Below are 121,289 nucleotides of genomic sequence, written 5' to 3' on the forward strand. Positions count from 1 at the left end.
TCTCCAAACTCAATGGCACGGTTTAATGGGAAGGTTCAAGATGCTGTCTGAACATAAAAGGTATCACCCCAGATGGAAACTTAGCCTAAACAAAGATAACAAAAAACAGCATAAAGTGTGAGAAGTGCAATGAAGGTAGATTCAAAAGGCCAGAAGAAAACTCAGTGTGAGATTTTTAAAAGCTCTCAATAATAGTCTAACTTTAGACTAAATAAAAATAGAATTGTATCCACTGAAAGTTAGTAAGTCATGGTTAAATAGTTGAAAATTTCATCAGGTAAAGTCTAGGAAGCAGAAGATTAAAAAAGAGAGAGAAAGCAAATGCTAAAAATGTCTAAGAAACAAGAAACTTTCAAAATAAGGAATGGGTCTTTTGGACCTCAGAGAAAGAAGCAAGCAAGGAACATAAGGACAGAGCTGAGAAGCCAAATGATTTCACACTGGACTGCATCAGTTCAGACTAGACTTATCCCAGATATAGTCTTTCCAGTTATAAAAATGTTGTCAAAAGATGAAATGTTGGAGTCAACTGATTAACTGAGTGGGAGAGTAACTAGCTTTAGATAGGTTAAAAAAAAAAGTGAATGAAGATGCTGAGCTGCTATCAAAAGTATGCAGTCTTTTTTTAAAGCGGCCTGTTAGAAGACTGAAAAGTAATACAGGCATTAGGAATAACCCTGGAAATTACAACGCAAGAAGTCCTCTTTACTTTAGCTAAACGGTTGAAATTACCATCAGATGTAAAATATCTCTTCTGACACAATTGTACAGTTCCTGCTATAGAACACGTATCGAGATGAAGCTTTCTAAATGTGTATGTGTATGTTTCTGTGTGCGTGCACAGGAATAATTTCAAGTTTGTAAGAACTCAGCAGCTCTGTTGCAAACTCCAGCAGTCCTTACCCATTCCAGCTATGGCTGTCTGAACCACAGTCATCTTCCTGGTGTTGTGGTAATGAAAAAGGTATTGATTTTCCTGTATCTGGGCTGAGAAAATAGGTTTGTCATATAGAGTTGACTATTCATAGAAAACTTCTCATTTGTAAATGTAGTGCACTCTGCTGTGACATTTTAAATCTTCTATTTCTAAGCTGATTTTTGTGAACTTGTCAAATTGGAACTGCTTTCAGCTCTGTTAGGAAAACCACTCAGCTTTTTACTTCATTCTCCGCTGCTTCTTAGCGTAACTCTCTTCCACTTGGACAATCTGTATGGTGGTTCCAATTAAATGGCACGACCCCAAGTATTTTTCACCCACTCTTGAAATATGTTTTTTGTTTTGTTTTTTTCAGCAGAGTAGTTATGAAAACATTAAACAAAAAGTAACAATTTTCTTGATTCTATTTTTAAAAAAAAGGAGATAATGATAGCCAAGAAAATCTACCAGATGGTTCTTTTAATAAATACATTAAAGTCTCTTTTATTTTTCTCCAATTTTAGCGACTAACATAACAGAAACTTTCAGACCATCAAACCAGTTTTCACAATCTGCCATAAGTTTGCATTTCACAGAAGTAACCCTGACAAGCACTAATAGATGAACGTTGTTGGTGCAATAATAAAACAGTATAAGGCATATTTACACCATCCTTACATACAGAACACTGTACACACAAAAAAATCACAGATCCAGAACAAAGTAAATTCAATCCCTTAGACGTTTTACGTTTATAGGCTTGGTATCAAACAAATAATTCTCCAAGCAACAGACAACCTCTTGTTCTTGTGTGATTTGTTTGTAACATTGTGCTCATGCAAAATAGGTATTTGCTTTATTGCATTAACATTGAAAGAACGTTGGGAGTTCGTTCTGAAACCAGTTCAATCGAATTTTAAACCCTGTTTCTCTTCATCCATAGCAAGTCTGAGTCATTTTTATTGGTGACATAAAACAAGGCGTTACTGATGATTGAGATTTTTATTTGGTAAGTTCCAAAACGATAATGAAGCTCAACTGACTACAGTTCAAAACCCATCTTTCTTGACCATGCATATTTTTCTTTGCTATTATGACGTGGTTTAGATGAGACACCTTTTGTATTTTTAAAGTTTCTATCTTTTTATATATATTTTTAAAGAAACCATGTACTATCCAACATCCACTGTTCACAGAAAGAAATAAGCAGCAGGAATAGCTCTGGTGGCAGAGTTGGCCAGAAGGAGGACATCAGTAAGTTAGTGGCAACTTAATAAACATCAAATGCCCCAGAGATATGTCATGAAAGAGTTGATTACTATAACCCATATTTCTGTAAGAGTTCAGACTGCCAGGGACGTTTGCGCTCTGGAAAGTAATCTGGAATGTGGATTTTTTTAAAATCTTGGATACATTTTCTCATTTCTTCCTCAACACTCAGCTTCTCACATACCTTCTTTTTGGAAAGATTTGTTTCTCTGGACTTGCTAATGAGAGTTTGAAAGAGTTCACTGTTTCTGCGTTTGTCTGGTGGTGGCATCCACTGCACCAGGGCCTTCTTAGATGGGCGATCCAAAGTCAGAGTATTTGGCTGGTGGGCTGTGGATGGCTGAGTGCTGGTGGCATTTTCTTGAGGGGTGCTTGCTTCCGAGTGGCTGTCACAGCTTGACGTGGACAACTCGTTACAGGAAGTCCCACTTTCACTGCCCTTGTCCAAGACTTTGTCGTGCTTCCTTTCTTCGTGATCTTGTTTGGGGGAAACTGTTCGCTGGGGGGGTCCTAATACAAGGCAGGAAAGGAAAAAGTATTAAGCAAGCACTGGTTTACACAGAAAACTGATCAGCTACCATTTAGAAAAACATGACTCAGAGTCTCGGCTGGGATAAATTGGTGGCATTTCCTTTCATTCAAAAGAATTATACCAGACAGGCACACAGTTCGAAGGTCTGGTCCTACAAGTGTGTTCAGTTGTCAAAATTCTCACTCCTGAAAATGTTTACAGCAAGAACAGCTTCACTGCCCACCTAAGAATCCAGGTAATGAAACGTGTATAATGTTCACAGATTATCTGCACCGGAAATCCCTGCAGGCAAGTTTAAATGAGCAAGTTTGCTGTTACACCCCAAGAAGTTTATTATGAGAAATTAGATTTTGTAGTATTATGAAAATACTACCATATAATTTGAAAACTCTTTGCTTAAATAAAAAACATTCCAAGGGCTCAGATTTTTTTTTTTGGAAGCTCTTAACTCATCTTGCCAGAACAGTCTACTGATCTGCAGTCTACTGCTCTGCAGATGTCAACTCTGCAGAAGCCCCGGACAGGAAAAGGAGCATTAATCCTAGAATAACAGAGAGATTGCTCACTACTGACAGAGTCTTTAGGCTTTTTTTTTTTTTTTTTAATCCTGTAGTGATTTCACTGCACTTCTTAGTGTCAGTTATTATCCCAGACTTGCCTCCGTGCAAGCTCAGAATTCCGTTGTACACCTCTTACTGCACAAGCTGGCAGGGAAAATGAGGTTATGAAGTTATCGGTAAAGAGGCACTCTGCAACGGCTGGGAGAGCCATCTGATGGCCTATCAGCAGGCACTGCTCAGCACTTCATGCACCTGAAAATCAGATCTAGGCTGTTAGTTTCTCCAGATATCACTTTTGCTTTGAAGTCTTAAGCAGAATACAAATGTGAAAATTAGGTAGTATTCGCTAAATCTATTCAAGTGTTTTCATTTCTGAAGCCTTATTTCAAAACTCCAGCTGTGAAGTGAAATGATGCTATGCTGGCATCATATAAACGTCACAATCTTAATTTAGGACACTATCGAAAGCTCACAGAAATATCTACAGAGTTCAAGAGGCATTGGATCAGACCAAAGGGAAACATTTCAAAGATGTTTGAACATGCAAATGAAAATGAAGATTGGGACTTCAGTGGCAGTTGTGTGTTTGCTACAAATCCTGAAAGAGTCCAAAGAGTTTAGATATCTAAATATCTTAGAAAAACTAGATTACCTTTACAGTTCACCAAAAACACCACCAGCATCAGTTAACCACCTTTGCCAGTACCAAAACTCAGGGTATGACAACTCAACCTTGAGTTACTGGGACAGACTTGCAAGGAGATTTTTGAGTCACTTAGTATTCTGTTTTTCAGAATTACAAATTAGAAATATAATTACAATTATAAAGAATGCAGGAGCAATATGAACACTCTGGTGTCTTTTTGACAGTGCAGTTCTATGATTCAAAGGAATCTACGACAACTGCAATATTTTATGTGAGACACAGAGGAAAACAAAACAAAACACAAGAGCAAATAAATAATAATCTAACAACAGCAGCATTCAACAATCTGCTTTTCTTTTGGTTTAGCCAGCATCCCAGGATGAAGTGTCACATTTCTGTGGTCCACCTAGAGAAACTCATGAATAACCAAGACCCAAAGAAGAGAGACTACAATCCATCAGGGCTTGTACTTGCATTATTCAGAGTGAAAAACACAAGTGATTTTCTACTTCATTATACTAATCCCAAATATTTAGCACATGGCTGCAGTGATTTCCTTCCTCTTTCTCCTCCAGAAATATGTTCACCTTCTTAAATAGATTTACATGCCTTCCTTCTATTGTTGTACTTGGCATTTCATTTCATACCTCAAACCACTATATGAATATGCTAAATCAAGAGTCAGCTGGCGTTATGGAATTATTCTGGCTTTGCAGCATGTGACTATAAAACTGAGTATTTAATCAGATAGTGATTTCAGTATTGTTACTCTGAGTTTCAATGACATGATTAACATCAATATCTAATCTAGTTTACAATCTTAGCTTCTTCAAATGTAACAACACATTCTACGACTAAGAAAAGAAACTTTTCTGTTAGCAACACCCTGTAGTCTTCAACTCTGTCTTTCCTGCCCAATTTTTTGCTGTAACTTCATAAATCAAGATATTCTTTCCAGTTGGTCTATTTATACTTACTTCTTTATTGGTACTCCTTGCTTCTCAAGGGCTCAAACCTGCAATGTACTAAGAATCTATTTCAAAAAAGCGCTGAAATACATCTTCAAGAATATAAAAAATTCCATTTCCTGCAACAAGATTATTCAAGAGCCTGAAATAGGCAGGTATTTAAATGCTTTTTTGGATCAGAGCCCTGAGGTTCAGTACCTTACAACACTGAGCTCTGTATGCTTCACTGAATTGCCTAAATTCACAGTAACTTTAATCCAAACATAGGTTTCTCCCACACCTCTCCTTTTAAAAATTAACAAATCCTCCCTCACAAAGAATTCTTTATATGCTCCTGCACTTCTTTCTCAATAGTGTGTTATTAGCAGAAGCAACAGTTCTGCTAGAGGGGAGGTTTTTCACACAATATTTTCCACCTGCTGAAACCCAAAAGAATTTATAAATACATAAGAAAGGATTCTCAAAAGATATTTGTTTAATTTGCAACATCATGAGATACATTTAGGTACATCTCTAATTCAGAAAATATCTCCTTATTGCCCTCTATGCTGGCACACTCATTTGTGGCTGGGATTGTGTGATGGGATGCTGTCTCCACTGCACCTTCTCAGCCCTTCCAGAATAACACCAAAGACCTTCAAACAGCTCAGTCTACCTGAAACTACTTATTTTCCAGGAGTGCAGAATAGTTCTTAAAAACTCAGAGAAAGTATACTTGCTCCAACAGGCACATAGCACTAACAAACTTCACTGATTGACAACGTGTTCCTCCTGCTCCTGCCCTTTCTAGGATTTCCCACCTGCTTCTGGTTCTCCAACTTCTCCTCCAGGCAGTTCCCGTAGACACCAAACTTTCCACTTCTTCTTTTTCTGTTATTGCTTTTAAATGGCTTCCTTTCTCCCAGAAAGTTAGAAAGTGAGCTCGCCCTTTACCTGGGCTTACACACCACCTCTACCATGGTGGCTACTAGACTTCCAAGTCTAGTAGACTTGAGAGAATCTCTCAAACACATTTGTCTGATTAGGAAGCGATATTACATTTACTTTGACTGTATTTATTCCTCGTTTATGTTGCTCTCTGCACACATTTTAGCCAACATTTACTGGCAGAACTGACTGACAAAATAAACACTTGCAAGCAGTTACTAGAAAATATTGGTGGAAAATGAACTAGAAACTTATAAACCTAATTGTCTGCAGTGAAAATCTACTTCTGTCAGTTACAAGAATCAAAACGGGAACCAGAAGTTCTCTCTGGCTTCCCTGTCGAACAATAACTGAGCAACAGAGCTCCAGTCAGGAACAGGACATGACAAATAAACAGCAAACCATCCACTGCCCAATAACTATTGGTTGAAAATTGTAACCAAGTACTTCTGGAAATAAAATAAAGCTTAGATAGGTCTAAATTGCTTGTGGATATTCATAAAGTGCAATCTGAATAATTATTTGAAGATTTCTTTAGCTCTATCTCCTGCAACAGAGAAAAATACCACACTGAAAACATTAAAAGCATAAAATAATGATATTCTGCTAATCTACATTTCAGTTTTTATGTACACTTATTGTCTTAAATAGTAATACAACAGGCTTAAAATAAAGGAAATCCTGTTTTAATCCAATTAACATCACTGCTCCATTCTTCTCTCTAAGTCCAATGCTCAGTTTACTACCTGTGCAGTGGCAGATTCACAAATAAATGTCTTCCTCACTCAGCTACCTTATTCCTACAGCGTCTCAAAGATCATTTGTTTGTTTATAAATCAGTTTATTTTTACTGCAGAATGTAAAAGAAGTTGTGAACATATGCATAGATTGCTGAGGTTAGCTACGGAGAAACGGAGAAGAACGGAAAAATCTTCCTCTGTAGTATAACAGTTATAGCTGGATATAAGACATGTAGATAAGAGTTGAAGCTGATACAAAAATAGTCATCTGGAAACAAAATATAACCAACATTTTAAACGTGTTCAATATGCAGTACCTCAATCAGGAAGAATGGAATCTGTTAAAGACATGCTACCTTTTACTGTTGGTCCAGAAAATATACATGAAAAAAGTGAAATGATTTGAGTTTTATCAATCTCCTTGCCAGCATTATAAAATTAAGCTTGTTTGTTGATTTAAATAAAAAACTGAAACCAATTAAAAAAACCCAACCAAACTAAGCAAAAAATCTTGAGTTTTTCTATGATGTAATTTTAGTGACAACAAAGTTCTTGGGGGTATTTTATCTTCATAATTTTCTGTTTCTTCAAATGTACTTTTTTTAAAAAAAAAAAGTTCTACTAGCTATAGTCTATTGAATTAATCAAATAATCCAATTAAGGGTTGCTTTGAACTGCTAGAGCTATGAATGGAACTGATGGTTGCATAAGACAAAAATTTTTAGCAAATACTTTATATTTATTGAGAACACATCTTAAAAACATTGCAACAAAATTAATAAAATTATGATGTAAAAAAATGCCATGTTTTTAACTGATTTCATCAAAAATGAAAACAGGAGGGCAACAGGGTTTTAAACTGACTGATTATATTGGAAGGCTCAGAAACATAATAGCAAAGAAAACAAATGTTATTTTCATTTGTATCTGTAAAAGAAATTATATCTGATCCAACAATACTGTTTGTATTCTGATTCATAATTTTTGCCTGTTTGAGAATATTGGCAGGATGTGATTTGCTCATGATTTTGCATGAAATGCAATTTTTTTCACATGGTTTTGCATAGGGGAAAAATCCTTATTTTTTATAGGCTACACAGGACCTTCAGTCTGGTACACAGCTATGTTAAACACCTGAATGAACTTTTCCTCTACCTACTATCTCAAAATTCCATTATATTCAGAGTGAATATAGAATGAATCCTATAGTGTTTTATGATTTAATCTCACAGAATCTAAGTAAAATTAACTATAATTAATATACAATCACAGGAAAAAACCTCATCAAATCTCACATTATGATGAACCTATCCATCTTACATAACTATTTTTTTTTATTACCTTTCACCAACATTCAAAGTATTACACTGCATGCTTAGAGAGAAGTCACCTGTGAAATCTGATGACAGATTATGGCTACTGTGGGAACATTTTCATTACCAGACTTTTGAGTACTTAATGTCACACTTCAGTGGTAAATGACTATCTTTTATGTCTAATTTCACTTTGATTTTATTTTTAAAAAAGATTATTTTTAAGAGCTATAAAAGGATAGCTCTAAACCCCTGACATCTTCTGTGGCATATTAATGATATTTCCAGTTTTAGAAGAAAATCCCGTTCTTAGAGCCCAGCTCAACACATGAATTCACTCCTTGAGACCAGCAAAGGATTCAGCTTGCCTCTTACCACTAGAGCCTTAGGTTAAAACTAGCTTTATGGCAAGCAAATTTACAAGGGACTTCCTGACCACTGCACTCTGTCCTCTTTAATGCACTACAAAATCAACCTAAATCCACTGCTTCGATTTAGCAGTGAGAGTTATGTAGTTTTATTAACTCCATACAGTTTCTCAAGGAAACTTTTCTACTTATTTTAGGTATTGCAATTTACTTCTAACTTAGTCCTGTTGGGAGAGGGGAGAGAGGGAAGGCCACATCCCACTTAATTTCTATTTTAAGGCTAATATGCAGGCCTACACAGGAATTAAGTGGCATGCAGTCCTTAGCTGTCTCTCTGCTTATGGACGAATTTTATCCATTATGAACATCCCAACCAAACAATACTAGTAACTAAGTATATAATGTGAGAAATATCTAAGTGCTCTTGGCAAGCTCCGCTCTTGACAGCTTACTTATGGGAAAAATTGAAGAGTTCAGTGTAGAGATTTCAGTGGAACAAAACTTTGTATGGGAGTCTTTATGCTATGTGGTTTCAAATCACTTCAAGTAAAAAAAAAATACATACATATATATATATATATATATATATATATACAGTTTCCAATTTGGGTCTCATCTGGTAAAAAATTTCAAACCACTTTTTGGATTAAAGGCTTGATCCAAAGAATGCTTAGTATATAATAGTGAAATATTTTTCAGAAAGGAGGATTGAAACTCAGCATTTCCTACTTTTCTTCCTCCTTTCAGATGAGTGATGAATTGCTATGGATAGCCAAATGCTCATACTTTCATGTTCTTTGACCCAACTGAGGCTTGGCTTTAGTCAATGCAAAGTAGAATAGCTTCAATAAAATGAAGAGAATGTTCCCTTCGCCTTTGATTACTTCAGGGTAACATATTCATTTGGAAGAAGTGAGCTAACTTCCCTCAGACACAAGAGAGAATTAGTATCTGGGAGCCTTTGATTTATTAATGTGCTAAGCCCTGAACTCTTGAGTAAAAGGCCAGCACTGTTGACATATCAACTTCAGTACGTTGAGCAGAACCTGAATTCTATGTGATTTAAGAAAGCCAAGCAAGTCAGCTTGCAGATGAGACTGCCACAGAGAGGTCTTGCGAATCTCAGCAGGGCTTCCCTGACATGAAGAATAACACTTAGGTTACTCACATTTTATCAAAACAGCTTTGTAAATATGCCCTATGCTCTGGCAAAGCTTCAAATTTGTATCTACAGGGCATGTAAATTGGTTTGGCTTCACAACAAGCTGATTCTGAGCTGCGAGTCTGGGTCCAAAGCTGCATTCATTTAAAAAAAAGTTTTAGACTTAAATGTTGACCTCATTCAAGTCAAAGACAACACACTCTGTGACCTTAAGTTACAAAGTTAGTTCAAAAATAAAGCCTGTTCATTCTAGTGTGAATGCAAAAAAAGATCTTGGAAGGAAAGCAATTTAATGGTGAAAGCAGAAAGGGTGAAAAAATACTGCCTCTTCTTACAGAAAAAAAAAAGGAAGTTAGAATGATTTCTGTAACTTTTCAGTACTTTACTTAGAAAGCATATTTTCATTGGCATCTCTGGAAAATTCATCTTTAGGTGAAACCAAGCAAAATTATTGCAGATAATAGATTAGCCCTCAAATATTTGAGCAAGAGCATGTGAAAATACTATGTTCTAAAGAAAACCCCACCATAGACTTAATTATCATCATTGCTAGAATATAGAACCTATAATAATAGGGTGTTCAATGAGTCATTGTAGACAAATTAAAGAAATGATGAGAAATTTAAAAAAATCATGGCAATTATGAGAGATAAAGGCAAAATATACTCCTTGATTGTTCTGAAATGTTTTACTACATTCAGAATTTAATAGGAAATGCAAATTTTCCCATAATATTTCCTGTCCTCTACTGCCAAGCGCACAAGGCGTCTCACATGTTTGATTCCAACACAAAATTTCAAAGTGGGAACTGTACACTGAAGTCTTCTTAGTAATGTTTAGGAGCATTAAGATTTTTAAGAGTGTTTATTTGCTGTTTCATGGATATTTCAATAGGAAGAATATGTCTGTGATTGCACTCTTGATGAAGCCTTTTATTTAAATCTCCTTACCTGCCATGGAAAGATAAAAAGACATTGTGTAGAGATTGCGGCTGTATTGGGCATAGCTCCCACAGGAGAAATTACCCTTTAATACTGTTAAGCTCGATGGTGTGTGAATGGTTATGTGGTACTTGAAGTGAATGAACCAATTCATCTTTCAGATTAGGACCACATGCCTGTAAGTGATAAGTGCTTTGTCTCAAAATAAAAAAAAAAGAGCACAACAACATAAAAATATTTTTCTGTCACATTTACTACCACCTGATGTTAAACTAACTTCTAGAAAGGGTACAGTAGAATAAGTTAAATAAATCAATGAGGAAAATTTCTTTGCTTATTTCCAGTCAGACTGTATTTTAAATATTAATATTATTCACAATATAAAAAGAGTAATTAATATATAGAGAGGGAACTATTTTTGCTATTTGGAATGACAGAAGATGTACAATAAACAATGCTGTGCTCAACTTGAATTCATTAGATACTTCACTGTAATCTTGTTTTGAACGAATAACAAAACCATACTCCTTCTGTTTGTTACTTTTCCAACTCAGTTTCATGGTAAGCAAACCAGTACTTAAATAGGAGAGAGACAGTGAAATTCTGACATGGACAATTTGTTGCATTCCAGTAAAACTAATGCAGAGTCCACAGCTTTTTATTAAATAAATGAATCTGAAAATTTTGAAGTCATTCTGAGAAGTGTCTTTTCTTGGCAGATAAGCTAAAGATAACAGGAAAGACCAGTAATGTTCATATCCAACTACAAACAGAGTCAAATACTGAAGATGATATTCTTATTTTGTGGAGTTAGAGATGGCTACTGCATTAATGCTATGCTGGAGATACAAGAAGAAAATGAAATGTCTGGAATAGATAAGATACAAGCTGAATCAACACCAAAGGACTGAAAGTCAGGAAACCACCAATACTGCCAATATCTACCCACTGGATGTGATGCATGACAGATTTTATCCATTTCAGGACTATATCACTAGATCAATACTTTGCAGCCAAAGATGTCAGCCCTCCTGATTATCCTTGAAGAGACCATTGTTTTGCAAACAGATTGAAAGATCTTCTGCAGAATCCCAGAAGCAAAATTTAAAAAGCCTATCTCAGCTGAGGGAATATTGTAAAATTATCTAAAAAGTTCCTAGCAAACAACACAAGCTTCCAGAATCAACCAGATGCTTCACATTTTGTAAGTAAGTTATTTGGAGAAATAGGGCTTACTGAAGCAGTACGGAATTTTTTTCCTGAAGCAAACTCCAGATAAGTCATTGCATTTGTCAGTGGTGGCCATAAGCTAAATTAATCTCCACTAACAGCAGAGTAATAGCAATAAAATACAAACATTATACTAGTAGCAGCCAGACTGAGCTTGATCTTGAGATGGGAGAGTTTTGGTTATTTTTCAATGAAAGCAATTTAACACAAATGCATTTTACATGTAAAATGGTTGAATTGTTGTCTCTTCACCTGTAGAAACATTTTTGCTTTGCCCCAAATATAAAAATGTAGGTACTTAAAATAATTTTGATGCTTGAAGAAAATCTCAGAAATGAATGCATTGGTATACACGACAAATGAGAACAGCTTTCATAAAAAGCATGCCTCTTCTATAACTTCACTCCCTACAGTGAATAGGCCCAATTGCTTGTATTTCAGTAACATCTCAGCAACATCTGATAGATGTGCTTGTCATTCATTTCCAAACTGTAAAATAGGTTCATGCTCAGCTCTGTATGCTAATATTGTTTGCCTTTTTTTGACTGGTTATTTTTCAGTGGCTATCAGTTAAGAGCTAAAATCTTTTGTTCTGTCGATGAAAAATGCTTATTAGTTGCTTATTAGATGCAATATTTTCCCTCACAGAAAGAGTTAATTGATATTAAAATACACCAAATTATCTTCAAATTATTAATTTGGCATCTGAAAGTTAACAAGACTTATCTAGAGTGATATTCTCAATTTACCACAAAAAGGAGTCAGGAGAGTGGCATCAAAAGCAGGACATTTTATCATGTTGCTCTTGTAAACTCCCTTAAGACTTCAGTGTTTCTTTCCACTAACTGGTGCTGGCAGAAAGTTTACTTTGTTAATGCTGATCACTGGAAGAGTGACCCAGACCCCAGCCTTCCAGTTCCCACTCTAGCCCTTGCAGCTAAAAGGACAAGTACATTCTTATTCTTTCAACACCAGGATACTGAGCACTACTACAGAATCTCAGTGTCAAGGATGCAAATGGCCTTAAGTTGTTCTTTCTTAACCATTTCCTTGAAATCACCTCTAAGACAAGCTTAAAGTTACAAGAACAACAACAAAAAAGCCTACAGCACACTTGTAATCACTTTATAAGGGCAGAAGTGACAAAAAAGAAAGACAATCACTCCATCTTCACGTTGCAGAAACACATCCCAGATGCAGCTCCCTCTCAGGATTCATAGGACAAATGATAAATGACTACTTAACCTGTAGGTTTAGAGACACAGTTCTATTTCCTATTCGGTGTCCTCAGACTACATTCAGATAAAACAGCTGTTGGGCTGGGGAAGGACACTGATTTTATCACCCTGTTTTTCCCTGATATAGCCTCCCTCGATTCTTGGGGGTCCCTCTGAGCTTGCCAGATATTATCATTCCCCTTCCTTGCTCCCTTCTACTTTCTTCTAAGGACATATTTATTTATAAGTCAATCAGGAATTTCAGTCTGTTGTCAACCAAGTTGCTGGCAGCTGCCTTCTGCTTTGTAAATATTAATATTGGTTGGGCATCTGCTCAACTATGAAATAGTCTTTTAGCCACCAGGTCTGTGTTTGGCAAAACCTCAATCAGAGTTTTAGGCAACATGAAGCTGAATCTCTTTCCACCCAGATAAGCAATGCTCTTCTTTGAACCACTCACATTTGGTTTTTCCTAAATTAGTTTTAACTCCTCAGCTGTCAGATGTGGCTCTCTATGTGGCCATATAAATGTTTGTGTCAGAACAAAAGGCACCAGAGGGATAGGAAAGAGTATTCAAAGGGAGGAATTGCACTTTTCAGTGATGGCTTATGGCAATTTGAAACATATGTGAAGCAATTACTTGCCTTCTTGTGATGCAGACATACATTAAATATACTGACTTAATAATATCCTCATCAAAATATAGTTTACTTTTAATAAAAGTACACATGGAATGTAAGAAATGCCACCTCAAATAAGGTCTACCAGTCAGAAACGTATTTCAGTGGGACTTCCGGAATTCAGTCACTTCCAAAATCACTGCTTCTCTCTTAGAAGCTCCAACATGAGTTAAAGCAGAGGGAGAGTGATTAACACAGCAATTTCAGAAATCTTTGGTTTTGTATTTTCTTTTAAGAAAAGTTCATTCACAGCTCATTGGTAAGAACTCCTCTCTGGGGACTGACAGTCACTTAATCCTATAAAGTAATAAAAAGGAAACTCTAAAAAGGATTTACTGCTATTACTGAGGTGGTGGTTGCTATTAATATTCATTTTATTTCCTTTCCAGACTATATGTTCTAGTAATAGGCTACATTGTGCATAGTGTAGTTGGGCTGCATCATCATTAATTAATAGATGACCTTTGCCCTGAACAGGTTAAAATCTAAGAACAAGACAAGAAACAACAGATGGGAAGAGGCAGACAGATGGGAAAGTACCGAAAAATGCAGTATTGGTCAGCACAATAGGCTGGTTGTCTCAGACCTCCAGCTGTCTAATCTTTTGTCAAAATTTATATGAGCAGCACAAAACCAGAGTTTTAAGGAGGATTTTGAAGGATAATAAGACAATATCTTTGCAGATGTTAGTGGTATCTGCTCCCTTAAGTAAGAAGTAGCATCAAAGGTGACATGAATGTGAGAAATAGAGAAAGTCAGCATAGTCTGGTTGGGGCTAGGTGAGGACAGGCAACCAAAGGCCTTAAGTGTGAGGACAAGCAACCCATGTCTGACATAAAAATGAGAGATTTAATGTAGGGACTGAGAAACAAGGGTCAAAGGAATAAACTACAAAATTATTTTTTTTAACAACACAAAGTGGATGCTCTGGAAGCAGATAAAGTAGTATTTTCCATAGCTAGATACTTAAAGTTTGGATGGAAGAGGTGGAAAATGAAGACCCTTTCTTAGAAATGTAATTTAATTCTTCATATTTCTAAGCAAGCCCATTTAAGGATTAAAATCCACATTGCTTTTAATATAAATAAAAGCGCCCATAAGCAATTTGCATCCAAACACAAGACCGCGCTTCTTAGTGTATCTGAATTTAATTTGGATATAATTTAAAATATAATTTGCCAGAAGACTTTCCTCTGTTCTTGGTTAAGCAGCTACATAGGTGTATGGAGCAGCCAGGTCCTGGTTGACTTTTCCATGCTTTCCTCAAGACTTTCTACAACACTTTCTTGCCTCACCCTAGCTCTTCCCAATGAACTCCTGTGTAATTTGTTAGTGGAGAGATCTTGCCTGCAATATTTATTTATTAAATCACTCGTCCCTTACAGAAATATTTTCTGTAAGGTTACTCCTAGTTGCATCCAATAGTTCCATTTACTTGTGACATTGCCATCCCTGACCAAGTAACAAAGACTCTGATTACTAGCCCAGGTGAAACCAGCATTAGAAAGACTAGGAAGACTTCACCTTCCTCTTATTCCAAATATTTCAGATATTTGTCAAGAAACACAATCAATATACATAACTGTGATATTTAATCACTTACTACAGTTTCCAATGAATAAATTATGCCCAGCTCAGACTAAAATGTGTTTGTTTAAACTTATTCTTTCTTGAAATATTAATTACATTTGCAAAGTTTTTAAATAATAAAAATGTTAAATAATAAAACATGGACTGTTTTTCTGTGATCCTGCAAACTGAATACCAAATGAGTACAGAAGGCTATCTAAAGAGGGTGACAGTGTTCTTTAGTGAAAAATTCATTTCTTACATTATTCTTAGATTTTTTTTAATAAAATATACCAACTCTTGAGAGATTCACAAAACATGTCTTAGCAGTACTGCAATATAGATACTATTAGTCGATATCTAATTTAGTCCTAATGGAGGCAAAGAAAACAACAAAAAAAGCCCTACAAGAAAAAGTATGAGAATTTCAGAGGAGAAATGCACATTTATTTACACATTTCACCACAATCCTACATTGCAGTAAATTATCTGAAGAACGTTTCAATTAGGAGTTGAGTGGCTTTTGTAGCTTTGCATAGCAACAAAAAGAATGAGAGCAGGCAGGAAAAATACATTAAAAATCATCTTGGGAGAGTGAACAGACGATACTATTGAAAACTTTTACATTAAATTTCATTTGCCAAACCTGAGCAATTTTCATTTTATCATAGTAACCTACCTTATAGTAAAAACATTACACAGAAAATAATAACCGCATTCTGATTATCACTAATAGTTCCACCTCAGTTTGACCAAAGGCATGGTTAATAATTGTTTTACTAGAGTTTCATTAAACTAATCTATTTTGTCTTATTTTCTTTTCCCATCTTTGACTGGCTCAACAGAGGATTGACCAGCAGATGGAATAATTACTTTGGAATATGATCACAAAAAAAAAAAAAGTCACGGAGTTAGAAAAGCAGCATTTGATGCATTTTAGTAAGTGATCATTTATAATGAATATAATCTTATTTTGTATTAATTGGCATTTTCATTGCATTTATGTAAGAGCTATTGTATCATAGTTGTACAAAAATACATATATGATATGAAAACACACCTTTCTTCTAATAGCCATGAGGCTTGGGAATATTTACTCTTTCAGAATACAAGACTCATTTGTTGCCTTACAGATGTCGACATGAGTCTGCAATAACAGTTGCAGTTCTGTATTTGGAAGTTTCCAACAGCAGCCCAAACTGAAACCTGCTTCTGATGACAGCTGAGATGGTACTTCTTTTCTGTCACCAGCCAGAGCTGACAAAAAAGACCAGTCTATATGCATAAGGACTGTCAGGGGCCAACAATGTAACTTTAGTGACTCAGATTTCCAAGTGCAAGCTGTAGTTATTAATCAGGGAAAGGGCTATGTGTGCCCTTTCTTCTCACTTTTTGTATTCCCCAAAAAGGAATCCAGGATCAAAATACTCCTCTGTTGTTACATTCATTGGTCTCAGGCTTCTTATAGTGAAATTTTTTGCTTCCTACATACTTCTTTCTCCTACTATTACTATTTTGATTCCCTTATATGCTAGCTTAATTTAAGCAAGCTTTACCAATGATAGTATATCTTCCCTATTCAGCTGTACATTGAGCTTTCAAATACAACAAGGCAGTTACCCTGAACAAATTGTTTTTGTGTTTGAAAATGTAATTTTCTTCTGCTTTTCAATGTCAATATGAAAGTCAGGGTGCTTCTGTCTCAGTGCCTGAGTTTCTCCATCTGTAAAATGTGAGTTGTCCCTTCTGTAAAACAGTTCATGATCTACTGCTGAAAATATTATATGACAACTGGATACTAATAATATACTAGAATAAATCCCACTGATTTCTTACAAAATAAATTCCAAATTTTTTTGGGGGGTTACAAAATAAAGTACAGCTGGGGCAAGAGGAAGTAAAATCAAGATCACAAACTAGGTAACAGGTTTATCTCATGAGACTGTAGAAGAGGTCCCTCTTGTACATTCTTACTAGTACTTCTGGTCTGCTAATGCATGGTATGCCACAGTACTACTGTGGCTTGACAAATTTAGAAGAGCAAAGGAAGTCGAAGTCCTTAGTGGAAAAGATGAATGAAAATCCAGTGATTGCGATGTTGGTTCTTCTGGCTGTTTCTGGTTGCCTTTGTCTGATTTTCACTCTGCAGTCAAAAGTTTATGAAATTATCCCTTCCTATTTGTTTTTTATTAGCCTTAAAGAGTGTAAACAAATGTGGAAAAGAGGAAGAAAAATATGCTGTATAGAGTCCTACATTCTTCACACAAGATAACTTACACACTTAAGATCTAGCTTTCATGTTACCCTTAGTATGCACGAATGGCAGAGCTTTAGCGCTGCCTGTATTTCAGGCAAGGTCACAGATCGGAGATGCACACTGGCAGGGGCTTTTATTGACAGAACAACAACTTTGAGATTTCCTTTGAAAGAGACTGTCTGCATTAAAAACAACACGAAAAAGGAAATGTGTAGAGAGAACTCCCTTTCCTGATAAATCCTTCCATTTCCCCGTAACCAAGCTTAGGGGCTTCACAAACTGGGAATGGTGACTGCAATATGGTACAATTTCATTATTCTAGCTGGGTGTGTTCTTCATAATTATACTAACATGAAGCAAGAAGCACAATTTTGGCTATATATTCTATTTCTTTAGAGAAAGACTTTAAACCGGATTCTTTAAACCAGTCATGAAATGCTTTCCAAGACAAATAGCACCAACTGTTCCTTGTATAAAAAAAACAAAATAAAATAAAGGGCCATTCTTCACAGTAAACTTAATAGGTTCTTTGACTTTACTTTTTAACCTTAGGTCATTGATATTGTTTGTTTATAATTTATCCTCCTCAGCAGATGTTCATAATAAGAAAACAGAAAACACAGCTATTTGTAATATCTAATCATAGTCGAGGTATTGCATTTTTTAAAATATATAAGGGTCTAGACAGAATTGCTTCTTCTCTTGCTCAGCGTGGTTTTTGACTTCTGTCTCTTGTTTTAAGACATAAGTTTTTCCAATTCTTCAATTAGGATGCTTGTTGTATTTTTATACAACAATGTAAAGAAAGTGGGAAAATCCACTTAAATAAAAAAAAGAATTCAAAGTTATTAAATTAACTACCAACGCTTTTGGAAATCACCTGTTTTTCTTTTTAAAATCAGGTTTTGTAGCGAAAAAAATAATTTAAATCCATGTGCTTAAAATATTTTAGCTTTTGATGAAACTCATATTTTTCACTGAAGAAATATTTCAGCACATTTTTCTAAACACAACCAGTGCTATAAATATATCCTCCACATCTTACATCACCCTATGTCTGTGACACAACTGAACCAATACTTCCACAGATCACTTTTCTGATATTTTTCTGAAGCTATTTAATGTCTTTATATGAAAGAATAAAAAGGAGAAAGGAACAAAGAACAGGAATAATTTTAACATGTATGGTAAAGTAATTAGAGCAAGAGTATCTCTGGATTATGCAGTATCTATAGATAATGCAGATACAGTACTAAAAATATAGATACAGAAATACATTTCTACTAATGGCAAGACATTATATAACATATCCATATAATACAAAAAATGCCACCTTTTTCTCAGCGGGTGGAGGCAGGCAATTATTTTACAATCATCATCTCCTTTGCTTCCTACTGCTATTGTTGCACTCAATAATGAGAATTTCAATTCTAGCACATTCATATGGATACATTTCTGACAGTGTGGCTCAGATTCTGAATGGAGTTACGTTGCTGTGAATCTGGCTTCATGTTAGCAGTGCTGATGAAGGTGCTCTGTTTTTTCACCACGCTCACAACAGAACATGAGTTAGGTTCAGTGAGCTCGTCTCTTTTATTCTTATACATTAACCTGAATATGTGCAAGAGAGACACGCTCCTATATTCAGCAATGTTACAGCTGGACCTGCAGGTTCTCAGCTCCTCTTCTTTTTAGCACCTTCTAAAACCTCTTGGTTTCTAAAAACTCGGAAATGTTTGCATGGTCATCATCACACAGCACTGCTAGAATTATATTCTGTATTGGAACCATTGTGTTGCTCTTGCAGTTCATTTTTCAGTTTCTGTATTTAGATATGTTTTTTTAAACATAGCTGCTAGGAAAGGATTCATCATTTTTAGATGATGAATTATTTTCTGCCTTATGGAACAACCTCAGTGGGCGGTCCAGGCACATGCATATGAAAAGCTAAAAGCCTGGAAAGTGGGAAACTCTGCTAGAGATCGCAAGTGTTTCCAGAGTGAAGTGATAGCTGAGTCAGGTTTCTTAGGATGACATTTTGGACTTAGCTGTCTATGTTCCGCTATATCTGCCCAAATCTCCTTTTTTTGATGTGGCTTTCAGTTTTCCCCTAACTGGAACACAGCTTAGAGATATCTGATACTCTCCTGTCATGTAAGCAATGAAAAATTTCAAGGTTTCCCCCCCTCATGTTTCTTCGATAAAGACTTTGCTAAGCACATTGAGCATTTCAGTTTAATGAAAATACAAGAAAAAGCTTATGGCTGGGAAGTGAATGAGTGAGAAAGGTTTCGAAATGGTAGTATATGCAGCAGCTGATTAGAGACAAAGCTAACAAAAGTAACATGGGATGAAATCCATCGCAAAAGCCTGCTTTAACTGGGACATAAGTATCCACAAGAATGTGCTGTGCTCCTTTCCCGCCTTGCCTCCCACTGCAGGTTCCTAACGTCACTTGGTGGTGCCTGTCCGTCCCTGCTTTGAAGCATCCACGTAGGAAAACGGGCGCCTGCGTCCCGCAAAGAGATCCGCTGCAGCGCTGACTGTGAGGGCGGCAGGGCCAGGCATCCTGCTTGGCGTGTTTGACACGTGGCTGGCTGCCCTAATGCTTGCCCAGCCTGGGCGTCAGGACAGGGTCACCCAAGGCGAGAGCCCTCTCAGGGAAGAGCTGGGAGCTAACCCTCTCTAAGCAGGAGCATCGGTGCTGACCTTCAAGACGTGCTGCAAACCTGCTTCCCACTCATTTCTGCGCAGGGACACAAGCTAGACAACAATTTCAGTTAAGTTTATTGGTTTTACTTGAGCTTTTTTTCCGAAATAAATGCAACTCTTGCTTGCATCAAGGGACACCCTGAGAAGAGGCTCAATTTATAGAGAAGCAAATATTGCCTGACGTGCATGATTTTAGACGTAAGAAACAGTGATAGTCACTGAATGGCAGTTCGCAGCATTAAACTAACCCCCTCTGTGAGCAGCATGTCTTTTCAGGATTAACAATTTATGAAGTTAATGCACATCTAAGTATGCAGCTGTCCTTTTCTATTTTTAATAACCAAAAAGAAAATGTCATCAAGTAAAGGGGAAAAAAGCTGCTCCTCAGTTGGGACTGTACATAAAACAGTGACAGCATTATTCTCTGTGTTGTAAAACAGTACTAACCAGTTTTGTCATGGATCTTAAAAATACAAGACAGACCTAAAAATTTAAACTCTCTTATTTTCCTTTCATGTTATTATTAAAGTATTCTTCAAATGAACTTATTTTAACTGTGATTGTAAAATGAATATGACCTCACGTGTGTGGCTTGGTATAAACAAGCATTAAACAAAGCTACTCAAGATATTCCAGGATTTTATTGAATTTTCTCACCGGTTTACACAAGAATTAATATAAATAACCCCTTACATTCCTTGGGCATTTAAGTATGAAGAATCCTTAAGTGCTTTGCAAAATTATATACATGAAGGAAAAACTTTCAGTGTTTAAATGCAGCAGTCCTCTGAGTGGGCTTTGTGTAAATATGTATTTTTTTCTGCTTGCCATGGGTTTCTTGGACTTTGGTGATGGGTGTGCTATAAATACTTTGATAGGAATAGAATCTGCAGCTGCATGAAAAGATGATTTCTGAGCAATAAATATTTTGCTAAGACATCAGTACAACTTCTCACTCATTTGAGGAGTATTGTGAAACTTGTGCAGCAACGATCTGCAAAAAGCCAGACAAGAAGAGGACTGCTACAGGAATACAAAGGTGGCTACAGACTTGAGTAAATGGGAGGTAAAGATGCATTGAAAGTTGAATTGTTGAGCTAGAGAAAAGTGACGAGTGTTTTTTCTTAGGATTCATTCTTGAGATGAATCTCATTTAATATTTGTAGTAATGACCTCTGCACAGAAGCATGCTGCTAAAGTGTGGTGTTCACATAAAGCTGTAAGATATTACTGTTAAGAGGGAAGATCAGGATATCATACCAGAGAAATGAAGTGATGCTGCAAACCTAAATGATAGAAACAGGATGATGTGTAATGATACAAAATGCATCTTGGACATTATTAACAAGAATTTCTTCTTTAAGCATCTAAGTGGAAACAAAAGGAGAGGAAAGAATTGGTTGTGCTAGCTGATCACAGTTCCTCTGAACAAAGTAATACAGTCATTAAAGAAAAAGTTGTATGTGACTCCAGAACATAAGTGAGGCATGCCCAGAAGGAAATACTGTACTCCTCTACAAGATAAAGGTAAGACCTGACCCAGAACACTGGAATACTATGTTTAATTATGGCTTCCCACACTTATGAAAGACAATTTTAAACTAAAGAAAGTACTTCTAGCTTTTTTTTTTTTTTTTAATTTGAAAGCTCCAAAGAAGAAAAAGCAATCCAAACAGAAACGACAGTGTTGGTACAAAACCAAGTTGATTTTAACCCATTATGAATTTAGAAGCTTTTTAACAAGCAAAACAACAAGGTTTTGCAGTTTGATAAGTTTATAAACAGGTTTATGTGTGCTTGCACTTGTGATAGTACAAATTCAGTAAACTAGGAATTGTCTTCCAGCCACATCTATGATGAGACCCCCAAATCAGCTACAGCTTTGGGGTGGATCTGCCTAGATAATTTCCTTACAGGTACTTCTCAAAGGCTTTTGATAAATGAGAGGAGAAAAAAAAAGAACAAAACCAAAACCAGGTTTTCTTTGAATTGCTTGTGCTGTGGGTTACCAATTTTTTTTTCTGGGAATCACACACCTAGCAGCTTTGCAGACCTTTTCCACCCTCGCACCCTCGTACACCCAGTGAGGGCACCAGGCAGAAGGAATCTTTTCTCCCTTTCCCCAGCCTACGTAAAAGAGTGCAGCGTACCAGCTTAAGGCCAAATAAATCCAACATGCATTCTGTCACACCTGACAAAGAAGCTGGTCATTTATACACAAAATAATTTTTATAAATCCTTCATTCTGCTTAGAAAACCAACCAAACAAAAAATATTCTACCCAACAGGTTTTCCTGAGAATTTGCTCTGCAGTTGGCAATAGCACACGTATTGCACGCGTGGTGCTACGAACATGGTGATATCAGCCAAGCTCTCGGTACAGCATATGGGACCAAGACAGTGTGCCATCCCTGACAAGAAGGGGCTACAAAATATTTTGAAGCCACATGAGAATAATAATCCAAACCCAGAATGGAAAAAATATTTCACAGTTCAAATTTCATACTGATAGGAGACAGGATGAGACTGTGTTAGAAGAGCTGCTGAATTCAACCAACTTTTATTATCTATTTAAAACGATATCTGCTGCTCTTGATCTTTTGGACACTGTCTTAACAGTTCTGTTTGGGTGTAATGATAGCAGGTCCACCTTTTAGTGAAACCCTGCCATCATAATTGGTGAGTATGTATCTTACATGCTGTTGATTTCATAAGATTTCATCACTTCCATGGCTGTCAGTCTCAGCACTTGCAATGTTATGTTTGTTCCTCCCACACTCCAATTGCTTTAGCACAGGGCAGGCAGTGGAGCATGATGTTTATGCTGCTATCTCTGCTGCTGTTGCTACTTCATCTAATGCATCTGTGATACAAGTTGTTAAATCATCATGAGAATGATAATACATTATGAAGCAGGCTACCTTATTATATAAGAACTATTCAGTAACAGTATTTTTAATGTACAGTTAATTTCCCATCATCACTACAATCTGTATAGAGCTGCCTATAAGTCTAGAACTAAATCAAATAATTGTATTCCAGTGTCATTAGTGCTACAGGTTATGAAGTAAATTCATAAACACATAAAAAAACCTTTCTTGTAATTCAGTAAGGTAACTTTTTGGGGGTTATGTTAATAACCTGTACACTTCCCTAGTTTATCTGCATTAGGTATCAGTTTATCCGTTTAGGAAAAATAGTATACTGTGTCCACTTCTGAGGCAAAATGTAACATACTTTGCTCCTTTGAAGGTCTCAGCAGCAACTGAGTAGAATACAATATTCACTGCCACTGGACTCTAAATATCTGCTCATGGGAGAGGAACCTTTAAGGTTTTTTCCATATTCATCCTGAAAACCCTAAATTTATCCACCAGTGCTATGATTCCAGGGGGGAAACTTAGACTTACCAATCCCTCTGGAAGCCTAAGCAATTTATCTTTTCTTTGCAGTATATTTGTCGGGCAGATACCAGCATACATCAACACAAGCGGTCATCAACAGGGGCAGTATTCAAGGGGCATATACAAAAGTATCAAGGACAGACATCCTCTGATAGATCTTGCTGCAGGCAGACAGACGGTCTAAAGCTTAAACTCCCTCTTGATCTCTGTGCACCTCTGGAAGAGGTTATTGCCCCCTGAAAGAGTAAAGAAAATAATGTGCTGGCACCTCAGCTGCCTCAGATCACAGCCCAATAACCAAATCTATTAATAAAAAACAATTTCAGTGTTGGTTTAAAGTAATAATCATGAATAAATATCATTCTTGTTTGGTTCCATCATTGTACATTAGAGGTGTTCCTTGTATCACTGAGATACCATGTATTTGTAATGTAAACAACAGTGCAGCCTGTTAATTTATATCCTCTATTTTTTAAAGGCTGTTTTTCTCAATAATCCTGTAATCCATAGATAATATGCTTGGTGAGAAAGTCTCCTGATATGTAGCAAATACTTTACCCATAACAGAATATATTTGATATAATGGCTTCATATTCTCTATAATTGCATCATTAACACTTACTGAAAATTTAAGAGAATGTAGCACCTCATTAATTAGCATCACAGTGTGTGTAAAAAAAACCACATAAATGCAAGATATTGTATATAATGGAAAGATATTGTGAAGATTATCTATTATGACTTGTATCCAGATGCTAAATATTGGATTGTGTCTATGTAAAATAGTTCAATTTTACTGATATCAGTGCTGTTATAACTGTTTGTTGCAGAAATCCATTTGGCCTTATTTTTCTTTTCCAAATTTTTGTGTAGCCCAGTCCCACTTTTACTACTCTGCACAGACATTTCAGTGCTGATTTTCTTCACCCTACAACCTAAATTAATGAAATACAATGAAATCTTCGGATTGTAGCATAAGGCTGAATTGTGCAAAGAAAACCTCTACAGATAAATACATACCAGTAAATATAAGAAAACCCAGCTACTGGTCAAGGATTGGCCAGAGTGTATAACTGCTAGCAGCCTTCTCTGAACAGTTATAACCAATGCCAACAAGCTCTTTTCCAGACAATGTTTGGACATGGCTTTGGAAAGAGCGTGGGTCAGGGTCTGTTCCCACTAGGTCAGCTGCACATGGCCACAGTGTTTTTGGGTTAAGAGACTTTTGGTGTATAAATGGAGACTTTTGGTCTCAGGCACAGTTCTTATTTTTTTTAGTTGGTATGATGAACACAGTCCAGATGGCCAAAATTGACTTGGCACTCACTTTTGCTTAGCTTTCTTCCATTCCTTTGCTGAGTAGCCTGAGAAATACTTCATGAGGGATCAAAACCATACAATCTAAATGGTGTTGTACAAGCACATCTGCATATATCTGCTTTGCTGCTGTTTTTCTCTAATGACCAGCTGCAGAGACAGATAGTTAACAGTCATTAAATAACCCGACAGCAGTTCTGACACTGACAACCGTTGCTTTGGGTTAAGTTTCCCACAACAGCCCCCCATGCCTTTAATGCCACAGCGTGCCACACAGTTATTCTTCTGAAGTCTAAAGATACCTACTGGTACAAGACACGCAGGACAAGAAGTGAGGGGACAGTCTTTTCTGCAGCACTGTCTCCAAATGAAATAAGTGTGCATTACGGTTTAGCAAGATATTACGGTTGAAATCATTAGAAGTTTCTTGTTGCAAAATGGTTTGGAAAAAAGAAAGCAATTCTAGCTTGAAAGCAGATTTGCATACAGCAGCTTAATTTATCAAACTGTAGGATGTATTTTGGAAAGACAGAGAATACAGGTGGAGAAAAAGAGAAGGATATTTAAGAAGATTATGCCTTCAAGTTACATATATCTTCACGCCCTGTACACTTATCTTCTGACATGTAAAGCTTCTATTTTCCAAATAGAAAACCTCAACACCTTAACTGAAAACAAATACATTGAAAAACAGAGGAAGAAGCATTTCCTAATCTTATAAGGTAAAGTGATATAAAGCCAGCTAACAGAATAATAAGGTAAGGAATACAGTCTAATTGGTGATAAAATGTCAATATTCCAATAGATGTATACCAGCAGTCCATTAGATTTAATTAGGCTCTCTCAGCAAGCAATAAATCATGCAAAAGATGAATTGAAAAGGAAACCAGCTGACTGCTGTGAAACGCTCATGGGTTGGTTTACCAAAGCTAACCTTTGGGTAAATTAAGAACTAGCACAGACATGTTAAACAGAGGATTTGAAAAAAGACCAATTTCTAATATTAGCACAGGATTGAGTGATTACCCATGAAAATCTAAAGGCACTGTTGATCTGCTCAGGTTTTACTTATGATCTCATTTATTGTTATCATAAAAAAGCATTAAGAAAAATTTGAATGAAGGAAGCACTAGACTGGAAAACTGGGCTGCTTACGCACAGCCCCATTCTGGAAACTGATAATAATTAGTGTGCTGCACACGGACACTGAGGCTTCACCCTGTGTTCAGCAGGGCTCCGTGTAGTTGCCACTGTACACACTATCAACTGGATTAAAACCTATAGTTCACAGGGCATGAATGGAAAATGAAATGCAAATGAATCAGCGGCCACATTTGCAGAATCAGAGCAGAAGAGTAGCAAGTGCAACACGCACTGACTGAACACACAAAACCAAGCAGACAGAGGGGATATGACTATGACAAAATAAAAGCAATATTTCTTGGATTACGGCAACACTGAAGAGTGAAAAGCCAATAGAATTTAATACATCTGTCTGAATTAAAATTATGCTTTTAGGTTGAGAACAATGATGGGATTTTATATTTCCATGGCTTTTCTCGGCTCTTCTTAAAAAGATGTCTGAAAAAGAGCGCGTGACATTTTAAAAAGCTTTAAAAGAAAATGAAACACAGAGCACATAGAAGCAAAAGAAGGGGAGGTTTTGTGTTACTGTTTGGTGAAGGCTAAGGCATGATAAGAATAAATGGATGCAAGAAAACACACTTTCTGATCAAATCTGAATGTAACAACTGATTATTTTTTTTTCAAACTAATCACAATAGTGACCACACCTACTCTATTTAAAATGAATCTGAGGAAACTGGTATAGGAGAGAACTGACACAGAGTGCCATTTCCCACAAGCTAGACCTGTTCTAGTCATGTGCAAAGCACAATAAACAGTCTTCACTTATTCAAAAGTGATGCTATTACAGTTTGTGTTAAGCACTGAGACAGGCATTTAGTCTGCATGTTACAAATAGAACAGGACTGGCGAGAGGGGGAGGTTGAAGCGAAGTTTCTGGGTTTTTTGGCTCTCAGGAAGAATTCTATATTCTTTTAAACTTCTGGTCCTAATCTGCCCTCTGTGAAATTACAGGGAGGAGAGGAAGTGAGATGCAAAGTTCTACAAGTGTTTGTGGTTTAACTATTACTTTGTGTTTGCCTTTTTTTAACTATATATTAATATTCTATGAAATGAGCTCAGTGGTAAAAATGCTAACTGGAACAGTGATTAGCAGTGCATCATGGAGAATAGCAGCAGCAAACAAGCTTTTCATTTGTAATCTTGTAAACTCCCTATTTGTGTCTCTCTGTGTGAGACTGCCTGAATGTCATATCAAAAATATCTAAAACTGAAGGTTAATAATCCATCTCTATTGACCTTCTTTAGCTGCTGTAAAAATAAGTTGAATATTTGCCTTTTTAATAGTTGTGCTTGAGGTCTGCATAAAATTGATTAAGGAAGAGAAATTTTGTACTCTGTTTCTAAAATAATTGCCTGATCTTCATCTGTTTCCTGCAAACATACGTCTCTCTCTGTTGGACACCAGTGTGATTACCTCTGTGAAACTCTGACCTCTCAAGAGAAGCTGTATTTACCGAGGAAAAAGTGGTCCTGGAGAGTTAGTAGTATAGATGTGGATTGGGTATCCCATACATTGAGCAGAGGTCTGGACTGTTAACTCCATGCTTTACAAAGTATAATCTCTGTCCACTTAGAAGAACAGGTTCCCGTGGATGCTGGTTTTCCAGATATGCTTCATTCTTTCACATAGTGAGTGCCATACCTCAAACCCAGAAGGCAAAAGCGTATGAATCACTAAGTCTACAACACTACTTTAAGAACAAAAGTAGCGGTTAATGTAATGTGCCCCAGCCAGGAGTAGGGATTTATTTTCTTAGCTTATGTACAAAACTCTCTCACCATCAGAACAACCACTGACTCTGTGCTACGCTCCAGTTTGAGACTATCCAAGTTACTGACAGCTAACACATTACACTGAGAATTATCTATGGCATATTCTCAGTGCTATACCCGAGCACCAGGGCAGTGCTAACATGCATCAAGTGTATTGCTTCTGGCATTGGACAAGCTTCATCAGCACTTGCCTGGAGATGTGCTCCACTGCACTGTGTAGACCTGTCCTGTGGGAGGGAAAGAGTGTCCAAGCTCCACTATGCCTTAAACAGCTCATTCTTCTTCATTTTGTTTCTATTAATTTGGAGAGGTCCTTTATATTTTCAATTTATAGAAATAGAAGTGTGTCCACGCAACCTCTGCATGGTTACTATGTCTTATATGCATTACTATTATGTCAGCAGCCAGTGAGTCCACAGAGGGGGAAAATTTGCTCAATGATTACTTTGGTATTGTGCAGTTTTTGGAAGACTGGAGCTTGTCATCTGGCACTTTCTTGTAAATAAGGTCTGCTAAACTTCTATTTTTCAATAAGTTTCCTGGTAAAGTTGGTGGTTTTTCCTGTTGGATAAATATATGGGAAAGGTTTAAATCTCCATGTAAGTTTATTTGCTGGATTTTTTTATTATTACCTTTAAGAATGTAATTTAGATGTCAGAGCACAGCCTTCTGGCAATATTAAACCGCTTATCTATTCAAATCATTCAGTGAGACAACTCTGGGAAAATTCTTGAGTTAGGATCTGCAATCCACACATGTAGCCACTTCCCTAAACTCACTTAGAATACATATGAAGATAGGATATTTTTGGTATTAACCTGAGGATTTAATTAGTTTGGTTATCTAATTCCAGTTGAGTAGAGAATAATTTGCTGATTTGACCTTGCTGTGATAGTGCTTTATATTTGCTCAGTTTAAAATTATGTACAGTAGCCTAGGTTTGGTGATGTGTTTTCATAAGTGTTTTATTAAATCCTACTAAAACTGCCACATTTTGTGAAATAAATAATTTGGTTTATAACTTTTAAGGATAAAAGGACATTAAACTTTCATTTAAATCAGTCTTTGTTTCTCGCAAAAACCTTGCACTGAACATTTCTTGACTAAGTTACAGAACAAGAATTAAGTATAATTTGATGCTTGCAAACCATCCTGTACATTAATTAAATAAATTAATCATTACAAATTATTTGCCCAGTGGGAACTGACTATTTAAGGGAGAATTTGGCATTTAAATTCTGTTTCAAGCTCTCTACGTAAAAGAAAAAAATGAAAACAAAGAGCACCATTAGACCTGATCAATACATGATAGAGTAGCCCAGCTGAGGAAGCACTTTGGTGATGGTTACTGGAAATTGCTCATACATTTCTGTTGATGCATATATTGAGTCTTTTAATAACCATAGAAACTACCCCAAAAGAAAGCTTATTTGGTGTTTTCTGAAACTGAGTCTGTATTCAGACAATGAACAGCATATACCACCCAAATCACCTCTGGTGGTACCTCTGAAGCATTTGCTGGTAATGGAAGAAAAGCTATTTAGGCTACAAAAACCAGAGAATGAATGTAAAGTGTGCCTGTATGATCTAGAGCTGTTTAGCTAACCCTTAGAGGTTACCTTCATAATCCTCAGCAAGACTGAAGTAAATTTACAGGATTGCTGAGGTTGGAAGGGACCTCTGGGGATCATCTAGCCCAAACTCCTGCTCAAAGTAAGGTCAACTTCTATGATTCTATGAAATAAACTACAATCCAGGGCTGTGTCCAGTCAGGTTTTGAATATCTCCCAGGATGGAGACTCCACAACCTCTCTGGGCAACCTATACCAGTGTTTATCCATTCTCACAGTAAAAAGTTTTTTTTCATATATTTAAACAGAATTCCCTGTATTCCCAACTGTGCTCATTGCCCTTATCCCATCACTGGGCACCACCTGGAAGGGTCTGGCTCCATCTTCTTTAATCTCTCCCACCAAGTATTTATATACATCGGTAAGATCCCCCCTGAGCCTTTTCTTTTCCAGGCTAAACAGTCCCAGCTCTCTCTTCCTCTTCCTACGTGACAGATGCTCTAAGCCTTTCATCATCTTTGTGGCTGGATTCTCTCCAGTATGTCCGTGTCTTTCTTGTACTGGGGAGCCCACCACAGGAGACAGCATTCCAGGTGTGTTTCACCAGGGCTGAGCAGCTGAGCAGTGTTCAGTGTGTATCCTAGGCATTTATGCATGATAGTAGTTTGCGACTTGGGGATATTCTTGAATCTCTTGATATTATTGGTGACAATAGGTGGCTCATGGGAGACGGTGAAACTATGCTTAACATGGAAGCATGAAGATGCAATCATTAATAATTTTATTATTAATTCCTGCTCTTTCATTAGTTTTATGCAGTTTGATTTAATTAATTTCAAACTAAACAGTTGAAAAGCATATGATACGGCTTTTACTCGTGTTACCAGAATTCTGTATCACACTGGCAGGAAACTTGAGATTCTCTGAAACAAGCAGTAAAGACACAAGGGGGCATTACTTTTCTTACTCAGAATGGGAATCATCTAGAAGTATCATGCAAACAACTTCTCAGAATTGCTAAATAACTTCTAATTACATTTTTTCTATCAAGAGTTTTGCATAGGATCCTTATAGAGAGAACCATGTGGAAAACCAGAAGGGGCTCAGGGAAGAGCTGTCAAAGCCTCCCAGGTACCACCTGGAATACACAAACCCAATTAATGCTTCCCCATCACCTCCTGGGTCAGAATGTGACTTACTGAATTTTTTTTAAAAAAAGAGCTGCTTTGCTGTGAGAGGAGGATGCACACTCCCGCTGCATCTAGCCTGATCTTTTGAATGGGGTAGTGAGGATTATTGCCTCAGCTTTTCTCTGCTGTTTTTGCGTAGGCTACATCATCAACACCACTAGGTTGAATGCCTATTACACTTAGAGACCATCCTCCGGAGCAGCTCTAAACATCCTGTTCTCCACAGCCTGCTCACCTTCTGTTCAGAGGCCGCCTCAGGAGAAGATGAGCAAGCACATGTGCCAAGGAGCCAATGCACTCAGGCAAGGCTTGCTGGCTTCTGGCGGTTTCTACAGGCTTGTAGTGAAAATCAGTGGCATACACTGCTTTCCAGTCAGCATCAGGGCCACCCCTAGCAGACAGCATGCACACAGATACAGTGCCTTTGTATTTCCAGCACAGAAGCTGCACCCAAAGCTGGCATTAATGTAAGTAAGAGCTGATATGGGGGAGAGAAGCAAGAGCTTTCTTGGCAATTTTCTCATGGAGATTCACGACAGAGGTGGCCACCAAAGCAGCTGCTTCTTATCATTTGCTGAGCTCCTGGCAATTCATCAAAATTTACAAACCATTTATTTTAGCTTTGGGGAGAGCAGGGAGGAGCAGATTGTCTAGTCTCCATTTCTAGTACAGAACACAGGAAACGGCAGGAGATACAGGAGTGTCCTAATAGGTTATTACATTATTTATCTCAAGAAACTTTACAACTTAATATATCCCCATCACCTATGCTTTCCTTAACCTTCCTTTCAGATAAAGAAGTAAAATGTTTTGATATTTCTAACAACTAATAGTTGTAAAAGGAAGGAAAACTTCTGCCAAATTGTCATTTCTGTCAAAATATTAATCCATTTTTAACAGCCATACCTGATAAATACAAAGATGAGGAACAGTGGTGCATGCGGACAGTGTTCATACCTAGCCTTATTGCTTTCAAAACATTATGTATTTCTCTAACCCTACGTGTGTTCATCAGAAATATGAGCTTCAGAAAAGATTCCAAAGTATCCCTAGTTTAAGTATCTTTTTTTTCTATCTATGGTACCCATGTGTCACTGTATCACTGCTTATATGGCATCACTACTGTACTGTAAAGAGAAGTGTTTTATTTACTAACAGAGGAACATGGGCAATAAACATCTATTTAGAAAATGGAAAATAAGTGACTCTGAATTCAGTGACTGCTGGAAGTATTTTGAATGCTACACATAACAGTTCATTTCTTTTATTCATCGACTGTTCATCCAAATAATAATGAATATGTTCTAATAAAACAAAATTTAGCACCTATAAATATTCAGAAGGAAAATGGTTTCCTTTGGGGCACATATTCATTCATTTGTTCTACCTAACTAGTATCATCATCCAGACAAATTCCATGATGAGAAATTGATATTACCCATGCGTGGTGTAAAGTTTGTAATTTGTGACTGAATACTCGTTTTGTAGATATGAGGCATCAATTTCCCAGTAGCGATCCTTCTATAAGAAGCTGAAGAATTCTGAAGGTTAGTACTTTCTGAAGTTCTGAAGGTTTTAAAGCTTAAAGAAATTTTTAATAAAAAATTGCAGGGTACAGAAGCCTGAAGGAGTTTTTTTTAGGCTGGATGACATGAAGTAGGCTGCAGACCATGACTTCAAAGTTATATGTACAAGGTACAGAGTAATATTTTGAGATCTTTGAGGTTTGCTTTTTATACTTTCAATCTTTTAAATATTTTAAGTCACACAACCATATATGAGTGAAAAAAGGTTGATAGCTATACCCTTTGATGATAAATCATTATAGTTTGGGGATATTTTCATTTAATCTGTTCATCAAATACAGACTTTATAGAAGTCTCGATTTCTCATGTCTTTTAAATAAATGAGAAAACATTAAGAATGAACGTGTAATCAAGTGCACAAACTCAATATATAGATATAGGTACTTTTTCCTAGATGTAATAGACTGAATTCTATAGAGAAAGTTACAAGTAAAAAGGGCAACAAGATTAATGAGAAAATAGTTCTCTAGAATCATAGAATCATTTAGGTTGGAAAAGACCCTTAAGATCATTGAGTCTAACCATTAACCTAGCACTGCCAAGTCCCACTAAACCATGTCCCTAAGAACCACATCTACACGTCTTTTAAATACCTCCAGGGATGGGGACTCAAACACTTCCCTGCGCAGCCTGTTCCAATGCTTGACAACCCTTTCGGTGAAGAAATTTTTCCTAATATCCAATCTAAACCTCCCCTGGCACAACTTGAGGCTGTTTCCTCTCATCCTATCGCTTGTTATTTGGCAGAAGAGACCGACCCCCACCTCACTACAACCTCCTTTCAGGTAGTTGTAGAGAGCCATAAGGTCTCCCCTCAGCCTCCTCTTCTCCAGACTAAACAACCCCAGCTCCCTCAGCCTCTCCTCAGAAGACTTGTGCTCTAGACCCTTCACCAACTTCGTTGCTCTTCTTTAGACACACAAAATATTGAAATTTCTAAATATTTAGAAATATTTGGAAAGCTCCTTCTTGGAGGACGAATGCTAAACACCTTCCAGTTTACAGAACTTACCCCAGTGACTATAGACTGAAGGAGTCACAGGACTAGGTTATCAACACTCTGACTTTGAGGACCTCAATCCAAATTTTATCGCTAACTAGTGCAGAATAAACACCAGAAAATGAGCACTGTTTTGGTGAAATGGGTGTTTACTTCCTCCTTCCTAATTATCCATAGACAGACTGACTGGCTCATTATTAACTCAATTGTGTGGAAAAATGTGAGCTGGAATTTCTCTGCTGTGGATAAACTCCTTTGACTATTCAAAGTCAAACAGCTACACACTTTGCTATATCAACAAAATTGTACAGGCTATGTTCTGCCTCAACATCCTAACCTTTGAAAAGTGAAAATGTAATTCACAAAGAATGTTTATAGATATTTACAGAAAATTAATTATAATTGCTTATTGAGCCAGGTGCCACCCTTCCCAATTGTGATGGGTATGGCCATACTGCACACGTAGTCCTTAGATCTCTGCTGCAGTCTGTTTGCTTAAAAAACTGCTGAACTGAAGAAATAATAAATCTCCATCTCCACAGTGGAGACCAAGAAAAATTGATACTCCAAAAAGATGTGTTAAACTTATTGGTTTTTTATTTCAAACAATACTTAATAATACCAATAACTAAATCTCTTCTAAGGGGTTGATAAACTGTCTGATAATAGAAACCTATAGAAAGAATCCTAGTTAACTTAAATTACTGAATTTTACAGCGAATACTAACTATGAAAAAATCTAGTGTCTACTAATAATAACCTGGCATCTTCCTCAGGAATTTTACAGTTACTGTGGTTATATTTTGGATGCTGAAAATAGCAAAATAATATGATATAATTGGACTGAAAGGCAGGAATGCCAAGTCCTTTATTATAACACCTGACCTCAATAGCATGAGAAGCACCAGCATATCCTAAAGACATATTTTGGAAAGAATTATTTCACTTTTATATAAAAAAGAGCAATTAAAAATCCTGTTCAAGTGATCTCACTTATAGACACTTATCTACTTCATGCTTGCCACTATATTGTGCCAGTAATCATCAGCAGCAATCATATTTTACTGTTTACGTTTAGATGCAGAAGTATTTTCAGCCTGTTTGATGAGATTGTTTGAAACACAACCCTCTTCTCGCCTGATAACTATGTCATCCAAACAGAGGTTAAGCTTTTCCACCCTCTCAAGAAAAAGAAGCATCGTTTGTCCTTGAAAGCACATGGACACAAAAGGCTTTATTAATGAAGAGTCAGAGAATACCAGTCACCTGCTAGACCAGAGCAGTGATGGGGAACTCAAGCACAATATTCTTGTGCTTTTTGCAGTCACCAAAATGCTTAATCCTAGGTACCCCATTTCTCCCTACTACCCCACCAGTTGCCACAGTTCACTCACCTGCAGCAGGTAAGCTAAGACATCAGGAGACAAGAAAAAAATGGAAAAAACCAGCTGAAACGGATTATTTGAGTACTGAATCTCTTCCTGAACAGTGGCTACAAGTACCCAAAAGTACTTTGCTTTCTTCAAAATCAGGTTATAAATGCAGTCCCTGAGAGAGAGTTTGAATTTTCTGCACGTAGCTTCACATTTTCAGTTCCCTGTTTTGTGAATCCCATGAGCGCCAGTCATGGAACATTCTCTCCAGAACAGGAGAAAACACACTTCCTTGGCTATATTTGTAACTATACATCCATCAGATCAAAAAAATAAATAGCTTTCTACTTGATGTAACCTGATAGCAAACTTGTGACCCAGACTGAGCTATCAGGCTGACCCAAGCAACTCTGCGTAATATGCAACTGATGCTAAACATTGCAAGGATATGGAAAAGCCGCCATTAGAGATCAATGTGAAAGTCAATGGTGACTGCACTGTAGTGTAGAAGCACATAGTTTAGCTTCAGTTACCTTTAAGCTACTGAGATCATACTCTGTTAGACTTCTAATTACGTTAGCACAGAGCTCAACCCAGCCTCACACCAAAGAATTCATTCTGTTCCTCAAGCGATGCTGTGAACCCACAGCTGCAAACCCTGTATCGCAGTCAGGGCAAAGAACAGCAAAGACTGCAAAAGAAATAAACCCTATTCCTGGAAGAAGGCACTGAAGGCGTTAAGTTTACAAGAGCAATAAAGAGGTATATAAATGTGGCAGCATCATCTCAACATCTTCAGTTTGAGAGGCAGGAAAAAATATTAATTCACCCTGAAATTCCTCCTATTCTCCTTTCTGGTGCATAGGAGACAACTATTGACTCAATAGGGCTGATAAATGAACGAGTAGTTCAGTTGAGATCTATGAAATGGCATTTTCCGAAGTAAATTCCAACTTGTGTTGCAGTCAGAAGCAAAATAGCTGTCAGAGAGATTTAACTCTCAAGAAGCAGTGTTTAGTAGGAGGATATGTTAAGTTTTACATTCTTATCAAAACACAATAATTCAAAACAGATTTGCATTTTAGGAATGAAAACTGACAGATCAAGAATGTTTAAATTATCACAAGTAAATAAAAACCATAAAAGAGGAGTAATTAACTTTCATTAGTGCTTCAGGCTGTTCTTCTCTTGACAGAGAATTGATTTCACCAAGAATAGTTATTTGTCCACTCCATCCCAGTACTACTGAAATTGGCTCTTGCTATTCAAGTAATAAGGAAGCATCCTCTCAGATCAGGCGGTATAATCAACCATCTTATGAATGAAATATATTTGATTAGTTTTAGTTTAGACTGGCAGGTCTTGAAGAGCAGATGATGGATTGATTTTTTCTTTTCTATATAATATGCTAAATAAAGGAATTACAAAGTATAATTTATAACACAAAATGATGAAGTACTTAGTAGACAGCTCTGAAACAGTGCTTCCAGGATTTCTCTCTCAACTACTTTTTCCTGTTCCCCACTGAACCTCAGCCCCAAACACAGGACAGTCTTTCAGCAACAGTTGACTGACACATTTCTCTCCTAAACCACAGGCTTCGTGAATGTTTACTGCTATCACTTCCACTTTAAGAAAACAGTCAATACATATTCAAATTATTAAAAAATTTCTGAATTCCAAGCCAATATTGACATAACCAAGCAATTACATTATTTTACCAGCACAAGAAATGTATCTTAACTTACATCTTTCTATAACCCATTTTATTATTATTATGTTTCTTTAAAGAAAGTATAGAAACAGAAATTAAGTGGCAAATTTCAGGAAAGGGTTTCCACTTTTTTATTTATATATGGGTTAAAAACCCCCATGGTTACAGGTACTGTAATAATAAAGCTTAATAATAACCCTTTTGGATCTGTCACTAAATAATATTTTGTTAGTTACCCGGCCACTTCATTGTAAGGAGAAAGATTAACATAGTACGATTTTATTAAAACTGGTGAGTCTACGGACTGTGTCTGAAAATAATCTGTACTTCAAGTGGAACGAGAAATATTTCACTTTCTCTGCTGTAGCATGTGATGCAAAAACATTTTAAAAGAACAATATATACACACATGGAAAAAATTTGCTGGACAGAAGGAGCAAAAACTCAAACAAAAAACCTCAGATGAAACCAACTGATGAAACCAACAACATAAACCAGGCATCAAAGTGGAACTTGGACAGGATTATATTAATAACTCTTAAATGGATGATTCTGGAGGTTATTGCCTGTAAAGCAGGCAAAAAATCTATTGGTATCTTGTTATTCAAGTGTTGGCTAAACTCCGACAACATATAGTAAGCAGGCCTCCAGCAAAGTCAAAGCACTGTAAATTGCTAGGTATAGAAATATAATATTAGATATTGATTACCAATGCACTATATGACTTTGCCAATTTTCTCATGTGAAGGTTCCCTGTAAAAGATCGAGAACCATTAACAGTAGCCTGGCAGATTTCCTATCGATACACACAGGCACACACACACACACTGTACTTGTCACCTGTGTTTTGAGCCAAAACCAGGTGGGAAACTGTGGCATGAGAGGAACACATGTCCAAGATAATGAGCTTTGCTAAGAGAGCATGCATTTCTGTTAAACCAGACTCAGGACATGTTACAATGCCAAATGCTGAGCAATGTTTGGATCGGAGCTTGCTCAGAACTTAGGCAGATTTCTTCTGAATCAGCCTGAAATCTACCACCTCTAGTCTAAGAGGGAAAATCACCCTGGTACAGAGTCCACCTGCACTAGGGATGCACAGACTAGGGGCTCTTTAATGCATCTCCCAGGAGCCTCAAGCTTACTCATCTCAAAGTACCCCAGAGTCACCAGCACCTGCCTTTAAATGACTATGAATATCAGCAACTCTACCTGTGCAATTTTCAGTACCAAAATACATACGGGTAAAGATTCTTCTGTCAGAGCAGTTATGCAAGTATTTCTTCACAGAAGATTAAGAAAAAGGCCAACTGAACAGCAGCAAAAGCTACAGAAGGAGCCCAAGAGGCTAACCCTAAAGTCTTCATATGCTTTATTTCACTGAAGTCTTAATATGTTTCGTTTTATTTTATAAGATTTATGAGCACCCTTGAAGGAACAATATCATTTTCAGATACATTCTCTCTTTATCTGCTGGAACCAGAAGACAAATCAATTTTAGAATCCTAATTACAAGAGGAGAGATACAAGTCTAGACACTCGATCAAAACCAAAAAAGCAATAGGGGCAGATGGCCTGAAATAAGAATTCTTTCATGCAGTGCAAAATCTCTTAATCCTTAAGATGGAAAAAAAAATCATACAGTTTCTAAAAGTATTTGGCCTAAAGAGTCATATTTTTTAATGTAATAACTACTTCTGATGTTTTTCTTTACACAGTGTTCACAGCAGGCTGTAATGCATTTTCAAGTATTTCCATGTTAAAGTGGGAGAATATTTTACTTAAAACATTTCTGCAGGATGACAATTAATAATACTTCATTGTATTAAAAAAAAGTGTTCTCTGTTAGAATTGCATTCCCTTTTTGGTAAGATTTCCTATATAATTTCTTTTCAACCTCTTCCAGTTGGTGATGTCATATTAAAATCACAAAATATTTCATGAATCACAAAATATTTCACCAATCCTTAACATAATGGAATACAACTGTGTAATGATTTTTTTAAAAAGCTATACGCTGCTTGAAAATCATGGCCTAAAGGTTTTCAAGCTTTCCAATCCCTACCATTTGGCTCTGGATTTCCATAAACTTCCAAGAAAGTTTTAGGTGAATTCAAGTTCTTATCAGGGTCTCAAGTTAATGATAACAAAATCCTCATAAATAAACTCCAATTTTCAAGCCCTGTTATACTAGCCAAAGAAAGAGAGTAGTAATTAACAACTGCTTCCTCAGCTAGGAACTGCTTTATAAAGTCCATACAATCTCTTAAAACAAATGGCCGTGATGTGCTAATTACAATTCAAATAGGAGGTAGATGACCATTTCAGATGATCAGCGGGTTTAAGTGCGTAAAAAACTGAATTGATCCTATGACCTTAGTTATATGTCTTTGCAGGACTGAATCTAGCATGTTTAGAAAAGATTCAACACCTACCACCATCAATTGGTAGGATTAGGTGGAAATGAATGCCTGGCAGAGATGTTTAGTTTGTTTGATGTTATTTCCTTAAACATATATATATGAAATAAACAATTCCTTCTAAGTGCTACAATAACCTCATCTCTTTAGCAGATAGGAGGTTTCATTATTGGGTTCAGAAGTTGACTTCTTTGACCTTATTTTGTAGGAAACAATCCAGATGGTCTAACCTTGCTGTTGGCAGCATTAGAGATGAAGCTGATCTTAATTCCATTTAAAGCCTTGCTTGCTCTTTGATCACACTAAACAAGGTTGAATTTATTCTACCTCAAGGTGTACCCTGTAAAACTCAAAAGAGAAAGTGCTACAAAGAAGCAATAGAAGCATTCATAATTTAAATGACAGCATGTTTTATACAAGGGACTGTCAAGGAATATGATGAGGCTATGAAGTAAATCGAATAGAATTTAAGGAATCTAATGCAGTTGGCAGAGCTAAATGAGAAGGATTAAAACCCTAGGTAAAAGAAAGGGCAATGGAAACGAAAGTAGTTAGAGAGAGATATAAAATCACTTTAGTGATTGCCTAGCACATTTCTAGTATTTTACAAATAAAAAATAATTGCCAATTAGGAGAAAATAGTTATTAACAACATAATAAAAAAGAGAATTGAAAGACGGAAACTCAAAGAACCAAAAGACTTCGAAAAGAAGATGGGGCAGCCTGCAAACAATATTTCATTTATAAGTTGAGGTTCTTTTAGTGCTTGAAGTTCTCTTTCTGATGAAAATATGTAGGGGGTCTTACACAGCTCACATGGTCTTGTATAAATGTCAGCAAAGAGATGCTGTATGAAGATACCATGCAAGTGAAAATGGAGTAGCTTAAATTCTGATTTTTCCACTAATTTCTTCAGGGTTTTTGTGCAATACTATGGAACATTGTCTCAGGTGTTCTATTTGATTTGTTAATGGTAAATAAATTGAGTTCTTTTTCCTCTCTCCAATGCATCCACATGCACACAGCAGTCTTATAAAACATTGGAACAGCAGAAGAAATATCAAAATGCTGCAAAATTGTTTATCTAAATATAAAGTTTTATGCTCTAATTACCAGCAAGCTCACAAAAGATGAAACTACAGTAGGGAAAATGAGAAGAGCCACTGAAATGAATGAAGCTGTGAGACATCCCAGGGATGGTTTCTATCTGTACCCATGTCCCTGAGATGTTCTCATTTGCCTGGCAGTATCTCATTAAGATGAATGGGCCTCTTCACAAGTCTTTGGAGAGTTTCTGAAAGGGCACAGAGACATGAAAGAGAGAAATGATAGCATTTACCTTCTGCACCATTTAATGGATATTTACTGGCATTGGGATCAGGTGCTTTACATTTTAAAAAATGACAGAGAGAACCACTCAAGTTCTTTGAGATTTTTCACTTTTCTTGCCCCAATTTTCACAAGCCACTACTGAGGGTTTTTTTCTTTTGTTCTGTTTCTTCTAATTAACTAGTTTAATATTTCAAATTCTAGGCAGTAACAACAGGAGAACTATATAAAGTTTCTATTAATATTAGTAACTCTCAAATATAGCTTCACAACAGGTAAGTGCTAACCTGAATACCTTCAGTATGCATAGGTTTCTTTGAAAGCCCGTTAAAGCAGCCCGCTTCCTTTTTAGTACAGATGTACCTAATGTACCTTCTCCAGCTGATCTGAAAGTTGTTAGTTTGTCTTCAGAGTTCATGTTGACTGAAACGCAAGCAATCCTTAAAGCAGCAGGATAAACCTGCTATTAGACTAGCTTAATGGAAATTTCAGCCTGCTTATTGAAAAAAGAAATGGTGGTAGGTAGACAGAAATGGTGTGGGTGAAGTTCTGGTACAGCTCTAATTAGGCCAATGTAATTTCCCAGGGAGCTGTAAGGGCTTAGAAAATTTCAGGTTAATCTCCTGTTCAAAATAAGCACAGATGGTATACGCAATCCACCACATGGTGGAATCTAACCATGCTCCTTCCCCTCTGAACCAAACTGTCTCTGGATGAAAGCGAAGATTTCCTTGCTGCCTGGGACAACTGAATTTTTCCTGATTGAAAAAAAGGACATCCCACAAAACCAGAGTCACTACTGCATCTTCTCCTAATTCTGTACGGATTCCGCCTCTGCCTTCCTACAAGGAATTATAAAAGTAAGTCATGGTGCTATGCCTTTGCTGCTAGTTTGAGAAGAGAAAGGATTTTAGCAATACCTGCCATCTCCTCCAACACCTGTAAAGGAGAAGAGGTTGATTGACCCCACAGCTATTTGATGGTTAGATATACATGTGATGGAACAAAACTCCTCCTGATAGAGACAGATAATGTAATAAGATGATGTAGCCTTGCAGTTCAGGTTGTACGTTAGGAGAAACTTTTGCACCAGGAGGGCAGTGCAACATGGGCACACGTTGTTCAGAGAAGCTGTGAAACCCCTTCCTTTGCAGTTTTCAAGACTCAGCTAGAGAAAGCTAGGCTGGCCTTATATGAGGTTGGTGACAGTCCTGCTTCAGGCAGCAGGTTGAGCCAGATGACCTTGGGAGGTTCCTTCCAACCAATACTTCTAACATTCTTTGAGCATTATACGCTTAGAGAGGCCAAGGTGGATGCCTTAAGGCAACAAGTGGAACCATATTTGTAGAACTGTCACAGAATCATAGAATGGTTTGGGTTGGAAGGGACCTTAAAGATCACCTAGTTCCAACCCCCCTGCCACGGTCAGAGACACCTTCCAGAGACCAGGTTGCTCAAAGCCCCATCCAACCTGGCCTTGAACATGTCCAGGGATGGGGCATCCATAACTTCACTGGGCAACCTGTTCCAGTGCCTCACCACCCTCATAGTGAAGAGGTCAGATGGTACAGAGGCATTTGAATTTGCTCCTTACCTGTGGGACATTTGGGATTATGGATTTATTTCTAACTAGGTCCTTTAAGTATGACCTGATATTCATCGAACAGTGAAAATGGACTTTTGTCAGCATAATAAAGCTTTAGCTTTAAGGGATCTGTAGCTCCCTTAGTGAGTTTGAGAACATGAGATCTGCATTCCTTTCTCATGTTTTTAAAACCTTTGTCAATGCCAGAGTGCGTTACAATGCGAAAAGGTAGCAGACAAATTTTTTTTCCTGAATTGGAATTTCTCATACCCATATTTTTAAAATTACTAGATATAATATGGCAGTCAAAGTCTCAGCTGATGATATAACACCCTCATCTTATGGAACACTTAGGATTTATCACTATTTTAAATTTGCATAAAGACAATTATTTATACAGCTATATAAATAATAGGTTCATTGAATAACCTAGCTGAAATTTATCTATACTACTGAACATACATGATTTTCAGCATTTTCAGTCTGTTGGTTTGGGGGATCAAGCCTTTAGCACCACAAGATTTTGTGGCACACACTGCAAACATAAGAATAAGGAAAATGCAGAAGACATATATATTATATTTTACAATTATTTTAGCAAGTATTTAAAAGATTCAGGCTTTTCTTGAAGCATTGTCAGTTATTTTTAAATATCCTGAAGTGTGTCTAATATGTTGTGAAGTTACAAGATTCATGGAATTCCATTCCAAAAAGAACAATAATCCAGAAGATCACTTCTCTCATGCTAATATTTTTCTTCACTACTTTATATTTTGCTTTGGAAATCTAGAATTATATTATTTTTGAAAATAAGTGATGTTTAAAGAATAATTTGAAGTTGATTCTTTCTAGTAAACAAATTTTAAACTGACTTTTAGTGAAAGATTGTTTATGCAAGCAATTTTCCAACTAAATCTCTTCAAAATATCACTTGCTTTTGCACACTTTTCCAGGCTGTTATGAAAAAAAATGCTATCCCCATACAGGACAAGCCTACGTTTCAACAGTTTTATAAATGCAAATTCACCCTAAGTGAACATAAATTCCAGCAAAATATTTTAAGAAATACTATTAAAGTAGGTTTTACATAAACTCTTTCAAGAAGTGGGATTTTTTTTTCACCCCCCCAATCTGATAAAATATTTGTAATACCCAACTATCAATTTTCTATTAAAAATACATATTACATGAAGATTGCTCAATAGATGTGTTCATTTTTTAATCACTGCTTCTAATGTTTCAGTCCTTTCTGTTTAAGAACTGAAATGAAAAAAACAAAAATATGCACTTTAAGCCAGTTGGGTTTCAGTCAACTTTGCATGATTAACTCTTAGAATAGAGCAACTAGCACGCTTGTAAGCAACTGAATAAACATTCAGTCTTCATGAAACAGAGCCATATATCTATGGGCATTAATTCTGTAATTAACATAAGTGACAATAACAATGTAGTGTAGCCGAAGGACACTATTTACTAAAAGAGTGATTTTAATAACTCACACATGAAGGAAGAAAAGTTGGGATTATCTCTTCTTCCTGTCTTTTAAAAATTCTAGTGAAAAGAACAGCTCATGTGGAGTCATTTAACTTTTCTTTTCCTATGTTGATGTCAGCTTTGCAGTTATACTTGGCATAACAGCTTTGATTAAACATTTTATATAATTGTAAGCTTCCTGAGGGGACTCAGAATGGAACTATCAGGTGCTTGGGTTACATTCCAGATGGCAAGAGATTTGCTCAGCTTCACACTCCTCTTCCCACTGATGATACTAAACCACAGCGGAATTCATTTGCAAGTAATTCCGGGAACCATCAGGTTGAATTTCAAAGAATTAAAAAAAATCAGCAACTCTGCTTTAAAAACAAAGCAGATGATTTGTAGTTGTTTTTTAAACAATTCCCAGGCTTTCCCTTGAGGAATTTTTAAACCCGTATCTGCAAGCATTACACTCTAAAAGCACTGCTGTTGCATTAAGGTTACAAGTGAATTGAAATGGCCTTCTACAGTTAATACTCTTCCACTCCCAATTTAACATGTAGCTAAATGGATACTAGAGTCAACAACATCTAGAAGCAGATAGGTATGGTAAGGGAATGTGGAGAAGGCAGCCCATAATCTGATTCATTTGGGCTACGATCACACCTGACCACTATCTAAATAAACTTTCTTTACCACAGAAAGTTAGCTTCTGCAAGAGAAGGGAAGCTAGGAGGGATCTAATCTCACCTGCAGAAATAGCAATGCCAAGGTACACCTTAAGGACATTTGGGAACAAACCTGGCGACACTGCTGCTATATATTCCAGAGAGCTTCAGATGTGGAGGGCTTGGAGGCCAATCACAATAATCATTCTCAGAAATCCCTAATAAGCCTGTTCTGCTGTTTGCCATTTCCCTGGTTCTAGTGGGTTGTTGATTGGTCATATTTGTTTCTGACTTGCAAGTAGAACATTCTAATGTGTGCTTATGCATGCATAATGATAGAGCTGGACTGACTTCTGGAGTTTTCCTATCCCATGAAAATGGGCATCTAGAATGGGACTTGAGCACAGTGGAGGTATTTCCACCCAAAGCTTCATCCCAAAAATTCTCTTTGGTGACTGAAGATTCCTAAACTCACTGTTCTGAGTTCAGATCATGCACAAAACTGAACCAGGCTGAGCTAAAGTATCTGTTTAGCCTGAATTGGATGTTCTTTTATTTTAGCTCCCTAAAAGACTTCATTTCAGGCTCAAAACACAGCAACAGACTGGCTTTCTCCTTCCCATGCTCAGTAACACATGGCTGTGACAGCTTGAGGATGCCTGAGGAAGACCAAGCGGCCGTGGAGGGCTGACTACTGTTTTTTCATTTCATCAAAAGACCGATAATAATAATGTGATTGTCCTGCAAGAACTCTTTGAAAGAGTGGCTATAGATACCCAGTCAGAGGAGAGGAGTTCGAAAAGATACTTTTTTCCTGACCTGGAACCAAAGTTTTATTCTGTGTGCTGAACAAAACTGTAATGCAGAATGAGAACTCAACTACTGATAACAACTACAAAGAGGTTACTGGCTAAAAGGAAAGGCTCATCAGAGCTACTGCTATGTGCAGATTCACTCAAAGTTATTGCAACAGGTAACAGTAGAAGCTGTGACTGCAGTGAACTTAATGCCTGATAACCAGGACAGAGAACAACAAACACAAAAGGAATTTGTTCACCCCAGTTCCTTTTGTTCACTCTGTATTATCCACTTTTTTACTGATAACAAAGGAAAGTGGAAGAGCAAATACTTATACAAAATTTAGACTGACTTGATTCTCATGTCAAAAGCTACAGAGGGAATGGCACACCTTTGAATGGACTTCACTGTTATGCCAGTAGACCATAGTTTTCAACTGAAGATTCATCAAAATACTGTCTGGCAGAATTCATTATCCTCTGTAAAGCAATCAAGGAATTTAACCATTGGCAGTAATTTGAAAAATTAACATCAGTAATCTAATGTCAGACTATCTTATCAAACTAAGATAAGACCAAGCAACTCTTGGATCTCATGTTATTTCAGGACACAGCTATTTCAAACCCCACTTCACTCTGCATAGGCAGAATAGAGAACCATTGCACTGGAGCATCTTAGCATAATAACAGCATGAACATGAACAGATTAATTCTGTGAAAGACCTCTGCCTTTGACTGACAGGAGGAGAAGAAGAAGTTAAAGCAGTGTTTCACAATATGGGATTCTTTGAATCAAAGAATTAAAGTAATGTTAAATGCAGAGTAAAGGTCAGATGAATCTGATCTTGGAAGATCAGGATGATGAAATGCAACTCTAAAGCTTCTGAAATCTCAAAAAAAAATTAAAAAGAAAGGTCAATAAAGGTTTTAGTCAATGTGATGACGAGTAACACTTTAATGAAAAATAAGTCTTATGTGCTATCAGATGATTAAAATGTCATGCCTGAACTATATTACAGACCTAGCAACATTCTTTAATCTCAAATACATGTAATATTATGGGACCAGTATTAGAAGTTTTAAACAGTAATGTATAGGTTTAAAGAGTTTTTAATAAAAATAATGCTTAGAATGTAACATTGTAATAATAGGAAAAGTCACATAAAGCTAAGTTAAAAAATGAATATATACCCAAAAGGATATAACTTCAATTAAATTTTAAGTTTGAACTCTGTTTTGAAATTACTATGACAGGCATTTAAAGGTATTTGTATACAGTACTGGTATTTTTTTGTGTACTTAGAGCTAAACCTTAGTTCTAAGATTTTGATCCATCAGTTTGCTTTTTTAAAATATGAAAATACCTGTCTTGAATTTGAATAAAGTCTTCAGGACATAAGCATCAATTATAACCCACAGTTCTGATTGTCCTATTGATTAAAAAAAAAAACAAAAACCAAAAAACATTCAAGTAGTACCTTAGTCTTATGGGACAGGAAGCAACCCAACAGACAGAGCTACAAAAATGACTATTTTATGCCACTTTGGAGACTCGAACATATAGAAGATCCAGAATCCATTCAAGGAACAACTACTTGAATTTAAATAATAAAGGATTACCTCTTCTGTAGTTCTAACAGAAATCTTTATTCAAGAGAAGAGTCAAAATGGACAAAGCACCTTTAGCCTGGAAGGAAATCTTCAGAAACACTATCAGGCAGGAAGGTGGACTTTTGCAAATGATGATATTGCTTGCAATTCAGCTGATTTCAATTTATGAATTTCCTTTTCTCTTATCTACTTAGAAAATTCTTTACAAAAGAAATATTTTCAAAAGAATCTCCAAAATTATTCTCTTTCCATAAATAAAACTGCCAATAAATATCTCATCCCTTCTAGAAACTGCTGTGTAATTATGTAACATCCAAAAGTTCAGAAAGTTAGATTTCAATGTAATAATTACTGAGATTTCATTAGATGTCCATGGACATTTAATCTGTCAATGATACATTAAAGTAACTATGATTACTCTGTTTATGCAAAATATTATTCTCTATTCCTATTAGAAGTATATAAAGCAGGGACAATAAAGAAATCATTTTAAGCTACACTAATTCTTCATATAAAGCTATTTTGGGACCTGTGCGTTACATATTTATTCATACTCATGTTTTGTCCCTGTCATGACTTGTCAGAAACACCTAGGAGAGACCATATTCTTAGCTCACCTCAGAGCAATCTTTACATTTTTATGAATTTGTGTTTTATCAGTCCTTCTGAAATGCTGTAATGGAACACAGTAAAAGTTTGCCTCTTGTTCTTGAATGGATAAACTAACAGGTATTGGAGAGGTTTGGGGGCATGTAAAATGCCAAGATGTTACAAAGACAGGATAAAATTATTTGCAGCTATAGTCATTCTACCACACCTATGTCTACTCAAGAAACAGCTTTGTCATGCTACCCTCTTAACAGTACTTATTTAAATAATAAATATTTGAAACTTGATTAATTTTTAAAAACTTAGAAATCCATTGGGTGCCTTCTGCATTTTCAATCAGGCATGGTCTTCTCTGTTCAGTTTTATGACCTTTTCCCTACCTCTGAAGCAGAAAAGATGACTATCACCTACAGTGAGATAAAATGGAAAGTCCCATGACATAATCACGTGAATAATTTCATAGATAGATAAGAAAGATTCCTCCTTTTTTTAAGAACTGTGATCAACCTGAGGCCAAGGCTGCCTGACTGACTTGTTAGTCATTACAAGTAATCAGAAAATTTGTGGGGAAAGATGTATTAATAATGAAACCATCTTAATGCTCATAGTTTTTTCTTTTCTTTTAATGCAGACATGTATTGTCCATTGCTTTTAGATGTTTCAGGAGATGCACATGAACATTTCAAATAAAAATGTGGCAGCTTCTTAGGAATTTACATTACATATATATTTCAAAGAGCAATTATGTGTCAGATGGTGCCTGGCTTCTGTGAAGCTGCATACAGCTGCAGAAAGGAATAAACCCTCCATATCTTCTCTTGTGCACCCATCTGGGAAGAACAGTAGCTCCAATACTGAATAACGCAGCTGTTCTTTCTGCATTTTTGCCGCAAGAGAAGTCTCTGGACTGCTTGGACAGTCCTTGGGAAGGCAGAAGGAAGTGAATTCTCTGGTCTCTTTTGACAGATGTTGCTTGAGGTGCACGTTATCTGCATGCTGTGCCTTTGGGAGGTCATTGAAAGGACATGGATTTTTCTGAAGGATTCAAAAGAAGAAAGGGAAGTAAACTGGCAGGCTGGGTTTGTTAAAATACCGTTTCTTGTAACAGTCAAGTGTAAATACACCTGACCTTCCCCCTTTCGGATGTTCCTGTGTAAAGGATTCTGGGAGAAAAGTAAATCTCCAGCTACACTAAAAAAGAGAAAGGAAATTGGGAAGATAAGGAAAGAGGCAATTTTTTGTTCCATGACTAAGTGAAAGAAAGGACAACTCATCACTTCTAAATAAGTTACAAGTATTAGCATAGTCTTTACCCTCAAGGCAAATGAGACAGCTCAGATAGCTTGACAATGAAAACCTCCCATGGCAACCAGTAAATACAGGTTCTGCATTTTTAGGACAGAGGTTCTGGGACTGCCTACCCAAAAGATCCATCAAAAATTTACTGAAGCTGGCAGTAGGGCAACTTTTTTCCTCAAATAGGACTACAATGAAAGCCCACAAATGCTCAAACCTTTCTAAGAAAAGCAACAACGAATGTTCATTTTTCTCTGAACTGGACCCTTGCATCTATATCATCTTCTTATGTCAAAAAGAATTTTGTGATAAGAACTTTTACAATGAAGAGAAAGACTTTAAAGACAATGAGAAAATATAGCAAAGTATGTAATACAGCAAGCAAAAGGAGAGCAAGTCACTTCTGGATGCTATTTTAGGGCAATGTTTTTATTAATTAAGCTCACAATCACAGAGCATCTGTCAGCTATGGCAAAGCATTAAGGAAGAATGAATGAAAGATTGTACTGTAGAGAAAAAAATAATTCATAATGAGCTGAGTACAAAATTGTCTCCTGTAGACCCTCAGAAGAATAGTAGATTGTATCATATGAGGAACAAACTAGAAGTGTTCATACACTCCGTGTTGGAAATGAACACAGCCACATCTAGCTGAGTCAAGGGAAAAAAGCTACCTTGTGCTTTTATTCTCATGGGCAGTGCAGATTGACACTTTTGGGTGGCTGAAACCACAGAGCTAAATATTCATTAGAGGTTATATGCATTACAAATGTAGGTAAGCCCTTTCTGAGCCAATGAAGCATTTGTAGGTGTAGATTTTCCAAACATGTTCATTTTTGCATGATTCAGACAATTTACCTGAATATATTTTTGCTGGAAAAAATCATTAACAGCCTACCTGGACTGCTTTTGTTCCTTATTTTTGGCATAATTCTTGGAATTGTCAATAATGAAACCAAGGAGCAGAAAATAGACAATGAGATTATGTAACTGTTTTTCAAGAAGTACCTAGCAAAATGCATACATCCTGAAATTAAGGTTCAAGATGTTCATTCTTCCCTGTACAGACCTTGTATAGTGAATAACAGATACAAGTAATGTGATTTTGATATGAATTTTAAGCAACTAATAATCTAAAAAATATTCTTAAGTCCCAAGAATTTTCACATGCAACTGGAAAGCTTCTGTGTAATCATAGATAATGAATATTTTGACACAGAAATCACAACAGTATAGGTTTAATTTTAATTCATGGAGGTGTTTTAAATTTTACTTGTATCTCTATCCATATACTATTCCTTGTGCATCCCAGAGCTCCCTTTATTCATTTCTCATTTGTTATGGAACGATAGGAAAGGTTAACACTGCCCTTTCATATTCTGTGCATTTCTTTTGCCAGAATAGCCAGATAGCCATTTCCTTCAGCTGAGTCCCTAGCCATATTCCTTTGGTATGTGTGTATTCATAGTACAGTGCCAGACAGATTTCCACTGTCAGTTATATTGCAGGTTGATGCTATACCACCAAAAATATATGGCACCACTGCTTATTGAAGAAGACAAGAAACTGAAAAAGCTCCAATGCATTCTTAAAAAAGAGTTGCACTAAAGCAGCTCTAAATCTGAGTAACTGCTATGTGGCTGCTGCTATAACCAGGAAAATTCTTACTTCTGTGGACTAAGCCTGCAGCGATATAGTGGTGAATTGGAACTGCAGAGTTCACTTGTCTCTTCCTTTCTGCTCATTAAGAACAGCTATTTTATTTTCATATTTCTACTCAGTAGCTTTATCATCTAATACAATTATACATTGGAGATCAAAACACGGGGAAAAATGTTTCCTTAACAATATCAAATCAATTATTAAAACTGAAGCTGTTTTTATTGTCTTGGCCTCAAATGCTTACAAAGCTTATGAATTTCCCCTAATTGTGCCCGAGGAATTAAAAATGTGATGCTAATGTGCAGTTCTGCTATTAACATACTTTATCTAATGACATTTAAATTAAATATTTTGTGTGTGTTTTATCCCTAAAAGTCAGGTTTATTTTTTATTTTCCAGGATAAAGCAATGCTAGCTTTACATTCCAATTAAAAGCAATCATTGTATTGGACAGTTTCCAGTTGAATACTTCCCTCTCTGCCTAGGTGTTTATACGCCCCTTGGCATATGTCTCCTTTCTTGTAGCAGCTCAACATTTCTCCAGTCAACAGTATAAGTCAAAGCAGGTTATCAAGTGCTGTGACTGAAGTTATGAAGGCAAGGAAGGCAAGGAAGTAAAAAATGAGGAGGTTCTCATATGTCTTTAAATTTCTTCTTATTGCTTCCTTTCTATATTTCCTCTTTCCCAACTTACAAAATAATTATAAACTCATCAATCATCCTGGGCCCACAGATGCTAGGAAGCAGATACTAGCAAATCGCCATGTCTCAGGAGACATGATCAGTGTGTTTGCCCAACAGGCCAAGGCTGCTCAGTACAAAATGCTACTTAGCCGCATCTGCCATAGGATAAAGCTATAATCAAAATGCCTCCCATAAGCTCTCATACAGTATTCACTGAGGTTCAGGACAAAACAAAGAGTCTGACTTAAAAATTACTCATGCAAGCAACTTGTAAGTATGTACAATGTTCTTCTCCTGCCCAAACAAGATTTCTCTCCAGATCTTTTTTCTTTACGGATGAAACATCTTGCAGTCCTAGCACGATTAATTTTGTTGAATAACATAATATATATGATTAAAAGTTTAATGATGTTTTGATACAAAAGAGCATTTGCATAATTACAACAGAAAGACATGAAGCTAATATTAAATATAAAATTTCGTCACTTATCCTATACATTAAATCCAGTTAAGCTTTCACAGAGCATCTGCAAAGGTTTCCTTGAACTCTCCCAGCGTTTGCTTTGGTGTGAACTGGGTTCATCCTTCTAAATTATGATAGCTGTCAGCAACTTTAAATTATTCACAATTAATGAGGTATAGGAAAGCCCTCAGCACTCCTGAGGTTAGAAGCACAGATGTGGTGTTAGACTGGTATTCTGTCACCTGTGGAGGCATGATGCCTGTATGGCCACTAAAACAGCCTTAAATTGATAATATGCCACTACAGCACTGAATAGTAATGGGTCTGAACCCCACAGTTCAGACCATACTGTTCTGGGTATCCTGTAAACAGAGAAGTGGATATGGTTCCTGCTGCAGAGATGACAATCTAATACACTAATAAACTAACAGATTATTAAATGCAATATTTTAAAAAATCTTACGACCAATTTATGACCTCAGTTATACTGGTACCAATCTACTGTAACTTCCCTGTAATTCATTAATCAGTAATTTTTTTCTACAAGGTTCCAGGGTAGGTACAAAATACATCCATTATAGTGTGTTTTATAAAAAGCAAATATCATTGTTCCCATTAATTTCTAATACAACCATTTACTTTCCTATCAAAACTGGTTTAAACACAACATAATCATTCGTATATTTTGACAACTGACATATCCAGTTTTACATCAATCAGTTCAGTCTTCTGGATTCCAGCATGCTAACAAGACATCTAGACATCTACAACAGGAAAAAAAGTGTTCATTTCTAGACATGACTGCTCAGGTAACTGATGCTTTGTCTATCACATGACCTACTGGAGACAGTGATCAACCATAGCTGTGGGCTGCAGACTTAAGCTCTTCCAATTCATGTAAAAACTTTGCATTGTAACACAAGACTATGAAGTTACTATGATAATTATCTGCTCCCTGTGTGTTGCCTTCACTGAAGACTCTCTCAGTCATCTGCTGTCTCCTGGCGTTTAAGCACTCCTGTAGGACTTTTCCTACCTTTCCCCTTCTTCTCTTCCCAGGCATGGTGATTTTCTGCAAAAGCTCTGTTCCACTGAAATGGTGAAACTGTACACTAAGAGAAGTCTTCTGAATACAAGACACTACACATTCACTGGAACTAGAAAAAGATAAATGAACTCACTATCTGAAATGAAACATAAAATGATTGTGGGTCATAGTGACAAGAAAGTGCAAACTCGGCTCTATTTCTTGGTTCATCCTCATTGTCTCCACATGCACGCAGAGACACCTACTGAAATACATATACGTGAAAGTACAAATACACAGGATTGTTTTCAGTCTCCTGTAAATGAATACAAATATTTGCAATGCATTCTAAAAAAAATAAAAAAAAAAGATAAAGTACATATGATTGTATAGTTAATTCTTTTTTACAACATTTGAGATTTAATTCTTAGCTTCTGACAGTCATCTCTCTGTCAGATCGGGAATATCTGTTAAGAAGAATCCTTAGTTTCCCACTTAGGATACCTTGACTATCTGAAATGGACACAAACTTCACCTTTTTTAATTAGAGTTGTTACAAGTTCTTTGCAGTATTTCTATAGATCACAAAATTACAAGCATGCATTAGAAAATGTTTGTAAGAGAGAATATACATTTTCCCATACATGGATCATTCCATTGAAACAGATTTTTGTGCAGTTTCATAAGGCAGAGAGCAAAGTTTAGCAACAACTAGCAGGTCTTTTCCAAAGACAGAGAACTTACAATTAAGAAGAAATTGGAAAAACATATGTAACAGTACCAGCCAGTAATGTCTATCAAACCATGTCCCACTGACAGCAACCTTACTGCAGAATTCCTCAATGCAAGCCAAACATTTTGTTGATAGTTACAAATGACAAATCTCATATCTCATTTAATCTTACTACACTTACTGTTACTTTTAACATCATTTTTTGTTAATACAGCCATTTCCTTTTGCTATAATTTTTCTAAAGAAGTGAATGATGCTTCTTAATGATACATTAAAATAAATACATGCACTGTATTTTTGCTGTCCTTTAGGCTAACATTTTATTCTGAAACAAATCCCAAAGGCCTGCTATCAGTGGACAGCAGATGGAACTGATGAATGCATACATACCTAAGCTTCATCCTTTTTAGTGGCTGGAAAACTTCCCAAAGTAATATATGTCTTGTTCATGTGTTCATCCTTCATTTCTGAGGTACTCTGAGTAGTTCTCAAGTTAGAAACAAACCTACGCAGAAATGGAACTGAATGTATTTTCCCTTTTCAGGGAAGATTTATTATTCTGAGAGGTTCAACGGAAGCCTTGGGACCATTCATTCAGCAATGCTGAACGCTGCCTGTAAGGATGTGAACTTCTTTGACTTTGTAGAAAGTCAGTGACTATGGAGATACTCAGGACTTTGATGCTAAAACTGACCTTTGATAATTAGTTAGAAGAAGGGAAAAAAAGCAATCTATTACATGCATGAATAACCTTATCTTAATTGCCAGCAAATGAAACCAGCCTTTTTTTTAATGCCTCAGACTTCCACATATTCACCATAAAAAGTTCTATCTGTGGTATTTGCAGGCAACTGAAGCTCAGGAGAGCCAATTAAGACAAGTAGAGCCAAATGGACACATTTTGACACAGGCAAGGACAGACTGTGAGAGAGTAAATGCTTTGATCTGAACCCAGCCCGAGTAAGAGGGCACATATAATGAAACCTCATTACAAAGCACTGAATCTAGCATGAAATAGTTGCCAAGAAAAGGAGACTGGGTTCCACCTCGGTAAAAATGTGAGCATCAGCATTGTGCTAGTTCAAGATTTTGGTTTATTTTCACATTTGTTTCTAGAACGAAATGACACAATATTGTGACATTAATGGAATATTCAAATAAATTTTATTGAATTTGGAAAAGCCCTCCTTTGACTTCAGAACCTGCTATTTGTACTGCAAATTTCACTCATCATGGGAGTTTGTGTTGACTTGGTTTCCTCTGTGCTCTTTCATAGGATTGTGTGTAATGGCCTTGATTTTGAGTAGGGTTTCTGGAATGCCATTTTTCAGTTTTAGATTTCCTTTTCAAGAACTCTTTTTTATACCATTTTTCTCTCTCTCTCAGTATATGTATCCACTTCTGTTTCCACATGCACTCAGGTCTTCCTGAAATCCCAGAGTTTCAGAAATTGTATGAATATGGTTGCTTTTCAAGTGAGTTTCAGTTCAGTAACAATTACAAAATTTCACAGCAGGGTTTGCTGTTTCAGCATGGGGCAGGCTGCTTGAAGCTTCCGATATTGGCCTCCTGGACAAATACTAAACCATGATTAGGGTCCCCCACCCCCTCAGGGGGTGAAAGCCAGAAGCAAAAAGAGAAGGAAGAGAAATAAAGGAAAACCAGACACCTGCAGCTACATTTTGCCTCTTGTTGCATTCAAGCAAACACACTGAAACAACTCAGCACAATTTCATCAAGGTTTTCAGTGCGCAGCAGGTAGCCGATACCACTCACAGCTCACTGCATTGACAAAAAAAGGGTGTGAGGCTGAAGGCCACAGAACTGTAGCACCCATAAAGGTTAATTACCTGATACTTTCTTTGAAAGAATGAAAACACAGCTCTGAGTTATTATGACCTTTTTTACAATTTAACGCAGAATTTGTCAATTCTGCACAAAGAGACACGTGACTGCATACATAACATAACGTGAAACATATAACTCCATATTAGTTCTAGTAGTCTGAAAGTGTCCTTCTCCCTACAGGTGCATTTAGTCCCTAATAATTACTGTTGTTCCACAATGGTGTGACCATTTCGGAATATGAAAATATTACGGAATATTTCAGTTCTCAATAAAATGTCCACACATGATGAAGATATTCTGGTATATTTTAACAGACAGACTTACTCAATAGGTGAACTTTTAGGTTCTGTCTCGTCTACGAGACATTAAGGGGACACAAGTTCACAAAAGTAAATTGTACTTGGGAATCAGGTACTTAATGAGTAGTCTGGATAGACAAAGGATTTTTAAACAAATAATACTAATTCATAGAAGCATAGAATCATAGAATATTTCAAGTTGGAAAGGACCCATAAGGATCATCAAGTCCAACTCCCTGCTCCTTGCAGGAGTACCTAAAACTAAACCATATGACTGAAAGTGTTGTCCAGATGCTCCTTGAACTCTGACAGGCTTGGTGCCGTGACCACTTCCCTGGGAAGCCTGTTCCAATGACCAACTACCTTCTTAGTGAAGGATTAGAATTAGAATTCCAAGCATCCAAATTCAAAAGGTAAGTCTACAGTCATAACATTGGCTTTGAAGTCCTGACAGGAAGAAAGGAATAGGATTTGACTTCTTTTTTTCATCCAACTGAGGTGTACTTGTCAATCTTTTCTTTGTAACCTACAAAAGACAGTACTTATTTTAAAATATAATAAACAAGGCTTAAATTCTGAGTAATCAGATTAATCCAAGAGCTTGGTTTTGATTTTTGGAGGAACAGGACCAAGATGGGGTGGGGGGAGCATGTCTTGATAAATCAATCGTGGGACATGTCATGAAATCTGTAGTGGGTAAAATGTTACATTATTTCTTTTTTTTATAAAAAGATGTCTATTCATGAATGTTATACTAATAGAGTGTTAGTTGTATGTGACTCTTAACGACATTGACTTATAAATAGATATCAAAACACTTCATGAAAGCAATCAGAATCCGTTCAACTACTTTACAGATGGAAAAACAGGGACACAAAGGACTAAAATCACTTGACAAAGGGAGCATCCAGCAACACCCTCATATTGACCTTATGTTGCAAAAATCCCACAGAAGTATTCCTTACCCAATACTGTCCCAAAAGAGGCATCTCTACACTTAGGGATTTTACTCATAAACTGTCCAAGTCAAATAAAAGGCAGCTTGTTATTATGTGAAGCATCTTGCAATTTGCTCATACATTTTTTCTAAAAATCTTGTTTCACTGCTTAGCATAACCACTTGATAAGAACGATTTTTAGTGAGCTTCAGATCTGATCTAAATATAAATACCTGTTCATATTGTCTTTCTGATTATGTAAAACTTTCAAGACTTAAATTAGAGTGAAAACAAAGGAAACAATTCTAATTGCTTTAACTCTGTCTTTGATACCCAACAAATTAAGTAAGGGCAAAGTATAAAAATAGAAGGGAAAAGCAGAAAGGATAATTTCAAGGTAATGATTAGATTCATTATTTATTTGTCACCAAGACAAATAAATTTGTCACCAAGAGTAAAACTTTAAACCACCAGAAGACCCAAACATAGTACATTTGTTGCTAGTTTAGCAATGCAATACACCAAGATTTCACTTTCAGTAACATTTCATTGTCTTTGCCCTAAGCAGTGGAAAAAATCAAGGGGTGGCATAAGATTAAAGCGAGTTTATCAAGTAGAACACTTTGTCGGTATTTAGTGTAAATATTTGGCAATCAACATCTAAATTTTATGATGTAATCCTGGGAATACTTATGTACAAGCTTAAGTTTACACAATGCTTAAAGTTATAGTGTGCATAAATCTTTGAGATCATGTCTGAATCATCCATTTAATCCTTGTGATGTAAAACAACGTGTCATTATATAAAGTGATGTATCACTGTCATTATTTTTGGAATAGGAACTTTGTCTTGGAGGCTCACTCTGACCACATGGGCTGACAAGGCAACATTTCCAAAATCACACTAGAACACTTCACACAGGAAAAGCTGGACATGAGAATAATCAGAATTTTCAGAATTATAGCTCAAGGTTTACAAATCTCAGTGATTTGGGAATATAAAATCATTCGGCTGATTATTTACAGGTTACAATTCTTGCCTAGCTATGACCTGTCACATATGACAAGAGGTTAAGTTCTGAAAGTGAAAAAACATTTGAATGGAAGCATGACCCTAGAAAAAACAAAGCATAAAAATCAATTTATACTTGTAAAGACTCAACTGTACTTTAAAAAGACAGTATTCACAGACAGCTTCCGTTCATTATGGAGTGTGTTTCTAATTTCCTAGTCCTGATTCATAGCAATTAAGCTAGGAAACACAATCGAGAGAGAAAGACTCTGGCAGACAATTCACCATTGGCAGATAAGCTTATTCACAATGGTGAATTTGGCTCTAGGGGTAAGAAGTGAGGTGTCATGAAATCCTACAAAAGGAAAGTTTTCATGTGTTTTAATTTGCAAATTACAGAAAATGGGAAGAGGTGTACGGAATAATTATGCTGACAACACTATGCTTTTAGTTACAGCAGGCAAAGCCATAATAAAAACAAGCAGATGAAAACAGAAGCAAGGTATATAAAGCATTGAGTTTCTTTCCACCCTGAAAATTTCTTTAATGATGGAATAATCTCTGTCACCTACAGCAAAGAAAAGGTTTGGGTAAAAAAGTGCATCGTTCTACCAATATTAAAGCAGCATATGCAAACAAACAAAGAAACAAACAAAGTGTAAAGTTGCAATGGCGCAAAGCACCGCAGAATTCAAGTCTTAAGTGGGACTTCTGCATACGATCTCATGAGAGAAATACTCAGAGACATCAAGTTTTCAATAGTTAGGCAAATATACACCCACAGAAGCTTGGGTAATACTCTGTTTTAGTAATTGTAGACACATTTCCAAACCCATAATCCTTAATTGCATGAGTTTTTTATTTCTTTATTCATTGAAATCAACTGTGAAACTAAGTGGGCTCAGTACAGAGTGAGAGGACAGATATGTTTCCGTCAGTTGATTACAGCCCCCCATACTGATGTTTGCATGGTACCAGGTCAGACCTAGCTGTGGCACATTACAGAAAGGCAAGGTCCCAAAGGAACTGCTTGTAACAGCGAGCTGGGGCAACACATCGGTACTGTCTTCAAACTCTCATAAGCATGACTGTGACAAGAATTAATAGAAGAAAAAGCTGCTTCAGCTTTTTCAGCTATTTACCCTAAAGTAACTTGTTAACATCTTTACCTGTGTCTTCAAAGAAAATAATTGCACTTTTATATTTTAGACTGCTTCATTCTTTTTTTCTTGTCCAATTTATCTCAATAATGCTCTTTTACCAGGGAGTTTTAGCTAAAAAAAAATGTTGCCATCCAGGATTAAATCCCAGATTTTTTTATCCTTTCTAATGGTACTCAGTTTTTAATCTGGTAAAGAATTAAAGAATTTATACAGCTTTCAGAAATAGGTTCTCTCAAACGCTGCAACAGTAGATGTTACTTCAGGTTTATACTGCTCTGCATTTAATACCTTGTCAGTTGAATCCAGTTGGCAAGGTATGCAATTTTCCTGGGCAAATGTCTTCTAAAATGTGAGAAGGGAAACCATGCATAATTTGCTTCATACAGCTAATTCTTTACAAGTCATTTTGTCCATTACACATCTTCTATTTCAAAAGCTGGGTTTTTCAAAATAGGTTTAGTTTTCAAGTAAGTGCACTTCAACAAAGGAACAAGTACCATGTATGTTACTGATATTTCAGATCACGAGTAATACAGGATATATTGTGTTGTAAGATCATACATGTTCAAGAACACTAGGGTTAGCTTGTTAGAAACGGTCCTTGCAAGAGATGCTGTTGTAATCATCACTAAGGTATAAAATGCAAACCATTGGTCTGGGTGAGCCTTCCAGCACAGATGGGATGCCCCTGAAGCCAGAGGTTTTCCACTAGCTGAAGCAAGAAACAATTATTTCCCACTTTGCCCGTGAGCATTTATAACAAAACAAATAAATGAAATAAATCTCTGATTGGAAGTGAAGTGAAGTGAAGTGAAGTGAAGTGAAGTGAAGTGAAGTGAAGTGAAGTAAGATATACTCAGTGCTAGCGGAAACACTGCACAGCAACAAACACTATGTGCGTAGTTTTCTAAGTAAAAGTAGGTGTCTGAAAATAAGATACGTTCAATTTAAATAACTATATATGTAAGGCTAGAGAGCTTACAAATATTTTTAAAATCAAATGCAAACAGGAGTGTAATTTTTTTCTTATCCTTCACCGTCTTATTGCCATTTAAAACTATCTAGCACATAGCAATATTATTTAGAACTAGGAGACTATTTATCATTCTCAAGGTCAGATGTTTATCTACAACCAACTAGACTTTAATCAGCGCCATTGCTCTGTGAGAATAAACATCTCAAACTGTGGACTCTCTTTCACACTATGAAGAAAACATGAGGGTAGGAAATTCCATCTCTCCTGAATTCTATAAAAGCACTTGTAGTTCCCTGTTACTGGTCTCTATCATTTGATTATAATTTTTTCTCTTCTCCTACTTTTCGTGTTGTCATTGATCCCATAACAAACTTGTTCTAAGTTTATAAACATCTACACTTAACACTCTTTTTCACTGTCACAAACATTAAAACATTTACTCATTTTTAGGGGAAAAGATATTATACTCTATTTTTAATGAACATTATCCAATGACAGAATTTCAATATCATTGGTCATAGACCTCAGAACTCCAGACAGGAAATCACAGAGACATGTGAAGCCTGAGATGCTAACGTCTACAAAAAAAATTATTATTTATTCTCATTTCTACTAGAAGAGTGGTGTACAGAATTACAGCTAAGGGCCAAAAATATCCTATTGGTCCAAACATGTCAAGCATTTGTAAATTCAATGACTGTTGACAAAAAAAAATATTGACTAAAAATTATGAACTTAACTTAAAACTAACCCAGTTCTCTATCTAAAAATTTGATACTGGGAAACTGTTCTATGTGAAGTATTCATGAAGGAGAGAAAAAAAAATTAAATCCTGCAAATAAATTATGAATTATTTTCTCAGCTCTTTTCAGGACACTGAGTGATGTGCTTTGGTGTCTCAAAGTTTCCTCTGCTTTAAACATAAAACATTATCATATTTTAAAATTTAATGAACAAGTCATAAAGATATTACAAAGGATCTGTGAATAATAGTTACTTCAGAGGTATTTTATGTAGGTAAAGTTTAATGTTGGCTTTAAAATAAGTAGTTTGTCATTTGCCAACAAAATTGTCTACCTTTTATTGGTGAGACATTTTCATTTGGGCAAGACGTATTAAATTCTAGGGAAAATACATAGTTTTCAAAATTATTTCCCAAAGTGTATCCAGACATCTATGTCCAGGCCTCATGCTTTGGTGCACCAGCATCTACATTTCCAATATTTACAGCAAAATATTTTTCTATCTTTATGTATAAGTAGGGGAAGTATCACTATAGGATCACCAGTATTCATACACTTTTCTGGGCATTTGCTATTTGACATTGATCTTACCTGTTCTTCATGCCTCTCTCTAACTAAATACCTGTGACATCCATATGCATCTCTGACTAAATACCCGCTCTGTGCACAAAAAAGGGGCTACTGACTGCTGTTCTGGACAGAGATATTGGCCTACACAGACATTTTGTTTAATGCAGCACAGCCACTATGCTCTTTTGTAGAGTAAGCTTTAAGGCAAGGTGTATTTTTACTATATGACACTTTCCGCCAGCAGATCTTCTCCCTTTTGATACTTCCAAACTCTATTTCTTCTACATGGCTAAACAGCTCATTTTGTATTACAACATTATGATTAGTTTCATATGACCTCTTAAAAATATTTAAGACCTATTTAAAAAATTACAGTTTTATTCAGATGAAGTTTTACACTTGAGAGCATGAACTTACGCCCAGTTGAAATCAAGTTAATACTAAAGGAGGTAATCTTGTTATCTTAAAATAGGCATGCGACTTCAATCCTTTCAGGTTCCTCTGGAGGTATCTCTTTCCATTGAATACACAAAATGAAACACAGATGCTTTAAACCTTACCTAGATTAGATACTTAAAGGTAGCCTAAAGTTTGCAGCGTGAAACTTCACCATGTACACATTATTCAAGCCATAAGCATGTCTTTGAACATTACTCCACATACAGTTGTTGGTATTTAGCAAAAATTGAGGAATGGACAAGTTCATAAGCAACAAAAAGTTTTTTAAGCCCAAATTAAAATAGGGTAGCCAACTTTAAATGGCTTGAATTTACTAGTCAAGAAGGCCTTACTTGAACTCTGACCTAAATGCAACAATATCATAGCATCAAAGCCATCAATTCTCACTAGCAAGCCTTTATTTCAGATCATTAAAATTATATCCATGTACCTAAAAAACAAAATATTGGCATGTAGTTGAAAAATTGCCTCTAGATAAATATTTTAGATATTAATAATATGACTGTTGTTTAAAGTTTGTATATTGCGCTATCCATTATTATTCCTTAATTATGTTTTAGCACCAGCAAGTAATTAATTTTCATCATACTTCTCTACTTGAAAGACTTCAAGAACCTAAAGGCATTCTGTGAAAGCTTTGAACTTTGGATTTACTTTGTACTTTCCATTTCTCTCCCTATTCTGCTGGTTCACACTTACATGTTGAAAGATACAGCAAAAAGGTCACAAGTAAAAAAGACAGCTCTAGCTGTGCTAAAAACAATACAGTATTGGAGTAAACAGAATGAAAAGTAAATCTTTATAAACATAGTTCGTGAAGGCAACAGAGACTGTTGTTGAAACAATTTAGTAAATTGCTCTTTAGTGACACTGTTGTCAGTAAAGCTTACATCTCAGCTCCAAAGCTACTAAACTGAATGTCCTTGGCATTCCACTTTTCTAAACCATGTGTTAAATTAATTCTCGAGTGGACTTAAATTACTAAGCCCTTATGTTTTGCAAACTTCCCCAAGAATCTCATACTTTTCATACAAGAACCTTGCCTTTTATTCATTATAGAAGTCTTAGAAACAGAAACTATTAGCTAGTCCCAACTGGGACTGTCATTTTGTATATAAACAAGTTAAATCAACCAAGTATCTTAAATATTAGTCTTCTAAAAGGAAAAAGCCACTGAGTTTATTTCAGAGCATTTCCAAACAGCCTTGACTACATGATACCCAGGTGGAAGAACCAGCTTTCTGTAGCAACAATTCAACAAAGCACATGTAATATCTTCCAGAAATATTGTTATTTAGGAAGAGGGTGTAGTTTTTAAACACCAATGGCAAGACTTGACACCTACATACTTTACTATGGATCACGGTTGGTGATATACTTATGGTGGCATGGTGTATTATCTTAGCTATATTTTGTATATTGTTTAATTTAATAGTGTTACTTTTAATGTAGAGCATGTGCCCAGCTATAGTAATGATCTACTGGTGGTGTTAGCAAAGCACTTACTTAAAAAAAGCAGCGTCAGTAATATTAACAGCACTACTATAAATTTTTTTCATAACTTTACAAAAAAACAGTCAAGTTTCAAAGAATTACAAAAGGCAATTAAGTAAGCAGCAAATATATCTATTGCCAACAGTTTGCTTTTTCAGTGCCAGTCAAAAAATGACATATGGACAAAACCAGACAGGCTGCTTGCTGGCAACTGGGTAAGTCAACAATAAAGAGGACGTTATAACAATCAAAGTCAGCATTTGCCATGTGAGGCTGTTGATTGGTTCCTGAAGAGAAGCAAGGACTAAAGAAGGAAAGGTGAAGAGACACCTTGGTACTGATAAATGCAGAGAAAGAGGCAATAGCAGTAATGTTGGACTTGCTCGTTTTTCTTCCTGAAAAAGACAGCAGACTCCTACACAGACAGGGAAATGAAAGCAGGAGGCAGAAAATGTGATGTATGCGTAAAAGGCCACTTTAAATTATTTGAGCTATGAATATCTAGATGAGATGCCACTGATGTATATGCAGAATATTGTTTCCGGCCTATGAGGAAATAACATCACATGCAATTCCTCCCTGTGAAGGTACAGCTGGTATGGTTTTGTTCATATTGCTAACCACAAAAAGTCACACTTGTTTGCTGCTGACTTCTGCAACACGTGTCCCACTCCATAAACGCAACTCCGGGGCTCTGACAGGAAGGGTGTAATCCTGCAGAAGAATGAGCAGAGCCAGCAGGAGCACGGCACTGCTCCTCAGAGAAGGGAGCTGTGCTCCTGAGGACAAGCAGCAAGCACTCACAGTGTAAAGCGCTGCCGCAGTGACTGAAATAGCGTGTTTGCCTGGAAATTAGATCAGCACAGCTGGGATGCATTGAGCAACTCAATGTAAGTGCTTCTGCATCATGGGATTTGGTTTCAGAATTCTCTGAATTCAAGAACAATTTTGAAACAAGAGAGATTATTCCCAAACCAAAACATGCTGTTCTTTCAACTGCCCATGTTTGCCATTACAGGTGCTTATTGTGCCTACTGTGCTAAAGAACAAAGCGTAAGATGATTTCATAGCCAACTACATTTCTGCCTACATCATCTGCCATTGACTGGATATTTCGGTTTCACAAATTCAGCAAACTGATGAGGGTACTGCTGCGCCCACCATTGAGCTCTGATGAATCACTGAATGCTACAACATTGGCTATTCCTTCAACTACATGTTGTGAAGTCTGTGCTTCACCTGTGCAGTACTTTATCACCATCCTAGTGATGCACCACTGTGACACACTGCCAGATCATGCCATTCTACCTGTAGCAAGTCTGGACATTCACTTCCCTCCTTGGCCAACCAAGTTCTAGAAACAACTGCCACATATCCACCATCAGAACATGTTCTCCCTGAACTTTAAGAGGAAAAACTATTTGAAAAATTATTCAGAAGGGAAAAATCGTATCAATATTCTTGAAGAAGATTGTTGAGTAATCTTAGCCATGTTGCAGCATATCCAAAAAATTCTGAGTTTGAAAGCATATCCAGAAGAAAGTGATAGATGAATGTATCACTAGACAGATTATTCCGTGTGACACGTGAGATGCCATCCAAGAAGCTGTTGTCTCGAATCTGTGTTGATGCCCTTGTGTTTTTCAAAAAAGAACCCCCAGACTGTGGCAGACTTACTTGAAATGGGTCAAGATCACAAACACCTACTGTAGCAGTTTCTGCTCTTTGTCAGGCATGACTAATGAGTTACCAGGTCCTGTCATATCCAGCAACAGACCTGCATTTCTAATTAATTTGAGGACTTCGCCAAAAACCTCACTCATTTAAGTTATCACCATCAAACGATCAGGCTGAATAAATGATGCAGAGAGTTGAAAGTGCCTTATAAAGAACTTCTGAGGGAGACTGGCCAACAAGGCTTGTCAGATCCCTCATGCACAGCAGGTCATGTCCACAGCTGGGCAAGGACAATCTCTGAGCAGCAGTGCTATAACATGGACTCCACCTACATCTCTGTTGAATGTACAGGGTTTTATTCCACCACTGAGCAGTCTCAATTCACAGCCTGACTCTCCTTATTCTTGTTACTCAAGAGAGACACATTGCTGCTATGCTTAGGGTACATGGGGAGTTGCAGTCTCCCGAGAAATGTGCCCAGTTGAGGGAGGTAGAAATATTGCAGATACGTGCTGCATGTCCATGATGGGTATTTCATATAAGGAGAATGAATATTTATGTACAAGGGAGACTACAATTTTGGTTGATAGAATGACAGTTTACACAGCATGTAGGGAGACAATAAAAATACAGGTGGAAGAGGTAAAACAGGACTTAAAGATTGTCCCAGAAACCTCCTAGATAGACCAGGCAGTAGAGGCAGGAAATAGGAAGTTATACATACCTCGTATGTATAGTTTTGCATGCTGTGAGCAATTGTACAACTGCTGACCATCTCAGTGGTGGTGTAGAGTTGGCTATGCATGGAATTACCCTGTGCAGATGTTTGAGCTTCACTGCATGTGGGTTAATCACCAAGTTACTCTAGTAAAGCACCTCTATGGATCTGCAGCAGAGCCACTCCTGTCATCAATGGCCAAGATATGACAGACTAGAGATGGGGATGTTTTATTCACACTATTGCAGGAAACCTGTCAGTGTGTGCACTACAGGTTTCAAAGAATCTGGGATCACAGGACTAAAATTTTAGAAAACAGAAGTTGTGCTTTTTCACATGATCTGGTTTAGAGGAACCAAAGACAATTTATATTCTTCTTCTGTGCTTACTGTGTTGACTGTGAGAATACCTTGGGGCAGGTGAGGGGAGAACACCATCTCTTTCAATTCCCACACACTTTTTCTTTCAGTAAGGGGCCTCTGTCAAACGTGCGCTGATGACAGATACACACATTTCAGCCCCATATAGCTTCAGAGCCAGAAGGGATGAGTGGAGTTTAATGCATGCCTCTTTACCAGCTGTTGGCAGGCAGGAGACCATTGCAGGAATAAGTATGCAGAAACAACAGGCTTGATAGCAAATCAAGATACCTGTGCAGAACCCTGTAGTAGCCCTGAGGAGTTGCAGCTAAAGGTGAAGATACAAGTATAGTGAAGATACAACGTGAAGATACAAGAGTGACTGCAAGAAAGGAGGAATAGAAGTCATTGTTTGGAAGGATTGTTATTGATGGAAACTTTTGATAAGATTTATATCTCTACAAACTTTATTTGGGCTGCTTCTAATGACTGGGGAAAAAAGTGAGGATCATGGTACAGGGTCCTTCAGAGCTCTTATTCCACCTCTGCCTTCTCCCTCCTCTTTCTCTGCCCTGCTTCTCCTATTCCTGTCAGCTTGGCCATGCTTTGTACACTTCTGGTGACACCTTTGTGGCGTGGAGCTCACCAATCCACTGGGGCAGCGTCCATAAGGTAAAGCTGATCAGTAAGAACACAGTCTGACCCTCACCACATAACTGCCGAGACAGAGAGCTGCATCTCTGCTTTCTGTGTGTTTTGTGCACACATTACAGGCTTGTAGCTGCTTACGCATTTTGGTGATCCTAAAGGAAGTGGTATTACCTGAGGTGGACGCCTAGATCTCTCAAGTACATCTTGTGTACAGTGAAAGTAGCCCATCTGGTCTGAAGCAGCTGCATAATGATCAAATGTAGGCGCTTAGCTTGCATGAGATGTTTAATGGCATCTTAGACAGCTAACTTCCCATCTTTCTGTCTTCGGAGTGAAGCAACATAAACCTTCTTAAAATCGATATAAAGTCTTACAACACACAGTCAACAAGAAGTTGGAAAAACACATGCTGCATTGTTACTGTTGAGGACCCTGATAGTAGATTGACCTTAATGGGAGGGAAGGGCACAGGAAGGCATAAAATGTAGCAAAACAATTATTTTTACCAACAGTGCATGGGAATGGGAAGGCTGAGTTTGGAAGAGTAGTCACTAATGCTGACAGGCTGTAAGTAGGGATGGAAGAGAAAAGGCAGATTAAACAAACAGGCATAGATGAAAGGCAGCTGGTTATGGTTGGGAAGGACAATGATTCAATGACTGAGAGCTACTCAGCAAGACAGTCTTTGTGAACACACAGCTCAAATGAACAACTTATTTCTACAAAAGCTTCTTGAAACAAGTGTGAAAATAGGTCACAACTGTAACAGCCTGAAGTAGCATGGGAAAGATGAGCAGAGCACGTTTTGCTGTGAGAGAAAGAGTCAGAAGTCTAAAATCTGAGCAGATGTATGAATGTGAATTACCAGTGAAGTGCTCTCATAGCAGAAATAAGTATATATATCCTCCCTCCATTCTTCTTTTATATATAATCATTTGCTAAAGATTACAATGAAAGTGTCTAGGAAATTGAAGACAAACAGATCATTTTAAGAGCAGAAACTTTACTGACTTTACTGGTGGTTGTGTGCTGGTAATGAGGAATTCTGAAAACTAAAGATTTAAATACGAAACACCCTCTTATCTTTTCTGCCATATGTTCCAAAAACAAATGCTACCTATGGTCTTACTAGCAGCATCAAAGCTTTTTAAATTTTTGTGGAAGTCTTACACCTTCCATTTGGCTCAAAGACACAGAGGAAGGCTCTTCAAAGCCTTTGAGAATATACCACAAGCACAGCTACATATATTAATAGGAAAACACCCTGGCCTCATAACAAAAAGACAAGTTTGCACATTATAGCCAAGTCTGGAGGGACATATGCAGGTGGGTTGAATTACAGGTGGACTAATAGGCAAAAATACTGACACCAGCTTATTTCCATTTCAACAGGAGCCTGGTATTACATATTAGATGAAAAAGTTGGAAATCTTTCAAAGAAAAATTTGCTTGGTATTTTAAAAGCAACTATCACTTTAGTATATTATGTGGAACTAAAGGCCAGAGGAAAAGATTACTATTCAAAATGCTTTTCTTTTTTTTTTTCCTTACTCAGATACTCCCTGGCAGAAATGGTGAAAATGTAGATTTTAACCTTTCAGATATCTACTTCACATGATTTCACTGAGTGTAATATTACACTGTCATATTTCTCTGTGAGGCAGTTGATGATGTTGATGAAACAAATGGCATCTTATGATTACAGAGGTAATGCCATTGATTGACCAAGAATTCAATTATAGACGTTTCACCGAGAGAATCTGAAAGATTTCAAAGCTTTAACCTTCCATCACGGAATTAACCAAAAAACTTAAAGCTTTTTACATGAAGTGGAAGCTTGATTAGAGCTTACATCCTGGAATATAACTCAAGTATAAATGACTATGCTAAGCATTTAAAATGTTGTATTTTTTTTTTTAAAGTAGTTCAAAACCTACATATTAGTAGTACAATTTGCAATTCAATTTAATTTAAAAGCAACATGAGTACGTCTCATAAGTGGATTTCCATTATACTATTCCCAAATAACTGTACCTAATATAGTCTATAAATAGAAAGCCAACTCACAAGACACAGATTGGGCTTTGTGGTTGAGAATCAATGGACCTGACAGTGCCAATGATGCCTTCTGTTACAACAAAATACAGTTTCACAGCCAAAAATTACATATGTGAATATATGTGTATAATTGCCACTCTAAAACTCATTGCATTTTACAGTAAAGCATTGAAAACAACTCATGAAAATTCTAAAATTCTGAATGTAGGTGTAAAACTATCATAAAGTGGAACTTAATTAATACTTGTTGTGAAAGGGATCTGAAATAAAACCGCGTGAAATTTAAATCTCATGCTACTTCCTATTTATTGCAGAGTGCATCTACTTCATATAAAATTCTGAAGTGGACAGTCTTATCAATTTAGTGCAGAAGAATGGCATTGCAGGAACGGTTTAAATTCACTTTGCACCAAAAGCCCAAGGCGAGCGAAATGTCTAAGTTAGTAGTAGGAATGTCTTTTTGCCACTAGAAGAGATAATGAATCCTATTACTAAAACGCAGCAGTAAGCCTAATTTTGAAGACAAGTATAAGTTATAACTTTAAAATTAGCATTTTTAATTTTATTCCTACTTTTAATATAGTTTCCTAGCAAATTGGTACATAAAAAATGTAAAGAGGAAACAGCAGGCAACAATCAACTCTTGATTATACACTCTCAGATTCTGAAGGGCTTGGACAACCTAGGTAACCCCAAACCACATATAATACAAGATACATGTGAAATTCAGCCATAAGAACACACAGCAAGGGTGCAGCGGGAAAAGGGCAGCATTGCTGAGGAGTGTGGAGCAGGGAGATCCCCCAGCTGGCACCCGGCAAGCAGTCAAGAACATATTGTGTGCTCAGCCTGGGTATGCCTGCACTCCTCCTGAAATGAAACCACCTCATGCAGAGCCAGCTCGAGCGTCTCCGCATCAGTGGCACACTTAACCCTGAGACTGAATAATTCATCCTCAGATAATCAAGAGTTGACTGCATCTGGATGAACTTAGTCCATTTATTAAACATGTCACCTGTAACTGTGGCTACAACAAGCGAAGGGAACTTTTCCCTTGCCATATGCTGTCTACTGAACGGGGTTCAAATGTTCAGATCTTCAGTGCATTAGCTGCTTATTCAATTTAAAGACTAAGTTACCATGTCTGATAATGAACTGTCGCCCAGTATTATGGATGCTGCTTTAGCCTGCCATTTTGCTACTGTTATCAATTTTTTACATAAGCTCAGCATGGAGAAGTAGTTTGTACTGAATTGACTAAAGTATTTTCTTCCTACTCTCCTTTTCTTCCTATTTCAAACACTTAAATTTATTCATGGAATTCCTCACCTTAGTTTTAATTCTGCGAAGCACCACAATTTCCAGTTACTCACATGCTTAGTGTAGCCCTTATAAATGCCTTGCAGATTTGTACTTTTTTCTCTGATTGGATTACACTATATTTAAAGGAAATGGTAATCCCACATGTCCTAGAGATGATGTGAACACTAAGTCGTATATTTAAAGTGCACTAAAATCTTCAGGTGTGAGGGACTATAGAAGTTTAAAATATTATTACTAACAGTTACCAAGAGAAATAAGACTCATTGCTGTTATACCTCCTCATGATATTACACTGCCATTGTCTCTGGTGAAGAAACTATGTTGGCAACCTATCTGTTTAGCTTTAGTTAAAGGATCTAGAAACATTTCTACTACAAACTTTGGGAATAGCTATCAAACATACAATATGACTGAAGAGTGCTGCTGAATTTACTGCCTAGTTGACTAAATATTCTTTTAATGTTGCTTTTTATTTCCTCCTGCAAAAGGTAGAATTCTGGTAGATTGCAACCTAGAATGCTTTTTTCACTCTAACACATGATAAATTTGTAACTTCCCCTTAAAATTATTAATATTTAATAAATCATATAATTAGTACCATTCTTTAACACAAAAAATGTAATTTGCTTTTAAAACATTCAAGTGTTTAAGAATTCTATGCAGCTAATTTTCTTGCATTACTACATTAAAGTTCAGTAACAATAAAACTCAAAAACAAGGCAACAAGCTACTGTGTAAAAATTTAAAATATGTTTTAAAAACAGGATAATTTAGGGCCAAATGTACAATGTAAAGTCATTTTAACCCTAATGTATGTAGCTGTATGGCTACCGCAGTTAGTAGCACTGTTAAAAACATAATTAGACCAATACGTTTGTACAAAGAAATATGCTGCTATTATCTCAGTGGGAGATAACCCTGGCCTTTAACTTGAAATAACTCAGCAAGTTACCTTCCTGATAAACAATACAATATTAATATCACAGTTGGGAGCCGTTCTCTGAACACTCACAGCAGGTATCAAATTTGTTGCTCAATTTTTGTTGGAAATGTAGCATTCCTTTCTAATGGGTATCTTTAGCGTCAGTAAGAGGAAAAAGTAGAGTTCAAGATACAATTAAAGTAATTTTATATTAAGCTAAAGGACAAAACAATCTACAGAGCAGCAAATATTAAATCATGAAAAGCATAAATGTTACAAACTATTCAAGCCATGTGTAATGGTATGATGCAAGATTCTTAGTTATCAGTAATACACAAATAAGCATATAAAAATTGAAAAAAAAAAAACACAAAGACTTGGGGAAACGCTTGTGTATGAGTTCAGTTTATGCTGAGATTCTAAGTCAAACTGCATGATACCTTACAGTCTCATGGATAACCCACTTTTTTAAAAAAAAGTCTTCTATAAAAAAATATATCAGTGACAATCTGAAGAACTTTCTGAATTTTTAAAATACAAGAAACTGTTTTGAATAGGAAAGGGTGAAAGTCTGACACAGCTATTTCTTCCACTTTTGAACACCACTGATCCCAAAATAACCACTCTACACCTTTTAGTACACAACAAGAGGTTCTCTTTCTGACAAAGCACATTATTGGTAACAGACTGAAAATCACATGTAACACAGATGCATAGTACGCCACTCTGCTCAATTTCTGGTTTATTCCAAGTTGTATAACCAAGGAATTCTCTTGGAAAAAACAATAAACTGTATTTATCATAAGATTTCCATATCTGACATAATTTTCAATTAGCAAGTTGTGATAAATGCCACTAAATGTGCTGCTGTTCTTTTATTCTCAGCCTAATTTCACCCATAGCTCATTTTGGCATTCATCATGGCTCCTCTTCCCCTTCACTTAACACCTGGGGAACAAGATCAGGGTTTAGTGTACTAAAAAACTCAAAAATGGAAAACAATGTTCCCTGAGGAAAAACAAAATTGCACTCAAAACTTGAAAAATGCTGGTTTTGTCTCTGATGTTTATGATGATCACATTGTAAGGAATTTTGTTTTACAGTATTTAAGTTTTTTTCAAAAGCGCCTTTTACATTGTTTCTAAAGTAGCTTTGGCAATTTCAAAGAGCAAGGAGATTTTACAGCTACAGAGTGCTCAGCAATTTATGCACCAGAACAGTCAAAAAGAAACTTCTGAAATCCCACAGTCAGCTGCTCTTATCTAGAGTTGCTTTTAATTCTACATAAAATAAAATGAGATTAATCAGAATGTCAGCTGTCCCGTCTGTCAGTATTATCTGCTGACGGAATAAACACACTACAGAAAGTAGTATATTGTATTGTGTATTGTAACATATTGATGTTTTGCCAACACAACAAAAAAACCCCACATGCAGTGATTTTGTGTTGCCTTTTGTAGAATCCTTCCTTCCAAAATTCCTTTTGTAATCTTAGCAGGTGTTGAGATCAGATATATATATAGATAGACAGATAGATAGATCTAGATAGATAGACAGACAGATATAAAAAAGTTGTCTAAAAGTTATTGTTAAAGGTCTCTATTCCCCGATATATTCCCTAAATTTTTCAAAAAAGATATAGGTTTATATGGTCTATATTCTTGTAAAAATAATGCCAAGAAACCAATGAAGACTGACTGTCAAAGCATCTGCACAGTATGACAAATAAGACTTGATCTAAAGCAATATGAAAAAGCACCTGGACTACCCCGCTCAAGTAACCACTAGAACTACATGTCAAATAAATAGTTCATAGCAAGGAAATTTAAAAAAAAAAAAAAAAAGCAGCTTTGCATTCACTCTGGCCATACTATCCTGGATCTCTAGGTTGTGAGGGCTGCAGCGTGGTTGCAACATGGTTGCTAAAAGACACAACAGCCTATAGACAAAAAAGAAGAAAAACCCCAGAAACAAAAGAGATCAAGAAAAGCCTTCCAGAAAATAGAGGGTTCAGACAAGTCAATAAGCCAAGATTAGAATATCATAAAAGAAGAATAGAAGTAGTGTGAAATGTAATGGGGTGAAATGTAATACTACCAAATGAACTGATTGCTAGGCTAATGACAAGAAATTTCTCAGTTGGAGACAACAAAGGAATAGAAAGATATTACTATCTTAATCTGGTAAACTAATGTCTGCATGATATGGCTTTGTGAAAATAATGAATGTTATCCTAAAATGTGTAAATGCCACAGCAATGATAAAATCTCATCGAAGGTACTCTACACAATTCTATCTGTCTTCAGAAAATGTAGAGTTAAACAGGATCAGATGCAGAAAATAAAGCTACCAGAAAGATCAGAGGAATGGCAACACTATCAAATAATAGTACATGACAAAATCATACCTTGCTCATCCTAGCAAACCAACACACAGAAAAATATGATTGTTCTTTATAATGGAACAAGACGACCTATTTAAACTGAAGCAGTATCAGCACATAACAAAAAGAATAAATTGACTCTGACTAAAACTAAGGCTGGACATTTTAAAGCGGTTTCTAACCTACAAAAGTAGTGCTAGTGAACAAAGTGATAGGTTTTAAATAGATACAGATGTATTAACAGGATGACATACATTTACTTATTAAGACAAAGGACTGGATCATTAGCATCTGGAATGTCACTCCCATGCTTACATCCTACTTTCCTACAAGCCAACCAGTACAGCTGAAAGTTGCACAGGGAGAGCAATAAAACAGAAAGCTAAAGATGTCTCAATGCATTATTAGAGGAAATCTGTTATTTTATCTTTACCCTTGGTCTTAAGATACAGAATGTATTCCTAAATGAAGATTGAGAGAGCAAATAATCCACCTCATTCAGTTCTTTGTGATATTTGATTACTAATTATATTTTTTCCTCTAATGAAATGTTTGAATAATATTTGGGTTACCTTACCTTTTGCAAATATTCTATACATGTTACTATGGAAACCTAATAAGCAATTCTTTTTTTCTTTTTCTTTTCAGGCAGTACATTTAATTTGCTAGAAAATCATATTTTAAAGTCCTTCAGGAAGATCCAAAATATTTTGTAAGCTGGAAGGAGGAGTGAGGTAAAATTTCTGACTTCCTTTTCCAAAAACCATCATACTCGGAAACAACTTCTACCCTCCAGGCAGGGAAAGGAGAAATACAAACTCAGAGCACTGACCAGACCAGAGATTTAGCAACCTCTGCCTAAAGATTTTTGGCAAATACTTCAAATAAAAATTAACATCCCTCCCACCCAAATGATTTAAAAAAAAATGTAAACAGAAAAAATATATGATACATGGTTTGCAAATGGAGGGAAAACTGCGCTAAGATTTGGAAAGAATATGGGGAAATTAGGATTTTGTCTCTTCATTGTGTCATACAAAAATCTGTAGCTGTTTCAAGGGATTTTCAATCGGTATCTCTGATATAGTAAATAAATAGCAATCAGTACTAAAAGGTATAGATTGAAGCTAATGGAACAGAATGTTTTAGAGTGGATGTTCCATTTTGCAAGACTTAATTCAACCGATACTTTAAATGACAAATAGTAAAGTGAGTACACTGAGAACAGAAATGATAAAATATTAGGCATGTCCAGCAAGTCCAACAGGAAGGTACGTGTGAATACGTTGTGTTCTAGGGTTTGTACTACCAGTTGATCAATTAAATCATCCTTAGCCACTTAGAAAATGGAAAAGCTTTCTCTCACCTCATCTTGCTCTTGTTTTCAGCCTCCTATGTCTGCTCTGACTTTTTATCTTGAAAAAGTATCTCAGCTCCCTTCCTGCGGACACCAGCATGCTTTGCCCATGCCAGCCCCAGGAGAAACAGCAGTGCTGCAAGCTGCCCACTGTATCCAAATGTCAGAAAAGGAGGAGCGGGGGCGAGGTGTGAGCTGCACAGCCAACGACAACACTCAGCATCCCAAACTGAAGACTGTCAGCAACGAGCTTCCAAAGTAAGAAAAAGAATGATTTTAATAGTGGTAACTGGGTTCCTCAGGACCAGCAATTTTGGATATTTAAATTAAAATGTCAGTTCTGGTTTTGCCTCCTGTCTGTATGCAGTGCTGTGATCATTCCAGATAAATATACTATGTCTTTTTTTTGTTGACTTCTTAAGACATAGCGTGATTGAATATGATGTTCCCTTCTCCCTCAAACAATTCCTCTTGAATTTTAATGCTTCACGATTCTCTTGCCATCTTTGTAAAGAACTGTATTTTCCATAAACACTCACTTTAATATTAAATTTCACAAAGTTAAAATGACAGTGAGGCAATGCTAAAATTACACACCTAAAACTGGAAAATCAAGTTTACAGAACACAGGATGGGGAATAAAAGTAGCTGATAGACATTAATTTTTAGGATAGCCTTTTTTGTAATTTTTTTGAATAAAATAATTTTCAAGTTGGGTAAAATTGGCCATTTTCCCTTTGATTTCTTAGAGACTTCTTTAAAGAGAAGAAAATTCATTACATAATTATGTAGTAAAATTAGCACGGAAATTATTGCATTTCAGTTTTATAAGTTATTGCCTCTAACAGTGGGAAGGACATAAATCTACCTCACTACCTTTGCTGCTATTATTATATAGTACATTTACATAAATTGTGGTGAATCTCTGGAATAAGGCAGAGAGTTTAAAAACTGCAACAAACAACAAAATGGACAAAAATATAGACTCTCAAATCTTATTAGCTGTTATTTTATCTTTTTGCTTTGTGTGTGTGTGTCTTAAGAAATAAAAATGCATAAAAAATGCATAAAATGGTCTTGCTGCCCATCAGCTCCTTCAATTTTTTAGAAAAGAGGCTGTATCCCATGAGACGTTGTCCTCATGTACACAGCAAGGATCTGCATATGTCGCCGACTAAGCATACTGGCTCTGTGATTAATCCAGGGCAGTTAAAATGATAGTATGAAAAATGCTAATTTGGCTATTGTAGATCCCCTTGCAGAACACATTCAAAGAAGCTCTGCAGACTAATAGCAGAATTTTTAGCAATACAAATAGCAAATAGAAGTTTCTTACTTCTCCACTTGCATCTGAACCTTCTGTCTAGCAGCCAACTTGGTTTCAGCTGGACTGAGGATTTGAATCTACAGCAGCAAATGGAAGTGAAGCACTTCAAGTATGTTGCAGAGTTTTACTCACGAATGCACTAAAATACAAAAGCATTAAACAGTGAAATTATGTATTCCAGACCCTATTTTAAAACACGTTAGTTGGAAGAAAAAGAAAAAAAAGGAAGCATGACATTTTATAAAGAAAATACTAATCTCTTATCTCTATTATGCCACCCAAAGATTTGCATTGATTCAGAACCGTATGTGACCATAGGCAGTAATAGTTAAGGAATGGAAACAAGGGAACCGGCTGTTTTCCGTATGTCTGCCAGGATGGAGATGAGAAAACAAAGACAATTAAGAAATAACCAAAGCCGCTGTCTTTTAAAGGTTTTAACTTTGCTAGAAATGAAATAAAATGTGATAGGGTGGACTACATGTTAAAAATCCATGAGTACACAGCCTTCAATTGTTGGTAGAACAACGTATTCCATTTAGAAGCAATTGTATAAGGAAACAAAGATTTTTAAATTAAAAAAAAATAAAAATCTTAAAGGTAAGTAAAGAAACAGGAAAAAAAAGAGCAAGGACAAAACATGGGTGGACATGAACAGTAACAGCAAAAAAAAATTCAAAATGCAAGAAAAATCAAAACTGAGAAAAGAAAGGCAAAACAAAAATGGTATCACAGTGGAAAGGATAATGAATTCATTTATAAGCCTCTGAAGAGGAATATGATGGGAAAAGGAGAAAAAAGCTGTATAGGTCCAAGTAAGGAAGAAAAAGGCAGAAATCGGGAGGACAAGAAGCGTGCTTAATGAATATTTTGCAAGAGTATCTATGACAAGAAAATCCATTCAAAATTGAATTTATGATAGGATGCTTTTCCCAAGTCCAATGAGTCAGAAGGATATCTTCCAAATGATGGTTGGAGTAATTTAAGTGCAATCCGCAAAACTTGGTAAGTGATTGGACAGCATAAAAGCTGCAATGAGGAATGCTAACATTAATTTAGCAAGAGTAGCAACTCTGTTGCTCCTGTTGTGGAGATGACATTTCAGAATCAGGAGGCTAGCAAAATATTGGGGAGGGGAAGTGGTAGTACAAACCCATAAGCAACATTTTGTCTAAAGAGAACATCTTGAATGTTTTCACCATGAATGCCAGATTATCAAAGCTGGACAGGCTTGACATTTTGTTTGGTTTTGTTTTTCAAAAACACAGCCACAGTAAACCCAAGAATATAGTCTGGAAGAGCACATTGCCTTTTTGAGGAAATAAAGTTTGAATTATGTGTGTTAACATTTAACAAAAAAGGGCAGTCCTTATGCTTTACAAAGCCCGATTCTTGAAGACAAACCTGCTGCTTACAATTAAATCATGGGTATGAGTAAAGACAAGTCATTTGGGTGGTTTGAGGCATCCTGTCATTCATTTGTTCTTCAGATCTAATCAGAACTGTCATGTGAGCAAGATAAAAATCTCCTATTAGAGTGAGTTGCTCTTGGCTTGCATGAACAAAAAGAAGAGGGTTCCTGTTGCTTCCCAAAGTGCTGGGCATGGCTGTTAAAAAAAGTGAAAATGGCTACAGAACGACTGATGAGATAATCAGATTTTAATGAGACTCTCCAATTATTTTTAAGATATAGATGTCATGTTCCTTTGGTACTTACATTAAAAGTTTACAAATTACCTTTCTTCTTTTTAACTGGCATTTGATCTGCATACTACGCAGATTGGTTAGAGGAGTCTCTGAAAATGCTATTATTTCAATGATAGAGAAACTCTAGCACTGGGGTACCCAATGGGCCCCTAGATCTCTGAATAATGTATATTATCCAGTCTGTGAAACTGTATGCTCAGGAAGACTGAAACTCTGGGAGGAATTCACTTAGTCTCCATATGACTTCCTTTTCTCAGACTTCCCAAAGATCTCTAAAAAGGGAAAATCCCAGTTTATCATCTGACTATAAGATGAAAGAGAACCAAACCAAGACAGAACATAAAAGCAACCCCTCCAAACCCAACAACAAACCTCCCCAAGTTCAAATTTCTGCATAATATTATTCATGTAAATACTCATTTTTTCTCAAGACACCTCATACCTTTTTCCTCAAACAAGTCTGTGTCACGCTTCCTACTGATGTAAAGAAGCCTAACTGGAAAACAAGTTTCTTTTTTATGAAAAACTTCAAGGCAAGACACTTATATTCAAATTCAGACAGAAAGAAATCATTGTTGCAAAGTGAATAGGTATTTCCCTTAACAACCTAACCTGGTGATGAGAAAATTCATCTGGGAGGTGGGAGGTCTATATCCAATCATTTGTTCTCTCCGATTTAAAGAACTGGCAACTTCTAACTCCCACATAACTGCCCCAAGCATCAGGCTCACTCTCTAGCACCAAATTCCTCACAAATTCCAACTTAGCACCATTTGTTTCTTCCCCTAACTAATAAGGTATCATCTCAGTGGCACTATCAAATATAATTTGCATTGCATTTTTATAGCAAGCCATCTGCATTTTCTGCTCTGGTAGAATTATGTAATAAATTACAGGCAGGACTATCACTTTCTGTGACATGCAAAAAAATGACAGCAAATAACAGCAGCATATTTTGCAAAAAGATTCAGTTTCTGTGAATGTTGTGGTAGAAGATAGGTGAATATTCCTTTGGCCTGCCTTCCTCCCAGCAGCATTAATGAAATTTCAGGTACAATGGCAGATCCAGTAAAAACCAGTGAGAGAAAATTTGTTTTCCTGTATTTCAATTTGTTTTTATGCAGCTCGTTCAGTAGGGATGTAGCAAAAAATAAAATAAAACTGAATAAATAAGGCAGAAGCTGCAAGCAGCAAAGTCCCAGGAGACAGGAAGTTTAGTTAAATTTTCTTTAAGAAAATGTATTCATGGCAGTATTCTTCCCAGCCTCGGGCAAGAGCTTTCCTGACTTTAAAATGTTTAACTCCAGTGAGCAAGATAAAGGTGTTGCATCAAATTTACCTCCTGTTTAGCATAAATTGGACTGAAACTTGAAACAATGATCTTATTTTTGAGCAAACCCCACCATGAAGAGACTCTTCAGGAATTTTACAAAGAGAAAGTTATTTCTTTGGCAGCTCTTGACTTCTTGACATTTTTTTTCCAGGCTCTTTTATACCTTCTTTCTTTCAGCTGTTTCTCATGCAATCAGTCATTCCTACGTCAGGCCTCTTTTTTCTTTATTTTTTTTCTACTGCTACTTGTCTTGTAAGGTATTTAATTTCTCCTGATAATGTTATGTGACTTTTTTTTTTTAATTTTTTTTTTTTTATTTTAACTGTGGAGTCTATAGTTATTTGCTATCCTGCCTCCTACTTTCACAGGATGAGGTGGTGGTTTTCTTTCAAGGTTATGAACACCAGATTGAAAGAATGAACATTAGAGACTCAAAAAACTAATGACAAAGGGGTTTTTGTTTTTTTCTTTTAATAACCCTGTGTTTTTAAGGACCTCATCCATAAATTTCAAACATTGTATCACAATTTCAACTCCAAGCTTCCAGCTTTTAGCTTTCATCTGTTACTGACACATTTACACGTCCAGAGCCCATTTGACTAATTATGATCTCCCCTCAGTCCTCACCATCAGAGTTTCACAGACTTTTCAGTTAGTTAAAATACTTCAAGTTAGTAAACTTCCAGTCTTTCACCTAACACTCAATCCAGGAGTGCATCCTAGCTCAAAGGTTTGCATACGTGCCCTGACTGTCTTCTAGCGCTAACACAGCAATATCTAAGTGCACCCCATCATCTCTCAGCTCTCCATCTCCACTTCTCCAGCACCTGGTTTTCTTGGAAAGAGAAGGAAGCTGTGTTTTTCTCTCACTGACTTCTCAGTATAGACAACATATGGCTCAAAACTGTGAGGCAATCTGCTCGGAGTCTGGATGCACTCTCAGCTCTAACTCAATACAGAGTTTCATGTGAAGTTTCTAGGAACACAGTTCTTTGCGGACAGCACAGAGACATAGCGCCAGTTCATCTCACCCTACAGCCAATGCAAGCCTGGTTCAATCAGCTTGAATAGATTTTCATTTGTACTAAGGAAGAAGGGAAATAATTTACATCTTCCTTTACCCATCTATATGTGGCTAATCATAATCCAGTCTCCTATCTGCAATTCTTTGTGCTATGTATGTAAAAGGAAACATGAAACAGAAGGATTTCTTCCCCCCTGGACAAATTAAATCAATTCCCCTATCATGCACTAGTGCTAAGGCACTGCCATCTAGTGTGCAAAATTAATATAACAAAGAAAGAGGAAAAAAAGAAAAAAAAAAAAAAAAAGAGTATTTGCAACATGGCAGATGAAATTCTGTCGGCTTCCATCAAACGTTTTGAACACCTACACATCATGTTCATAACATTAGTCATTCTGCTTTATGAAAACACACATAAGCCCTCCCTTTTATAGGAAAATCCCTGACTTGATGCCATGGCTTCCATGAAATTGTACTGTGTCATGTCAGACAGGCTCAGCAGAGCTCTTAGTCCCAGTAGCGTCATTTGGAGTAACTCTGTGAAACCAAAAATTAAATTCCACAGTATTTAATGGCAGGAATCTCTTGGTAGAAAATAGAATTTTCTTAATTACCACATATTTTATTGCAAATTTACAATTTCAAGACTTTATTCTCTAATTCACATTATATGGAAAGCATTGCAACACAACAGATAGTCTGCAGGACCAGAAAGTCAGGAACTTTTGAGTTTTGCCTCCACATCTGTACTAGCTGAAGATTTTCTCTTGTCTTCCAAGAACATTCCCAGCCATACAGCCCCAAGTTCCCATTGTTTTGTGTCCTGTGCAATTACCTACAATTATTCAATGAACATGCAAAGGATCTGATCTGTTTTGCTTGGACCAGCTTTGTACAGATGAAGTTAAGCACACATGACATGAGCCAATGGAGCGTAGATATGATAACTTTACAAAACTTGCAGAGCTGTCATAAAGATCAATGATTATAAACACCTTCATATTATTTATTATTTCTACAACTTGTTGGAATCTCTATATTACCACTGTGCTAATCAAGGCTTTTAAGTAGTACTCAAGTAACACTGCAGTCTACTTTCCAGAACTGTAGCAAGCCAGTGTTACATACTATTTGGCTGGCACAGATATTCTGTATCATCCTCATCACAACAAAACCCTGTTTAGAACATAAGCTGTAACAGTGACTCTGAAAGTCCATATAGCAAGATTCTGTATCCTGATAAAAATACGGTCATTTTTGTCTCCAATGATGCTGGAGAAACACTGCTAATCTGGAGAACAAGACAGTAAAGAGAAAATAGCTAAAATAGCTTTGCGTGGCAGTGAGACTGCTTTCCTATCCAATAAGGACTGGAACATCACAATCTTAAACAGAGAAATATGTGGAGGGAAAATCCTATTTAAAAAGTAGAATTCAGAAAGAAGAGTATACAAAAAGCAGAGTTACTTTAGTATAATCTTCTATACTTGATAACGTAATTCTTATGTATTTGATGTAGGATTTAGCACTACATAAAATGATTACTAAAGCAATGTTTATATTTTGGTAGCTGTATATACCCTGGATCCTTACGTATACTTATTAAACCACTGAACTGAATGCAAAGACTTCAAGAAGCTTTGAACCAAGATGAAACAAACAGTTCTTAGGTTGCGTAAAATAATTTATAAATTCTTTTGTATTGCAAGTCATACTGTAAAATAAACAATTTCAACATTCTGAACTTTCCAATAATCGCTATGGATCACTGAGGGATTTAACTTTTTTAAAATGTACAAAATAATGAAAATTATATACGATATGCCAATACCATTCAGAATTCTTTTGGTACAACCATCTATTGGTTGTACAAAAGATGTTATATTTTGGTACAAACATCTATTATGTTATAAAAAAGAAATAAAGTGTCTTGCCATGTATTCAAAGCCCATCAATAACATTATAAGGAAAAATATTTTTCATAAGGAACTTTATTTATGTGCCTCCCAAGCCACCATAATATGACTCAGTTACAATACTGAGCCAGGATATCACAATCTAGCTACTGCCTTTTCTTTAAATATTTAGATTGCTAAATATAGATAGATAAATATATATACATTATATATGATGCACAGATTTAAGATTATGATATATTAAATTTAAGAAATATTTGGGAATACTGTGTTGCTAAATTACTAATGTAGTTCCAATGGTAGTCTACAAATAAGGGCGGAAAGAGGGCAGTGGAAAGATAGTGAAAACATAGCACAGTAGATACTAGGCTCCCAATTCACATGATCATACATGAATTTCAGGCTTTAACTTTAAAAATATAAAGCAATTATCTGGCCCTCAAGGTTACGAAGAAAAGCTTGTGGCTCATGACATAGCCATAAGCATAGTTATGAGACAAATTAAAGTCTGGAGAAGAGCCTGAAAGAAGTCCTGAAGTGATGAGGCTGCCCATGCAAATCACTGAGGGGCTAAGCTCCATGATCCACTGCTTCTAGGTCACCACACCAGCTCAAGAGGAGAAGGCATGTGCTGAAACCCTGTGGCTGCTGTTCCTCAGGATCCCTTCCTCCTCTCTGTAGGGAACCCATCTCCACCACTCTCTCAGAAGCAAAATACAGCCAGGCCACAGGGTTTTGAATACAGTGTCACAGAAGTTCTGTATCGTATTTAATGTGGACATAAAGGAACAGACTAGTTAACACCATCAAGACATCCAAACCTTCTCTAAGTAGATGTAGGTGAGCTCATAACAAGGATATCAGTACCAACCTGCCTGATCCCTCCATCACCATGAATGCCAGTGGAAATACACTGTACCTTAACAACACATATGCTGCCCAGAACAACTTTAGAGAAGAAAACATATTACCAGGCATAACTGACATAATTTCATTGACATCAAAAGTGTTTTGACAACCTACAGCTGACATAAGACCTGTCTCAAGATCTTTTTATTATGCTTCTTCTCTATGACTATATATGTATGTTTATCTATTAGGTGTCAATCAATGCAAGCAATACTTCCGGTTTTGTTTGTTGCCATAAGAGAATTTTTAACAGCAAAAAGAGTCTCCAGACACATCCCTTCAGCAACATTTTCAGTAATGTGGGAGAAGTAAGACGAACACCCAACATTTTTTGTATAATCCTAGTTACTAGTGCCTTATATTCCATTCTTACATTAAAATTTCAAGAAGAAAAAAACACAAATTGTTGAAATATCCTAATAATTAACTATCCTGCTATTATATTATGCATTCATTCAGCCTTGTTCATGTTTGCTTTTAAGTTTTCCGGGCTACAAAAAAAAAAAATCCAGTTCAGCATTTTTGCAGTTGCTACGTAAATTGATTCAAGCTATGCTTGGGGAAAAATACAGAGCCTGAAAAGCTCAAGCAAAATAATATGTCACATTAAAGAAACTCAACACTGATGAAAAATATAAAAATGGGGAAAAACCCAAAGAAATCCAAGGCAGTCTGACACCTTTGTGACAGATAGCACCTACAGAATCTATCTAAAGAATCAGAATAAAAATGATTAGAGGTTCAAATAATAGTGATTTGCTAATTTTTTGAGATTTCTTTCTTCAGGCAACATGCGATCAACAACCACAGTGCTATCCAAAATTAATTTTGAACATTTTTTCAGATAGTTTCTTATTTGTGGCCTATTTAACATTCCATGGTTTTGAACTTGGGCCAGAAAGTCCTGTAAGAAACTTCCTCCTGATGCATTTTTTTTCAATTCTTACTACAAGTAGGACAAACAAATGTAAGTAAAAAGATAACATAAAAGTAGGGCTTTGAAGCTTATGATTTTCAGAACAATCAGAATTTATAGCTCTCTAGCATCTACTTAATTTACCTGCAGCAGTTTACTCCTCCTTTCCTGAGAAGTGATTTCAAACAGCCAATGACAAGTTAAATCACATCAGAGAAGGGAATCACAGGATAATTCAGGAGGTCTCTAGTCCAACCTCCTGCTCAAAAGCACGATCAGCTATGAGGTCAGACCAAGTTATCAGGACTTGATCCAGACGAGTCTTGAAAACCTCCAAGGATGCACAACGTGCACAGCATCACTGCACAGCCTGTTCCAATGCCTGACTGCCTTAATGAGGGAAATGTTTTTCCTTTTATCAAGGAACTTGTAAATCTATTAAGAAGCTTGAAAGCTGAGTGTGTTATACGGCTACCACATGTAACATTTAATAGTCTTAATTTACTGATCCACAGTCTAACACCACATACCTTCTTGAATAGAATTATGGCAACCCACTCCGAACCAGCAGTAATTACCCAGTAACTTGCAATAGTCTTGCTATATGACTGCTTCATAATACAGTAAATTGCTTTTACCACTATTGCTTTCACTGTTATAAACTGATTTAATTGAGCAAATTGATGACTGAGAGCTAACCACTGCTAGGAATCAAGATGAACTTTGGTAAAATGTCCCTTTCTGTATTGCTAAACTTCTAATATAACCATAGGATAAGGAAGAAGCAAAACAAGTGCAGTTTATTGCCAGTCACGGAGACGATAAGAACTAAATTTTCCAAACCAGCAGCCTAAATTTAAATTCGACTATCCCTACTGCTTGCCCAGTACTCAAAGTGCAGATGGAAATTCTTACTGAACTTGGCTGGATTTTCTGAAAATACATTCAAGATCACAAGCATTGATTTGGAGGTCAATTTTAGACTCATATTATTCTCAAATGTGATTTGATATATGGTTCATTAAAAAGGATAACTATTTTTGCTAGTAGCCTCACTGTTGATGATAAAAGACAACCCTGATTCCAAAAACATGTATTAAAAAAATTTAAAAAAAAAAAAACAAAACCAGTGCATCTTCTCAAACTTCAGAATATTTTTACTGTTTTCAGAAAGTGCAGCTAAGCAACCCTCCAAGCTCCTTCATACCTTTTATGCATCATAAGCGTGACAATATAGAAAGGCTTGCATATAGTCACATCATTAATATTAATTATAAATAAAACATTTTTATGTAGTATAAAAAGCAAATATTTTTTTTTTCCTATGTGTTTTTTTCTAGGTTACCAGTTGCTTAGAACAGGTGCTCTTTGCCCTCCATATTTTGCTGCCAAATGTAAAGAATATTTAGATTAACTTTACTAAACTGAAGATTACTATTAAATTTACTCCCCTTCAGCAGCATGGTCACAGAAACACACTATGCCATGCCACTAAATAAATATTAGTTAGATGCAACTCTTGCCTTACTGGTGTCTTTAACCAAGAATGCCTTATTTTTCCTATATAAAAATAACTGAGGGAGTTATTTCTCATGTATTTTATGTTATAAAAAGTTCATGAAAGTGTGAAAGACCTCACCTGGAATCATTATCCTGGTATTGAGGCCCTGACACAGACCTGTGACTATGGTGCCTGGCCAGAAGTCCCTGGAGGACACAGCTCCTGGCTTATTTGCTGGTGTTCACAGGAAGCAGACGTGGCCACCACAGTGCCAGGCCCCTGAGGGGGCACCACCAGGCTGTACTGGCCCTGACCCCCCGCCCCAGGGCTCCCCACACCCTGCCAGGGTGCCATTTCAGCCCCCTGGGGCCAGCAGGGCCAGTGTCTAGCTCCCCATAGCCCTGCCCGGCCACGGACCCCGCCAAGCCAGGCCCACCCAAAGGCACCATGAGGCCCACGTGTTTTTGGCAGGGATGAGCTACGTTCAGCCTTGCTCCTAAGTCCAGGTCATACCCCTCAAATCAGAAAAGCAAAACCATCTTCTGAAGATACGGACTTGCACAGGCCACACAGCTTTTATTCATCACCTCCACAGCAACGGGATTTAGGAAGAAAGCACTGCCAGAAGTCAGTCACCAGGGAGCTGATTAGACAGACAGCATTTAACCTAATCTCCTCTACCACGAGCACATTCTTCTTCCTGTAATTAAATGTGATCACAGATGCAATTATTTAGGGGCATAATTCCACCAATTTAGACACCAAACTACTTCAGCTGCAGGTGGAAAAAGTAAACACTGAAAGGACAGGAATAAAAATGTGAGTGTTGTTATGACTGGTGGCTGGACTACTAGACAGCTAAAAGTCATAGGAAGATATAAAATTAGCAGGTTATGAGGTAAAACTTCAAAAATTTCAGTAGTTCTCAAAATATCACATACTGAATAACTGAAACAATTCTGAAAAGTTTGCTCCTTCTATCCTAAAGAACAACAGGATTATTTTGAAGCCAAAGGATATTGCTATCTGTTACTCCAGATGCTTTTTGGGGAGCAAAACCACGCAGACCTTTGTCTATCTCTGTCTATAACATTTAGAAATGTTATATTCATTTATTACATCCCCAGAGACAAACCAAGAGTGTGAAGATCAGAAATTTATGTTTGCGAGCTATGACAATGCTAAAACAGGTAAATACGCACAGCTTTCTGAGGGATTGCTAACAGGGAAAATTAAAGTCTATGAGTGCTGGGAAAGTAAAAACTCCAAGCAGGATTGCAAATTACAGTGGTCTTAGTTATATTCCTTATGTAATTTTGGTTTACTCTTTTTAATATGATAAGGCTTATCCACACATACAAATGCTGACAGTTCTTGCTCTGAAGAAGGGGTACTTCGAATGGGTAAACCACTCAGAAAGGCAGGTGTGAGATTTGATGCCAAAATTCTGGAAGTAAGGGAGAACAGACACAACCTTACTTGAAAAACGGTCCAATTCTATCTTGCATCATAAATAGCTGAATTATTTTGTTCTTTTTTTCCCCAAAGTCCATGTAGCTTCAGCAATATTGATCTCACTTTTATAGGGCTGTATATTGGTATTTTTAGAAGGATGGAATGAGTGATATTTTTATTCCCAAACACTGGAAACAGACAAAAATAGGTGGAAAGGCAAGAGTAGCCATGCCTCCGCTTTGTTTCAGATCAGCTCAAAAGCCACAGTAAGCATTAACAACAGAAATAGTAACAGCTGTCTGAAGAGAACAATAGTGAGAAGTGACTGGCTATAAATGGGTGACTGTGAGAAGAAAGGGAAAGAAAATGTGTTCATTAAGAAAAAATAGCAAAAAGTTCTGTTTGGTTTTAGTCTTTCCCCACTGTATTATCTGCACATTACACTGATTAAATTGTTGGCACTCTATTTTACTGACTTATTTTATCTGCCTTCTAACCCTTTTGTGGTTGATTTTCGTATTATTTTGCGTTCACGAGTTTCAAAGAGAATGAAAGAACCTTGGATTAAGAACCAGAAGCATTAGAGAATACTTCTGTATCCACAAAATAGACATTTGTTGTAACTCTCAAAGTTTTGCAAGTATGGTGGTTTTAATGGGGATTTGAGTAACAGACAGAAAAAAAAAATCTGGTTTAATTAAACTGTTAGTAAGAGGTTATGAAAGTAACTGTTTTGCACACAATTTATTTACATAATCATGTACATATGCAATTCTGGGCCTTTTTCCCTCCTATTATTAAACAAATATAAAGAGCTTCGCAGATAGCTCAGACATATATAAAATATTCACTGATAAAAAGCCTTTGGAATGATAGTACACTTTTAATAATGTCCCTGGAATACACTGACATAATTGTAATCCTTACATGAACCTCCAAGCATCCACGTTCAATAAAATATAAAACAATTTCACTTTTAACGTAAGTTGCAGGAGACTGTTTACAACAAAATGTGACTAGAGTCCCTGAGCACCAACTCATCTCTCTCTGGGAATATTTGTTAATACTACTAAAGGGAAAAACCCAGTAAGGATGAGAGAGAAAAGATAAAAATGCATCTGAAGGTTATTGTTGTTTGCTTATATAAAAAAAATATACTGACTGATTTCATTTCTGAATCATATCTTTCTGCTAATGCAAAGAGAACATCTCTGTGCGTATTAAGTATAATGCAACTGAACATATGCTAAGTGAAGACCTGGAATATTTAATTTCATTAATAAAAGTTAACGATGATGTTGATTTCTCTCAAGTTTCTCAGCCCATTCCTTCTCCCCCCAAAGAGATGTGCAGTGTATCTACGTCAATGCATTAGTTACTGTTGCCGTGTGTACTTGCACTTGTGATTGAGTTGTTGTCTCTGGATTGAGTTATTCACAGTATTTTTTTAGAAGTGTTGTAGTATTCCCTTCAGAAGGAAGCACTATTATTTTTTATTCTATAAGCCACTCCAGTTTTCTTTATTCACTAAGTGCATGTCATTGGAACAGAAAACAGGTCAGGCACAGGGTACGTGACTCGAGCAGTACAAAGCAAACCTGACATGCACACAGCCCAGAGGTGGTGGCAGCCACCCGGAGCCAGTGGCAGTCCCCCAGAGTCAGGCCCCTATCTCTGTACCATCTTTGCTCAGAGTCCCTGCCATAGGGTTCAGGCATCTGAGGAGCGATGACTAAATTTTGACCTAGCTACTCTCAGCTGCAAAATGTTGATGAAGGAATCATTGCACCAGCTGTAACTGAGAGCAATCCCGATGCTGCTTACGGCCACACAGGCCCCACAGGGCAAAGAATGGGTAAATACACTGCTCCCTATCTTTGAATCCTGTTTTGAGCAACTTTGGGAAAGACGGTATCAAGATAGAAATCATTCCATAAAGAAGAAACAATATTTGCATGAATGTTTTTAAAGCTTGTATTCATCTTGTTGCTAGACACATGAAACTCTGATTAACATCGTGATTTTTGCATATGTGTGGTGAAGTCCTGAAAATATTTAGAGATGCGATGATATAAATGGAGTGACACCTTGCAGCAAGATGCACTCTTTAATTTAAACATGTCTTCTGAAGCTAAACTGTCAAAATATAACAAACATGACAAGTTTTGTTACCACAATCTGATAAAATGCAACCAAAATGGAATGCCATTAGTTTCTACAAGTGCCATGAAAACTACAAAACATCACTGCTTACCTCCCGCCAGGATTATGTGTACTAGAAACACTTATGACACCAAATAGTCACCCATGTAGTTTGAATTCCACTTTTATGTAAAAGACTAGCCCAAGACTATTTGCTGCTTCAGTCCCAGTGAGGGTCTGTCTTGCAGCTGTGAATGGGACTTGAGCATGAGTTTCACACACTGTTAGTCCCTATTTATATGATTAATCCTATTGAGATCAAAGAAAAAAAGAAAAAGAATAAATTCACTGAATAATCCTGAATTTATATGAGGTAAAAGCTAAATGTGCAATGGCCATTACTGGTTTAAAAATAAAAAATAAAGATCATAGAAAACATTTAAAGAAAAGTACTTAAACTCTATTGAGAATGATAATTTCATTTTAGACATAGCACTTTTTTCTCCTAACATTTAGTCAATATATGAATTTTAAGTAGAGTATAAATTACCTCTTCTCAAAAAGAACATGCCGTTTTATCAAGCTGGAGTGAACAACCTCCCCAGGAAATCCAGCATGAAGCATTTGATTTCCTAAAGCAAAATGAAATTTGCCTGTTAATTTTTTTTAAGAATTTTCCACTGGACTTCCAGTGGCTCAGTTTATAAGAGCGCCACGATTTGAGAGTGCCATTAGAACTCCACCTGCTTTAAAAAATAAAGATCTTGTGATAAAATCATCCTTGGATATAAAAATAACATCTGCTTGCCAGATTAGGACATTAGCTGGTACCGTGACTCCAGCTTTTTTCAACAATTATACCAAGTCAAATAACCACCAACCAAATAATCAGTCTATGGTGCAGAAAAGCTTTGCAGACATGACCTTGGTCAACTTAATTCTGTGACAGACTTCTTAGATGACTCTGGCAGTAAAGTAATCCAAAACTGGAGACAGAAAATCAGGAGGGAAGTCCAAAGCATGGCCATGATATTCGCTTCTCCTGCAGTGACACCCAGGATCTGCCTACTTGCTGAGACAACACAGGGCAACGCTAAGCTGGCTGTGAGCTGCCAGGACCCCAGAGGCATGAGATGGGTGCACACCACCTTACACACTTTTCTTCTTTGCCCATCGAGGTATCTGGCTCACCAAAGACCTTGCCCTTAAACTGATAACACACCAAAACATGACCAATTACTTCTACTTGCTTTGTTCAGGCCATGCTGATATTCAGCTGGACAAAGAAGAGGGCCTTTCTTTCTGCCACTTCTCTCCTCATTCCCATAGCATATTACTTTTGACATCTACGAGAGTTGCCTGAGCAGTTTTTCATTTCTGGAGATCTACGTTCAAAGGTGGAACTGTGGCAGAAAGAGCATAATGGGAGAATCGATAAACTCCCTCTTGGTGCAACGCTCAGTGAATTTTTGTTCGCACCTCAAATTCTCATCACAGTATAACAAATTTGGTATTTGCTGCAAAGGAGAAAACCAGCAGAGAAATACCAGCCATATCATACTGAGAAAGCAAATATATTGCAAAATATATTTTATTAGCAGTAATGTTTTAATTTTAAATCATGTACCTGGAACAATATTATATGGAAAACTTTTGTATACATAAATTCTGTGCTTGAACAGTAGATAACTGGAAGTTAGTATTGACAATAAAGAAAAAATAAAATATTATTTGCTTATCCTACTGTGGAAAAGTAAACATTTCCCTCCAACTACTGTCATAAAACCTTGAAAATGTATGATGTGATCTGACACAAAGAAGCAGTTTTCCTGCAAAATATTACAGATCCAGCAAAGTCAGCTTCTCCAACGCTGTTACTTTGTTCCCACGTAGTCCACAAGAAGTACAAGTCTGGGATAATATCAAACCCAGTGTGTTTCCATTTCCCAACATCAGAAATAAGAGCTGCTTGCATCAAGGTACTTATTGCTTATCTAGTATTGATCCTGGTATATAATATCCAGGAGAGTTGATTTTCTCAGTTAATCTCTAATTTTACTTTTAAAATACTGCACAGCAGTTCCAGTCCTTAGCTCCAAATATTAAACTGGCTCTACAGTACTTAAAAATATAATTTTATTGTAATAAGAGCAGAAATTGCATATAATGATTAAACTCTAATCACAAATCATTGTATTGAGTCTTGCGTATTTCTATTGAAGCATAAGAAGAATCAAAAGGTTCCTGGCATACTTTTCTACTGCAGCCGTGTCTTAACGCCAGCTGTAGAGGAACACGGGTTCTTTTCATTATTTATTTGTTCAAACTTCTTTTTAATCTCACGTTTTCAAATCATTCTCAAATAGAGTCTTTTGGTTGAAATGATGACTAAAATCAGAATACCAGTTTCAGTAGTCTAGATTATCACACATTATGTCAAGTGGTGGCATAAGAAAGATATTCTCATATTAGTAATTTATGACTGCATACTTTGATTCATCCTTTTACATTCAGGGATATATATTTTGGAAGAATGACAAGATAAAGAGTAGTCTATTATTTATTTATTTTTAAACTGTATTAGAGTTGAGCTTGAATCATAAGGCAGAATATCCTGAAGTTTTATGTCAGTTTCCCAAAGTCACAGGACTACCTACAGAATCTCTCTTTAAAGGGCGTTGCTCAATAGTCCTACCAGAAACAACATTCCTAGATCTTGATACTGTCAGAAATCTGAAGCTTTTCTGCATTGTGCTTGTGATACTGATTTAATCCTTCATGTCTTCCTGTACCACCAAAAATTTGTACTCTAATCTTTGAGGCTCTGGTTCAGGCTCAAAGTAAACTGTCCAACTTCACCTTAACATTCCACAAAGCAGCAATATCTTTATTTTACTTTTGTCTTGATCTCCTTTCTCTTCTCAGCCTAGCAAGTTTCAGATGTATTTGTTCCATATAAAATAGCACAGACACACTCCACGTAGCAAAAACTCCACCACAGAAGCAGCGATGGATGGAGAGCAGCTTAGCATGACCACAGAAACCACCTGCAGGATGGCTCTCATACCACTCTGCCCTCAGAAAAGCAGTACAGGGTTATCTGCCGACCCGCCATCCCCTCGCCATCCTGGTGGGATGTTGAACTGGATTTGGTGTTCACAGAGCAATTAACATCTCGAAGTATTTTATGTATATGTTTGTTCCCCATGTTTCAAGTGTCACCTTCTGTTTTCTCCTTTTTATTGCAAATACACAAGCATTGGAGTTGGGGTTTTTTGTTGCTGTTGGGGGGTTGGGTTTGGTTTTGTTGTTGTTTGTAGTTTTTTTTTCAAAATACCATATTGTTTCCTAAAAGTTCATTGCTTCCAACTGCTTATTCCCCATTGATTATGAAATTATTATTACTTGTTTATGGCAATTTCCACAGCAACCAATGTAATCTCAGAGTGCTATGACTTCAAGTGGAAAATAAGCACCATAAATTCACACAAATGTCACCTGTTACAAACAAAAACAGGACACAAGGAAACAAAATGTCACATGTGAAACAGGAGTGTCAAAACAGAATACACGTCAAAGTTTTTTTTCGTGAAATATTACTGCATTCTTCTTACAATAAACATGTCAGTTCAGCACAGAAAGTTTCCAGCTGAGCACGATGCTCTCAACACTCGTAAGTCAGATTGCATAGCAGATGTTAACTGTAAAATCCATTAAGACCAATTACATTCTACAGAAGAAAAAAAACAGTAATAGCATGCACAGGCAATTCTGCATTACACAACAGTACTGAGAGATACAGTGAACCACAAAAAAAAAAGACAAAAGCTTAAAAATGTAAATCACACCCTTTCCTCACAAAGAGACCAGCTAACAGAAAGTCTGTTGTGTTACCTACAGCCACGTGAAGCAAGGCCTCGTTACTTCTAGTATCTTGTCACCAACTAGAAGCAACTTGAGAAGGCCATCACCTATTGTGCACCAACAGGTAATTAATCAGTGGTCCTCTATGGCATCCTGAAACTAAGCAGCAAAAGAGTTTGAGCCTCCTTCCTAAATTGCATATGCATTTCATGTCACATTAACTGACTCAAGTCACCCTCACACGTGCTAAGGTGAGAGCTTCAATAGCTTAGAGATCCCTGTTAGCCTTCAGGCACGGAGCCAAGCTACCAGGAATAAAAAGGGAAAAGTTTGTGGTACACTCTGGTAGAGCCTTTTCAATACCACATAAAAAGTTACTCCTTTTACTGACCATTAAGAGATAGGATTTGTAATAGACACATGGAACAGATCTGTGAGCACTTGTCAGAACTAAGCCGCCAATGCAAGGTGCAAGTTAAATTCTGGCCATGTTATAATTTCATAGACAAATGAAGCTGTCATTACATACATTACAGCTTGCACACCACTGGGAGCAAAGAACCTCATTTTTTTAATAGGAATTATGCATACTAAGTCTCTGTACTTGTCAGGACATGTTGCCAAAGGCTGAAGCATTATTTCCTGGTAAGCAGTTTCAAACAACCTCTGGTTCTTCAATCAGAATTAGTCTGCAACAACTAATCCATCCCTAAATATTAAGATATCCATAAATTAAGTAAATGTATGTGTAGTATCCAAGGTGAATTTCATCTGCAGTAATGTTTAAGAAAATATAATTTTAACTTTTTAAAAAGGGATAGGTGGTCATTTCAACTCAAAATACCTACTGAAGTTTGAGATACTAGAAACAGACCTGAAATCTGTTCCACAAACCATAGATTAAAGGCCACCTTTGGCTTTCAAACATTCCTTAGTAGCTCTCAGTGAGAAACTCATTCAGCTACTCATGACCTAAGGAAAAGGGCAGAACGTATATATCCTTATATATTTTTCCAATTGCTTTGCTATCTACCTAACTAGAAAACAGATTTGTCCACAAGTGCTCAGGAGAAATGGTGAAAGAGAAGTTTGTGTGGCTGCTATAGAGTTACAGACCAACAATTAATACAGTTGCTGGTTGCAGATGCTCATGCTGTGAATAGCAAGTGCAAATGCAAGTAGGGCTTTTTCCACTGGAACATAAAAATAGGTTTCTTCTCCACTAGCACCAAATTAAGTCTCAGACACTGGCTAAAACCAGAATAGGCTCCCCAAACTTTTTTGCCTTTATATTTTTGTCTGTAAGGCACAGCCCAGGGTTGGACATTGTCCAAGAGAGCTCTTGAAATCAGCAACCTCGCAACCAAAAGTGCCTCCTTTCTGGGGTCCATGGGGACATGCAGCAAGGAATAAATTGAAGAATGACTGCTCTTCTCTTCATGTATTAAGCTCTGTTTGTGAGTGAGGAAGGAATATGGTCCTGGCAAATGCTGTTGGAGATCCTACAGCCAGTAACCCTGACCACTCTTCTCACCCCTGGTGCAGAGCTCTAAGGCTTCCAAGGTTTCCTCTCGCTTTCATGGATTCTTGTGCAGCAGTCCAGCAAAGCAACAGCAAGCATCCAATCCATCCAGAGCATTTAATAATAATAATAAAGTATTGTTTTATCAACAGTCTCCACCAATCGGACATTTAGTCAGTTTAAAAAAAAAAACAACCCAAAAACCCAAAAAAAACCCCAAAAACCAAAAACAACAAACCTAAAGAATTACTTCAGGCATTGTGTTTTGCTTGTTTCTCTTCCCATTTTGGTAATTTTAAAAGTTTTGTCTCCATGTTGCTATATTTCAGAAAAATCTGTCTAATCATACAAAAATGTATAAAATTGTTAAACAAAAAGGTTGCTGAATGCATAACAAGCAACCAAAATGAAAATCTGCTCATCTTTTCAGCGTACTTTTCTCTCAGCCATTTTTTGCACTCAGAAGTAAAAAAATAAACACACACACAAAAACATTAGGGAAAACCATAAATTTTCAGTTAACTGTATCAATTTAAGTAATTAACTAACTGTTTCACTTTTCATAACATTGTAAGCTGGAAGACTAAAAATCAAAACAAAAATGATGTACAACATCCAATTCATCCCTGGCATCATTCCACGTAAATCAGTGGTATTACACCAGGGATTAATTTGGAACACTGATCTGAATTAGAGCACTGTTCTATACAGCAACCTCATCATAACACACACAATAAAAATATCCAAAACATTATGAGCATCACAAATGCACACAAATAATTATGCACCTAAAAATCTGTTTCTGAGCAGAACAGGCTATTTCATAGTCTTGGTAATAACAATAAGCAATTTCTACTATTTTGAAATTCAGTACATCCATTTTTCTCTGAAAGGAGATTTAATAATCATGTAAAATACTTGACAAAGTCCACACAGAAGAATGTAAACCTCCTCTACAGCTCAGTTTTTACACATCCTAAAATGAAATATGACCAGCGATAGGTTATGCAATGAATCTTCAAAAACTGTTTTAATATAGTTTTGAAGATTGATTTGAAGTACTTAAGTCTGCTCAGCAAAGGGTGGTCACCACCTATATAATATCCAGCAATGTAAACTATTTAATGAATTTCTCCTCTGAGAAGAAAACCATTCACATTTCCCTCCTCTATTAAATACCGTGCCTAGGTCCAGTTTTGCACACAGAACAGGTTGCTTCTGTTTAGCTGCCCTGCTGGTGAAGTTAGTTGGAGGCTGCATCTCCCACCTCACCACAGAGGCAGGCAGATGCTCTACCAAAGCATCCCTCTTGCACTCAGGGAGTGTGAGACCATGCAGAGGCAGGAGAAGAGAGAAATGAATGGAGAACACCTCTCTTCCACAGCCTTACTCGACTCTCAAACCCATCAGTAAGGTTTAAGGCTGCCTCTGCCTTTCAAAGACAAGTCTCTGCCATGGGCTGGTGTTCTCCATCCAGCTGCGGTTTCATTACCCAAAACCACTGCCCAGCCAGCGCCCTACATAGCACTTCATACTTTACCAGACTGAAACTCATTCTTCATCTCTCAATTTTCCTATTTGCAAGTGACCTGAAACCTTTAAGGCTACCCACAGACAACTAGTGGAGCTGCTTAGGAGCTCTGTACTGGCTACAGAGTGGTTTATTTTCTTTTTTTCCATTTTTTTTTCCCTTGGAGCCAGAGTCTTTCTTGCTCCTCGGGAAGTTGGCTGTGCCTTCGCTGCCCCTTCCCTCAGGGAGACCGTGCCCAGGCGCAGTGCGCTCACTTGGGAAGGAAACGCAGCGATAAAATATTAAAACCCTTCCTTGCTCGGGGCTCCGCCGTTGCAATCCCTGCACCGCCTCGCTGGGAGGGAGCGCCGCAACCCTCCGCGCCGGAGCCAGCGCTGCGCCCGCACCGCGCCCGCTCCCCCCGCCCGGCCAGCGGGGCTGGGACCCCCCCCGCCGCCGCAGCCCCCCGCTCCGGCACCGGCGCGACGCCCCCCGGGAGACCCCGACACGGGGCAGGCGGTGCGGGGGGGCTGGTTCTCCCCGCGGCACGCTCGGCACCAAAAGGTGGGAGCAGCCCCGATCGCTCCAGGGAGAGGGGGGAGCTGCTCCCTCGCCGCGCTCCGGACGGGGCACTAGGCAGCCCCGTCCCGCCTCCCCAATGCACAAAATAAAATGTGAACTGTGGCGGTGACAGCGCCGAATGAGGGGGGGAAGGGGGCAGCCCCAATTTCTCTCGAGCTACATGTTGCTTTGGGACAGCGAGGGTTGGAGTGCGGGGGTGCAGATGTACTTTTAAGTGCACACCGCCATGCACCCCCCGGGGCCGGGGGGGCGGCAGGGGCGCGGGCAGCACTTACTGAAGAAGATGTACTCGGTGTAGCTGCTCCAGATCTTGTCGTCCCTGTACTGGTTGATGAAGGCGGCGGTGCCGGTGGAGTTGCAAGCCACCATGTGGAAGCCCGCCTCGGAGAGCCGGTCGAAGGCTTGCTCCAGGTAGGTGAATTTGAGGTAGAAGCGGGAGGTGTACTTCTCGGGGGGGCGGTCGGGGTCGCGGCTCTCGTTGAGGGTCTCGCCGAAGACCTCCTTGGCCAGGGCGATCCTGCCGCACACCATGATGCGGGCGACGCGGCGGAACTTGGCGTCCGCCTGGTTGTCCCGCACCGTGGTGTAGGAGCCGCGGTAGCCCACGGTGAGGAAGCCCGAGCGCTTGTCCAGCGCCGCCCGCTGCAGCCGGTCGCTGCTGCCCTGCGAGTTGCTGTCCTCCAGGTCGCTCTGGCAGCCCTCGTCGTTGAGCGAGCTCTGCTTGGTGACCTTGGGCGAGAGCAGCTTCACCAGGTCGCCCAGCTGGAAGTACTCGGCCTCCCGCAGGAGCCGCTCCTTCTCGGGGAAGTGCTCGGGCAGCGCCAGCTGCTTGTCCCGCAGGTAATCCAGCACGTACCTGAAGAGGAAGCCGTCGCGGTCGATGAAGAAGCGCGCCCGGCTGTCCCTGGGCAGCTGGCGGGCCGCCGCCGGGCCGCCCCGGCAGGGGGAGAACATGGTGGCCAGCGTGCTGTCCGGGACGCTGAGCAGCGTGGAGTGCCTCGTCACGTACACCTGGCCCCCCACGTTCAGCTCCACCACCTCGGGGAACGGCGAGCCCGACGGCCCCGACACCATGTCGCTGATGGGCAGGATGCTGCCGCCCGCCTCCTTCAAAGCCATGGCTGCGAGCGGGCGGCCGCGAAGGAGGGTCTCCCTCCTAAAAAAGGCGGCCTCCCTCCCTCCCTCCCCTCCACCCACCCTACCCCTCCTTCTTCTTCTCCTCCTCCTCCTCCTCCTTCCCCCGCCGCCCGGCGCGCCCGGAAGCGCCTGGACGGAGCCGCTGCTCCCGCCGCCCTCCGGCACGGCGGCGGGCGGCACGGCCCCGGGGCGCGGCGCCGGCCCTCACCTGCCCCGCGGCGCCCCCTCGCTGCCCCGGCGGCGGGACGGGACGGGCTGTGGGCTCGGCTGGGCTGGGCTGGCCCGGCCCGCAGCGACCCGACCCGACCCCACCGCTGCCCCTGCCCCGCCTCGCCCGGCCGTGCGCTCCGCCCGCCGGCGGCGGCGTGGGGCGCGGGGGTCCGCGGCCGCGGTGGCCTCAAGGCCGAGCGGCCGCCAGAGCCGGCTGCCACTTGGCACAGCGCTGCCGCGCTGCCAGGCTCGGCCCAGGGAAGAGCCAAGCCCCTACCCCGACTCCTCCCCTCGGCTGGGTGGCTTTTTTGGTTCGCTTTGGATTTTTTTATTCCCCCCCCCAAAAAAAAAAAAAAAAAGAAAAAACAACCAGCCTCCCCCAAATCCCCCTGCCTCCCTTATACTGTCACTCCGGTCAGCACTTGCAGAATGTTGGAATGATGGTTGTCCTTCCAAAAGTAGCATCCAGCAGGATGCATGTGATAGCATTTTCACCATCTTCCCTATATCAGCATGCCTTTACCATGAGGGAAGGGGGGGATTTAATTGAGGGCGCAAAAGAAACCAGTGCTCAGCTGTGCTGGTGGTACAAATCTAACAGGCCCTGGTGGGACACAAATGCTGTATTTGGTATCCTGCTGCTTCGCTGGGGCACAGCACACTGGGATCTTGATTTTCAGAGAAGCTTAACGTGCTTTCTAGCTTGACAATGGAATTGGGGTGATTCAGAGCAGAAAAGAAAGTCAGCTGCCATTAGTATCCAGGTGCCAGATGCAGATTTTGATTTTGAACACATTAGCGGCTGGATTCTTGGCTGTGAAGCAGCTAAATTTGTACTCCATTTAAGCAGTAGATTTTTAAATTTTTATTTATTTGTTTTTAGCCAGAGCCACAACTCACCTGCATCCAGATTTCTGATGCATGTACTTTCAGACTGTGCTGCTGGAATGTATTAGAGCACAGACCTGTGCCCATGTGTTGGATGAGAGATGTACGATTGCTTTTGCCAGTAAAAACTGAGGCCTAAACCTGACTGCATTTCTCTGACTACCAGTACTGGATCTAAGTGTGACTCTGTGGTACTGAGTGGTTCATGCATGGGAACACTTCAGTTTTAGTTTTTATAATCCTTTAAAAGTTAAGGTTTCAACCCTTAATTGGTCCACATAGAGGCAGGAGCCCAACTTGTTCTTCATTTAAGAAGGGTCAGTTCAGGCCTGGGGTAAAAGTCATCAGTTTGCAGGTGGATACAGTTGCAGTCTGTTACCTCCTCACTAGTGTGTGGTGTTCAAGATGACCAGTCATCCAAAGCTTAGTCTCGTTCTTTAAACTACTCGTGTAGACTTCTCACTTTTAAAGCAGTAACATAGATGTCTCTACAGCACTGCATCCCACCTCTCTTAGATACCTTTTTCAAGGTGGGATGAATCAGTCTATGGTGCTACCTTCTTCCCTCCATTTGCTACAGACAAAACCCTAAATCTGTGTTTAGAGAGAACTCCTAGCTCTTACATGGCTAATGCTAGGGGAGGCACATCTACCACTCACCCATTGGGTTGGGAGTGTTGGAAAGACTGAGTAAAGACTCCTAGAAAACTAGATATGCTGTGCTTCAAACATAAGAATTATGTGAGAATGAAAGGGCTTGTAACAGAGAACAAATGTGCAGGAAAGACTTCTGCAGTGCCCCTTCTTGACCACTTACTGAAACCAATTAATAGTTTTGAAAATGGGGATGACTGTAAGAAACGAAGTAAAATTCTCTCTCTTTCCTTGGTTATTTTGTTTGAAATGCTCTTAAAGGTCAGAAAAATCATTCGAACTGATGGGCACCAAGAAAGCAGGCCATCGTTGTTTATTGACCATTTTGTCATATGTTTCTTTAGGTTCAAATCCTTAAGGCACGAGAGGAGACATTGTTGTGTTCTTGCCTGTAGGGGATATTGTTTCTCCTGAGGATTCAGCTGAAATATTTCTGCTGATTTCCAGGAGGACACATTTCACATCCACCCTCTTCTGTGTAATACGGAATAATAGTTTTCCCGTGTCTAGGACAACTCGTGCCAGAGCACTGCATGGCTGTGACACTGCAGCATCGCACCGATGAACAGCACTGAGCTACTGCCATAGCCAGTGCAGCACCATTAGCAAGGGGACAACTGCATTTCTTTCTCTTCTCCAGAAGCCCATGGCTACAGCAGAACTCTATCTTAAACCTTCTCTCTGGTCACTTGTGTTCGTAAGGATATGTAATCTAAGAATTTGTAGCTTGACAAATGTTAGAGTGAGATCATTTACCACATAGGATTGCCCAAGTTTGGCAGGTTGCGTTGAAGTCATGCATAAAATAAATGTTAACATATTACTTAGGGAAAAAAGAAATTTCTTCTAAGGATTATCAGGGAAAGAAGGGAGAATCAGTGCTTCATTCTTTCTAGGCTCAACAGCCACTGCCTGAAGCACTTGAAAAATCCTTATACCAAATGCTTGCAGTCACTTCTGTATTAAGCTCCTGTATGCTGCCTATTATTTGGTCAGCTCATGGTTTCCTCTGTGAATAAGTATATGCTAGGCAGAACAATGTCTTTGTTTGAGTTGATGAAAAAAACTCATAAACTCCAAAGGTAGTTTTTCATGAGAACAGGCAGAGAGAATATATTTGTGCTCTGTGGGGTAAGAAGCATCTTCTTACACACTTATATTATGTGCAGTGCAACAGCATCCTGCACTGCCATTTCAGTGAAGTCTGAGGCCAGTACAATGGAAACAAGTAAATCTGCAAGTACATAGGTAAATATCCTTAAGCTTCAGATATGTGAGGGTTTCTGATGCTTAAAGCAGGTGAAAAAAGTGCAGGTGAAAATCTGCCATGATCTGTTTCCTTACCTGTGGGAGTGTTTTGAGATAGGGCTGAAGACTTCATGTAAGGGAGAATTTCTTCTGGAGATTCCCTTAGGTAGGCATACTGGTACAAGCAGCAGGCAACACCACCACCCTCTTGGAAAGCAGCCTGGAGGGGCACAGGCAGGACATGTTCCTCAGCAAAAAAACTTCTTTTCACTGTAGTCCTTCCTGCCCTGGAGTCATTCAGTATGCTGGTCTGACCAGGCTACATGATAAATCTAGATTTATCTGAGAAGATCATGCTGAGAGAGGGGGAAACGAAAGAAAGGAGTGTCAGGAAGATCATCCAGACCACATCATGTAGATCAAGTAGGTCATCCTCATGAAAAATTCATGTAGATAAAAGTATGCATTTACTGCTGCTCAGACTGTCCAGTTCTGAAATGGAAATTAGGATACCAGGAATTAATACCTTTACTTGGCTTATTGCTCAGTCAGGTTTTGAACTGACACACCTGGCAAAAGACAACTTTTTTACATTTTAAAAATGTTTCAGTAATCTCTTGTGAAACTGTACTTGGTAAAAACTGTTAAATAAAACATTTAGGGTTTCTGAGAAGGAGAGAGATGGAAGTCAGAGTTTCCTTCACAAGAGACTTGTTTTAAAGACATAATTCAGCATTGCTTTAAAAAAAAAAAAGTGTTCACTAATACAATCCAAGGTGATTCCTGCCATTACAGTCTTATTATCATTGAATAACATGAAATGAAGGATGCATAACCACTTTTCAAATTGAATTGTAAAATACATCTTATTTCCCTACTGAAAATGAACAACAAATTAGAGGATAATGTGCAGGAGAAGAACAAACACTGAAATTGGACATTTAATTGTAGGTTCTTAGAGAGAGAATGATGAAAATTCTGTAATCCCGGCAAGGGAATAAATTAGGTGAACTTTTTTAGTAAGGAGAAGATTCTTCTGGCAGACTCCCAATGAAGTCAAAGGGAATTGTTCCTTAGTCCTGAATTGCAGGATCAGGCAGGAAGAGTAGTTCATCATGCAGAAAAAGTTCCAGATGATTACTATGAGCGGGTCTGCAATAATTACAGAAATCACCTAATAAGCATTTAAGATGATTATGTTGTCTTTCAAAAAGTCATCAGCCCAAAAAATGACATTAAAATTGTAGACATGAGTGTGACAAACTGCCAGCAGAATCATATTTCTAACACTGCTGTACTCTGGCTCAGTAAGCCCTAAAAGCCTTGGCCACTTTCATAATTCTCTCTTCCTTTTGGTTGTCATTTCTGTCATTTTCCCAGTTATTAATATTTTCCTGTTAAGAATTCTTAGATCTTACTTGTTCCTTTACATCTTATTCTCTGTTGGCAACAAAGCATCATTCCAAAGAAATGGCTTTTCTAAAGACTCTGAGCTTGTCCATTTTCCATCCACCTAAAAGTGGTCATTTCAATGCATATGTTTCATTTGTTCTTTAGTAGCTCTTCTCCATACCACATTTTCCTCCTCGTCCCAAGATTAATCTTTTTTCAACCTTAAAGGTATTTATGTGTAACATTGCATTATTTCAAAATGATTGGGACTTTGTCCTACAAGAATTTAGAAATGTTTTTATTTATGTAATTAATTCTCGGAGTTAAATGGAAGCACTCCTACGTGTAAAGTTAGTGTTGTGGGAATTTGTACATTCAGGACCTAAACAATATTGCATACATTTAGATTAGCACTATAGATTATTTAGTTGCACTGCTGGGACTGAAATCAGAAGAAATTAGTCTGCATCCTTGATTCTGAGAATGTGGGAACTTTCTTCTTTACAGTCCATAGTAATTCATTGCTCTAATTTAAGTTGCATTTGAAACATAGCAAGTAGTTACGAAGGTTTCAAAGATGATGCATTTTTGGGAAAAAAAGGTTTAGTGAGAAGTTTTGTCACTCAGGTTAATCAAGAAATAATTTACCAAGTTTTGCTTCCCAAGGACTGGACGTTTCAGTCACTAATAGCTAATGTATCTGTTTTCTGACAGTATTTACAGAGGTTACCACTGTGAAGTCAGCTCCGTCACGCTGCGGCTGAAGTGATTTGTTTTAATTATTCACAGCAACAGCTGCATTAGCTTTACCTGATGAGTTCTTTGGGTCCAGAGTCATTTATGAAAGTTAAAATAAAGCCTGTTCTTTCATCCTGTAGCTGTTTGGAGTATTCCCTACACTATGCTACAATACCAAAGCAAAACCAAAAGAAAGAACAACCCCAGGAATTATAAGCCATTCTAGCTTCATTAAAATATTTCAATTACATTATTTTATCCAAACATACATGAGAACAATTTGATATTTTATGTTATTGGATTTGTTCCATGAAGAATGCACAATTTCCTTTTCATCATTAAGATAAACAATTAGCATTCCCAAAGTACTTAGGCTCATAGATCCTTTTCAGAGCAGAAATGTGTCTTCTATGTGAATTTACACTAATCTAAATCTAACTAAATTCTAACTTCGATATAGCAAACTCTACATTTAGCATATTCCACATATAAACACCCCCTTAGCAAGAATCTGTTAGCTTGCTGTTAATTAGGCCGAATAGCCTGAACAGTTAATGCAAGCGTATCCCGAGTATGACAATGATATTTTTCTCACTTTTCTCAGTGTAGGCTGTATTTAGCATTTGAATGTACTATTTTTTCCTTCTTCATTCATTTATCTTTTTAAAGGACATCTTTTAAATCTTGATCAATGTGAAGTGATCTCTATAGAAGTACTGTGTATTGATGTTCCGCTCAGCTGCTCATTTCTTTCTTATTCTCAAGCAGCAATTTCCCAGAGCCTGCTAAAATCAGCAGCCTGACAGAACAAACATATATATCTGGTACCATATTGTTCATTATAGTGAAGTTAGATTGTATTTCATTAACACCTGGCTCCTGAATGTTAAGCATATAATATGGTCACTTGCTATAGCAACAGATTTTATGCAGCTATGCTCGTTTTTGCTGTCATCGGAACAGAGAATCTCATATTCTCTCGCCGCCACTTCTTTATGAACCTAAGTTGAATCAAATCCAGAAATATCAGGTACTGCTAGCACATCCGTGTAGTGGTACACACTTGTGCTGGAGCAGCTACAGACTGACTGTAACAGTTTTGTCAATATGAGATTTTGATTTTCCTGTATTTTGAGAGAGTCTACATAGTCACAGCTCCCTTTGGCTTCAGCTTGTGTTTGTGGTATTCAGGGGTTCTGATAAGTAGGCACTTAATGTCTGAGTGGGTATATATCTACAGTCTAGCACATAGAAATTAATGCAGCAGTGTTTATTTCAGGAACTCCCTACAGTAGTACAAATTATGGCTGCACTAAAATCAGTATAGATTTTTCCTGTTTGCTGTAGGTTATCTAATATGGAATGGACAGTCATAATGATCTTTTCCTTCTTCATTAAGGGAGAAAATATCAAAGAAAATATAACACACAATATTTTTGCAGTACAAGATTATTCTTGAGTCTTTAAATGCACAATGTCACGTTTCTGGTAATATCCTAACTTGCTATATTGTACGTCAACATTTCTGTTGGCTAAGTGAAAAAGGAAGAGGAAATGTCGGGCATGGCTCTGATTCTGAAAAACACTTAAGGCCAGATCTATAATAGGATATACAAGAACCTATCCTGATTCACTGAAATTAATATGAGTGAAGTGCCTGAACAGGAGGTAAGTGCTTCAATACCATTTTGGCACTGGACACATAAACACTTTTGCAATCTTTGAAGAGCCCCATTGGCTATGATGAGAGTACTTATCAATGTAAAAGTAGTCACATGCAATGCAGGATCAGAGATTATACGAAGTCTTTGCTTCTGTGTCAGTTATACAGATGTTTCATTAGTATGAAACAATATTTATACAGAGCATAAAATAATAATTCATAATGCTTTAGAGCTTACTGTCTACCCATTTCATTTTGCAAGAGACAAAATAGCATAGTGAAATATGAATATTTGTTTGTAACTTCCACATATTTTTTCTTCTCTTTGTGTACTTGATATTTTCTTCCTGATGTTCCACTGAAGAACTAAATCAGAATGTAAAGATAGAATTTCTTTGTCATGCAGGGGGCTGCATTCACAAAAGAAAGCTACAGAAGGTATTATAATGATAAATTAATGATAGCTTTAAAAGAAAAATTATGAAAGTGACAAGGCTCCAAAGAATAGCACAGTAAATTAACACGTGTGAATGCAAAAGTCAGTATTAAGTACTAATAACAATGTGCATTTGATTTTGCAGCCAACCAAATTGTTGTCACTATCAAAACAGTATTAATAAAAGCCATAAAGGAAAAAGAATAAAGTAAAATTTGTAGTGGTGGACTGCCCAAAAGGATTTAGAAATGACTGCCTCCCACGCCTGAGAAGACAATAAAAAAAAAAAAAAAAAAGTCAGGATTTTCACAGCTGTTAGGGAAAAGAGACAAAAACAGACAGATGAACACACACGTATAAGGGGGTGATAACACCGTAAAAAGTATATTTCAGTTGAAACGCTGTACCATGTTTTTTTCCTTGCTGTCATGTTGATTGTTCTACGTTGTGACTGACAGACTTTTTTTTTTTTTGTAAGGAGCAAACATATTAACAAGCACATATATAAATATATATTCTTTAATATTGAAGTATGTGATGTAAAATACTGTTAATGACCTGTAAATAGCTACTTCACTGTTCCAAGGTTTTTATATCAAAATAGGCAATTATATTATATATATATTTAAGAGATTAAAAGTCACCCAGCTGCCCTGTCTACTGTGAATTGCTCCTTCAATTCCTGCTGACCCTTTCTGATTTAATATATTGAATGAGGGAGGAAAGACTTCTAGAAATTATCGGAGTGCACCAGTAACTCGGGGTTTTTTGTATTCTACTGTTAGAAGAACATCTTATGATCAATAAAGTAGTATCTTATAGTCAGCTGAACCTATTTAAGTAAATCCAAATCTTTCCTTAATGTCGCCTCTCTAACTAATATGTGCATAGAGAAGCTGAAAACAAAAAGATAGAGTAAATGCTAACAGGAAAATGTATTTTTTGTGGTGGAAATGTGCTATATAAGAGATTAATGGGAAATTTATAGACATTAATATACAGTAATGTAAGCTCAATAATAAAAGGGTGCTACAGTGCCTATATAAAAATGGAAAGAAGTCTAACAAAGTAGGTAGGAGTATGAGAGAGCTAGTCATATGAAGAAAAGTAGGATATTAGGGGCCTAACTTAAATCTGCCTCGAAGATTACATTAACTGGGCTATTAACAATAAAAGATATAGATTAGATGAAGCCAGCAGAAATGTGAAATGGGAAGTCCGTGAAATGGGAAGCCTGTGCCTTCCTTATGAGCAACAGCCGTTAGGAATGAGATTACTTCATCGCCTTTTACTTTGGGGCAGAGAACCTGGAGAAAGGTAAAAAAATGTTGTAATATCAGCTTAAATCAGACAGCAAATTCAATATGGAGAGATGTTTGGGTTTTCCTTCCAGGTGGTTCACTATGAGAAAAGGCAGAGGGGAGTCAAAAGGTTCCCTTCTGCCTGCTTTCCCATGGCAGGTGTTCGTACGGGCATCGATCTGCTCCTTCCTTGAGCGAAGAACAGTGGTGACCTGGTCATTCCTAAGGCTGCAATGTCATTCAGGGTTGAATTTGAATCAGTCTCAGAGAATAAACTAGTTACAGGAATATGCTCTACTCCACCTTCTCCAGAAACAGCAGCTCAAGTGTGAAATGACTGAGTAAATGAAAAGGCATATGGAAAGGTCAAGAGAGCTGTAGGAGCAATGGGAGATTTCCTTAACCTGGTCATAGATTTGAGAGAATCAAGTGGAAGAAATGAAGCTGGTAGTATATATAGAGAGATAAAACACAGCTGCTATTTTCTACATAATAAGTTTCAAAATACTTTTAGCACAAATACTGCTGAGAATGACAAAACCCACAAATATGGAGAAATAAGTATGGAGGATGTCAAGCATAAACCTGAGCTTAAAAGAAAAAATAGAGGTGAAACAGAGGTGTGTCCTATTAAACATCAAACCAACATGTTTCAGGAACTAGTAATTAAAATCCAATGGGCTGAGGTACTAGGGAATACAAAGAGATTTCAGTACAATTATTGAATATACTTAAGGTACTTAGTGCTTCAAGCAGGTAATAAATGTAATATAAATACCTAAACATAAAGTACTAATAACGTATTAACACAGAATTAAGAACATGGCCAACTAATTTTGGATTTGACTAATAAACCTTGTCTTAACATTGGTTTCAGTTTTATGAAGTGCACTTTGCATTACAAATAATGAAACATTACAGGTGTTGCTCATTTTTGCATCTGCTGGAAATTGAGAATTGAAGGATCATATTCCTAAAACCCACAAAACATTCAAATCTTCAAACTGACTTTGTTTTTATACTTCATTTATTTATTCTTTGTGTATGTTGCAAATGCATATTAGACTCGTGGTTGGCAGCCTGCGCTCTGTCAACTCTTGAGGTCACCAAAAGGCAACTAAGGTAAGCAGAATTAATGCTATGAAGTTAGAATTTACTACATAGTAGGTCATACTCCCTTGCAGGGGATGCTAATCAAAAAAAGTTGAAACCACCACCTTAGCTGAATATAAGATCTATCTTCCTCGCAACAGGTGTGAGTGGCCTACTTCTATCATCTCAGAGCCCTTCCTAACGTAAAATTATCAAGTAAGGCCCTCAGTTCTATTGTGGGATGTTTGCATCACTTGGGTAACAAAAGGTACTGTAGCAACAGCTGTGGCAACTCTATGCCAAAGAATCTATTGGACAATTCTTCACTGCTCCCATCTATTCTTGCAAGGATATGGTATGCAGTTCATCAAGGGTAGCATAATTCAGAGTAGTCCAGAGGCTGTTTAAAATTGTGCAGTTGCCTACGTTAGCCTAAAACTAACTTTAGTTCTCATGTGTTTTAGTGTTGTTCAACAAATTACTGCAAACACCTTTTGTAACTGAACTAGAGAAGGAAGCAGAAAAAACCTTGAATATAATTTCGTGGATTAATTTTTCAGACTGTGACCTACAAGAATACTTACACGCTTTTTCTGGGTTTAATTCCTGTCTGCCAAGCTGATGACAGGTTTTGCTGGCACACACAAAAGCAACTTCAGCTTTCCAAAGTGAAATATATCTTATTTCTAAGATGCATGATAGAAAAAGAGAATTGTGCTAAGGCACAATATGATAAAGGAGGATATTCTAATTTTTTAGCCCAGAGAGACTGCATTGCATGTAAATCGGAGGAGAATTTGGCCTATGGGATCATGTTTATCTCTGGGAGAAAAAGCACAACTTTTTCAGTAATGTTAAACAAGGAATGAGTGTAGCCAAACTTTGCACGTGTGGAAGGAATATGGTCTCAACCGGTTTATTCATTCTTTAGGCATTATGCTGTAACATATAATTAGATTTCTACTACATAGCTAATCATAGAGGCTGGTTTCAGATGAAGTAGAGAGGCTGGCTGCCACCCATGTATTTTTACTGCATTAAAAGAAAATTTGTGGATAGTGTCAAATTCATATTCATGATATGAGTGGTTGAGAGTGTCCTACCTAGGAGCACATAACACTACATTTTGACAGTGTCATCACCAAAGGATCAACACCTTTAAACTCTTCTGTTTGGAAAGAGGTAGAGACAAAATACCTTTTGTCTTCTTGAAAGCTTCCCAGTTTAGTTTTCTCATGGTTATACTTAGTGTTACCTCTATTAGTTCAGTGATGATAATGGGCTCAGGACATAGATCAGAACAGACTCTGGCCAGAGGAGCCTACTATTGAGCAGAGATAATAAATTATGTGGTGGACCAGATGGATTCCTAATAGAGCAGTGCATCAAATACATTTTCGTACTGATGGGTAATAATACTTCCTAAATAGTTGATTGAGACTACCTGGTCATTGGGGGGCATATTTCTAGGGAAGAAAGTGGTGGCTTTCAGTAGCATGGAAGTCATCTTGGAAGAAGGCACCTCTGTGTTCCATTGATCTGTAAGAATAACCATGTGGAGAGAAAAAAGGAGAATGCAGCAGAATAGGACAGCAGAACAGAGATTTATCTCTTAGAGACTTAAAAAGCAAAGAAATTGAATGAAAACCTAGCGTCCCTGAAAGCGGCTGCAAAACTCTCATTTACCCTGGTAGGATTTGCCTGAGAAATCTAAAGTGTATCTCAACTAGAACTCTGTTTTTTTAAAAAAAAAAATCTAAGTAGACAAATTCATAGTTGTTACAATGCAGAGCAATAATCTAAAGACTTTAACCCTGATAGGAAATAACTTGCTTTCCCATCCTAAGCCTTTTCTAGACCAATGCTGGCTTGAGGGGATTTGTTACACTTGGATGAAATATATGAGACAAAAAGCTCAATGAATCATGCAAAAAAGCAGTGAAAGTGCTAGGAGGTGCAGAGGGAAAGATTGCCTGTTAGAGAATTAAATAGAAGGGAGAGTGGAAAGGAGTCATTTTTTGAACACGTAAAGATATCACCTGAAACAAAAACCTCCAGCTCTACAAAAATATACTCCAGAGACTTTAGGGAAAACTAATTTTAAATGCCGTTTTTCCATGTTTTGCTTTTATAGAGGTTTATATCTGATCTATAGCTATTAATGATTAAATCCTCCCATGTTAAGAACCAGTACTGGGCCTATGTACTCCTTAAATCTCACTTAAACCTTCCAAATTGGGTGTAAGTGAGACAATAAAATGCTGTGCACTGTTGTGAATAATGCCATAGAGCACATTTTCCAGTTTTTATAATGAGATTGAAATACAAGTCATTTTTTCTTCAAATGAGCAGTGAAATACACTCACCATGGGTCAACAATGCCCCACTGTTTTGTTATCACCTGCATACTTTAGGCAAATATTTCATTTCATATTCAATTGGTATACTGCATAGGCTCGTTATACAGAGAGTTGTCTGAGTTAGGTTACATTTATATTCAAATGACAAGTCATGATTCATTTTTTAAAAGATCCTTTGATAGCACTAAATAGCCTGATTAGAAATATATCATTATGGTACATTATGTCAACCAAATCTTTATGAGGCAGCATTCAGACTGCCTTTAATGTTTATCTTCAGTGACGTCCAGAAATGGAGACTGAAGCCAAGCATGGTCATGCCGAGAATGGAAATTTGAGGAGTCTTTTTCATTTATAATAAACACACCCAGCTGGGAGCACAGCTGCTAGCTAGGGAGCCAAAGCTCTAGCTTCCTGCTACCTGGGAGGGTCTAATTACAAAAACCACCTAGACTGGCTCTCAAAACTACAAATACGGGGTCAGGATAATTTAGGTATGGTCTGGAATGCTATCACCATAAAGCATCTAAACCAACATCATATCACTAAGCAGTGGGGATATTTTATACAGTAATATAAATCCAAAGAACTAATAAATGAAACTAAAGTAATGTACTTCCAGGGGTATTTAACTTCAAAATCTGAACTGACCCAGTTTGCCTGATCTCCTTTTACAAAGCCATTTGGAAAAAAAAAAAAGGACACCAAGCCAATCCACAGTCTCTTCTTAGAAGTGGGAGTTTAACACTTAAACAGAAAAATAGCCCTTTTCAGTCCAACTTATTTAGCAGATCTCATTAAATGAAGCTCTAGAAAATCAGATAGAAAAGTACTACATATGGGTCCATCTTCCTTATTATAAAAACAAATGATATGATAAACTAGGAAGCAAAATTGTCTTCACTATATTTAGATATTCTTGTAATTGCAGCATAATTTCCTGCATTTTGAGAGATTTTAAGATAGTACAGGAAAAAGATTTTTTAAAAAATAAAAACTGAATTTAATTAGTGTCTAGTGAGATGCCAACAAACATGGTTCAGTTGTTCCAATAGCAGGACCCCTACTCCAGAAGTCTGCAAAAGGTTTCCTTTGCTTTGTGTGCATCAATAACTACGTTTCTTTATTCATCTATGAGAAATGGCCAGACTCTGTCAGCCCCTTTCCTCCACAGAATCATGAACATTATGTCAATCAGGTATTTTATCATAGGATTTTGCCATGGGGATTTCTATCTGGAAATGGAATTTGTTTTCCAGGGTTGCTGATTAAATCACTCCATTTTATCTTTCCTCTTTCTGTCCATTTCTTCCTATCTTTTTTTTCATTTTTCCTAGTGTAGGATACAGATTGCCATAAACACTTAAAAATTAAAAAGTTTAATTATTGTACATATGTTGTACTGTACAAAAGAGAATGGGCAAACCAATTAAAGTCCAAATATGGCACTTAAAGGTAATAATACAAACTGAATATGTTTTGTCCAATGAGCAGATCCTGCATGCATGCTTAGTATATCAGTAAAGTAAATAACCAATTAGCAAGTGATGAATGAGTGGTGAAAGATGGTAACCAACAGGAGGATGCATGATATAACGCACAAGATCCTTTCTGCATTTTCTCTGTTTCCTGCCTTACCTGCTCTTCCATTCTGCACCTTTGTGTCCTGTCACTCCCCCTTACTATCCGCCCCTCTTCTTTAAGTTTCGGGAACTTTCTATGGAAGTCTCAGGAGACCTTCTATAGGAGCAACAGGTGAAAATGCTATTTTTCTTGCCTCTTCACTTCAAGAATTGGAGGAAATATTTGTAAGAAGGGCAAATCCATCCTCTGTCTCCCCACCTCCTTTTGGACCTGCATAGCAGGAGGAACCGAGAAAGGACAGACAATTGTCCCAGAAGAAGAAATTAAGAAATTTCTCTTTTCTTAGCACAGACTGCTGCTTCACAACATACATGCAAGAATTCTGAGAAGCCAAATACCTTCACAGAAACATTTTAATGCTCTTACTTTGAGATTACTTTGTCTGGCATTTCACCAAACAGTGAGGCATGCAAAATTTCATGGAGGGGATGGGGAGATTTCTATTTTCTTTATCTCTTGAAGCATTTTGATCACTCCTGAGTTCTTTGGCTTCAACAGTCTGAAGACTCACTGATATGTGACAGAAGTCAGGTAGGACTTCATGAAGTGCCGTTGTCCACACCATCAAACCTCCGCATGACACGTTGTAATATGCTTTTTGTGCACTCTGCACTTGTACAGCTGCAGAAGGACAACACGTTCGGACAAACTAAGGCAATATTTGCATGCCAGAGCTCTCTTTAAATGAGATTCAGGTAACCCCAATAACTGCAAATCACATCCAAAGGATAGGTTGATCCACATTGATTTTTGGTATGGGGATTTATAGTCACCATGGTTTTGAAAAATGGACAGCACTAAGATAATATGTCTAAAGTGCTTATGGTCTTTTCCTTCATGTTCCATCATAAGGTCATGGCAAACAACAGCAAAAGTTCAAGCGTCTATCTTTCAGACAATTTAAAACCTTCACCATAACTATAACTCTTAGCCTCTCCAATCACTTACAATTTCATTTTCATTCCAAATCAGAGTTCAAGTCCGGATATTTTTTGAATTCATGCATCTATCGTTAGAGGATACAATTCTTTCTTTCAGTCCACTCCTCAGTGTGTTTTTCCTTCATTGCAGTTACTAAGAAAATAATTTTCTCAAACACTGTATTAACTACAGTTTTTCCCGGTCTTCCCGTTCTTGCCAACACCCCCAGTGCATTCTGGCATGCATTCCCGCAGCTGTCTTCACCACTTACTGTGGGGACTCTTTGGGGTTTGGTCTGAACACGACTCTGAGGAACGTGTGGGGAAGCACATGCAGACTCGGGCAGCTCTGACAAACAGCCTGGAAGTGAAAGGGAAACAGTTAAATGGAGGATAACATTATTTGCCCTTCTTCCTAGTTTTCTACCATTAGGCTATGTTACAAGAGGGTTCAGGACTCAGGAATAGATGCTGACTTATGAGAATGCAAGGCACGGACTGTATATGCATTTTCAAGTGTGCTGTGTAGAATCAGAGGATAAAAGCAAGCTTAATCATTTTTATTAATTAATCAGCTGCAAATCTGCTTCTTGTAAGTGTGTAAGGGTTCTATTATCTTCTTTCTAGGTATCAGCTTCCTATTGATACTAATGAGAATTATGTGAGCTTAGTTATGGTGATATTAATTTAGTTACAGAAAAATATTCTTCTGTTCTAAGCAATCTAACTGTAATTTTCTAGGACATACATGTACCCCTTTTCATCAATAATGTGCCTGTGGTTTGCACTAACACTTGCTAAATACAATATGGTATTTATTTCAACATACAATATGGACTATCCTTATTTCGTTATTATTCTTATCACTTGGAACATCTCAATTCTGAATATATGATACACCTGTACCTCATTGGAATGATCTCATATTGAAAATTTCCTTCTGTAGAAAACAGAACTACAGATGCAAAGTGTTTTTTTCGGTGACTCATCTATTTCTACTGATTTCTAAAACTCTGTATCAAATTGTTGTTACCTGGAGTTATAATTCCCTAACCACACCTTATACCTGTGTTGCCCTAAAATTCTGCTAATTTAAGAGCTTGATTTCTGCTGTAGATGGGTGGGGAGGATAACTGTGTTAATTTTTCAACAGGCTCAGATAAATTTCTACCAATTGTTACCAGTATAGTAATGGTATGGGCAAAAAGAAGTCAGGATTCCAACAAACCCTAACCTTCCAAGTGTCTCTTGCTTATTTAACATGGGAAATAACATCCCCATGAAATCTGTTTTGTACTCACAGCCAGATGATATCTTCCTAGTGCAACCGGTCCCTCCTTTATGCAGGCACATATATGACAATTTTCCATCTTGTTCTTAATCACAGGAAAACTCAGACCAACCATGCAAGATAAAAATTTACTTTAACCTACTGCAGAGATTAAATGGTGAAGATATAGTTAATGGGACTTCGTTAGTTTTGAGGAAGGTTGTTACAGCAGCCAAAAGACACACACCCATATATCATAGAGCAGTGCAACATCTAGCAAAAAATGCTTGATGCTGCCAGCTTCCTGGTAAAAATCCCTCTTAAATCACAATAAAAGACTCAATTCCTAGCATAATACTTTCTGAAAAGAAAAATATGGCCTGCCAGTATCCTGCCTTAGCTGGGAGGTAGGGAAGATTTCATTCACTGTTTATCGGTGTTTATGTCCATGCCCTTTCTGTACAGATGGAAATGTAGTGAAGCAGAAGCTATTTGGGGAATATAAGCAGGCTGGCAAAGACTTACAGCAAGATATGAAAATAAAAGGCTCGGTCCTATGTGTTAGAAATGGCAATGCAAACTAGCTCCAAATCTGGGACGAATCCTTCACTTTTTCAAGTGCTGTTAGTTTTATTTTTGCACAGTTTCTAGTCTCGAATTTCTATTAATAAGAGCTCTTAATCAAATGGTTGTTTTATACTTCAATTACATATAGATGGATAGCTGACCATGGAGGAAGAAAAATAAGATGTCAAATTACTGTGTCTGAATTTGTTGAACTTTCATAAGACTGTTTAATGTGCCAGTGTCAGTGGTGGCTTCTATCATGTATTTATCTGGCTCCTGTACTAATAAATGAACTTGATGCCTCCCGAGGGATTGACACAGTATGACCTTGGATGAGAGAGGATATTTTGTTTTCCATTAAATATGGCATATCTCTGCAGTCTTTCAGAAGCGTGTGTTTCAAAATATTGGAAACAAGAATTGAAATCATTAAATACATGTATCCAAACATACATAGGTACTTTTTTTTGAAGGCTAGACAAATCATAGATCCACAAAACAAAGGCAAGAAGAAACCCCTCAGACCCCTCTACACAGTCTTGAAGTTGGTGCTTGCCACATGCAGCTATGCTTGACAACAGCCAAGCAAGGAAGGAAAGGAAATACATGGATGTGCTACAGTCCCCAAGGTATTAACTTCTCTGGGCTCTGCCTTAATCTTTGACTCTGCCCTTCCTCCACCTTAGGTGTGCTGCCAGAAGGCTTACCCATGTGCACTCCACTACAGTGCTGAGCCAGGACTTACACTGCTCTTTTCCAGAGGAAAGCCTACTTCAGAGTGGCTGCCTCTGCCCCTGCCACAGCAACTCTTCTCGTCTGCTTAGCAAAAGTAAAGGGTTGAGCTGAAGTATTTAAAGTAGGCATCTTATTATTATTTAATTTAAAACAAGATGAAATACAAAATAAACACTGAGAGTGAAATGTGTGTTTTAGGACAGAGTATCTCCGGAGTCCTTTAAGCCCTTCACAATTAAAACATCATGACAGGTTTTAGTGTTTTGGAATCTGTGCCTTTCCCTTACTACTTCCACAAAAACCCTGAAGTTTGATATAAGGAAAAGTTTTTAGGTCGTCTAGTCTGTCCTGTGCCAGGCTTGGATTATGTTTGCTGGTATTATGCCAGTTTTCTAGCCACCTCCAGAGCAGCAGCTTATTTTTTCTCTTTGTCAAGGATAGTGTTTTACTGGCAAGAATAGTATGAAAAAAAAGTACTGCAGTATTTTCTATGGAGGCCAGCCAAAAAAAAAAAGATTAGAGTAAGGGAAAGAGACTGAGAAGAGAGACAGAGGAGGAAATAATGAAATAGAAAAGGAGGAAAGAAATAAGGCAACAGCACAGGAAAATAAGAAAGACACTAAGAAACAAATAGAAAATTAGCAAAGAAAATAGCAAAAATCTAAAAAGAAAAAAGTCTTAAAGTGGAAATTATTGGTGAAAAAAAAGGGAAATAATTTTTTTAAAATCCTAAAATAGTGTTATGTTGACACACAATTGCCAGAAAGACAAGAAGATAAGTAAAGCTCGTCATCCTTTTATTTTTATTTTTTTCCATTCATTGGTATTTTCCTGCCCTGTACCAAATAAATTCTTTGCCACACTTTTTTCCTGAGTAACTTCTTTTTTCCTTTTTAGCCAGGTATCTTAAGCAGTATTTTTCTAGATTATTGGGGCATCCTCTCACTACTACTTTCTTGCTGTGGTGCATCAACTTTCATTATGCATCAGTGCAGTGATTTACTCATAACACAATAGCCATGGTCTTTGGCTATCTATCTAGTAGGATCATCAGTTTTAATACCTCTCTTTTACATGTTGTTTTTTTTTTCCTGTTCAAAGAGATGGAAAGTAAAAACAGGGACTCAAAGAGTGCACAAGGACAAAAACAATAATGACCTGCATTTCAGAAGAAATGAGAATTACTAGTAACTTGATTACCTTTGGATATCTGAAACGATAACAAAGTTTTCATTATTAATCTGGGAATTGTCATGGATGGAGTGATGCACTTCGCTTGTAAGAGAGAAGCAGCAATATGTTTACTGATAACAAAGTTTGTTAGTAAATGTGACAGTGGTTTAACAAGATTCAGTGATAAGGTACACTGGATTATCATCTACTGCATAGGGGACAGGGTCAGACAAGACTGTCAGGGAGACCCTCCCATTGATTCACAAGGTTCAGAAAGGACACCCTTGCTTTCTGAACTCCTTCTCAGAGAGGAGCCTAGGTGCAGCTGGATCCAGTTTTAGCCTCAGACTTGGTCAATGGTTTATGTCTAAAGGATTATATATGTGCAATCAATCCTTTATATTACTTAGGTAAGATTACAAAGTTTCAGTGCACTTGTTCCCAATTTGCTTACCGAGTATCTGATGCAATAAGGATTCTCTGAATCTTGAGGAGTAACCTTGAGAGGCATCCCTGCTCAAGGTGAGATCCTGGTGTGATGCCCACTACTGTGCAGGAATGCTCACAGGGCTCTTGGGCTGCTCCCTATTTATGGGGGTAAGATGATTGACCCATAGTCATATTTGCATACCGACCATGGATGCCAGTTTCTTCCAAATCTGGCTTGAGTCGGGCATGGACCACCACTATGATCAAATGGGTGCATTGCCATAAATTAGCCCTTGCTATTGTGCTGTTATCTGTGTCCACCGAATCCACCTTGAGCCTTGAGCTGGATGCAGCCACCAAGATGAGATGCACCCATCATAGGCACCACTGGTAGTTATCACTTGATCAGAGTTATGGGAAAAGGTCAAGTTGGGGGGGCAGGGAGAGCACACTGCCACAGGCATAAAAGTACAGGACAGTCAAGGATGGGCAATAATTCTGAATCAGACCTCTTTCATAAAAGTATTAATTATTACAGGGGAGCATAGATGTAATCCAGTTTTGTCAATATATACAAAGACATTATTAGGCACAGTAAAAATGTGGACCTTTGCCAAGATATTCAAGAGTAATTTTCCAAGCCTTATTTCTCTTAACTATCCTTAAGTTCTCTCTGCTTTGCTGAAATATGTTTTTTGTACTCCCACACACAAGGGTGACATTGTGGCCATGAAAATTTTGGTCATTCATAAACAACTTTTTTTTCTCTCAGAAAATTTTGCAAAAAACTATGTTATAAACATTCAGTTCAGAAGTGTGTATGTACATCTGTACTGCTCTGTCACCACAAAACTACAAAATAATTCTCAGAATATGTAGAAACTAAGAATTTGTATCATAAGGGCTAAAACAGAGAGTCCGAAGAATCACCGATGCCCCAGAGGTGTGTAGTGACTGGGAATTTGTCAGGTGAAAATTCCCAGGACATCAGTTCTATTTGCTCATTATTACAGGCAAACACATCAAACCAAGTCTTTTAGATTCCTGTCATAGATAAATACTCCATTTCTTTTTCATGGCAATGTTACATTGGCATCTTATCTTTATCTGGTGGCATGCAATGAGATATTTCATAGAAAAGCAAGTATTTCAACTACTCTGTCATTTCCAACAGAAAAGCCCACTGTTTATAGAAGAAATTCTTGCTTTGAGCCCCTAAGTTCATGCCCTCACTTTTAATATTGTTAAAGTTCAGCTTTGCTTTAACCTAAAGCCATTTTTTTCATATGGTATTCCAGTCCTTCTCTAAACTGGAAATATTTCACATCTGATGTCCACACATTTTGCAGCAAAAATTGTGGAAGCGCTATCAAAGTTGCAATACAATCAGTATCGCTTTTCTAATACAGATGAGATCTACATATAGGGAACTGGTTTGCCTCTTGCCCAATTGAGACTGCAGTTTTTTTCTTCTCTTCAAAAACAGTGGGAACTGAATCAGCTAACAGAAAACTCAGTCTCACACATCAGTGTGAGACTTTTCATTACATCTTTCAAAAACCTTTCCCTATATGTTTTATCACAATTGGTAAAAATTCAGGGTGGGTCTGCCAAATAACTTTCTCATGAATGGTTAGTCAGGCACTGGAACAGGCTGCCCAGGGAAGTGGCTGAGTCTCCATCCCTGGAGGTATTTAAAAGACAGGTAGACGTGGTGCTTGAGGACATGGTTTAATGGTGGACCTGGCAGTGCTAGGTTAACGGTTGGACTGGATGATCTTAAAGGTCTTTTCCAACCTAAATGATTCTATGATTCTATATATGGCCAACCAAAAGAGCTCATGTTTCATAGATAACCCTCCCAGCTGAGAGAACCAAATCCACTACGATCCTGAGGACCACACTGTCTCAGGTATTGGTGGGGAAGGGGCATGAATTAACAGGAATTCTTGGAGAAGCCTTCCAAGAAACACAGTGGCCTGCAGGTGAAAAAATACAGCAGGTCCTTGACATATATATATATATATATATATATATATATAAATAATGTAAAATTCAAATAACATCATAAGCTCTCAAAACTTATTAGCCTGCTTTGAATATCTGAAAAGTTAATCCTGCTAAATCCCACATATGCCTGCAACCAGATGCAGCAGAGACTATAATGGAGTATAGCATTGATTTTTTTTTTCTTGTGTGATTTTGCTTCTAGTATTGTCTTTCTCCTAACATTTCTGTAGGTGAGGACCTCTGAGGTAGTTTCATTAGTGGTAACAACAGTGAGAGTGCTGTTTCAAGCAGGAAATAGTAACCATTTAAATAACACACTGCTTACAGCTGCTTAGCACAAACCAAGGTAAGATAATATAGTGGTTAAACTTCCCATAGCCATTACAACTTGCCTACATTTATGCTCTATTCTAAATGCTGAATAGAGTCCTCAGGACAAAGCTGAAATGTTCAGGCTGTTGCTTAGATACTACTTTCACAGACTTCATATGAAAAATCTATGTATACAGACAAATAAATAGATAAGAGTTAATAGGCTGAACCCACGACAAACACAAATCACTTCCTTTACACTATATTTGGGGATGGAAGAAACAGATGTGGAATACATAGAACACTCACACTATGCAAAATGAAAATATCTGTGCTTTGCTGGGATGCCTCCTCCATACACAGATATTTGGGGCCAGTCTATCCTAATGAAAAGAAGTTGTGATTTGCATGAATTTGGGTCACTCAGTTTATCTATGTGTATTCTTGCTGTATAGGATACATACATACCTGAATATCATGTTTAGTTGCTTATACAGGAGTCTCTTATAATTTGTGACCTTGCAACAACAGATCAAAACAAAGATCATATCCTAAAGTTAGAAAATCACTTAGTCACATACACTATGGGCTTTATTTCCTAACCCAGAGGAGTTAAATTTGCAATGGTTCACATATTCTATTCAGAACGCCCAAATTATATCTAGTGAAAACTGCTTTACTAAAAATAGATGCTGTTCTGCATAAGTATTAGATTGGTTCCTGCTATGCCATTTCCTCAGTAAAAAAAAAAAAAAAAAAAACAAAAAAAAAAAAAAAAAACAATTTTGGTATGTGTTCTGCTTTGCTAATATCCAAAAATTAATTTGTTAATTTTTTTAGCACCAATAATTCATGACTTGGAGCAACACACTGAACAACTTGGGGGTTATGTAAAAGCTGACAGTTACAACATCACAATACCAGAACATTACCTATTATGTAGTTATGGTGACGCATGCTATTCTTGTGATACACACCGCAAATTATATAGGATTTTTGAGTAACTCCATTTTGCTCTATTGAGCAAAATGAAATGACTACACAAATTACTGCTTTTTGCCTTTTGTTATATTTTTTGTTAATCCCCTGCAAGATAAGTACGTGCCTTCATAGGATTTGTATTAAAAAACAGTTGTGAAAGCAACAGAAGCAGAGCAGAATTCAATACCCAGATTATACTGGAGGAAAGAATAGATAGCAAAATAATTCTGAATTTAAAAAACAGTTATGTTTTGTAAACAAATTTTCTCTCTTTGAACTAGCTTTTAATTGTTTATTTGGTTCTGCCTTAAGCATTATTTTTTATATCACCTTGTCATTTATTTCATATAATTACTGCAAAGAATAAAAAAATCAGTCAAGATATTTAAAATGGCAAATCAATCTAATTATTCACATTAAATGTACTTTCCATCAATTTCCACTACAAAAGAGTATAAACTAGCCGCTATGTACCACTTCTCTTGCAACTCCAAGATGAATAATTACGTATATATGCCATTTTTTATATTTCTGAACCTGACTCTTTTACCTCGGAGTAAAAGGGGACACAGTAACTACTGACAGAAGTAACTGTCCTTAAAATACTTCTGTAAAGAGTTATTGTAACAAGAATGACATTCCTTACATTATATACTGTTTGCAAAATTATCCTACAGTAGATTATAATTTTCCAGACATGGGTTTTGGTGAGAGGGACTGAGTTTTAATGATTGATTCAATGTTTGCTTTTATGAAATGAGCCATGCTCAAATATTATCAGTATAAATATGCTTGTAAAAAAAGAACTTCATCTTCTCACCAAGAATCTCATCTCAGCAGAGGTGATCAGTATTGTTTGGTTCTGTTTTTTTCTGAAAGAATATTATTAAATATTATATTGTTATTAAATACCATGCCTGATTTTTTCTCAACTTTTCCCTAAAATAATGAAGTGTTGATAAGTTTTTTGTCTACAGAAATAGGTGATTATTTAACACATACTTTCCACTAAAATCAAGCAAACAAATTGTTTAAATCAAGAAAAAAAAGAGACCCAAGCCATTTAATCAAATCTTTGACAATTTATAATCAAACCAATCAAAATCATGTTATAAACCTTCCAGTATGAACCAGACAACATTCTTTAGTTCTTCCCCCTGCATGGGACAATACCTTTCTTACCTTTGAGGGAATTGTTACATTGTCCCAGCTGACAAAAGGATGTGGGATGCTTATACAGAAAACCAGTTCAGCAATCCACAGCTATTTGATGTTCATAGGCTTTTTAGAATAGGGAGGAATGCATTCATATACTTAAAAACCTTGCTGGAAGGGAGCACACAAATGGAAGGGAAGCAACTATTCAGCCTTCAGGGCAGATGGCCCTGATGTGCCATTGAGATCCCTGATGATTTGGGTCAGGTACCCAGCAGGGCACTTGGCAGCCCCCCCTGGCCAGCCGCTGCAGAAATCAAGGTGTGAAAATGCAGGGGATATATGGTTAGGTCTCATCCTGGCATGGAGTCAGAAAGCCTCGAGGTCATCCCTCACAGTGCAAGAGGTGGGCAGGATTCCCATATGCCACCGTACAGATACAACCCGAGATATCCACTTGATTCTTCCTTCTTCTGAACTTACTTCTCTTTGCTAACCAAGGCCTAGATCTTGTTGGATTAACCTTCCAGAAATACAATAAGTGTACATATCCCTTGATAAAAAATGATGAGAAGTAAAATCATCCCCATGGAAATGTTAGAGTACCATAGTGAGATTGAGCAAGCTCATTATCCCATGCCCTCCCATTGCAGGAAGTGCCAGCATGAAGAGGTCTTTGCAGAGGAGTGCTAGGTTAACAGTTGGACTCGATGATCTTAAGGGTCTTTTCCAACCTTAACGATTCTATGATTCTATGATTCTATGACTTATGCCTCTCGATATCTTGTTTTAATGATGGTATAGTGCTACAGTTGGATGGAACTTTTGAGTGCCTGAAAGAATTGTCATATATAACTGTGGTTTTATTTATTTTTAATTAAAGTAGTTTGATGTCTCAGGGTTACACGGTTCCTTTACATTTTTACTATAAATGATGCAATATAAAATATTGGAATCATCATAAATGCAAGTACTTCAATTAATAACTTATAATCAGTAAAACTCTACTTTTATGCATACACCATTTACTGAACGGTATATATACAATTAATTAATGTTAAAATACACTGCATGACAATTTCAGATAAGCTCTTAGAACACTACATGTTACATCCATTCTCCCTCTAGTCAGTCAGTGGAAACCCTTCCCTTCCCCATTAAACGTTATAGTTCAGCAGCTAAAGTAATGTCCAGACAGGTTCAGCTAATGTCCATAGTCATATAGACAATGGTATCAGTTTCTGGTTTAAATGACTATTTTAATTATAAATTTTCTAACTGATGTTTTTACTAATAAATTCTGAATACAGAGCTTGAAAATTCAAGATTAAAAGATATTGGGTTTTTTTACTATTGTTTTTTGATAGTTCAGCAGGTCTCAGACAATTTGGCTGGTTTCAGTGACACCAGTTTCTTCAAGATGGTGCAGATCCTGAGGAATAAATGTAAATCTGCTAGACTCGCCTCAAAACAAGCAGACCTAGTTCATCAGAGCATTCAGGCTCCTCTTCTGCTATTGAAGATCTTTGGTCATAGGTTCATCTTCAGAGGAAAGTTCATCTTCCATTTGTTTCAGTCAAGAGATCTATCATGCCATCTATAAAATGTCACCAGATTTTTCTCTTGGAGCCAATCAAATACAACAACAGAGCATTCACAATTCCCTCCCCCTCCCAACAGTTTTATTCAGTTTTGCTAAGTCTATGCTTAAATTTTTATCCATAAAAGTAGCTATCCTTCAAAGGGGCATGTAGACATAATGAAAGGCGCTGTATATTTTTAATTTACTGGAACAGTACCATTCATTCATTTGCTCATTCACTCATTCATTCATGACGTTTTTCTTATGATTTTTACACTCATTATGAACA

General features: G+C 37.3%; 1 protein-coding gene across 1 annotated transcript; it reads right to left on the reverse strand.

Moving 5' to 3' along the window:
• Window positions 1-1,436: 1,436 nt before the first annotated feature.
• Window positions 1,437-96,261, reverse strand: KCTD8 (potassium channel tetramerization domain containing 8). The gene is made up of 2 exons (XM_009474219.2): window positions 95,379-96,261; window positions 1,437-2,695 (listed from the first exon to the last, which is right to left on the reverse strand). The coding sequence occupies exons 1-2, from the start codon at window positions 96,220-96,222 to the stop codon at window positions 2,235-2,237; spliced, it is 1,305 nt and encodes a 434-aa protein (XP_009472494.2). The 5' UTR covers window positions 96,223-96,261; the 3' UTR covers window positions 1,437-2,234.
• Between the last annotated feature and the right edge of the window lie 25,028 nt (window positions 96,262-121,289).

Source organism: Nipponia nippon, unplaced genomic scaffold (genome assembly GCF_047370975.1).
Source record: "Nipponia nippon isolate SJK-2023a ecotype South Korea unplaced genomic scaffold, ASM4737097v1 scaffold_6, whole genome shotgun sequence".
NCBI classification, from domain to species: Eukaryota; Metazoa; Chordata; class Aves; order Pelecaniformes; family Threskiornithidae; genus Nipponia; species Nipponia nippon.

Excerpts from the sequence above, each read along its gene's own strand:
- KCTD8 (XM_009474219.2), bottom strand. The coding sequence starts at position 96,222 with ATGGCTTTGAAGGAGGCGGGCGGCAGCATCCTGCCCATCAGCGACATG. Across the intron at positions 2,696-95,378 it reads CACCGAGTACATCTTCTTCA|GACCCCCCCAGCGAACAGTT; the intron begins GTAAGTGCTGCC and ends GCCTTGTATTAG.